Genomic DNA, 102,373 nt, shown 5'->3' with positions numbered 1-102,373 from the left:
AACAGTACCCCCCCCCCCATCCTTCTCCGCTATCGTTTACTAATCCGCTGTCTTATATTAACCCTACTATATCCTAACCTTTTCTTCCTACGTCTACCTCCTTCTTTTAGAAGTATATATATATATATATATATATAATCAATTACAATTTTATGAAATTGAAATCTGAGACATGAGCGGATACAAGGGGGGGGGGAGGTAGGACCTTCGCATCCCACTGAGATTTTCAGTAAAGCTTCTCAACAGTACTTAAGGGAAAGAAAAACTAGTGCAAAACAGGAAAAATATTTATCTTAATAAATAATATAATGTGTGATAAGTTAAAAACAAAGTTTTTAGTCTTTAGTCATTAATTTTTACTCTTGTGAGTCTTTTCAGTCAAAGCCTTTTTGTTCCATATTCTGGATTTTATGTTCCGAAATAAATCTAGCACCTCCACACGTAAATCCTGTATCCGTCCCTGATCTAAGATCTAACTGAAGGTTGCATTAAATATCATCTTTAAAAACTATAATTGCTAAAAGAATTAACCATGGGTTATCCCGGTGACCGAGCCTTAAAGGGACTTTCGACGTAATTTGACATGTCCTTCCGATTATAGAGTTGCATTATTTACATTAGCTTACACGAAGTACCCTGTAAACCTAGCAGAAGCAAAAATAAAAGATATATATATCCATTCGCATTTATGCAGCAGGGACAGGGTTTCACACTGGAACTCAGCCTGAACTAAGTCTTTGTCACAAATTCTGATTTTCCTATCCCCCTTTTAACCCATTGTCGTAGACCTTAGATATTTCAAACTATGAATTGTGTAATATCAAATAATAGGGTTACACTATAGGTTGAAAGGATACAGGGATTGGAAAACTCAATTCCTTTCTACTATTCAAGGTAGAAAAAACTTTTGATTAGCATATATATAACATTATGCATATACTATGATTTTCTATCAACAGAACGGCACAAAATAGCAAAATCGTGTGTAATTATTATTTATTACGAGTTATTCATTAAGTTTTTGAAACAAAGTCTATTTTAAATGATATTTCTAAAACAACAAAAAAATGTTTGAATAGTTGAAGATGAACTGAGTATGAGAGCAGACAGTGTTCTAATCCATCCAACAGGATCTATTACCTTCCTACAACCATATAATGGATATACAAATTATCCAGGATATACAGGCAAATCTCAAGCAAATGCGTCATATTTAGGCAAATATGAGACTAATGCGTCACATTCGCGTCGACATACGCAGAGTTATGAAAACAAAAAGGAGACTGAGAGACGAGGAGTAGTTTCAATAGGTATACAACAACAGAATATTCATACATTTATTCATTCATTCATCCTTCATTCTCATCCATCCTTCACACTCAAGTTTCACACACATCAATCAATAAACATCTGCCCTTCAACAGTTCTTTTTGTCTTACCGTAATTTTAAGGGTTTATTAAATATTGAATAATTAAACGTATTGTATGCGTCCAAAAAAACTTCTTACAACAAATATTACTAATGCTCATTGCTCAAATTATTCAAGAAAGCTCTAAGATTAAGTTTGACAACGAAAAGAACTAGATAGATGTCTCACGGCCCCCTAATAAACTATTTTTAGTTTTTTGCTGTTTTTAACTGTCTTGGAAATTTCATTTTATCATACCAATGAGATTTTGCACAACAACAGTAAGACCCATAGAACTGTGGAGCAAGAAGACGACAATTAAGTAATTTGTTGTTTTAAGTCAAATATTTTTACCAGTTGCAATCAAATGTCAACTTTTTAAGTGAAATGGTTCTGTTTACATTGCAAATTTGCTCTGTTTTACATTCATCAATCAATGGACTCTTTAAAACCACAACTTAAGTCTAACTGTAATGAATATCGTGTAACCCTATATCTGTAAACCTGAACTACGTTGATACCACCATTTAGCTTGATTATATTTTTAAATAACTAATTAAAACTTGTAGTTAAGTTCATTTGCTTAACCTATATCATAGAATTAAAAACAAACGTTAGTTGGAATAAAACTCTGCTTTGATTACAATGTGAGAGCATAGATAAATAAATAAACATAGATAGCTTATGTACGCAAAATCACCAAGAATTGTACAGTCCGCGAACTCATACTTCTAGGGGTCAAAGTTGTACTTCAATGATAAGCGGGGTGGTTTGGTGTTTTAATGGATTTCATAATAGAGTGTAAAATAACTCCGGGAATGGAACTATTTGAACAACAATATTTCACTCAGCAATATATCATATTGACGAGAACTGAAGAAGGACATGAGAAGGACTGAACTAACTTAAATTTCTCTACAGAACTCATGTTCACCACAAGTACTCGATGACATAAGAACAGCCAATGTTCACAACCGACCTAGTTAATCTTTATAATAGGAATATCTTTAAAACATCTCTGTACATTTATATCTTTCAAGATGAAAAATGTCATCTTATGCGCAATCTATCTTTATCTATGTGTGAGTGTAATTGTTTCTTGGTTAGCGAACAAGAAGCGTCTTGAATCACTTTCTTGAAAGATAGATATAGATTGGGCATTACATTGAGTTGTATCTTATAAGACAGATACCTGAAAATACAGACTGAGTCATATCTGGATTGGTATTGACTATGATATTTGTGATGAACCTTGAGTTCTAGATTGAGTTGTATCTTGTAAGACAGATGCCTGATAATACAGACTGAGTCGTATCCGGATTGATATTGACTATGGTATTGCTAAGTACCTTTGAGTTCTAGATCGAGTTGTATCTTGAAAGACTGATACCTGATAATACAGACTTAGTCGTATGCCGATTGATATTGACTATGGTATTACTGATGAACCTTGAGTTCTAGATCGAGTTGTATCTTGTAGGACAGATACTTAAGAATACAGACTGAGTCGTATCCGGATTGATATTTACTATGGTATTACTGAGGATCCTTGAGCTCTAGATCAAGTTGTATCTTGTAAGACAGATGCGTAAGAATACAGATAGAGTCGTATCCGGATTGATATTGACCAAGGTGTTATAGAAGAACCTGGAGTTCGAGATTGAGTTGTACCTGGAGTGGTATACTGATCAAAAAGTATTTATTGGAGTAGGGAATTTACTACATAACAGTCGTCTTCCTGTTCCATAGATTCATTGGTCTCAATGCACTTTTCTGGAAATTTGAATTAGATTTTATCTTAGTTTTCCTCAAACAATTTGTTTATAATATAACAAATCCGGAACGTGGCCATGTTATTTAATTATTAATCAATTGAGCTAATATATTAAACTATATATATCACTAACAAATACTTGCTTAATTTAGGTGAAACATTGTTACACTGCTGCAGCTTAGATATCTCTACAGAGCTTAGGTAGACAGGTTTTTTTTAAATCTTGTGGACACATTTTTAATTAATTCTTCATTCAAGGAGTAACGATTTACAACTGTACCTCTTCATATATTATTGATCGATCTTTGTTTTTGTATTGTCATCATTTCGATCTGCAGATTTTCCATAGAAAGCTACTCGCAGATTTGTTCTATATACAATCAAGGTGGGAAAATAGCTGAGATGTGATACATGTTAGATATAAAAACGAAGATATCCCCGTTATCCTTAGTCAGAAGAAAATTTGATCAATTTGGTATGCTAGGAGATGTTTATTACACTCTCAAATTGTACACTTTATTAACTCATTTTTATTGTTTTAGAACTGTTCTAAATATGATGTCTGGTGGTACAACAGATCTTATACAAGTTCTTCAAAAAGTTGAGCGCTATTGGAGGTTACATCATTATATGATTAGATTATCATTATTATCATTATTAGATGTACATAAGAAACAGTGGTATATCTGTTTCCCAAGTTGTCTCTAAGATTTACCGAACTACACTTAACACGTTCTGTGTGCCCAGGAAGATATTCTATTCATTTTTTATGAAATTTTTCTTTAAATACATTTTTAAATTACATAATCAAACATATTTTTTGAAGAAAAAAAAATTTGAATAGTTATTCTATTAGGCCATTGCATGATTCCAAACAAAACGGAAATATTTTGCTGGAAATCCGCGAAAACGGTCAAGTACCAACCCGGCCAATACCAACCCGGCCAGTACAGTACCGGCAGTCCACCTGCTCAACTTTTACCAAACCATACCTAGTCAATCAGCCTAGTAAACCAGCCCAGGTTGGTCAACCAGGCAACCACAGGCTGGTCAGTCGAACAGGGGATTCAGAACTGGATACAGTTGCCATGAAGTCATCAACAGTATACAAGGAAAATACAAATATTAACTTAGAACCAATTTTCATATATAAAACTTACTTTTAACGATTTGCATGGACTACGGATGCTTTAATGGTTAGGAAAAACTTTTTATAATGATTTTCACGTTTGTTTTCAATTGAATCTTCTGAATTAAAATACCATATAACTAATTTTGCAAAAGGGAAGATATTCAACAAGTTTTTATATTATTAGCTTAAAAAATTAAGCGTGTATAAAAATAATGTTTTCTAAAATACTGTTCAGTTCATATATATATATTAGTTGCATTCATTTTCAAGTTAATATTTCAATAAATTAGATGGAAGAGTTTGAAACAGATAGACAGAAAAGATACGGTCGTAGATTAGGTAAATAGTCTAAGAAATGGATAATAAAAATGATTAATTTCATGAAATTACTCTTCTAGAATTCCGTCCTCATCCTCAAACTGAGAAACCACGTCGTAAATTTGGAGATCTTGATCCAAACAAGAGCTATTCAACATCCGCCATTGATCAAGAGAATGCAGAGTTTTCTAAACCAATGCTCAAGAACTCAAGAGTTAAGATTGAGCCGGAGTTTGTAACAAAATCGTCGCAGCCAGCGATTGAATCTGTTTTAGGAAAACATGAAACAAACTTGTTAACTGCTCATGTTAAACTTATCACAGGTAGTTTGAAATTTTTCGATAAATTTTATTTTATTCAAAAATTTGCGTCGTTTACTAAAAACAGAAATAACATACTTACACAGACACTTGCAGTAATTGAGGCTTTGGCCATATCTCTTTGCAAGCCAAAGCCGTAGACCTTAGATATTTCAAAGTGTGATTTCTGTTAGATCAAATGATATATAGAAAAGAGTTCATTTGACAAATTTAATATTATAATACATGATTGTTTTACAGGTGCAAAGCTGAAGATTAAAATAGACGAGAATACAAGATGTGAGGAAGTTTTATCTTTGTCTTGTAAAACTCTAGGTAAAATCAAGAAACGTTTTTTTATTCATGTTTATTTAATTTTTCACTGAATATTAATGAATATGTAATATTTTATTTAGGTCTGGCCTCGACCAATGAAAGATTGTTTTGTATTTGTTTCTTGAGAAATAACGAATATTTTTATATTCCTCCGACCACGAAACTAGTTAAAACAGAAGATGAAAATGGAGAAAATGAAAATCCGCGAAAATCAAAAAGTCGACGGCGAAGCAGTTTGGCGGGCAGCTGGCGGGATGGCCGGACTTTTTATCTAAGATTTGTGGAGTTTCCGCACAATTTGGATTTTGTTCCATATTCTATTCGACATATTTTCTATTTGCAGCTTAGAAATGACTTTTTAGCAGGCTTGTACAGGTAAAAATTAATTATATTAAAATTTTTAAAAAAATGCAGATCTATAAAATTTATAATGTAGGATGAGCCTTGATGAATATTTTTCTATTGGAGCCAGTGCTCTGAAAGCAGATCTTAGATTTGCAACAACAGATTCAAGTCTAGGGTTTTGTTCTAAAGGATCTCGAACTAGCGTCGAGAACACCGACAGATTCCTTCTCGTAGATTATCTTCCGGTTCCAGTGATTAAATATACCGGAGAAAAACGCGCAAAAGACAAAATTTTAAAAATGGCGCGAAATACCGATTCCGGTAAAGACGACCTGGCCGTACTTAATAAACTTATTAACGCCCTCAGTAGAGACTGTGGACTTGCGTCTTTCTCGTATCTTGAAGCAAACCAGGAAATTAAACCATTTAGATTATTTTATTAGATATATATTTCATCTAAGTTCGCCCCTGCGTAAATTCCCATGTTAATTTCCCACCATTAAAAGTGACAAATTCCCATACTTTAGTAATTAAACATCATTAATTTAAAAATAAACATATTATCCTGATCAATGTTTGCAACTTAATTGAAAATTCGCAAGTTAAAATTTATTTTAATAATTTTTATTTTTTTTCTGAATTGACATTACTTTACACTAAAGATAACTCCGCTTTTTTTGCTTTGTACGTTAATAAAAGGACGTTCCCTTGGGAACCTTTTTTACAAAATTTCTGAATATGTAAAATAGTTTTACTTTTTAAAAATTAGGACGACATTCAAAGCGAAGATTTCATTCACTTTTACATTAATTCAAATTACATCAACTCATTTTGAATTGATGTACAAAAATATTATTCGTTTTATCTGTATCGAGAAGAGGAAAAAACTTCAAACAAGCCAATTTCTTTTTTTCTGCCCCCCCCCCCCGCCAAAAAAAAATATCTTATGAGGAATATAATAAAGATTTAATCAAGGAATTTAGTTGAGAGGAAAAACATAAACATTAATAATTTAAAATTCAGAGAATCTTAAGTTTTCCTTATAACTTTGATAAATTAATTTACTTCCTAAAACTTAACTTTTAACTTAAACTTGATAAAAGTTATATTTTATGTATTTTTTATGAAGAAGTTCGTCTCCATTTCTTTTCTTTTATTTATCCTGAATGGTTTGGTTTAATTATAGACTATTGAAGCAAGAATAGGGAATGAAGGAATATCACTGATTGAAAAACCTAAGGTTTGTATTAACCCTATTCCTGCTGGGTTGTCAATTTTACCCCCCTCTGTAGTTTTTTTTACATAACTCAAAAGACGGTTTCAGGATTTTATGTAACTGGAGTGGGGGGGGGGGGGGGTTGTAAAAAAAAATTCTTTTTAGTTTTTAGTTTAGTTTTTCTAAATTATTTTAAGTTTTGCAAAAAAATTTGCATATTTGAAATGGCATTGTCAAGGGCTTTTTAAGAATGTATATTAACATTTTTTGGACATTTCTTTTGCAAACATTTTTAATAAATAACTGGATTTTGCAACAAAATTTTTTTTTTTTTTTGGTTGCAAATTTGCAATTTTTTGCAGATTCTAAAAGTAGAGCATAAGAGCTTTCCAATGATGTATCATTTGTCATATTTTGACATCAATCATGGGATTTAGAGGGGGGAGGGGGGGGGGGGGTTACTAACACTTAAAGCAAGAACTGCAAAAAAAAGTTTTTCTTAATCCTCTTGAGTGTTTAATTTTGGTGAATAATTCAAACGTTGCCCCTTTTATAACTTAAAGGGACTGTAAATTTTCCCTCAATATATAGAGTGAAATGTCCGATTAAGAACGGTATCCTTAAAAGTTTTGTCTGTTTAAGATAGAATGAGCTATCCATGTTTCTCTATGCAAAGTGAAGATATCTTTTACATTTTTGATAAAATAAAGTTTTAAGAGTGGTCTCTGTGTATCGGTAAACCCTTCTGTGAATGGAGGTTGACTTGAATTTACAACGACAGTTTCTTCAAGGTTTGTCTGTATCTAGGACTTGTTCTGTGGAAGTCAGCTGCTCAAGCTGGTCAGCTGGGTCCAGCTCCGAGAGGTCAGATGTACAGGAGAAAATATTCAGTTCTACGATGCAGGGTCAGAAACCAAGGTCAAACTAGGGTTTGGATCAAGGTCAAGGTCAATAGCAGGGTTACTAGAAAGATGGAGTAAACTACACTCATTGTCTTCCGATATACCAGGTATACTAATCAATAAACCAGGTTAAGAGCTTTGTTAGTTTGGGTTGTTAATCCCTTTTATCTAATTAAGATATTTTTTGGTTCAAGGGGATAATTTGTTTCTTTCTGAATATTTTAGAAGGTCAATGACGGGATGCAAAATATGAGACTGTTCTTAACGGATCAAGCACTTAATCGCATCAGATTAAAAGTTTCCACTGTGAATATTAAACGAAAGCTTTTTAGATTAGCGCTTTTATAAATAAAAATTTCGACCTTCTAACCAGTTATTTTCACGATGTTAATGCACAGTTTGTCTCTCTCATTTCTCTTTCTTCTAAAATAATTGATAACAATTTTGTAAAATTAAAGTATTGGTCTTTTTTATCAAAAAACAACGAAATTTTTAAATGCATATATTAATTAAAAATCTTTAAATATATATCTTAAAGTTACAATTCAAATTTAGCTGATTTTATAACTAAAACTTATCTATAAATACATCTGATATTTATAAATATATATAGATCGTGGAAGACGATTTAGAGAGTTGTACCAGAAGCTTCGAAACCATGTGGTTGAACCTGCACTCGGTGGAGGAGGACGGGGAGGAGGAGGAGGAGGGAGGGCAAGCTCATCAGATAGGAAAAAAAGACGATCTCTTCCCTCATTTAGTTCAGGCATTAATATTAACTTTAATAAAAAGGGTTTTCACAAAGAAAATTTAAAAGTTTTGAAAAATCAGAAATATTCAGGGAATTTGTCCAATGGAAAACAGATCTATGGGAACCAAATTGATGTTATAACCCAAGCATTTCATAGATTTAAAGATATATTAACAATACTACATTAATTTTGGAAATACTTTTACTTTTATAAAGGATTTGTATCTAATAGAATAAAATATTTATCTATATAATAATTATTTTTAAAAGAATTGAGTTTTTTCCATTGCTCAAACTCGAATTTTCTATTAATATGTTTATGTTTTCAACATGATGATGGTGTAAACCTTTGGTATTTTATACTTTGACTAGTAGACATAGCAGAATTTGCATAAGGTTTACACCCCATGACATAGGTTGCAAAGATATGGGGATTTGAAAATCAGAGTTTGTGGCAAAAACTCAGTTTCTTTGTAATTTCAGTTGGTGAATTAAAACATGGTTATCTGGAAGCAAAAACCAGGTAATTATTAAATATAATTAGTATTCAGTTATTTTAATTAATTTTATATTGTAATGAAACATCTTCTTGTGTATTTCTATTTGTGTACTTCTAGATGTTCCATACGAAGATTAAAACACTATGGATCCATGGCTAACAATTTACTAGTGGGAAACCAGTCTAATTCTAAATTAATCACGGATCCTGGGAATCAGTCTAATGACCTTCTTGGTCACGGAAATCCGTCTAGTGACCTTCTTGGTCTCGGGAATCAGTCTAGTGACCTTCTTGGTCCCGGGAATCAGTCTAGTGACATTCTTGGTCTCGGGAATCATTCTACTGAGAACCTACCAGGCTACAAAACCCAGTCCTCTAGGTCCTCTAATTCTTCCCTTCCGTCCTCGGAGGACGGTGCTGATCAGAAAAAGCTGAAACTTGACGAGGTTAGAATGTGCAATCCCGAAACTAAAAAGCCTGTCGGACATAATGGAAAAGTCCCAGAAAAGGGATACAGGTAAATATTTAGATTTAAAGAATTTCTATTTCTTTTTCAGTTCATAAATATGTTGCAAACTCACAATTTCCTCTCCTTATATCTTTTCAACCTGATGGTTTAAACTTTTTATATTTCACAATTTGACTACTAGATCTAGCAGAATTAATAGTTTGAAATATCGATGGTCCACAACGTTCCGTTGCAAAGTTAGGTTTTGATGTAAGTTTTCATATCTTATCAAGGAGGTATAAATATAAAGATTGGGTTTAATTATTGTAAAAAAAAATTAGTTTATAGAACAACAATCTTGTCTTGTTTACAATCTTGGTGTTTTTATAAATATTTCTTGAGCTGTATACACACCTAGCCCTATCTTCATAGTTTTAATCTTTATTGTATTCACAAACAAATTTGTGTTTAGGTATAGAGTATACCTGGAGAATGATGATTATGAGGATAATGACTCTAGTATGGAGAACTCCAGGGTTCTCAAGAACTCAAGCCTGGAGCACTCCAAAGTGCTCAAGAACTCAAGCCTGGAGAACTCCACCGTTCTCAAGAATTTAACCTTGGAGAACTCGAGACTCTTCCACCTTGACGAACCTGAACTGGGACAAGGACAACCTGGCAAACCTCTACCTGTATCTCGGAAAGGATCTATTACGTTTGGCAATACAAAGTTAAACTCTGAAAATCCTTTTCCAAAAAACGGAGTAAAACAAAACCTGAAACAAAAATCTGAAGACCAGATTAAACCCAAGGAAATTGCTTTATTCAGAAATAGAATTGATTTAAAGATAAAGTTTTGACTTTAACTAAAACTTTTGAGACAGTTTTTAAAGCTTTCTAAAGTAAGTTTGGAAGTGATCCTCATTGATGAAATTGATGAAGATTTTTGAAAATTCGATTTTTTCTAAATAAAGTAAATTCAGGAGAGAAAACGATCCCACACTGTTAGAATGGGAACCAGAGCTTTGAAAGGTAAAAAAGAGTTTATAAGTTTTTTTTTATGAATTTTCATTTTTCTATAGTGTATGATGTGGAAATAATTTTTTATAAATACAGATGTTTTGTGATTTAAAATAAAAGATATGATAAAACCATTTCTAATTCAACCAACAAATTGGTAAACTAAATTTGTAAAACGGCAAAAAGAAGTAAATTTGGCAAAAATTAGTTATAGTTTTAAAAAAAGTAAATAGTTGCCTATATATAAACTTTTTTTTTAAAATTTTATGACTTGATTATTTGACGTTTGATATTCTGGTATTTATGTATTGTTTAGGATCTAGTATGGAGAACCTTCTACGCCAAGGATCTGAGAGAATAGAGAAAACTAAATCTAGTTTCATCCAGTTTAATCCATTCTCATCCAAACTATTCCATTCATGCGAGAACATTACGGAATCCTTCATCCATGATCTTAAACCCTTTCCGGGCACTAAACTTATAACCAGGAGGTCAGCTTCCGGTCTTGCGAAGGAGACTTCCGGTCTCGTGAAAGGAGCTTCCGGTTCGTTGTTGGATACAAAATCAGCCTCGAAGACGGTTTCAGAACACTCTCTCAGTAATATACAAATACTAGGTAAAATCGTAAAGGCAGCTAAAAGCGGGATAAAGCTCCTTACCTATGAAAGAGAGGGGGTTAGAAAATAGAGGGGTTCCTCCTCACCTTGAAAAAAAGAAGCGGTGGGAAGTTTTTGTTTGTTTTGAGCTTGAAATTATTATTAGAAATCCTACTTCAATTTCCGTTTTATACAAGATAGAACAAATATTTCCGATGACTTCCTTTATAAACTGTTCACTCAGGAATTAATAACTTCAAGTTTACCCGTTTAGCATTTAATTATTTTATATTTTCTTTTAGGAGAAACTCTGGATTCAAGTCTTTCAGTCTCATTGTTAGGTAATTATCTTATTCTTATACAAACTATACTTTTAAAGGCCGGAATACATACAGTGAGAACCAGGAAACTGTTTAATAGGAAGACGACATTCCAGCAAAAATAAAGTGCATTTCATGGTGTTACAATGCAAAAAGTTTGGCCAGTAACTTATCTAATCACTTAAGTCATAGCTTCAGATTTAAGTCGTCTTCCTATTCCAGACTTTTATGGTTATCACTGTATAACTTGTCTCGAATATGAAAAAAGTTCTAATTTCATTAAAAATAATTTTTTATTAATATATTAATTATCATTATTATTATTTATTATAAAACCTTGTCATAAAAATTGTAAATAAGTCTTTTATTTAAAAATTTAAAATTAAATTGTATATAGAGAGGTTTGAGAATATGGATACTGCAGAATGGGAACCGACAAGAACACTGACAAGACTTGTTCTCAGGTATTTCTAATTTGTGTCATTTTTTATATTTTTGATGCTTTTTTTGTAAATAACTTTAATTCAATATTCAATTAAGAAGAGTATTTCAATATGGGTAAAATAATTCAAGGGTTTTAGGACAAAAAAAAGCAATTTTACTTGGTTTTAAATCGCAATATTCCTTCGCTGTGCAAAACTACCAGGAATTATTTAGATTCTTGAAAATGTAATAATGCAAAGTTTATTTAGTTTAAAAATTTCACAACTTATAATTTATAGCGTATAAAGGTCGTCATTGTCTGTGATTATTGATGAAAATCGACCAAACTGAAATAATTCTTTTAATTATTTTACTTTAGGAGGAATAAGATGACAGGAAGGTTAGGAGTTCGAATCACGCAGACTCCGGGCGGTATATATGTCGAGAGTATAGAACCAGGACAGATGACAGTGGTAGAGGTTAGAGAGCAGTCAGACACTGATAGCGGCGTATCTTCAATCCCCCAGGGACAACTCAAGCCAGGAGATAAGATTCTAGAAGTTGATGGAACAGGGATAGAAGGATTAGGATACAAGGAGGTTCTAGATTGTATCCAGAGGTCAGGGGATACTGTGCAGTTCCTTGTATCCCAGCTAGTGTAGCAGTATCCTGACTAGCATATTTGTATCCCAGCTAGTGTAGCAGTATCCTAAACCAGCATATTTTTATCCCAGCTAGTGTAGCAGTATCCTGACTAGCATATTTGTATCCTAGCTAGTGTAGCAACATCCTAAACCAGCATATTTGTATCCCAGCTACTGTAGCAGTATCCTGACTAGCATATTTGTATCCTAGCTAGTATAGAAGTTTCCTAAACCAGCATATTTGTATCCCAGCTAGTGTGGAAGTATCCTGACTAGCATATTTGATCCCAGCTAGTGTAGAAGTATCCCGACTAGCATATTTGTATCCCAGCTAGTGTAGAAGTATCCTGACTAGGATATTTGTATCCCAGCTAGTGTAGAAGTTTCCTAAACCATTATATTTGTATCCCAGCTAGTGTAGCAGTATCCTGACTAGCATATTTGTACCCTAGCTAGTGTAGAAGTATCCTGACTAGCATATTTGTACCCTAGCTAGTATAGAAGTATCCTGACTAGCATATTTGTACCCTAGCTAGTGTAGAAGTATCCTGACTAGCATATTTGTACCCTAGCTAGTATAGAAGTATCCTGACTAGCATATTTGTACCCTAGCTAGTATAGAAGTTTCCTAAACTAGCATATTTGTATCCCAGCTAGTGTAGAAGTTTCCTAAACCAGCATATTTGTACCCCAGCTAGTGTAGCAGTATCCTGACTAGCATATTTGTACCCTAGCTAGTGTAGAAGTTTCCTAAACCAGCATATTTGTATCCCAGCTAGCCAAAGCTAACCAAGTTTATCCATTAGTCAAAGTTGCATCCCAGCTAGAAAAGTTAAATCTGTATATCAACCCAGGCCAAAGCTATAATTCTGCAAGTATAAGCGTCCAAAAAAGTTATTTTCGTGTAATCAACAAAAAGGTTCCCTATTTAATCATCCTATATAAAAACGAAGCTATGCATCTCCCAACCAAGGCCTGGTAGAAATCCTAATGTTAAATTTTCTTTCTATAAATGGCTGTGCGTTACTTACTAAACTAAATTGTAAATAGATTCAACATTTGTATATAATACCTACACTCTACAGTATGTTAATTATTTAGTTATGAAATAATAAATATTAAAAAATATTAAATTGTATTTTTATTTTGTATTTTGTATTTTGTCTTAACAACTTATCTAAACAGTGTAAGAGAGGAATTGATCACCGAAAAGAACACATAATGATTTATTATGATAAACGGAAAACCCATTTTCTCTTCTCCATTTGGCGAAAAAAATAGTCGCAATTGTTTTCTCAATCGGCATTTAACGATGAATATCAAAAAAAATTCAGCATCAATTCCGATTTAGCCATAGGTCTCTGTCAAAATTATACATTTTAATAAGTGTATAAATAATAAAGGATAAGTTTGATTTGACGGGTTCATTTTGAAAATATCAAGAGCGCGACACTTAATACTTACAGTGTTTTAACAGATACGAAATTAATTAAAACAACAATTAATTTTTATTGAAAGATATTTAAAAGCATGTATAATAATGAATTGTAATATTTGTAATAATGAGATGAATGTTTATCTATGAAAAGATGATTATCACAATTTAAGTTTCTAAGTGTTAACAATGAAATATATAATTAAAACAAAACAAACGGTAAAAATATTTAACTGTTAGCTAGTATAAAGGTTCTGAATAAACATGAACATTCAGAGGAAGATGAAATTCAATTTTTCATCTTTTTCACCCCCTGAAATCTCGTTGAGATAGATTCAGTGTCTCTGTTGTAATAAAACTATTCTATTTGTCTGCGTAAATACCCCCTGCGGAAGAGGAAAAGGCTTCAACTGAAAAATGTTTGATGAAAAATTATAGATTGAATAAAAAAAATAAGAAAGAAATTGACTCTTTGCCACAAATTAAAATTTTCTAATCTACTTATCTAGGCAACTTAAAGGCGTAAACCTTTTATATTTCAAACAAGGATTATTTGATCTAACATAATTCAGAGAGAAATATCTAAGGTCTCCGACATTGGGTTGCAAGGATATTGGTATTCGAAAATCAGAGTTTGTAACAAAGACTCAATTCCTTTGATGAAAAATTAACCTTGAATTTTGGCGGATCATGCTGAGTTTTGATTCTGGTCTTGGACAATCTCTTTCTATCTTATATCGGGGGTGATAGCAATGTGACAACTGTGTGATAGCAAGACAACTTTTGGACTCAAGTTATGATGTGAAATTGTCCAAACAATTGTGCAGTGTACACAGATCCATTTCACTTAACAAGTTTATTTTCAAACTATACTGAAAATACTATTTTCTTTTAAACATCATGAAAGTCACATACAACTTTTTACTGTCGTCTTTTAATTCCACAGTTTAATGGGTACCATTGCATGTTTCAGGTATTTTAAGCTAAAAAAAGGAGGTATGGTTAGATTAGAATTGAATTTTATATCGAGCGGTTTAAACTAAATTGCATCTATTGTTTCTGCAATGAATAAGGTTTTCTTTGAAACAAAAGTACAGTATGTCGTCTGCTTTATTTCAAATCCGCTATTTGTAAGAAAAAATGAGTTCTCAAGATTGTTGTCAGATTGTTGGCATTTCTGGCACTTAAAGTTGAGAGTTTTTTGGCTTTTAGTTTAGCTAAAAATGGCCTCCCACTATGGCTCAAAGTGTAAAAAAACGGAAAAAATAAACTGCTGCATAAATGCTTCCAAAATTAATACCAGAAGTAACCCGTATGGTATTAAAAAAACTGAGTAAAGTACTAATCAGCATACATACTCTATTCATTAAATACAATTTTTAGTTTAATATCTTTAAACAATTCGCTGAGTAAGATAGATAAATAAACTTAAGGACGAAAAAAGAAATAAAAAGATTTTAGAAGAGACTAGCCTGACTGTTTCTAAAAGTATCTTCAAGTTGAACATCTGGTTGCGCAACCTCATCTGAATGCACATAATATATTATTATTATTTGAACAGTAGAGACAAAATTACATTAATTACGTGAAATTAGGATCCAATTAGTTTAAAAGACAGATGGTCCATAATTTGAAATATTTGTTATTCTAAAAACCTACGCAGTATAAATATTTAATGAACAGTATATTGAAATCATGAAATAGTGAAAACAACATGTTTTTGTAGAAACAGTAGACGTATATTTTGGCAGGTGTGTGAAGGGTTTTGAATTATAAAATTTAGATTTTGATAAATTTGATCATAATTGATCATAATTCTAAACTGAAATAAGGAACAAGGAAACAAGAAACAAATATTTATTGACAATTTAAATATTTTTGTATTGAAACGTCTTTCTTTGTCAAAAAGAATTTTATTCATCAATTTTTAAGTAAGTTAAGTCTATCTACCTATCTTTATATCTAATTTGTTATCTCTCTAGTTATCTTTTTGTCTATCTGTCTATCTACCTGTTTTTAGTCTAACTGTCCATCTGTCTATATGTCTGTTTATCTGTCTGTTTATCTGTCTATCTATCTATATGTCGATCTATCTTTCTTTCTATCTATTTTTTCATCTGTTTTCCTATCAGTCTGACTGTCTTTCTATTTGTCTGTTATCAGTCTATTTATCTGTTTAACAATCTATCTATCTTTCTATTTTTCTATCTATCTATATGTCGATCTATTTGTTTATCTTTCTGGCTATCTTTCATCTGTCTATTTGACTGTATTTTATTTGTACAGCTCGATATATTTTATCCGTCTATCTGTCTAACTATCGATCTATCTATCCGTCTATATATCTGTCTATCTACTTGTTTCTCTATCTGTTTATCTGACTGTATATATATGTGTCTATCTGTCTGACTGTCTATATATTTGTTTCTCTATCTTGTGACCAGGACCTTGATAACATTTATAAAATAATAAATACAATGACCAATCTAGTTTTCTGACAGAACTCAGTTGGAGTTTAATCTACTAATTTATCAGAATTAATCATTCGTGTCATATGCTGAACCGTCAAATCATCGCACACTGTCCTATAGAGGTCAATGATAGCTTTATTTTTATTTTGCTGCTATTGTACTTTAGAAGTCATTGATAGCTTTAAATGGCGTTTTAACATTTCCTTTAGAGGTCAATGATAGCTTATAACATTGATGACATTGTTTTTTAGTCTGCTCTTTTTCTAATATTTAAATTCACCCTACATGTTTTAAAACGTTTAAAACTAAACAAAGAAACTAATTGCTTGCTCTGAACTCTAACTTTTTTATCCCTAATCTTGCAAACCAGATGATGCAAAACTTTGATAGTTCACACTAAGACTATGAGATCTCATAGCTTGAAAGGTCTATGAAACCAGATTTCAAAGATATAGAAGTTTCTGTACCCGTTTATGTAGTTAATTGTCCTTTTCCTTTGTGTTTATAAACCTACAGGGTGTCCCACTCCGTATTAGATAGTCAATGGGTCTAAATTACAATTTCTGGGACTAATTAGAAAATTTAAGAAAAATAAATATTTTCAAAAATTGAATTAGGCTTATATAAGAATTTTCTTGGAGGAAATGCTATGTTTTTCGAATATTATATGTTTATTTTGTCAAAACTTTTGTGTGAGATAACGATAGTCAACAATGCTTGCTATCCACTGTGCCAATTTGAATTTGAGGTATAATTGCTTGAACTTAGTTATCGTTGCTGGTTTCCGACCATAGAGGATATAAAAGTGGAATTGTAAGTTTCCAAAACGTTTTAATTATTTTTTTGACTTAAAGTACGGAATATCATGGTTCCATTAAAATATATAATTCTTTCTTGAAAATCAAATGAAAATAGAGGTATTATGAAGGACCGTAGATTGTCGTCTTCTGTTTCCGGTGCAAAAGCCAAACCAAATATATATTTTGTCATTCACTTTTACCAAATTACCATGTTGTATTTTAGAAATAAATTTATCTTTAGTACGTTTTGTTCTCGTCATTTTGTGTCGCTACATTTTGGTGACCCCGACGTGATTACTTTTTCTCTAAAAAAGTTTTCTTTTTCTCTCGCTGACGTGCCTGGAAATGGTTTCAACCGGGTCCTTGTGTTTTCCACGCCCAACGCCATAGTAGGGTTTCCGGTGATTTCAAGAATTTTTCTTTTTTCAGCGTTGGAAGCGATCAACGAGATGTCAACTGATCAACTGATGAAGTTTCGGCCCTTTAACAACAGTGTCAATGAAACTTCCAATATTCTGGACCTGGACCGATTCTCCTTCAGTTTGGTTCTTACAATCTGAGGCTCAGTTCGAGGACAAAAAAATCACCTTTTCCAGGACAAATATTACAAACTGTATTGCCGCTCTACCTGGTTCGAACCCCCCCCCCCTGGTGGACCTTACAAAGCTTTGAGGAGGCGTCTCATCCAGATGTATTGAATAAGGATTTTCAACGTCACCACCAAGCCCTTCATAGTTTACCCCTGTTGTCCTCGGAGTTAATGGACATAATGCTAATTGTTCTTCCTGAGGATGGACAACCAGGTTTTTCTTCAGAGTATTGTTCATAGACAATTTTGAATATTAATCGTTTTGGATGATTTTATAAATAAGCCTATACTCAAATTGTAAATTTTTCAATGAATATAAAAATGAAACAAAAAATTATCAATATTTAAATTTCATTTTAAAGATTATCGTGGTAATATTAAATATTTTTAGAAGACCATTCTCAAGATAAACAGGCACTTAAAAACAGATCAATTATATTGTGCATGAAAGGACTTGCATCCAACCATCTGGTAAACTAGACAATAATCTGATCTCAACTTATGGTTTACTTTTACTCTTTATCATAATATCTCACTTAATAAACGGTTTAATAAAGTTAGAATATGGACCAAAAAATTATAAAAAAAATTATAAAAAATTATAAAAAAATTATAAAAACAGATGGTCCATAATTTGAAATATTGGTTATCCTAAAAACCTACGCAGTATTAATATTTCATGAACAGTAGAGACAAAATTACATTATTATTATTAATATAAAATTTGAAAAGAATGTTTACCATCGTAGTAATAATAATAGTATACTTCTTCCTCTCCCTCATTAGTTGATAGCTCTACAGCTTGTTCATCAAGTTCTTGCGGTAAAATAGGGTCATTTACCGCTTCTAATAGGTTTGGTTTATCTACCGCTTGCGGTAAGAAAAGTTGATTTAATTCCTGTGTGGGATTAGGTTGATTTGTTTCCTGTAAAAGAGATGGTTGATCTGTTTCCTCTAACAAAGGTGGTTGACTTTCAACTTGTTGATTGGTTTCAACTGCAACATCAACCGGTATAAAAACTGGTGGTTGGGCAGGTAGACTTGATTGATTGATGATTGGCTCCAGATCACTTTGAATGATTGATTGATCAACAGTTTCAGGTTCATCTACTTTCTCCGACTCAATTAATGATGCATTGACAGATTCCTCGGGGGTAGGATCATCAAGATCAACTGTTGAAGTTTCTTCTAAAGAGGACGAAGCAGGGATAGAGGCTACAGGGAGAACAGGAACATCAGCCTCTACAAGAGCAGGATTAATCTCCGGGGTCTCCGAAGGAATCCTTGCGTGAGGTCTAATCCTTGAGTTGAATCCTGGTTTCCTGTTGGGTTGGAAACCAGGACGTAGTAAACCTTGTGTTTCCCGAGCTTCATTGTTTCCTGCATCTGCTGAATCCAGGTCTGACTGACCGACTTGATTGCCAGCTGACTCAATGACAGTTTCTCCGGCCAGTCTATCAGCTGTACGTTCTGTTTCCAAATTCTGGGTTAATCTGTGACGTGTTCTAAAATACAATTTAAGAGTTAAGAGAGAAGAAGCTCTGATAAGGTTGATAAATGCAAGAGCTAAATATAAGTTTATAGTTTAAAATGTTGATGTCTAGGGCTAAAAGCCCAGTCTTAAACCTTAGTTTTCCCATATCATCTTGTTATTGTTTGGCTCATTGTTGTATAAATATCTACCTTGAACCCTCTGGTCTCTTGACCCTACTCTAGGTTAGACCCTGAACCTTGATACCTGGATATATCCTCGTTAACATGTTGAACCCTATTCCTGGATACAGCTTCATGCTGGGAACCCTGGATATCCAGAGTTTAAATAATTAATTTTTAAAATCTGCATAGCAAACAATTAATGTAGAGATTTAAAGGATTTACTTAAAATAGATTATTGTAAAAGTCAAATTAATAAAAAAAATGTAAGAATTTTTTTTTTCTCTAAATATCCCTGCGCGGCCCAGGCATCACTGAAATAGATAAAATGTTTGATTACATTTAAAATAAAAAAGAAATTAGTTCAATTTAAAATCTAATTTCACATTTTCCTGATATAATTAAATTTTATCATTTCCCTTGAAGTCTGTGCGTCGTGTGTTTCTGCATCTTCCGAATTATCAAGTTCTGATCCTTCGACCTTAAAAATATTTTGTATTTTTACAGATTTAGATTCTGAGTGAAATAGGATTGTGAGGACTTAATCATTTGAATGTTTTTTTTAGCCAGAAATTTATAAGTTTAGTTTTATTTTTTTTTGTCTACCTTCAGTTGGGCTCTTTTCCTAGCACTGTCAACCATACTCAATTTTATCCTAAAATTAAGTATGCTTAATTTTTTAAAATTCCATTGCTATGTGAATTTACATACATTTGCTTGGTATTCAAAAAACTGTTCAGCATTTTTTGTACCTTTGTCTGTTGATCGGGGCTCTCGCTGGAGGTTTAGTTCCAGCTGTGTTGAACCTATGAACAAACTGAGCACTATCAGGACGCCTGCAATATTTTTATATTTTTAAAACTTGGAAATAATAGATTTCAACTTTATTATATTACTCGTTTTCCCTATAACAAAATTTCTTTATATTATTTCTCCAATAAACGTTTTCAAAATAATTCTCATTATTTTATAAATCCTTCCAATTTCTTAATCTTATTCTTGATCCTGATCCCGATCCTGATCCTGATCCTGATCCTGATCTTGATCCTGATCCTGATCCTGATCCTGATCCTGATCTTAATTCTGATCCTGAACCTGATCCTGATCCTAATCTTGATCGTGACCCTGATCCTGATCCTAATCCTGATCCTGATCCTGATCCTGATCCTGATCCTGATCCTGATCGTGACTCTGATCCTGATCGTGACTCTGATCCTGATCCTGATCCTGAGTCTGATTCTGATTCTGATTCTGATTCTGATCCTGATCCTAATCCTGATTCTGATTCTGATTCTGATCCTGTTCCTGATCCTGGTCCTGATCCTGATCCTGATCCTGATCCTGATCCTGATTCTGATCCTGATCCTGATCCTGATCTTGCTCATGGTCTTGGTCTTGATCCAGATCCTGGTCCTGATCCTGTTTTTGATCCTGATCCTGATCCTAATCTAGCACCTGATCCTGATCCTGATCCTAATCTAGCACCTGATCCTGATCCTGATCTTGATCTTGGTCCATATCCTCACCCCGGTCCTGATCCTGATCCTATCCTGATCCTGATCCTGATGTAGCATCTGATCATGATTCTGATCCTGATTCTGATCCTGATTCTGATCCTGATCCTGTTCCTGATTTAGTACCTGATCCTTTTCCTGATCTAGTACCTGATCCTGTTCCTGTTCCTGATCCTGATCCTGATCCTGATCCTGATCCTGATCCTGATCCTGATTCTGATTCTGATTCTGATTCTGATTCTGAACCTGATCTTGATCCTAATCCTGATCCTTTTCCTGATCTAGTACCTGATCCTGTTCCTCATTTAGTACCTGATTCTGTTCCTGATCTAGTACCTGATTCTGTTCCTGATCTAGTACCTGATTCTGTTCCTGATCTAGTACCTGATTCTGTTCCTTGAATGCTGAGGAGTTTGACCGGCATCTTTAGCTCCAGGAACAGAGGACCGAATCACTTCATTTGTAGGAACACTGAATAAACAATATTTTTAGAGTGGAGAGTGGAGAGTGGAGAGTGGAGAGTGGAGACTGTATCGAAGAGAGTGGAGAGTGGAGAGTGGAGAGTGGAGACTGGAGAGTGGAGACTGGAGAGTGGAGAGTGGAGAGTGGAGACTGGAGAGTGGAGAGTGGAGACTGGAGACTGGAGAGTGGAGACTGGAGACTGGAGACTGGAGAGTGGAGAGTGGAGACACTATTTTAAGTTACTAATAAGTTAAAAATTTTCATGTATGATCCATACAACAGTACAACGGTACAACGGTACAACGGTACCCTTGATCTTTGTGGGATGAATGTCATCTTTTTATTCTTTTAGCTGTCACTTCATGAAACGTATCCATGGATTATTGTAATTTGCAAATGTTGCAAATGAAAATGTACAGCGCACTATGAATTGATATAAAACCAATCCATTAGAATATGCCTTACCTTGTTCTTATTCTTGTTCTTAATCTTTTATCCTCCAGGGTCACTCCAAACTTTGTATCCGCTTTAGATCTCTGCAGAATATATGAAAAGGATTATACTAATTTGGAAAAGATCCCCCCCCCCTCAAATATCCGTAAAAAGATTAAATTTTAAATCAACTTCCAAAATTCTAATTTAACTACTTGAAACATTTAGATTTTTTCAAAGTGTCCACATTGAATATCGAGATCAAACGCTTAAGATTAACAATATCCACACAAAAGTTCCAATCTCTCTGGGCATATTTTCAGATTATTAACACTTGTATATTTTACAATTAATTTTGACGTTTACACGAGAACAATTCTGCATGTTCCTTGTTGATCTGTAGTTTAACGAAATTTAAGATAAAGTTCAATAAAACTCTGAATAATTTATTTATATAACTTCAATAAGACCTACCGTTGCTTCCTGCTCAGTAAAGTCTACTTCTGCCTCCGCAACGTTAGATATTTCAGAATCTGTACTTTGTGTACTTTGTGACCCTTCTCTAACTCTGATACTGGTTCTGCGGGGCACAAATGGTTTCTAAAAAAATAAAAATAGATAATTATCATCTCGTTATAAAATGTGCAATTGACATATATTCAGTACGATGTGTAGGTCGGATTTAATGAATAGTCAGAAACAGTTGATCTACGTATAGTCATAGATAGTATTTTTCTGGTATACTTTCAGTCGCACTAGAGCAGTATCTATCCGTACCTAGTACAACCACTTTCTATCCCTTGATTCAGATCGCAGGAAACCTTTTCAGTGGTTACACAATAAACAACAGAGTCTGTACGGATTGTACACCTAATTTTAAGTGAACTCCAATTAAAGCATGACATGCCCAATGCTCACGGTATGCCTAGCCATCTGTTGGATTCGATTGAAATTGATAAGTTTTCAAATATTAAAAGAAGAATTACTAAGTTTTGCTATAGCAAAGGTTTAAATGGTCTTGTTGGGAATCAAATATTTCACTTTAAAAATGAAGGGTAACTTGAAATTACGTCTGCAGTCCGTTCAGGATTAATGTATAACTGGTTTAAATTTTTTAAAACTAAAATCTACCTTGACTACTTCAGGTTCAGATTGGAGTAATAAATCAGCTCCAGTTGACAAATTGTCTGCTTCTGAAGGTTCGTCAGTCAGCTGGGACTCATCCTCGACCTCAGACCCAAGTCGTCCTAGTCGTCGTCGGAATTGCGATCGTGATCTAAATAGAAGTCGAATGTGATCTCAATGTTCAAACGTATCTTAAACTTTTGGAATACAGGATCAAAATGGGAAAATCAGGAAACAGGCTTAATAAATAGAAGTTAAGTAGTTGAACCATGCGTAGAATTGAAACTCTTCTCTTTAGCTTGGCCCGGCACAACAACTGGTTCAACCGGCGGGACGTGGTTCAACTACCTCTTACTTTTCATTGAATCTATTTCTAGATAATGGATTGGAAAATGCAGATTAAAATTAATTCTCTTCTTGAGGATCTAGAGTTGGGTTAATCTAGTCGCGGTTTAATGGCTGTACGGAAAATGAATTAGAGTTTAAAAATACAAGAGGTGGGATAGAAAAAAGAGTTTAATTCAAATCTAAAGAGTAAGAGTGCTGATACCTGAAGGAAGAGGAATCATTTTCTGCCTCTAAAGCTATTTCAACAATTTTGAGGTTTTAATAGTTTTGTAAATATATGTTCATAAAAAATATAGTAGTTTTAAATGTTTTTTTTATTGATTTAAAATTGTAAATTTTTCCCTGAAGCTCCGAGGAATACAGTTACACTGCAAAGGATCAGAACCTGAACACAAAAAACTTTAATAATTTTATTTCCAATGGATGCTTCCTTTCGCAATTTTCTATGATTAGAAGAGTAATTATGCCTAGAATTCCACTCATGAAAATTTTCAAATAAGAAGTCATATAGATATAACCTAGGAAAACCGGAAAACATGTCGACTAAACATGTCGACTAAACATGTCGACTAAAACTACTGAAAATGTCTAGAAATTTTAAATTCTTTAGATCATCTTTACAACCTGATGTTGACGACCTTTGATTTATAAAATTATGAATATCCCTTGATTAGATATAGTCAAAGCTTGAAACATTAAACGTGTCTCACCATTTAGGTTTTCAGATATAAGGATTAGAAAATCATAGTTTGAGTTTAAGTGGATTTTTTTAAATAGTATCTCAATATATGTATTTATGTTCTTTCTCCCATTCGTTTTGGAAAGTTTGCAAGAAAACCAAGACTTTCATTAATTACATGAAATTACATTAATTACGTGAAATTACATTGATTACGTGAAATTACATTAATTACGTGAAATTACGATCCAATCCGCTTCAGAGACAGCTGGCCCATAATTTGAAATATTGGTTATTCTATATAAATAAAGTAGATCATTCATTAGAGAGGAGGGATTGATATGGAGATTTTTATATTTAATTCAAAACCCAGTTTTTTGCACACAATTTGTTATATCTTTAAGGGAACTTTTGTTAAGTTCAACGCTTTAAATTCAGACTTTTATTCCAGACGGATATTGTTATACTTATGTTAATTTATTTTTACGATTTTTTAGCTTACACCTAGTGCATTGCTCAACAAAAATAAACAACATCGGAATAAGTTCGAAAATTATGAAAAAAACTCAATTAAAAAAGTTCTATTAAAGAAAACTTTGGAACGCGGTGCAAGATGGTTTTGCGCATTTTTATCAAAAAAAGGGATCATTTGTTTGCCCCTTAGTGAAAGCTGAATTGACATTTGAGTTTGTATTTTCATGTTTATATTGACTCACTGTATTAATGGGTTGGCTGAGCCTAGTATAAAGTCTCACCTTGCTCCAACGCATGGCGACGCAGACTGATTCAATGCCGGCGTACAGCTCTATCATCTTTCTACCTAGCTACATACATATATTGGTCTTTCTCAATATATATCCATCTATCTATCTACCTAGCTACATTCATATATTGGTCTTTCTCAATATCTATTCATCTATCTATCTACCTAGCTACATTCATATGTTGGTCTTTCTCAATATCTATTCATCTATCTATCTACCTTGCTACATTCATATATTGGTCTTTCTCAATATATATATATCCATCTATCTATCTACATAGCTACATACATACATATATTTGTCTTTCTCAATATCTATCCATCTATCTATCTACCTCGCTACATTCACATATTGATCTTTCTCAATATCTACCCATCTATCTATCTACCTATCTATATATATGTTGGTCTTTCTCAATATCTATCAATCTATCTATCTACCTAGCAACATACACATTTGATCTTTCTCAATATCTATCCATCTATTTATCTACCTAGCTACATACATACATGTATTGGTCTATCTCAATATCTATCCATCTATCCATCTATTTATCTATCTGTCTGTCTATCTAGCTATCTATTAATCTATATCTATATATCTACATGTCTATACAAATACAATCTATGTATGTATGAATGAAGAATTTACCAACAACTTTTGAGCAATTTGTTGTATTTTATTTACACCTTGCTGCATGCTTTATCACTCTTCAGGATCTATGTATCTCTATGTATCTCTATGTATCTCTTTGTATCTATGTATTTATGCATCTATGTATTTATGTATCTATGTATCTATGTATCTATTTATCTATATATCTATGTATAAATATGCATTTATGTATCTAACTAATAAAGCAATAATCAGAACAGCTTCTCAGTTTTCATATTTATTAATACAAATTGTTTCAGATCTCTCGATCCTCATCAGTCAATAAACATGGGTTAACTGATGTTTTACGACAAATATTCATTTATGTATCTATGTATCTATGTATTTTTGAATCTATGTATCTATGTATCTATTTAGTTGTTTAAAGAATTTTGACTACTGAGGATCGTCATGAGACGAGAGACATTACTTATGTTTAGTATAATTCTTTTGGAATAAAATGTGAAGTTTAAAAACGGGAATATCTGTGTATCTATGAATCTATGTATCTTTCTATCTATTTATGAATATAGATCTTAATTTTCTTACTCTATTTCTTTGTCTATTTGAATTGTGAAATTCACATTTCCTCTGCATATTTAGATTGTTAAATTCTCTTTCGGTATCAGAGGATGATAAGATACTCTACAAATACATTTTTTGTATTGGTAATCTACACCCGTCCATTGTATCCTAGGCCTTCAAAGTGTTTTTCTCCAACACTAGAAACACCTGCAGTATATCTTACGGCTCAAACATGTTCTTGAGGTCTATAAAACTATAGACGGATCTAAATTCTTTAGGGAACATTCCGAAGAGTATTCAGGCTTTCAGGAATATCATTGAGCAGCAATATAGAATTAAATGGAATTTTTAATTTAAAAATAGTACACTGTTTGTAAGAAAATCATAACTGAAAGGTAATGAGTTCTCGCCACAAACTCAAATGTTCTAATCCCTGTATCTTTGCAACCTGATATTGTAAACCTTTGTTTTTTTAAAATAGAATATTTGATCTAATAGAGATCATATTTATAAATATCAAAGGTTGCAATTGCAAAGAGATACGAATAGCTGAGTTCATTTACACTGCATGTAGTTGGATTTAACTTGGTAAAGTATCTAATATCCTAATAATTAATTAAACTAAGCATTTTTTATTAAAAATATTTCAAAAAGAATGTCTTCGAATAAGAACCAGGCTCATTAATATCCTGAAGTTTTATGTAAACCCAAAGATTGTATTTTAGTCGATTTTTCCTTTTTTACTAGGCATCAGTTTAAGATTTAAGTTTCAGTTTGAACTGTAGTTCAAGGTTCTCCCTAGAGCTACAATAGGACGGATAGTATAAATAAATTGATAAAATGCACCAGGGGGGTCCAATTCGGAGAAAAATTAAAAGATGATTAATATTAGGACCGAGGGTACAGGTTCAGTAGGACTAATATCAAATTTAGTCTGTTTTTCAATTTCAGCTTTTTTATTAGTTTCTCCGTGGGTTTCTGAACCTGAACCTGAACCTAATCCTGATCCTGGTATGCTCTAACCTTGACATTCAACCAACTCAAACAGTGAGAGTTATATGAATCTGAGGATGGTTGAGGGGGGGGGGGACTGAAGAAAATATGTTTTGCGTTAGAATTCATAACAGTGAAGAATTTTGACATTTTTTGGTGGACATTTAAAATATAGCAAAATTTAAAAATTTAAAGATTTCATAGAGAGAACATTTCATCGACAGGACATTTCAGTGAAAGTAAATTTTATAGATAGAACATGAAATATATAGGACATGAAATGGATAGGATATGAAATGGATAGGACATGAAATGGATAGGGCATGAAATGTGTAGGACATGAAATGGATTGGACATGAAATGTATAGGACATGAAATGGATAGGACATGAAAAAGATAGGACATGAAATGGATAGGACATGAAATGGATAGGACATGAAATGGAAAGGACATGAAATGGATAGAACATGAAATGGATAGGACATGAAATGTATAGGACATTAAATGGATACGATAGAAATGGATAGGACATTGCAAAGATATCTTATCATATCTTATCTAAAACATATGACTTATAACTTAGGAAATATCTTCTTTGACCTTAAAATATCTTTTAAAGAAATGTCTTCTTTGAATTGTCCTATCTATATGAAATGTCCTATCTATACGAAATGTCCTATCTATGAAATGTCCTATCTATATGAATTGTCCTATCTATGTGAAATGCCCTATCTTTTAAGTATTTTGTTTGCACGTAAGAACATGAAGGTGGTAGACAATAGTTCCTAGCTCAGAGCTCTTCAAAAAATTAATGCCCCCCCCCACCTTCAGCAGTCCCCCTCCAATTACTTCTAAAGCCAGTAAAATGCTTCAAAGCTAAATATTTATTATCTTGAATTCTATTATTATGTTGCCAAACACAGACTTTGCGCACCTTTAATTACATCCTTATTTGATTCTGTTATTGTGCAATCCAAATTTATTCACAACAAAATATTGCACTTGTTACATTGTACTGGTATATTTATATATTAATGATTTGCATCAGCACATTGCATGGATGTAAATATATAGAGATTAGAACATCAGAGTTTAAGTCATCATTATTCAGTTTCTTTTTTTGGGGAAAAATATTTATATCTTTCTTGAGTATTTTAAAGCCGAAAAGACCATTATGCAACATAAGGATGTTATACAACGTCATCATAGAGCTACATTTTATCCTATTTGAAGAGAATAATAATGTGTAAAAAATACTAAATGAATTGTGCATCTTTAATTCCAATCCTTTTAGAATTTAAATATATGGCACGCATTTCTAAAAATTAGTTTTAGAATAATAAAAAGATTTAAGAATCCCAGATTTTTAAGTTTTCACTCTGTTCTAATTCCTTTTATCTTTGCAACCAACTGGGATATTTCAAACTTTGAGTATTTTTAAAAACATTTTTTTTATGTTTTTAACTTTGCATATTCAATTGTTCTTTAGAATAATAAAGGTCGGCGAAACCAAGTTGCAAAATTATGAGGATTGGAAAATTAGTCTATAAGGCGCCCCGCAGATTTAACCGTTCAATCTTTATCCCAGCATGATCATAATTTAACCAACTAAACAAATCGCCTTTTCTTTTTTTAACTTTTTTTCTTTTACGAAGCGTATAAAAACAATGTGAAAAAACAACTATCTAAATTTCAAGATGGTTAAATTAAAAACCAAAACGCGATTGAAATAAAGGAATAGAGTTTTTGCCAAAAATCCCAATTTTATAACACCTAAATCTCAACAACCAGATGATGCATACCTTTAATATTTCAAACTTACATTGTTTAATCCACCAGAATATATTCATAGTTTGAAATATCTACGGTCTACGACATTTGGTTTTAAAGAAATTGGGATTTAAAAATCCGAGTTTGTGGCAAAGACTCAATTGTTTTGAAAAAAACTAACGCAAATAGTCCTGGTTAGTTATCCGATCCTTACTGAATCCGCTTCGATCTAGCTAACTTGTGTATTTGTGGATATATAATAGAGAACAAGAAACAATACATTAAAGAAATAATAAGGAAGAAAAAATTATTTTAAAACAATGACGCCGAAAACATAAAGGATAAAAGACTCACAGAGTTTGCCGGGGAGATTAGTAATTATTTATTTATTTGACGAGGTCACAAAATTATTATGTTTGATCTGGCAGTGCGTAGGTCAAACTTCAAACTGTGATATGATTGCATTTTAATAGTTATGCTTAATTCACAACATAAGATGGTTATTGCAATTGTACTGTAAAAATATATTTAAGATAATGCTGGAATCATTTAGGAAGTTTTTCATCCTCTCTGACAATTACATATTTAACACTTTAAAAACAAAAATATTTACAATGCCTTAAGCATTTTACAATTTACAAACTGGTATTTTAGACTTGAATACAGTATAAATTTTAACGATGGGAAAGTTTAGGATAGAGATTTGTAATGGAAGAAAATAAAATAGAATTTGATAATAGGAAGATTTAGAATAGAGTTTTGAATTGGGAAGGTTTAAAATAGAGTTCAATGATAGGAAGGTTCAGAATATGAGTTCCAATGATAGGAAGGTTCAGAATATGAGTTCCAATGATAGAAAGGTTCAGAATAGAGTTCAATGATGGGAAGGTTCAGAATAGAATTCAATGATGGGAAGGTTCAGAATAGAATTCAATGATAGGAAGATTTAGAAAGGAGTTTAATGATGGGATGGTTTAGAATAGAGTTCAATGATAGAAATGATCAGAATAGAGTTCAATGATAAGAAGATTTAGAATAGAGTTCAATGATATGAAGGTTCAGAATAAAGTTCAATGATAGGAAAGTTTAGCATATAGTCCAATGATAGGAATGTTAAGAATAGAGTTCAATGATATGAAGGTTTAGAATAAAGTTCAATGATTGGAAGGTGTAGAATAAAGCTAAAGGATAGGAAAGTTTAGAATAGAGTTCAATGATGTTAAGGTTTAGAATAGAGTTCAATGATATGAATGTTTAGAATAGAGTTCAATGATGTCAAGGTTTAGAATAAAGTTCAAGGATAGGATGTTTTAGATAGAGTTCAATGATATGAAAGTTTAGAATAGAGTTCATGGATGTGAAGGTTTAAAATAAAGTTTAAGGATAGGAATGTTTAGAATAGAGTTCAATGATTTGAATGTTTAGAATAAAGTTCAAGGATATTAAGATTTAGAATAGAGTTCAAGGATGTGAAGGTTTATTAAGTTCAAGGATATAAAGGTTTTAGAATAAAGTTCAATGATATGAATGTTTAGAATAGAGTTCAAGGATATGAATGTTTAGAATAAAGTTCAAGCATAGGAAGGTTTAGAATAGAGTTGAATGGTATGCATGTTTTGAATAGAGTTCAATGATATGAAGGTTTAGAATAAAGTTTAAGGATAGGAAGGCTTAGATAGAGTTCAATGACATGAATGTTTAGAATAGAGTTCAAGGATATGAATGTTTAGAATAAAGTTCAAGTATAGGAAGGTTTAGAATAGAGTTGAATGGTATGAATGTTTTGAATAGAGTTCAATGATATTAAGGTTTAGAATAAAGTTCAAGGATAGGATGTTTTAGAATAGAGTTCAATGATATGAATGTTTAGAATAAAGTTCAAGGATATTAAGGTTTAGAATAGAGTTCAAGGATATGAATGTTTAGAATAAAGTTCAAGTATAGGAAGGTTTAGAATAGAGTTAAATGGTATGAATGTTTTGAATAAAGTTCAATGATATGAAGGTTTAGAATAAAGTTCAAGGATATTAAGGTTTAGAATAGAGTTCAAGGATGTGAAGGTTTATTAAGTTCAAGGATATAAAGGTTTAGAATAAAGTTCAAGGATGATAGGGAATATATTCTAAATATGGGATATGATAATATTAAGTTCAATAATGGGAAGGGAATGAAGTCTAAATATGGGATATGATAATATGAAGTTCAATAATGGGAAGGGAATGAAGTCTAGATATGGGATATGATAATATGAAGTTCAATAATGGGAAGGGAATGAAGTCTAGATATGGGATATGATAATATGAAGTTCAATAATGGGAAGGGAATGAAGTCTAGATATGGGATATGACAATATGAAGTTCAATAATGGGAAGGGAATGAAGTCTAGATATGGGATATAAAAGTATGGAGTTCAAGTTCTTGTTTCAAGGGCCGAGGTGAAGCATGAAGCATTACATCTCAAAATGTTGCAATCATAACAATTCATTCTGTGTTCAGCCAATTATTATAATTTTTAATTGACCCGTAAAAAGGTTTGAACCAGTTAACCGGGTTTAATGCTAAAAATATTAGAATTAGACGTCTAATAATTTTTAAAATAAATTGTTCTTGAAAACTTAATACCATATACATATATTGCATCGCCATACCTGTACGCTAATACCCTTTCCTAGTCCTCTCATTTTAAAAAAAAAACCTGAGATATTATAAATTTCATTCAGATTCCATTTTATTAAAGACAAATATATCTAAACGAAATTCTTCATGTCTCTGGTAATACAAGCACAAAAAAGGGCTGACCACATTTTGTAACTGCCAAGACAGGCGTTTTTTGTGATTATAAACTCTAGCATTTTACTTCTAATATTAGGTTTACGAAATAATTTCGCAAATTATTTTAAAGATCGAAGACGACCTTCAAGCTGTATTTCTACACTCATGATTCGTGGGACACCCTGGAGATTCTACCCCGCAGCCTTTTATTGCGGTAATGCTACAAGGATTATGTATACTTTATTTGATAAATACAGCAACATTTTCAATGATTTATGAAAAATTCATGTACAAAAAAATACAGTTCAATTGCTTGCGATAAAACTTTGTACATTTATTCATATCTGTACTAAATATATCATCATTTATTTGAATTATTTTTAAATATTTATTTTCATTTTCTTTGAAAAATTACTTTTTCATCACTGTCATAGGAAAGAATCCTCCTAGTGTAGAACTCGTCTAATCGATCCTGTGGTACGCTTAATGTATTTTTTTTTACTTATTTTAAAGATTCATTGTATTCATTTAGACATATTTTTACTTTCAGTTTTAGTAAATTTTAAATTTTCTATTAATTTAAAAAATGTTTGATAATGATGACCAAAAATCAACCTACACAAATGTTGTTTACAATTAATGTAAAAGGAATACGTTAAGGAACCCTCCTTTTCATTTTTTGTGATGAAGAGTGAGACTGCATCTTGCCCAACATACACCTAAATTACAGAGTTTGTGAAAAGTGGATTGATATATATTTGTAAATTAGTATTTAACATTGATATTTTAAGAAACATTTTATAAATTTCTTGAAGTGAGTTTGCACTGTAGGTAAAGTTTATAAAAAAGTGTCAATATCTGTACTAACACCGGCTGTAAATTGTCAATTTAAAGTTAAAAAACGACAATATCTTTACCAGCGCTTATAAATATCCCCCCCTAAAATTTAATTGAGATTGATTTTTACATTTCATTCTGCTTACAACAAAGTATAAGAATGATGACGGGGATGTAATTTAAGAGTTTGCGCAATTATAATAGTTTCTACAACTACCATCTAAAAAGCTACCTCTCTATAAAGCTGCTCGTGCCAGGTTTCTAAAAAGTGTTGAAGCATCTTTACTTGACCTGGAAATTTTTTTTTTTAAATATTTTTTTTTTGTGCGACTGCCCCCTTCTGTTTCTTAAATGGAGTAGGTATACAAATAAAGGTACTGTAATGTAAACGGTAAAATCTCAGACCTTTAATTAATATAATTGCTGGAAATAAGATTCCTAGATATTTAACTATTAGACACATGAGATGAAACGGAGTGACCGGCAATGTATGGTAGTTGAACTGAGAATGTGGTATTGTGGAGAAATGTTTTAGGATTCATTTGAGACATATAAAACGTTTTAATGATTATGATTTAAATTATTAAATGATAACGACGAAAAATGTAAAAAAAATCTTTAGTATACTAATTAGATGTTTAGGTAAATATTTTTCGATAGTTTGTCAATAAATCAATGTTAGAATCAGTTATTTCTTTTTCATCATTATTTTGAATTTGTTATTCTTTACGAATTTGCGCTCAAACTCAGTAATTATACATCATTAAAACGTGTTATATGTCTCAAATGAATCCTAAATCATTTCTCCAAAAAACTACATTCTCAGTTCAACTACCATACATTGCCGGTACGTCTGTATATCGTGTATATCGATAAACAATGAAATACATGAAACTTATGTTGAGTTTGAAAATGCGTTTATTGGATGTCAGTAAAAATTTGTATAGCAATCATATTTCTAGCAATCATATTTCTAGCAATCATATTTCATAGCAATCACATTTCTGCAATCATATTTCTAGCAATCATATTTCATGGCAATCACATTTCTGCAATCATATCTGCACTAATTCCATGTTGTCCTACCTGCCCTTGACGCGTCCATCTGGTTCTCTGGTTCTTGAACTAAGGTAGATCTAAACCATTCTTCATTCTCATGCTTAATAATATTTTAAAGTTAGTTTTTATAAACAATTTCTCATTTTCATGCTTAAAAATATTTTAATAATTAGTTTTATTTTTTTTAAACCATTCCTCATTCTCATGCGTATTAATATTTAAAAAGTGTTAGTTTTTAATTTTATAAACCATGAGAATGAGTCTCATGCTTAATAATATTTAAATAGTTATTTTTATTTTTCATAAACCATTCCTCAATATCATGCTTAATAATATTTAAATAGTTAGTTTTATTTTTTATAAACCATTCATCATTCTCATGCTTAAAGACATTTAAATAATTAGTTTTATTTTTCATAAACCATTTATAATTATCATGCTTAGTAATAAATAAATAATTAGTTTTTTTTTCATAAGACATTCGTCAAATATTAATTTCCATATAAATAATTAGTTTTTTTTAAAGACATTCCTCAAATAGAATTTTCGTATTAGTTTTACTTATTTTTAACTGTCACAAACTACGTTTGAAAAAATCTAAAATATGTGATTTAATTACATTGATAGTGAATAGATTATTTAAAATGTTACACTGATATCTAAAATGTTACCCAGGTATTTAAAGTGTTACCCTGATATTTAAAATGTTAACCTGGTTATTAAAATGTTACCCTGATATTTAAAATGTTACCCTGATATTAAAAATATTACCCTGATATTGAAAATGTTACCCTGATATTGAAAATGTTACCTTGATAATTAAAATGTTACCCTGATAATTAAAATGTTACCTTGATAATTAAAATGTTACGCTGATATTTAAAATGTTACTTAGATATTTAAAATGTTACCCTGGTATTTAAAATGTTACCCTGATATTTAAAATGTTACCCCATAATATCTAAAATGTTACCCCGATAGTTAAAATGTTACCCTGATAATTAAAATGCTACCCTGATATTTAACATGTTATCCTGATATTTAAAATGTTACTCTGATATTTAAAATGTTACCCTGATATTTAAAATGTTACCCTAATAGTTAAAATGTTACCCTGATATTTAAAATGTTACCCCATAATATCTAAAATGTTACCCCGATATTTAAAATGTTACCCTGATATTTAAAATGTTACCCCATAATATCTAAAATGTTACCCCGATATTTAAAATGTTACCCTGTTATTTAAAATGTTACCCAGATATTGAAAATGTTACCCTGATATTGAAAATGTTACCCTGTTATTGAAAATGTTACCTTGATGATTAAAATGTTACGCTGGTATTTAAAATGTTACCCTGATATTTAAAATGTTACCCTGATATTTAAAATGTTACCCTGATATTGAAAATGTTACCCTGATATTGAAAATGTTACCCTGTTATTGAAAATGTTACCTTGATAATTAAAATGTTACGCTGATATTTAAAATGTTACCCTGATATTTAAAATGTTACCCTGATATTTGAAATGTGACCCTGATATTTGAAATGTTACCCTGATATTAAAAATGTTACCCAGATATTAAAAATGTAACCCTGATAATTAAAATGTTACCCTGATAATTAAAATGTTACCCTTATATTTAAAATGTTACCCTCATATTCAAGTGTTACCCTGATATTTAAAATGTTACCCTGATAATTAAAATGTTACTCTGATATTTAAAATGTTACCCTGATATTTAAAATGTTACCCTGATATTCAAAATGTTACCCTGATATTTAAAATATTACCCTGATATTTAAAATGTTACCCTGATATTTAAAATGTTACTCTCATATTTAAAATTTTACCCTGATATTTAAAATGTTACCCTGATATTTAAAATGTTACTCTCATACTGCTTTCTCAATTCAAGGCTTACACACAATTTTAAAGTACATTCATAGAAATCTGGAAGATTCTAGATATAATCTGGCTTTCGCCAATCTTGTGGCGAAAATGGGGCCAAAACCCAAAAAATCCTTGGATAATTCTTTAAATACTTCCCTGGAGGAAATGGATAGTGAGACCACTGTAAAGGAACAAGTCAGTCATCAAGGCTTTCTTTATAAAGATTTTTGCATATTTTTTCTCTTTTCTTTTGGAAACCTGTATTTTCAAAAAAAAATTTATTTAAACAAATTTAAACTACACCATTTATATATGTATTTATATCTTTGTGTGTGAATAAATCTTTATAATATAATAATATTTAAAATGTTACCCCGATATTTAGAATGTTACCCTTATATTCAAGTGTTACCCTGGTATTTAAAATGTTACCCTGATATTTAGAATGTTACTCTTATATTCAAGTGTTACCCTGATATTTAGAATGTTACCCCTTACATTCAAGTGTTACCCTGATATTTTGAAAAATACCTTGTTTGGAGAAGTGAAACTTTCTTTTACAAGGCTTTCCAATGTCTAAATATAAGAACTATTGATGAATTATAATTATGTTTATTACATATTGATGAAGAGTTATTTGGTTTTGCCGTTTTCAACACAAGTAATATTGTTATTATATAGTTTCATTTTTTAGAGATAGAAATATTTTGTTCAGAATTTAACCTGTGTATAAACATCTGTATGAATGAACCATCTTGTAATTGATATTCCAAAGCAACAAAACCCTGATGAAGTTTATTTTAGTGCTTTCAACCAAAAAAAATAACAAAATAAGCATTTAAAGCAGTTTTAATGTAATAGTAATTTAAGCGTTATTTATTTATTTTGGAAAAATCTTTGAGCTTGAAGTCAGACCATTTTTTCATATTTTCCTTATATTCAATGATACTAAAGGGGTCCAAGGAATTTATAAAAATTGTCAAAACCTAGTTTAAAACAATTGTATCTATCTTAAGTTCCTAAATCTGAATGTTTTGAGTTTATGTACCTGTATCCGTTGTAAGTGCATATGTACATAGAGTAAGTAGAAGCTGCTGTACAGAATTAAGAACTGATATTACTGTTGTAGCTGTATAGAAATTATCTATATCTAAAATCAGCATTTAATTGAATCATTTGTTGAGGTTTGTAAGACTAGTTTCATAAATAAGACTGTGAACATCATAAATATGCTGAAAAGAACTTGCTTTCTGCTAAAGTATATATATATTAAAATATATAAAGTTGTTCAAAGAATTTTAACTACTGAGGATCGTCAAGATAGACGTGACGTGAAACATTATGTTTAGTATAATTCTTTTTTAATAAAAAATGTGAAGTTAAAAACTGGAATACTAAAATATATATATACTTTAGCAGGAATATACAGGGTGTCTCCAAATAATAATAATAAGGGTCTCGTTCGTAATCGGATTTTCAAGATTTAGACCATTTTGTTAATCTAAGTACAATGTCCGGAGCCAAATTTTAGACTTTTAAATCTAAAAATGACAATTTTAAAGGCTCCTAAAGTTTCCAAGTGGAGTAAGTAAATTGGGTAAAAATAAAGATAAGTTTGCACATAAGGGTCTATGCAGATTTGTTATAATTGGATTTTCATTGAAACCATTTATGATATTGATTGAAACCATCTATGTACAATTTCAGGAGCACTATTTTTGGCTTGAAGATCTAAAAATAACAATTGAACTGTATAACAAACTGCTAACATTGAATATAAAATTGTGCAAATGGAGATTATCTTTTACTTTTTACTTCGCTCCAGTTGGAAACTTTAGGAGCCTGTAAAATTGTTATTTTTAGATCTACATGCATAAAATTGGACTCATTGAATCAGAAATTGTATGTAAATTTAAAGAATGGTCTCAATCTTGAAAGTCCGATTAAAAACAAGTCTGTAGACATATATATATATATATTTACATATATTTATGTTTTTATAATATATTTATATATATAAATAAATACTATTAGGTCTTTATGGCGCATCGCGAACTTTTTTCTAATAATAACACAGAATCTTAAATATTGATTTCCGGAGTTTTTTCTTCATTCATAATAAAAACAAAGAAAACATAGTAATTGAGTTTTTGCCACAAACTCTGATTTATTAATTCCTATATCTTTACAGCCCAATGTCGGTGATCTTTGATATTATAAACTATAAATTCTGTTAGATCAAATAATCTAAGTTTAAAATATTAATGGTTTACACCATCAGATTGGAAAAAATATAGAGATAAGAAAAATTGAGTTTGTGGCAAAGACTCAATTCCTTTATGCCCCGGTTCAACCATTTTAACGTTTATTAAATTAGATACACACAAACACATCCAACAAACAAAGACGGTGGAGTGTAACTATCATAATACTTCATTTCTTCTTATTTATTTACTCATTGCTTTTTAAGAAGATGTAGATACAATTGAAAGAATTTATCTGATTATTAATCTCTTACCTAGGAGTGCACTCTCCAGACAAACTAGTAGAAGAGACAGGAGTAAACAAAAAACCTAGAATTTAAAAAATCCTTGAATTTTAAACTTATTTTTTTTTTAATAAGGATAGAATGTAGTCTCTATACTTGTATATAACAATATTTTAATAATTGAGTATGAAATTACAAGTAAAGCATATAAAACCATAGTTTAAAGATGTACGAGAAGATTTTTAGTTTTTCTTTATATTTGAAATAAACATAAATCTCTTTCAGCGTACTCCATACTTAAAAAGAGTTTACTCGAAAAAAAAAAATTTAACCTTCTTCAAATACTTTATCGGAAAATACGCATTTTACATCTTTCGCCTTTTTTACCTAAAGCTATAAAATGTAAGCAGGGTAAAAAAAGATAAAACTAAGAGCCTGGCAACACTTCAAAGTTGATGAACTGCTGAACTTGCTGATTCTCACAAATGTTTTAATTTACACACCAGAGATGCACGAGAATATTAACAATGTTTTATGTTTTGTAAAATCGCGAAAACTCCCTTTAAATGTATATTGTGTAACCTGAATAGGAAGATGAAGGCCTGGCAAAGGAAGGGAAAGAGGTTCACAAAAAGAATGGCAATTTCCACCTTTTTATAAAGCTACAATTGCTTTAAATAGTTATAATCATAAAAAACTGGAATCGAAAGGTTTGAACTTTTACTTTCATTTTCAAAAGTTATTGACGTTCTGTCCTTAGGATTTGAGTAATTGCAACAAATTTTGATTTTATTATTCATAATCTTTTCAACCCAATGTCGTAAACCTGAAATATTTCAACTATGAACTGTTTTAGATAAACAATATCTAAAGTTTACACCATCAGGTTTCAATAAGGATTAGAAAGTCAAGAGTTTGTGACAAAGACTCAACTCTTTGACCATTCTGATTACTCGCCACAAACTCCAACTTTTGTTTATCTGTTCAACCTAATGGTGTAAACCGTTGATATTTTACACTTTGTCTATTTTAGTTAGTTGCATACATAGTTTGTAATATCAATACAATATCAGGTTTCAAAGATAAGACAATTAGATTTTGTAGTAAGTAATCAATTCTTTCTTTTTTTTAAATAGACAATCCTCTCTTAAAATTGAATTTACAATTGTATTTCCTGTAACCCTGTGATAGAAGATACAGATATCCTGACAGCTAATGTTTTCATCTGTCGCAGCTGTCGAACCATACATTGTTACCAGCCGACCTAGTCGGCAATACACATTTTTAAATAATATTTTCAAAAGCATCCTTTCTAAACAAAACTTTACAAAAATTCTAGTCGTTTTTTTGAGCTGGAGGGAGCAGATTTTAATCACGGTGAATGCTTGAATAAAAACAGTGTTTGGTCCGTTATTCAAACATTCAATTTATATGTTTTATAAGCAACACAAACATCTGCCAGGCCAGCATATTGTGTCTCTGTTTTCCAGAACAAACCCAAATCAATCACTTGTTTACTAGGGAGCTAAAAAAATGTTCTGGCTTGTCTCTTCTGCCCGAGGTAAAAGTTTGAAAAATCAAACGTTTAGATAATACAAATTTGCGATATTTTACACTTCTGAAAAATTCCATAAAGTTTTTAAAAAAGAACCAAAAAATGTGCCCGACAAACACCTTGAAACCCCTATATAGGGTTATGCTTTACTAAGGATAAGTTGAAGTTGAAGCGACTGTATTGTAAATAAAAGTAACCCTCAAGGCAAAGATGAAAATGCTCGATTCACAACAATACCCTTCAAAGCTTTGTTTGAACAAGTTTGTAACTATGTTTATAATTTTGAATTCTGATTATCTTCAACTGTGGTTTCTCTACAAAATTTTACTTGCGTATTTCTACGGCAGGAAAACATATAACGACTTTTCAGAATTATTCACTTTTAAACCTAAAAACGACAATATCCTCCACATTGTATATCGGGTCACTCTAAATTACGAATACAGTCCCTTAAAAAAAGTATTAAACCTGCCTTCTGTCTCGAGCACAGCGAGTGTAAGAACGTATGTATTGTTTCTAGATATAGAAGGGAAGGAGATATACAGGATACGGAGGAATAGAGATAATACCTGATAATAATAATAATAATAGTAAAAATAGCAACAACAATAAAACAATACTATTACAATGGTTGTGGTAAAACAGTTTACATCTAAGTGAAAGGATATACAAAATGATAAGAAGAATAATAAAATAAAAACCTTTTTTTAAATATTTGTAGAAAATTTGTTTTGAAATATTTATTGTAAGTATATACACTATACCTGTGCAATGATATATATAATAGTAATAGCTTTGATTGTTTTCACTAAATAGAACTCAATATCTTCCTCCTCCCTTTTCTTTTCCGTCTCCTCCCCCTTTCCCCCCTTCTCCCCCGCCTTCCCTTCCATGATGCTGTAGCTGGCTATTGGGATTGATAATCCTGATTTAACTTTATCTATTTATCTAATCATATATTTTCAAATTCGATCTATCCAAGAAGGCGAATAAATCAGACTTTATGGACGACCCTAAACATTTTGAATATGACAATCTGAAGGTTGAATTTGTGTCTTTTGGCAAAGACATACATAAGACGTTATAAGTTTTATTTCTATTAATTTTTTAATTTAAAGGGAGTGTTCGCAAAAAATGAAAGGGGGTATAGGCTTAATGCGATAAAAAAGCGCTTTTGATCGCTACTAATCTTACTTCTATCTGTTGCGTCTGTAAGGAAAAAATTGTTAAAAACGACTAATACCGAAGCACGCAGCGTCCATACAAATTCGGAAAGATGCTACATTCAACTCTGATCGTAAAAAAATCAATTTAATTCCAAACAAATCATTCAGATATTACAAGCAGTAGATGTAGATGGTTGATATTTCATAATATTTTTTGATTTTGTTTTTTAAAAATAATTTTCGCTAGCGCTGTATTTTCGAACATTCCTGGAAAATATGAAAATGTCGTCTTCATTATAAAAAATCCTCGAAACATGAATAAATGTTTTCAAAAAATACAAAATATTATGAAATATCAACTATTTACGAATGTGTCGAAAAATAATCAACGACTATTGTTTGTAATATCTGAATGATTTGTTTGGAATTGAATTGATTTTTTTACGATCCGAGTTGAATGTTGCATCTTTCTGAATTTGTATGGACACTACGTTTTTTGGTATTAGTCGTTTTTAACAATTTTCTCCTTATAGACGCAACAGATAGAAGTAAGATTAGTAGCGATCAAAAGCGCTTTTTTATCGCATTAACCCTATACCCCATTTCATTTTTCGCGAACACTCCCTTTAATGTAAGAACTTTGAATATCTTAAACAATTTTGAAGGCACAACAATCAACAGTCAATGATCATATTTAGAAATTCTTGAGTTGTTCCAAGACATATATACATCTGAACCTTTCTAAGCTGCAATTGGTTAGACTAAGCTGTTTTAATCAATGCAATGAAAATGACTGTTTCAGTTAAGGAAGACGACTTTTAGAAAAGTTTTCCTAAATCTACTCCAGTAATGACTAAAATCAGAAGGATGGAAAGGGAAAACAGAATACAGAACAACGTCAAAACCTGAAGTTTTTATATTTTTATAATATATGTTTTTTATTAAATATTCCTAACTTCAGTGGGACTTTAGTAAGCGATTCACAACCGTACCCTAGATACTTTTATCTGTTCAACAACTTAAAAGATATTTTCGTTTTTCTAGGTTTAAATGTTTTTTTTTCTAATAACCTTATACGTTTGCAGAAAAAACCACATTTGAAAAAGTTTTAAACATTTATACATTAAATAATACATAATTAAGGGTAGCGTTGTGAATTAGACATTTTCATCTATACATGTAAGGTACGCTTACAGTCCTTTCTTTCTGTATAGCATGCAATATTTGTCATTTTTTTAAAAAACACACAGATGTGCTTAATTGTAACAAATATTTTACAAATATTATGTTCAATAATCATAATTCTTAATTTAAAAACACACAGATATGCTTAATTGTAACAAATATTTTACAAATATTATGTTCAATAATCATAATTCTTAATTTAAAAAGTTCTCAGTCCTCGTAACCTGTTCATAGTTTCTGCGTATTTTCGGGAACAGTCCCTCAGATAAATATCTTCTTCTAAAAAAAGGTTGTCTTCAATTATTCAAGCTAGTGACCCTTCATTTTTACGCTATAAGAAACGTCAAATTCACAACAGTACCATATGAACCCCTTATCTAATCCAGGATTATCTAAAAGGTGACTCATGCGCATATGAGACAAAAAAGGAAATTATTAGAATCCAGCCCTTTTTACGATAGAAAAACGACAATTTCATCCTTATCTTTACTTGAATAAGGTTTAAAGGGTACTATTGTAAATCGGACATGAAACTTTAAATGGTTTGTTCATTTTGAATTATGTCAACATTCCCTTTACATTTATAAGGGTCACGTTTGAAGTCTTCAGTAGAAATAATTCAAAACGATTTATTTTTATTTCTCAGGTTTGCTTACTTGTATCCAAAGGATGGCATGATAAAACCAATTCACGAAACTCTTCAGTTTTAAAATCACTGGAAATAGTAGATGTTACATCTCTAGACGTCAATGTAATGTCTACTACAGGAGTTCATAACTTCTAAATTAATAAAGTCAAAACTTCTAAAAATTGTGAATCGATATTTTGTTTGTTTTCTGTAAAGAACTTGAGAGCTGGCTGTATTGTAAATTAAAGACATGAAAGCTCTAACACCTGTTATATCTGAGGGGTCAATATAATCTGTAATTTTTCCACATAACGTCACCACACCTTTTATCCAACATTTCGGGGTTTTCTGGAAATTTGTTGATAAATTTATTTTGAAGAAAAATATTGCCCCTGAACATTCTTTTCAGTTTATGAAATTCTAAAACATAATCATCCTTTAGTACGTTAAATATTTTAACATATGTTTTGCTGCACAGGAAATTGATTTAATATTACTTATTTGATTCCGGTTATGTAACCAATTTAAATACATTTAGTACAAAGTTATCAACGAATATCAAAGACGACATTCAAGTCGTCTTTCAACAGTTGTGTTTCGTGGACACCTTATATCATTAAGTATACACGCATTTGAAAAATAATTTCAATCTTCTATTCGTTATATTATTGAATTAAATGATGTAATTTTTCATTTTTAGGTAACTTTATGCCCGTTTAGGTTCAGTATGTAGAGTGTAAGACTTGTTTCTAAAACTATTCCATTTTTGGTACATGAAAAAATAGACCTTAAAAAGTTTCAAACCTATTAATTCATAAATTAATGCATCAAGTTTTAGAACTACAAGGCCAGAGATTAATAGATTAACATTAAAATGTCGTCATTGTCTCGTGCAACTGCAAAGTAAAGTCAATTTAGAATCTAAGGATGGCTTTAAAATGTCAATTTTGTTAGAAAAAAGTTTTAAAAAATAAAACTTTGATTGGATTTTTACAGGTCAAGTCTTTTCAATTTTGTTGGTGACTTATTTATTTATATGTCTAGTGATAATAGTATTAATTATCATTATTTAATTATTCAAAAATCATATTTTATTCTTGAGATTCAACAATAATACATATTTTTAACTTTAACAGTTTTATAATTACACAAGGAGAGGATAAAAATAAACAGTTACCAGACTTTTCTAACTTATAGCAGCGCATACTTTGCTTGTCTGGGTGTCTGTCTTTTTGTTTGTATCCAATACACGTCAAAACGGCTGAACAGATCCGGCCCAAATTTTTTGGTGGGACCTCACGTGGCCCCAGAGAAGGTTTATAAATGATCAAAATCTCAAAAAATTTGCCTCCTACAAAATTAGATTTTCATTAAATTTTTGCAAATCCGCGAACTTTTTTTTTCAATTGTACTCAAAGATAACATGTTCCTAATTGAAATAGAATATGTGCGCGAAGCGCCCTAAAAGCCTAGCTTTATAAACTCAGCAACAGATTAGGAAAATGGTGAGCTCTACAGCAAACTGTTTTCTCTGTGGTGTATAAAGAAACGGTATAATGACAAAATGGCAGTCAAGTTTAAAAAGTTTAAGTTTAGATGCATTTTCTTTAAAAGTTTGGCACAAGATGCATTGTATAATTCATATTTAGATTGGTTGAGTACATGTAGCTGTACTCTCAAGGTAATGTACTAAGGTACGTGAGTAAAGATATGTTGTACTAATTACAATGGTTTAAGTACAAAAGGCAGAAATGCTTAAATATATTCTTCTTCTTCTTCTCCTTCTAGTTGTGCGTCACCAAGAGGGCTGGGCCTAAAAAAGACAAATAAATAAATTGTTTAAGCATAACTTTTTCTTACAGTAATAACTAGACAACAATGGAATAGGAAGACGACCAAATAATAAACCTTTAGTGTATTTGATGTTGTTACAAAGCAAATAATCTTATTAGACACTTTTTAAACACACTAATTTAATTAAATTAGTGTGTTTACACTGCACAATTACTGAGTCTCATGCTCATTGGACTTTTAAAGTTATAACATTTCAAATTTTTCTGTTTATCACTATTCACTGTAGATTGAACATTTAGTTTTCGTATATTCACAAGATTCATTTTTATAAAATTACAAATTCATCTATGAAAATAAACTATACATGCATCATGCATCATGTTTAAAGAAACTATACATGCATCATGCATCATGTTTAAAGAAACTATACATGCATCATGCATCATGTTTAAAGATAATCTGGGATTTATTACAATTTCAGCAAAGGTTAGAAAAATTCTGGAAAATCAAGGAAATAGCTTTTTAGATTTTCTAAAATTATGAACTAATACCTAATATCACAGTCAGTATCTGGTAGTTCAGCAATATCCTTGAATACTCCGCTAAACGTAGAGAAGGTTGGATTCCAGTTCAATAATGCCTCCCAGCTTGTTGGTCCTAAAATAAGCATAAAGTAAATTTTTGTTGCAAATTTTGTAGAATTTAACTCTGTTTAGATTAGATGATTTAGCTGAACAAATGTTGTTTAAAGGAACTTTAAGGAATTTTAGTGAGCCTCCATTTATAGAGTGGCATGTTCGATTCACAACCTTTGTCTGATCAAGAATGAATGAAATATCTTAATTATTCTGACTAAAAATTGATTATTTTCACTGAAAAGTAACTTATACCTGCATTCCTGCATTTATGCTTCATATAAAACAGAATTCAGCACTGCTCATATGTTACTCGGATAGATGTATAAACGGTACCTTGTGAATCGGACATGTAAATTTTAAAATCGAGGTTGAAAATACATCAATAGTAAATATTTACCTGATGGCGAGGTGAGTCCTGAGAGGTCGTCATCACTCACATTTAATGTGGAAAGGGAACCTCGACCCTCTAGTATATCTTTCTTCTCTGTATCACTAGGATTCAGGTTCCGGAAAACCATTCCACCAGGGTTAATGCTTCCGGAAACTGGTTCCAGATTTTTACCATTGTACGGAGCATCATACTCGTATTCGGAACATGTAAAGGAATCATTCTCACTGGGACTATCACTGGAGTCTCCGTCATGAAGAACATCAGTGTTAGTGTCCAGCAGATCGTTAAACTTCTTCTTTTTACTGTCCACACTCATTCCGTCCATAACACTAGAGTTTCGACCGGACTGAATATTCCGATCCTCGCCGCGCTTTTTCCGACGACGTCGCGCGCGTGACGAGCTATTGAGATCACTGCCTGAGCTATCACTAATATTTCTGATTGGTTCCCTGATACTCCTCTGACTGTGCCTACTGTGCTGTGTCTGGAGTAGGGCAGACTGTAAGGGTTTTCCACTGATATCCTGGAGGGTGAGAATACGAGGAGTTTGATGAGAGAGTTCACTACTAGGACTTAATCTTGCCAGGGGGGTACTCTGCAGTTTATTATTACTAAGTGAGGTGAGACGGATAGGACTACTGTTATTCTTATGGTTAAGTTTGCCCCATCGATCCATATTAAGATCTCGTCCATGCCGGCCCCCATCCCTATAATCCTTGTAATGGTATATAATATCTATATCCGAGGGTGCTATAGAGCTTGCGTTCTCTAGATCATAGTGTTCAGGTTGATCAGGTTCCTGCATTACCATACTAGCAGAGTAGTCTGGTAGATCATCTCTAGTAGAGTATCCTAAAGGACTCTCGTTAACAACATCACGTTCTATAACATCAGGTTTCTGGGAGGAGGGCATCTTCTTCGGACGGTTAAACGTTTCCTAAACAATTCATCCTTTAACATTGTAGTTTATTATAGTCCTAAATTGTAAATACAATGAATAAAAATAACTTTTGTTTAAAACAGTTCTCATTACGGTAATTTTAGTTGGTATCACATATTTAATCAATTTAGTCATTATCCTCATAATTACCACAGAATAATAGATCTAAGGATAAATTGGGTTGTTTACATTTTACATTGGGTTTTTAGAAGAACTAAGGAATTTTTAAATTAGAAAACAAAATTGTAAACAAGGCTGGGGAAATTAGTAATCAGTATTTACTTAATGTTATTTTTTATATAAAAATAATTCTAGTGCTATCAAAGGAGTACCGATCAAATGAAAACAACCCTAATCTCCCTCTCTTTTGTTCTATACACCTCCTTACTATTCATAAAAACACTTTCATGAAAAAAATATCATTACCAAGGATATATTTCTGAAATATGTACAGTGATAACCAGAACACTTTGGAATTTGAAGTTGACTTTTAAACTCAAGTTAGGACAATGAGAATGGAACACAGCAATCGTGCAGAGCAAACAGACCTATTTTACTTATTAAGTGACTTAATAACTTATCAGTAGCTTATTTGCTTTGTAACAACATCAAATGCACTTCAGTATTGCTTTAATGTCGTCTTCCTATTCTACAGTTTTCTGGTTATCACTGTATATCAACTATACATTACTTTGCTTTGTGAATAGTTGGTTTTATCATGAACCTGCCACAGATACGTTTTTAGATTAGCGGTATTCATAAAAATTGTTGCCTACCTAAAAAAGCTCTGAAAAAAGAAATGTGTAAATTTTCACCTTATTGTTTAGAATCTGATTGAGTGAAGAATCTGTTGCACTTCTATTCTGCATTTTCTGATAATTCTTCTTCTTGATCTTAAACGCGAAGAACGACCCAAGGATGGCAAAGATAAGAATAATGAAGAAGACAATGACGATGATAACCCCGACATTGACCGGGTTGCTGCCCGCGGTCACGCTGAGGAACCCGGGCAAGCAATCGTGGTTTACTCCTCCTCTCTGGGTAGTGTTGGAAAAGAGAGGATTAGTTCCGTGATAGGACTGAACTACTCCGTTTATAGTGAAGTTTACAAGGCAGCCTCGGAATCCTTAAAAATTAATTTTTTGAAAAAACCGATTCACAATTTTAAGCATTACGGTAAAAGATAACCTTTAATGTAAAAAGTTCCAAATTCACGGTTTCCTTTAAACCTAACAAACAATGAAAATATCTTCACTTCTCTGTGTAAAAAATGACAATGTACAGTGAGACCCATAAAACTGTGGAATATGAAGACGATTGTTCTACTCAAGTTATGATTTTTAACAGTTCAATGAACATGAAATTTAAAACCAACTTGTTGAGTGAAATGGGTCTGTTTACAGTTTACACTGCACAATTTCTTTATTTCAGTGTAAACTGTAAACAGACCCATTTCACTTAACAAGTTGGTTTTAAGCTTCTGTTAAAACTATTTGCTGTAACACGTTAGCAAATAAAAATTGCTAAAATGTTGTTTTTATTTCCCACTGTTTTATGAGTCTCACTGTAAAATGTATAAAAATAGATTAATTAGAAATCATTTATGGATTTCTACAGCAACACCGCAGAAGAACATCGATCACAAAATGGTCTAAATTTGATAATTACAAATAGAAAAGTAAGCGCAGACAAAGATAACTAAGAAAATATATGAAGCGGTATTGCTAATCTGTTTATTATTGTTCAAATTCAGTTTTGAGAAAGACTCCACTCATTATACCTTTGTCTTCGAAATCTCTCTTTCCCCCGAAGGTTATTTTTGCAAGGTATGGATCTAGAAAATCATGCGTTGACTCTTGCTCCAGATCATATCCAACCCGCTCTTCATCCAGGTATACCTGGACTACACCAGCTTCTTTGGAAATCCTAGAAAAAAACTTTAAAATGTAAAAAATGGTCAAAGAACGGTTTGGATCAAATAAAGTAAAAATGAAAAACAATATTACCTAACTAAATGCCAGGCTCCGTCAATAACATCATTTGTGGAACTAACATTGATCAGAGGAAACGAGTTCTTCTTAGTTTCATAAACAAGCTTTCCTTCCTTTATAAATACGCTAGTATACTCACTGCTTCTCACAGTCTCAGCTGAGAAAACCAGTCCAACCGGAGTTTCTGTTCGGAAACTGAACCCGATTTCTTGTTTCTCCGTCCTGTTGGATTCTTTCAGATGATTTTTTGTCTGAAACAGTTGGGTTCTCCGATGGTATTCTGAAACCTTAAAAGACATGGTTCCGTTGGCCTCAAGAGAAATAGGATCCAATGACTTCTCACAGTCCTGAGACAGAACTCCGCCAGAGCATTGACAAACTGGTTTCCAATTGATTTCAGTACAAGTCCCAGGGGAACAGTTGTGATTACGGCAAATACTTCCAGGTATAGGACATGACGCTAGAATCTCATGGCTTTCAATAAAAGAAGTCTTTAAGTTCATTTGCTGGCCGTTAATAGTGAGACTCTTGACACATCCAATAAAATCATCTGAACTAACTTGACCGGCTCTGGAGACAATGGGTTGAACTTCATCAATACCTCCGAAGTAAAGAAGGTTTCCGTTGAAGTTTAAAGTTCCACTTTCTCCAATATCTTTAGCAAAACATTTCTCGTCTCCAGCCTGACAAAGTTTACAAAATTCCCCGGATTCTGTGCAATCTTCAATACTTAGTGAAGCAACCCGATTATTTCTAGTAGCTGTTACTTTGTACCAACGACCATTGCTGAGATACTTGTTGACTGAAATTTTAGTGATAGCTGTCCTTGCTCCACCATAAGAAAATACTGCTTTACCATCAATAAGCTCAATTGCTAAGAAGTCCGACCTGCCCCCGCTCTGTCGACCAAAGTTGTAGATAAGTAAACTGTTTGGTTTTAGGGTAGAGAACGTTATAGAGATATCATTAGTGTTCGGATCTAAGGAGGAGAACTTCATGTAGGACAGTTCTCCAAACCCAAAGGTTGAAAGCTCACAATTGGCTCCATAGAAGTTATCCAAACATTTGCATTGATAATTTGGTTTCTTAGAGATACATTCTCCTCCGTTCTGACAGGGGTTGGGTTGACATGGATCAAGAGAGTTTTCACAAACATTTCCTTGGTATCCCGGACGACACAAACAGAAGAATGTTCCCAAATTAGATTCCCGACATGTTCCGCCATTTTCACATGGATTCTGGTCACATGAGTTGGTTTTCTCCAGCTCGCATTGTTTTCCTGTTCTGAAGGAAGGACATAAACAGCTGAATTCATATCCAACCTGGACACACTGTGCTCCAGTCTCACAAGGGTTGGGATCACAAGGATTGGATTTGAGTTGACAGCTTTCACCTTCAAAATTCTGCGGACAGTCACATTTTACTCTCTGCACAAACTTGGGAGAGTTTAGAATAATATCTTCAGCTTCAACTATAACTGTTTCTGATTCCACGAGTGTATTTGATGAGCAGAATCCACTGTTTTGACAAGGGTTAGATTGACAAGGATTGTATCCCACTGAGACTTCTACTCCTGGCAAAACATTATCGAAAGAAAGTTCTGTTTGAAGCACGGACTCAACTTTTTGCTTCTGAATGTACTGGTTGTCAGCTCGCATGAGCACAAAGAAATCTGTCACATTCTCCTCCTTAACAATACTCAGAACCTGGACAGATCCTGTCGCGGAACGATGGAAATTTATCAACTTGAACACACGAGCCAGCTTGGAATGGTCTAAGTTTTCAAATATTCTAATAACAAGAGACGTGTCTTGTGCAACTGCATCAAACTTGTCAAAAGTGAGGAAAATTTGGCTGGTTACGCTGTCATGCAGCCCGTCATTGCCAATTATTGTCAAATTGTAGTTATTCACATTCATGAGGCGGCCAGTATGCAGGAAACAATCCTTCTTCATTTGAAACAGTTTGGTCGCACCATCTTTAATCTTGCAATCATAGTTCCCTGTTGTATCAGGATCTTTGGGCCTTACTGGAGCAACCACCCCTCCAGCAAAATCTCCATTCAGAGTTTGCACAATGACGGTGAGAAGTCTGGGCTCTGAAGGATTATCATTTTCATCAAGGACATCAATAGTGATGGTGTATTTTGAGGATAATGCCGGTGTGCCAGAATCTGAGATTTCAATCTCAATCTCAAGTTCAGGAGTCAGCTCTCTGTCAACACTCACAAGAGATCTTATATCTCCAGACAATTCATCGATCTCAAAGAAATTTTGGTGTTTTCCTCCCACTAGGTGGAAATGGAAAGGACCAGCATTGGGAGCCAAATCTTCATCAATTGGTTGAAGTTTGGCAACTAAAGTTTTCTCTGGACTATTTTCCTTGAGTGTTCCTCTTCTATTGAATATATCTAGGGAGGGAGGATTATCGTTTATATCGATTAGTTTTATGAAAACCTGGGTGGTTCCTGTCTGGGGAGGAGATCCGTTATCAATGGCACCAATAATAAGTTTATGCTGATCAGCCTTTTCTCTGTCCAGATGTTTGATAGTCTGGATGGATCCAAGGTTAGGATCGATCTCAAAAGATTCACTCTCATTTCCATCAATAATAGTGTAACTAAACTGACTGTTTCTGGGCCTGACATCTCTATCCACTGCTGAGACAGAAGTAACAACAGATCCCAGCTTGATATCCTCTTTAACCTCAACTTCATAGATATCCTTCCTAAAGACAGGAGGATCATTACCGTCCTGTACCTGGATAATAACCTGAGCTTCGTCTGTGTCATTACCCTGTATACTGCCTTCATTCTTGGCAAGGATTGTGAGAACAAATCTATTCTGGAACTCTCGATCCAGAATCTTCTTGACATAAATAATTCCAGACTTCTTCTCAATGTAGAACCCAAGATCATTGCTTTGTCCGACAAGGAAATAGTAGATATCCCCCTCAGGACCTGAATCCTGGTCCAGGGCAACCACCTGGCCCACTGCAGTATCCGGTACAGCAGATTCAGATACAGAAAACTGGAAGACCGGTTGCTGGAACTTTGGATAAAACTCATTAGAGCCCGTAATATGAATCACAAGAAGGGTTGTATTCGACTCTTCAGAATCAGGGTTCTTGGCAGACACATGCATCATGTATTCAGACAGTTTCTCAAAATCAAAGGACTGTTTGGATCTGATGAGCCCGGTTTCCGTATCAATCTCAAAATATTGAGACATGTCGGGTTCAACAATTGAATAAATGACTGCAGCGTACCGGGGTGAATCTAGGTCTACAGCTTCCATCCTAATTATATCTGTCCCAGCAGGTTGATTTTCTTCTAGATATGCATCATACTCTGATTGCTGGAAGAAAGGCACATTATCATTAACATCTGTCAGGTTTATATTTAGAGTAGCATTTGAGGCCTTTGGAGCCGATCCAAGATCCCGAGCAACCACTTCCAGTATATATCCATTCTCGACATCAAAATCCAGGGGTTTCTTGATTAAAATCTTTCCAGAGATCTCATCAACATCAAACATATCATTCTCATTCCCACCAATAATTCCATAACGAACTATCCCGTCAATCCCTTCATCTTTATCAGAAGCTTTGAGTTGAATGATAGAGGTTCCAATTGGTTCATTCTCCGGTATAATGATCTGCGTACTAGTCACAGAGAAAACTGGAGCATGACGGTTCTCTCCGCTTGGCATAATCTTGACAACCATCTCTGCACTGAGCTGAGGTACACCTTGATCCTGTGCTATAACTTTTAAATTGTAAACCTTGGGTTCAATATCCTTCTTGAGATTAATCCATCCATTCACAGAGTTAATCTCAAAGTGCTCGGCATCTAAACTTTCGTCCAAGATATATTCAATTTCAGCGTTGAGCCCTGTATCGAAATCATCCACTGCTTTTACTTGTACAACTTTAGCTCCAGGTTGAGCAGAGCTGGAGATAGCAGTTGTATAATCTTTCTTCACAAACACAGGTTTATTCAGATTTTCATCCATAAGGAGAACTTTAACATGGCACACAGAGCTTAGGGGTGGTTGTCCGTTATCCATAGCAATAACCTGGAGAAGGTATTCATTCTCAACAGTTCGAGTTCGGGTTGTATTGTAGTTTTCAAGCTTTCTCCGTGTTAAGATTTCTCCAGATGTAGAATCAATGCTAAAGAACTCAGAAGATTCCCTAAATGAATAGATAATTTGGGAGTTTGGTCCGATATCATCAGAATCTTCTGCGATAACTCTGCCAATAACTACAAAATTTTGTGTTGTTGTCGGAATCATGAATAGATAGTTTGTCTGTTCAAAGCTTGGTATATTATCATTTATATCCTGCACTGTGATCCCAACTGTAGTTTCAGCTCTCCAGGCTCCATCAGTAGCAACAACTTTCAGAAGATATTCATCCTTTGTCTCTCTATCCAACCCTTCAACAAGGATAAGATCACCAGTCTCAGGATTGATTTCAAACTTACCATCTGCATTCTCACTAAACTCATATCTTACTTTGGCATTCTCACCGATATCTTTGTCAACAGTTTGAACAGTGGCCAGGACGGATCCAACAGGAGAATCCTCAGTAATATTGATAGAGAGAATCCTAGTAAATCTGGGAGGATTGTCATTAATATCCTGAACCAAGACCCGGATAAGAGTTGAACCACTCAGAAATTTACTTCCATCATCTGTGGCTTCAACAGTAAACTCAAACATCTCCTGGTTCTCCCTGTCAAGCTTGGCAATGGTGGTTATCTCCCCGGTTGAAGGGTTGATCTCGAAGAACTCCTTATACTTCTCGTCCTTGATGGAGTACTTGAGTTTGCTGCTCACGTCCAGATCGATGGCGAGCACCTTGGTGACTGTAACCGGAGGGAAGGTTTCCTCAAGAACCTCTCCTAGGTAGAGACCTTCAGTAAAGACAGGAGCATTATCGTTTTCATCTTCAACTTGAACATGGAGCTTATGATAGGTTTGGTAATCGGCTCGTCCACTGTCAAATGCTGATATATACAGATCAAACTCAGCTCCCTGAAAATTAAAGATAATTGTGAAAATTTTGATTATAATTAATAAAAATAATTATAAATGATAATGATCAAAATAATAATTATAGTAAAGGATTCTGAGATGTATTAAAAAATGTAATAACCTGCTCATAGTCGAGTGGTTTCTTGATTCTAAGTTTTCCAAGTGTTGAATCTATGCTGAAACTATTGTAACGGTCTCCAGCTGAGATGGAGTAACTTAAATCCTATTCAACCAACAAGGGTCAATTATAATATTCAATCCTAATCCCTTTTTCAAATATTTTATCCTCTCAAACCAACAATCTTTGCTCACACTTCTAAGATAAGCATCATAGCACTGTAGAAGTAACTTCAAGGACCTTTCATCTATTGAGGGGCATGTACGATTTACAATGGTACAATTTTAAGTTGACCCAGCATGTTTTATGCAAAAAATGTAGCATGGTAAGATCTGCAGTGTTAATAGTACCGTTGTGAATCAGGCATACATCTCTTTGATTGTTAGCATCCTTGGGGTCATGTCACCTGAATTTACGTACAAAGTGTCTTTAAGCAAAATGGATTAAAGCACATAATATAAAAGAGAAAGGAAAAATATGAAAGAAAAAAACCAGAGTTTAATATGCTGGAGATAATCTAGAAAAAAATCAGAGTGTAATATGCTGGAGATAATCAAGAAAAAAATCAGAGTGTAATATGCTGGAGATAATCTAGAAAAAAATCAGAGTATAATATGCTGGAGATAATCTAGAAAAAAATCAGAGTGTAATATGCTGGAGATAATCTAGAAAAAAATCAGAGTTTAATATGCTGGAGATAATCAAGAAAAAAATCAGAGTATAATATGCTGGAGATAATCTAGAAAAAAACCAGAGTGTAATATGCTGGAGATAATCTAGAAAAAAATCTGAGTGTAATATGCTGTAGATAATCTAGAAAAAAGGATTAGATGATTAAAATCAAATATGCGGGGGCTTGCAAACAACTTCGAAAATTCAGAAAGGAGGCTTAAGGAATCCTATGAAGTCAATCAAAGATGAAAGAAGACAGGCTTAAAATGTATTTTAAAGGACACAAACAAGCTCATTATATTTCAGGACACAAAAAGACAAGGACAAGAAAATAGAAGTTAAGGTATTAAAACCCGCATAAATGAAGGAGAGATAGAATACTTGAATATCTATATTGAACCATCCCTGTGAGCTGAGTGAGTTAGCTTCTACTTGAGGTAGTTCCACCTCCTCCTGGTTCTCTGGTATCCTAATCTCGGATACAGGACTAGAGAACACAGGGAACAGGCTTCTCTCAGCAGTCTGGAGTTTCAGGACGGATTTAGCAGAGAGCTGTGGGGAACCTTTATCCCTTATCTCCAGGTCTAATGTGTAGGTTTGCTCCAAGTCTAGAGGGTTTAAAGCAGTGATGAGACCAGTATCTGGATCTAGGAGGAACTTGGAAGAATCTGGACCTGTTATCTGGTAGGTGAGCTGACCATTTACTCCTTCGTCAGGGTCAAATCCGTCCAATTTATAAACCATATCTCCTGAAAATATTAATATAATTAGTATTGGAAATAGTTAAAAAAGAATTTAAAATATGAAATCTTGTTTATATTGATTATTGTAGGCATTTGTCTTTAAAAAGAACACCATATTCTAGGTCCTAAAAGGACTGTTTTTTACTTGCAAACGAGTTTTACGAGTGGCATGCCCTATTCACAGCAGTACAACAGCAGAAGAAATACGCAAGTCACTTAAATAGAGAAACCACAAATAAAAATAACCATTTGTAAGAGAGAAAAGCATCTGTTTCTCATTCATTTTTGGTCAAACAAATATTTTATGACTACCGTTGTGAATCAGACATGTCACTCTAAGAATTGAAGTTTTAAAACTCGATATTCAGCTTAACAAAATATTATGAAAATGAAATGATTAAGAATTAATCCAACCTCGTTGAAGATCTGCAGGAATTAAAACAGTTCCTCCGTTCCGTAGTTCCGGAGGATTATCATTGAGATCGAGAATACGGATACTTAGCTCAGCACTAGAGGACAACCTCACGTCCTCACCTAAACAGAGAGGTCAAATTTATGCAACATAACTGGTACAACTTTTTGACCTCGTAGCTTCTAGTTTTTTATTTTACGCACAAATAGAAAAATCCGATTACAATTTTCATTGTTTTCAATTGTAAGTTATAATCAGTATATTTTTCCTAAACACAAATAAGAATCACAATACACATTTTTATTGCAATGCATATTTGTATCAATATGTTTTATATGTGTTGTGTGTGTGTATACTTAAAGTACCCTAAAGATTGAAAAATATGCCACATACATCACATATTTAGTTTAATACTATGCATAAAAACATTACAAACATAACTAGAACTTGTTCAGCTGTTTGTTTGTTTGTTTATCTGGTGAACCCATTATCTAAACTTTTAAAGAAGAACTCGGTAAACCTAATATACTGAATGTTCTCAGATTTGTTAAAAAGTTTTATTTACAGTGGGTTGATTTTTACAGGGTAAACCTAGTTTCCAGAAGCCGGGTTTCCAGGCTACATAATATTCTTGTAGTATGGATGAAAAATAATTTAGTTCCAACCTGAGTCTTCAGCCACCACCACCAGCTCGTAGAGATCTCTGAGCTCGCGATCAAATCTCCAGTTCGGATATAGGTTACCGGATTCATCTACTCGGAACGAACTAGCATCCTCTCCCTCAAGTCTATACCTGGAAATATTTATCAATTTATCTATTTATCTGTTTATCTATTTATCTATTTATCTATTTATCTATTTACATATTTATCTATTTATCTATTTACATATTTATCTATTTATCTATTTATCTATTTATCTATTTATCTATTTATCTATTTATCTATTTATCTATTTATCTTTTTAACTATTTATCTATTTATCTATTTATCTATTGATCTATTGATCTATTTATCTATTGATCTATTTATCTATTTATCTATTTATCTATTTATTTCTTTATCGTTATATCTGTCTATCTGTCTACCTGATGAGACTATTTGTCCCTAAGTCCCTGTCTACCGCCCCAAGGTGTAGTATGGGGGCTATGTTATCCTCCCTGTTCTCCTCGACCTCCAAGGAGTATCTACTCTGAGGGAAGGATGGAGCATTATCGTTTACATCCTCCACAAGGACGCTTAGAGTTCCTGTACTAGACAATCGGGGATATCCTGCAGAATAATAATATTAAAGGAATTGTTCCTGTACTAGACAATCAGGGATATCCTGCAGAATAATAATATTATAGGAACTGTTCCTGTACTAGACAATCGGGGATATCCTGCAGAATAATATTAAAGGAACTATTCCTGTACTGGACAATCGGGGATATCCTGCAGAATAATAATATTATAGGAACTGTTCCTGTACTAGACAATCGGAGATATCCTGCAGAATAATAATATTAAAGGAACTGTTCCTGTACTGGACAGTCGGGGATATACTGCAGAATAATAATATTAAAGGAACTGTTCCTGTACTGGACAATCGGGGATATACTGCAGAATAATAGTATTAAAGGAAATGTTTACTAGATAGTTGTGGATATCCTGCAGAATAATAATATTATAGGAAATGTTTACTAGATAGTTGTGGATATCCTGCAAAATAATAATATTAAAGGAAATGTGTACTAGATAGTTGTGGATATCCTGCAGAATAATAATATTAAAGGATCTGTTCCTGTACTAGACAGTCGGGGATATCCTGCAGAATAATATTAAAGGAACTGTTCCTGTACTGGACAGTCGGTGATATCCTGCAGAATAGTACTATTAAAGGAATTGTTCCTGTACTAGACAATCGGGGATATCCTGCAGAATAATAATATTAAAGGAACTGTTCCTGTACTAGATAGTCGTGGATATCCTGCAGAATAATAATATTAAAAGAACTGTTTCTGTACTAGACAATCGGGGATATACTGCAGAATAATAATATTAAATGGGGGGTATAGAGTAAATAAGGAGGAAGAGGGTTGACAAATATTGCATTTATGCAAAACTTGTATAGGACTTACAGGGTCTAAATACGAGAGTGAACTATAGAAAATGGAAAGGGGGGATTCAGGGGCAAAAATAAATACTATTTTGATAAAAAAAATCTATAAATATATTTTTTACACAATAAAACAAATTAAGACGAAGTCATAACAAGAAAACTATTTAAAAAATTTAAACAAAAAATATAGAAATTATTTATTTGGAGAAACATTTCTGTGAATAAATATGATAAATGAATTTTATGGATCCATTTCCCAAATTAATAAAGAAGTTGTATAATAAAAGATAGAACGAAGAAATGCAGAAAACCCTGATAGCTATTTCAAAAAATTCTATCCCTCCATCTATACATTAGGTTTGACAATACATATCATCAGTTCTGAAAATTTCGCAATTTTTTGACATTTTGTCAGCTGTCTCCTTGTAAATGTCCCAGGTGTCCTGTTCCACANTCATGCATATATCCAGGACCCCCCCCTTCATCTGTTACATGCACCAAAATATGCAAACAAATCTTACAGTAATTTCACCAAATTTAAAGTCACAAATTGCAATATGATTTTTTGCAAAATTATAGATTGCATACATTCTAAATTGGAGGAAAATAGATTAAATTTGACTTGTTAAAGGGACAAGGAGAAGGAATTTCAAATGACCCATTATTTAAAGGGCATTAACGGTTCAAAATGGTGTTAAACCTTTTTGGAGAAAATATAATTGACAATTATCAATTTTCAGATAGAAAAGCAAGAATATCTTTAGCATTTTTACACAGTCGGAGGTTTAAGAAGTTTCGTTTTCACTTATTGAATTGAGCAAACTTTTCATTGATCTGAGGTTACTTAACAGTTAAAATTACGTATAAGGGAAGTATATAAGTTATCAAATGTTGTTCTTTGATTTTGATGCATCTGACCAAGCAGAACTATAAGAAGAGTCATGAATAGATACAATTTAGGGTTGTATTTGTAGACAAATAGAATTAAGAATTTTTGAAAAATATCTTCGAAGATTTTTAGTTTCAGGGTTTAAACTGTAGAATGGTCTATTACCTGTGTCAACAGCGACAACTTGTAAAGTATACACAGGATCCAGCTCACGGTCTAGTACAGAGTGCAGGAATATATCTCCTGTACTGCTGTTGATTGAAAACCGGTTTTCATATGTTTCCTAAAATTGAATAGTTGTTTGATGATTACTTTTCACTTGACCAGATTATGATAAATATTATCAAGATTACCTTTAATGAATACTAGACCAGATTATGATGAATATTATCAAGATTATCTTTAATGAATACTTGGCTTGNACAGACAAGACAGACAAGACAGACAAGACAGACAAGACAGACAAGACAGACAAGACAGACAAGACAGACAAGACAGACAAGACAGACAAGACAGACAAGACAGACAAGACAGACAAGACAGACAAGACAGACAAGACAGACAAGACAGACAAGACAGACAAGACAGACAAGACAGACAAGACAGACAAGACAGACAAGACAGACAAGACAGACAAGACAGACAAGACAGACAAGACAGACAAGACAGACAAGACAGACAAGACAGACAAGACAGACAAGACAGACAAGACAGACAAGACAGACAAGACAGACAAGACAGACAAGACAGACAAGACAGACAAGACAGACAAGACAGACAAGACAGACAAGACAGACAAGACAGACAAGGCAGACAAGACAGACAATACAGACAAGACAGATAGAATGGTTACCTGGGTAGGTCAGCTTGGTTCTCGATGACCTTGGCTAAGTAAGGTGAATGCCTGAAGGTTGGAGGACTATCATTAACATCCTCAATGTAGATACTAAATATTAAATCGATTAAAATCAATTAGTTCAGAATAAATCAAAATCAAATCAAATCTCAGATATCAATGAAGATCAAGCAATAAAACTTAGGTGACTTTTAAGAATACAAAGGCACCTTTCTCAAAAAAAAACATTTTATTTATTGAACATATAAAATAAGAACTGATCAATGTATAAACCTCATAGAATAGATGCACTAAGATGAAACCTCAGAATTCAGACTCTGTTTAAAATATCCAATGCATTGTTTAATGGCGTGATTTTGTAAAGTTAAAATAAAGATTAAACAATGAAATTAACAAGATAATTAAACATTTGAGAACTGTAATTAAGATAAAAGATAACGATTACGAATTCATCAATTAAACGAAAGACTAAACATTTAATTATCACACCACATTTATGTATCTACTTTCTTAAACCTATAAAGGCTGGGGGGTCTGAATCTATGTTTAGCCTGGGGGGGGGGGGCAGTTTGGCGCCCCCCTTAGAAAAATGCCTTATGAATAGGTATAGGGTTGAAATGCATGTTCATAGCCCAATTTTTCAGGCGAGCTCAAAGAAAATAATTAGACCGATAAATTTAATAATTTGGGTGCTAGGGAGGGTTGAAAAAAATGCTTAAAATGGGTCAAAAAAATGAAAATAATATTTTTTTGTTTTAAACAAATATCAAAATGTGACACATGTTTCTGCATACATTTTTCAAGGGCTTTTCTAAACTATAGTTTTTAGATCTGTAGTTTTAGTCACAAAAAAGTTATAGGCTATTTTAGATTTTTTTTCACAGACCAGACTTTTCTCCACCCTGTACTCTACCCTATAAATCAAAAAAAATATTTTTTTAACAAAAAATCCTTTAAAATACTATTCATTAAAAGTCACAAAATTTCATGGTGATAGTGACAAAAATAAGAGGGCTAGGACAAACAACTACGGGGGGGGGCACCAAACGCCCCCCCCCCAACCTGTCTAGGGTTAAAAGATGTTTCAACAGATTGTTTTAAATATCAAGTACGCAAAAATATAGACAATTGAGTGCATCAAACTATTGAAATAAAAGACGACTTTTACATTTAAATTATGAGTTTAAATCGTTCAATGATCATCCAACACAATTATTATTTACCCATTTCACTTTATAAATTGGGTTGAAACTGTTGAAACTTTATACATTGGGTTGAAACTGTGTGCATAAATGGGTTGAAACTGTTGAAACTGTTGAAACTGTGTGCATTATGTAGAATATCAATCAGGAATATAACGAAGAGTAAAAAAATATTTGAATTTTCATTTTGATCTATTCCGATCTAAGGATGTTAACACTTAACACTTATTGTTGCATGATTATATATTTCCATTATACGGTAAACACTAAATCCGAATCAGATAATCTGAACCTGGAATTATATTGGCCATGAATGCCAACTCTAGAAATTCAGGGGAAACGGACCGTACAATTAAACTGTACTGTAGAAATTCAGGGGAAACGGACCGAACAATTAAACTGTACTGTAGAAATTCAGGGGAAACGGACCGAACAACTAAACTGTACTGTAGAAATTCAGGGAAAACGGACCGAACAACTAAACTGTACTGTAGAAATTTTAAGTAATTGTTTTTGATCTTTTCCCTAAAAATGTCTTCGTATGGCAATAGGCATATCGAGTATAAAAGATTAAATAGAGATGCAGATTAAAACTTTTAAGAACAAATAATGCCACAAAATATTCTCTCTTGAGAACATCCTAAATTATGAAAACCAAAAAATTAAAATAAAAAACTGTAGGTTTTTTTGCATGGTAAATAAGTATGAGTTTTGACAGTTAAATAATTAAGATTTTAGGCCCATTATTCTTTACCAAACCCAACGAATTCTTTATAAATAGAAGATGTTAAAGTTTTCTAGCTTTAGATCTCTGTGCTCACCTGACAGACGCAGTATCATATTTGACCGGGTTTCCAGCATCCTCCGCCTGTATTGTCAGCTGATATGCATTCTTCCGCTCAAAATCCAACTTCCGGTTCACGCGCAGGACTCCTGAGTGTTCTCCGATCGCGAAATCTCGACTCTTATCCCCTGAGACGATTGTGTATCGTATTGCACCATTGAGTGCTTCATCATCATCGAATGCAGTGGTTTGGAGAATATTTTGTCCTATAGTTGCATTTTCTAGTACAGTTGTACTGTACAGCTTTGGGTTAAACATTGGCGTATTGTCGTTGGTATCAACAACATGGATCTTAACCTCCATACTTGTAGAGAGGCGTGGCTTACCCATATCCATAGCGGTGATAGTCACGTAGAACAACTCCTTCTTCTCCCTATCCAACACAGCCTTGGTTCTCAGTATTCCGTCCAGCCGACCGATATCGAAATTATCGGAATCCGAACTCGTTACAAAGTATTCTATGTCTGCGTTCGGTCCTGAATCTCTGTCTATAGTTGTAACGGACATAACGATAGTGTTCGGCGGTTGGTTCTCTGTAACAAAACCGTCCGGCGGTGAGGTGAACATCGGGACGGAATCGTTAATGTCCTCAAGATCAAGCTTGACCGTAGCTGTGGCAGAGTTGCGACCTATGCCCGCCTTACCACCATCCACCGCCTTCACGATAAAGGAAAAGGAGGATTTTTCTTCTCTGTCGAGGGCTCGTTTAGTAACAAGGGTTCCGTTGTCAAGCATTGAAAAGTATTCCTCCGATTCACCTAAAATATAGTATTTATGCCTTGAAAATTTGAAAACAAAATGAAAAAAAAGAATATTGATGTTAAAGGGACTGTACACACTTTTCAGCCACAAGGATATCTCCGTCATCCGTTAACAGACAAAGGTGTTAAGGGTAACGTTGTAAACCCGACACTCAACTATACAAATTAAAAGGATCCCTGGAAATTGCGTCTCAGTCCCTTTTGTACTGCTATCAATATGATAATATTGATTTTTATAATACTATGGTAATTTGTCCCCTACCTATAATTGTGTACTGTATCCTCCCGTTATCTCCACTATCAGCATCAGTAGCCAGTACATCGAGTACACTCCCACCAATAGGTACATTCTCATCAACTGTACAAAGAGTTTATAGTTGTACATTGTTCAGTTTAGTTTATTTTTTAGTTTAGTTTAGTTTAGTTTAGTTCAGTTTATTTTAGTTTAGTTTAGTTTAGTTTAGTTTAGTTTAGTTTATTTTAGTTTAGTTTAGTTTAGTTTAGTTTAGTTTAGTTTAGTTTAGTTTAGTTTAGTTTAGTTTAGTTTAATTTAGTCTAGTTTTGTCTTCTTTAAACTGACCTGTAGCAGAATAGCTTGGACTAGAGAACTCTGGACTGTTGTCGTTTATATCTTTCACATTTATGTAGACCGTCACAGTAGAACTATACAAACATACATTCAAGCACATTTATGTAAATAGTCACAGTAGAACTAGACAAACATACATTCAAACAACATTTATGTAGACAGACATAGTAGAACTAGACAAACATACATTCAAACAACATTTACATAGACAGACACAGTAGAGCTAGACAAACATACATCAAAACAACATTTATCTAGACAGACACAATAGAACTAGACAAACATACACCAAAAAAACATTTATGTAGACAGACACAATAGAACTAGACCAACATACATTCAAACAACATTTATGTAGACAGTCACAGTAGAACTAGACAAACATACATTCAAACAACATTTATGTAGACAGTCACAGTAGAACTAGACAAACATACATTCAAACAACATTTATGTAGACAGACACAGTAGAACTAGACAAACATACGTTCAAACAACATTTATGTAGACAGACCCATTAGAACTAGACAAACATACATTCAAACAACATTTATGTAGATAGACACAGTAGAACTAGACAAACATACATTCAAACAACATTTTCATTAAATGCAAATGGCAAAAAGGACAAAAAGTAGAATGAATGAACTTATGAATTGAGAAGGAGAAAGGGTGCTTTAACGGATTAAAGGGTTAATGAATGATGAAGAATAAATAAAGAATGAAGAATAAGGAAGGATGAATGAATGTAGGATGAATGATGAAGGATGAATAAAGGATGAAAGATAAATGAATGAAGAATAAAGGAAGGATGAATGAAGGAAGGATGAATGATGAAGGATGAATAAAGGATGAAAGATAAATGAATGAAGAATAAAGGAAAGTAAAGGATGAAAGATAAATGAATGAAGAATAAAGGAAAGATGAATGATGAAGAATGAATAAAGAATGAAAGATAAATGAATGAAGAATAAAGGATGAATGCATGAATATATGTTCCTAAGTTGTGGTGTTCCATTATCAGCTCCAGATACAACAAATATATATTGCTCGTTCCTCTCATAATCCAGTTCAGAGGTTAGTGTAAATATTCCTAAACAAAATAAAAACTTTTTAATGTTTTACAATAAAGTGTATTTTTTTTAAAAGTTTTGTTAAGTTTCAAAAAGTATTTTTTATATAAAATTGAACAATGAAACTGAGTTTTTGCCTCAAAATCTAAGTTTCTAACCTCTAAATCTTTGCAAACTGAGGGTGTAAATCCTCTAAACTTAAAATTTATGATAGAACATAATTCAAAGGTCTAGGACATTGGGTTGCAAAGATATTGGGATTAGAAAATTTGAGTTTCTGGCAAAAACTCAGTTCTTTTCAGCCATATTCTTGCCTTGCTCTGCTGAGCCTTGCCACGATCTTAATCTTTGTTTTTAATAAAACTAGTTTTCGAGCTGTCCTAATACGTCAAAACTCACAGAAATATAGATTCAAACCCTACATATCGCCATCAAACAATTCTTGAATTACAAACTTATGAAACGTTTCGTGAATAAGATCATTCCAGGGTTTGTCACTTTACAGATTATCTTTTCCGCAGTTTGAATTTCAGGAGTGTGTATTTCAGGAGTGTGTGTTTCAGGAGTGTGTATTTCAGGAGTGTGTATTTCAGGAGTGTGTATTTCAGGAGTGTGTATTTCAGGAGTGTGTATTTCAGGAGCTGGTATCTCAGGAGTTTGTGTTTTAGGAGTTTAGTATTAGGCTTACTCCTCTACTCCTTGGCTTAACCTATATATTGGAAAAAACCAACGTTTTATTAAGTCCATTTATTTTAAAGTTTCTAGCTGAGCTCTGGTCTGAAAATGTGTGTTCTGAGATGGAATTTAAAGAATTTGAGCCGCGGTTTTAATCCGCCAAAAACCCGGTTTAAATTAAGCGCCGGCTTAAATCTTGAAACATTTGATACAATTTTAAGTGGAACCATCCATATTTAAACCGCGACTTAAATTTAAACCGCCGCTCAAATTCTTTAAATTCGGCCACTGGGTTCATTTATAAGTTTGTCTCAGCTTTATCGAATTCAAGAGCTTTAATTGAAACTCTGATCCTTATCTCAGCATTTAGTTGCACCATGCATGCGATGATACTTATTTTTAGTTAAAATATTTCCAACCACAATGTTAGGGAAAATCTGTAAAATCAGATTAAATGCCAAGTGTATTGTAATCGCCTTGCAATGGGTTAATCAAGAGAAATTCCAATTTAAATTAAAGAGATGTAGTAAAAGGTTAGAGGGCTTATAACACCTTGCTAAATTGAATANCTGAAGCAGGATCTAGTGTAAACTCACTAATAAGTTACTAACCTGAAGCAGGATCTAGTGTAAACTCACTAATAAGTTACTAACCTGAAGCAGGATCTAGTGTAAACTCACTAATAAGTTACTAACCTGAAGCAGGATCTAGTGTAAACTCACTAATAAGTTACTAACCTGAAGCAGGATCTAGTGTAAACTCACTAATAAGTTACTAACCTGAAGCAGGATCTAGTGTAAACTCACTAATAAGTTACTAACCTGAAGCAGGATCTAGGGAGAAAACTTCGTTCCCCCATTCAGTGATGATTGCGTAGTTGATTAACGAGTTTTGATCTAAATCTGGGTCTTTAGCGGCGACTTTTCCAACCAGTGTTCCCTGTACAGTGTTCAATTATATTATTGGATAATTGAAATAATAATGACAACAGAGACGATCATTAAAGTATTGATTATTGAAAACTAGAGATCGAAATCAAACTGATTATATAAAAGAATGCAGATCAAAGTTCATGGACCCCCCCCCCTCACTTCATCATTTTCACTCAACCTTTCAGATTAAAGCCAATTTATTTTCAATAAATAAGAATTGAGATAAATCTCAAAATATAAAACGTTAAAAAATGTAACACGTGTTCTGTGTTTTACAGAAAGACAAACCAAAAGTAGAGTAAAGCAACAGAGTCCGAAATTAAAGAATTTGACCCGCGGCTTAAGTTTAAGACGCGGCTCAAATATAGTTGGTCCACTTAAAATTGTTAAATGTTTTGAGATTTAAGCCGGCGCTGAATTGAAACCGGTTTTTGGTGGATTTGAGACGCGCCTCAAATTTATTAAATTCGGGCTCAAAATAAAAAAATTATTAACCTCAAACCTAAATTGACCAACCAGAAGAATTGAGAATTTGTAACTAGAACCAAAGGTTAAAGAATTATCTAAGTTGAAAAGTAAAATTAAAATCATTGAAAGGGTTGCTCCTCTAAGGTCAAGGAAGTTCTGCACTTTGGAATTTTTATCTTTAGTTTTTAAACTTAAAGAAGGTTAAACAAACGTTTAAGAAGAGATGCAGTCATGCAAAATTTGTTTCAATGTGTGCAACAATTTAAACTTGTAATCTATATATAAATTTGGCTTGTCTGTTTGGGCGTCTGTTTGTTTGTATCCAATAAACGTCAAAACGGCTGAACCGATCGGGCCCAATTTTTTGTGGGACATCTAGGGACCCCAGGGAAGGTTTATGAATGATCAAAATTTCAAATATTTGTCTCCATCAAAATTCGATCTCCATCAAATTTTTTAAAATTTTGAAAATCCACGAAATTTTTTGTGAAAATCCGCGAATTATTTTTGTTTTGTTTTACGATGTATACAAAGAGAACATGTTCACAATTAATTTAGAAGATGGGCGCGAAGCGCCCTCTAAGGCTAGAAAGAAGGGCGCGAAGCGCCTTGAATTTCTAGTAAATATTAAATAAACTAGCTTGGGAACCCAGCTTTGCCTGTAGATCTGTAAAATTAATAAAACACAGCTAAGAACATCTCCGGTTTCATGATCAAAATATTATGCGAATCGGACATACAAACAAACAGACACCCAAAACATAGATTACAACTTTAAAGGGAGTGTTCGCGAAAAATGAAAGGGGGTGTAGGCTTAATGCGATAAAAAAGCGCTTTTGATCGCTACTAATCTTACTTCTATCTGTTGCGTCTATAAGGAGAAAATTGTTAAAGACGTCTCATACCGAATAACTTAGCGGCTATACAAATAGAGAAAATTGCAACATACTACTTTGACCGAAAAAAAATCAAATTAATTTCAAACAAATCATTTAGATATTACAACCTATAGTCATCGATTATCTTTCGCCACATTTGTATATAGTTAATATATTATAATATTTTATTTTTTTTATAAAACGTTTTCAACGGATTTCCAAAATTGTGAGTGTTGTGCGGCATTCTTAGATAGTTGCGCAAGCGACAAGAGAAATAAACAAATTAATTGAAAAATATTATAAAATATAAACTATATACAAATGTGGCGAAAGATAATCGATTACTATAGGTTGTAATATCTGAATGATTTGTTAGAAATTAAATTGATTTTTTACGGTCTAAGTCGCAGTTGCAATTTTCTGAATTTGTATGGCCGCTAAGCTATTCGGTATGAGACGTCTTTAACAATTCTCTCCTTACAGGCGCAACAGATAGAAATAATATTAGTAGCGATCAAAACCACTTTTTTATCGCACTAAGCCTATACCCCCTTTCATTTTTCGCGAACACTCCCTTTAAATGTATACAGATAATATATTTAATATGTTAATTTTTATAGTTTCTTTTAATACGATCCCCCCTTAACCGTTTCATATGATATTATTTATAGTTAGATGCATATAATTATACTTCAATCTTTTAAATACGTAGATATGAGAAATTATATTTTTCATGATTTTCTAATTTTTTACCTCTAAATAACATAAAATTATCAACGAATAGTTATTATATAAATTCAGGAAATTAAACTTTTATTTTTTCCAAAATCACAACAACAGAGGCGATAGAAGCAAGACAAAGGAATACATGGATTTACCTTTGGTGAAGTTTCATATAATTCGAATGAGAAAATGTTGCTGGTAAACTCCGGTATATTATCATTCTCATCCTCAACCTGATAAACAATATATCTATATTATCATTCTCATCCTCAACCTGATAAACAATATATCTATATTATCATTCTCATCCTCAACCAGATAAAAAATATATCTATATTATCATGCTCATCCTCAACCTGATAAACAATAAATCTATATTATTATTCTCATCCTCAACCTGATAAAAAATATATCTATAGTATCATTCTCATCCTCAACCTGATAAACAATATATCTATATTATATAAAAAATATATCTATATTATCATGCTCATCCTCAACCTGATAAACAATAAATCTATATTATTATTCTCATCCTCAACCTGATAAAAAATATATTTATATTATCATTCTCATCCTCAACGTGATAAACAATATATCTATATTATCATTCTCATCCTCAACCTGATAAACAATATATCTATAATAAAACTAGTTTCGTAACTCAGCTTTGCCTGGAGTTTTCTTTATAAGAGTAACCCCTGTCAATTTTAAATTTTTAAATTAAGCTTCTGTTCAAATCTTGTTTTACATAAAATCATAACTTAATTCAATAAAAAAAAATGTTAAAAAGAAACAAAACTTATTTTATTCATTCATTTTAAGAATGTAAGACACAGACAGTGAGAATTAGCAAAGAGACGAATTTTTTAAAATGACGACATTTTGATTTTCTAGTTCAATATTTAATGGTTCAACCTAGGTGATATATACTCGTAATTATGCAAAAAACAGTGAAGTAAACGAATGCAGAAGTTACTTTGATGAAGTTGAGCCAGCCCTATGGATCCTCAGATTATATGCAGGATGAGACTTCAGAGACGACTGTACAGAATTTATTAACTTATTTTTATATTAGCTAACTTATAACATTAAAACAAGCTCAACCTTTAACTTGATACATTTATATGCTGTACTGTGCACATTTATATGCTGTACTGTGCACATTTATATGCTGTACTGTGCACATTTAAGGTCGCCCCTAAAGTCTTATCATTTACTAGTAAAGAACTGTGTTTATAATAAAAACAAGGCATAGCCCTTATTCGCTGCTCTTATAACCTGTTGTGTTCCCTTACCTATAATACCTTTGTTTTAATGTTTAACGTTTATAAAGTTTACCGTGAGTAGTAGATTAATATCTGAATACTGAATACCATCTGTAGCCCGTACACCTAACCGGTATATACTTCGCTTCTCCCTATCCACACCAGAACCCAGGCTTAGAACTCCTAAACAACAACTTTATTAAAGGAACACTCTCATAAACTCGATATTTTTGCAACCTGTCAATGCAAAAATATCGAGTTTATGATATTTTTGCAATGTCATAGACCCTGTATAGTTCTGCTAAAGAAATAAAGTCTTTAGCACAAATAAAATTTTTCAATTCCCCATATCTTTGTAAACTGATTGTTTAAACCGTTGATATTTCAAAATTAGATTATTTCATCTGACATATTTCATAATTTTAAATATCCAAGGTCTACGACATTTGGAAATTCGAAGTTTACTACAAAGACCCAATTCCTATAATAGGGTAATACCATCAGGTTCCGGAGATAAGGGATTATAGAATTAAAGTTTGAGGTGAGTAATCAGTTTCTTTATTTTACTAGATATGTCCAGGATCTTTTAATAAACATGATCTTACAACTTTATACTTAAAATAAACGTATACAATCTGAATGATAAAGTTGGGAGATTTTTTGTGAACCTTCCAAAGATTCTGCAAGCTTGAATATTCAAAATTATTTCCTAAATCATCTGCATTGGTTCACAATTTATACAATTTCATACCTGAGTTCTCGTCTAGATTGAATATCTCTGTATCCCCTGATATCAGAGAGAACTTGATAGTTCCATCCTTGTCTGCATCAACAACCGTGATTGTGGTCACCAACTCCCCGGGCAAGGTGTTCTCAGAGAACAGGATGGAAGGGGACATCTCATACCGAGGTGGCGTGTCATTAATGTCCTCTATGTACACAATAACCTTAAAAACAAACATTTTAATATTATGAAGGACGAAAATGAATATTAAATGAATTTTAACCTTGCAGGCTGAGTTTCCTCCATCTTGAATAGCCATGAGTTGAAGAATAAATTTGACCCCATGCTTCTCACGGTCTATGTTTCCACTTGTGAATATTTCTCCAGTAGAATCATCAATCCTGAAAAAGTTTTTTTTTACACCAGCACAGATAATTTCAAAATTTTAAATCTATTCGCTAAAAAAATAGGTTGTTCATACCTAAACAGGTTTTTGTTGTTTCCTCCTTCAGATTCTGTTTTGATTATGTAAAACTTAGCAGTTGATTCATCCCTGAGAGAAACCTTGATCAGAGAAACCCCTTCTCCGCTCTCCTCTTGCAGGTTTACTGAGTACTCCTTCTCCACAAACCCTGCTCCCTCTTCATCCTTCTCCAGTCCCAGGATAATAATGGTAGCAGTTGAGGATCTGCGTTCACTCTGCACAGCTTCGTCTGATGCAACCACAACTAGTTTATATTCAGGATCCAGAGTCTCAGGACGGTTCTGCAGACTTATTTCTCCACTATAGTGATCTATGCTGAATAGGAATGATTCCTCCTGGAGTCTGTAGGTGACCAGACCATTAGAGTTTGTATCTTGATCGGATGCACGAACCGTCACGATCTTATCTCCAATTTGGGTTCCAAGGTGTAGGATACCAACAGGAACAGACTCAAACTCTGGAGTATTATCGTTGATATCCTCAATGATAATAGTAATGATTTTCTCAGATGACAATCTGGCAGAAGCTGGAACCGCCATATCTGTAGCTACTACAGTAAACCTGTATGTATCTATCTCTTCTCGATCAATGTTTCCAACTGTTTTAATCACTCCGGATAGTCGGTCTATCACAAATTTTTCAGCAGAACCTGCTTCATACCCTGCCAGGGAGTATTCAATCTTTCCATTCTTCCCGCTATCCTCATCTTCTGCTTCAATAGTTAGTATTGGAGTATCAAGACCAATCCCTTCAGGGATTTGACGAACTATTGCAGTGTTTGGGAACTTTGGGGCATTGTCATTCACATCTTTAACTTTTATTTGCAGAGTCACTGTGTCACTTAGTTGGGGCAGGCCTTGGTCGGTTGCCCGCACTTTTAGAACAAGAGTGCTATCTTTCTCAAAATCCAGAGGTTTCTGTAGATAGAGAATACCGGAGAACGGATCCAGCCGGAAAGATCTCTGATAACTTCCATCCGAGAGATAAAACCTGATTTCTGCATTCTCTCCTAGATCTTCATCTTCAGCGTAGAATCTGAAGACCTGTTGTCCCACATTTGTATCTTCCGGTAGGGTGAGCACCAGATCAGTGTTAGTAATCCGGGGCTTGTTATCATTCTCATCTAGAACATACACGGTTAGGGTCGATATACTTGATTTCATCGGCTGTCCACCGTCTTGAGCAAGTACAGAGAGAACATAGGTTGATTTATCCTCACGGTCTAACTTGTTTACAAGGTTAATTATCCCATTTGTTGAGTTAATCTTGAAACGATGTGTCTTGTCTCCCCCTGTGATTGAATAGCTCACTTTCCCGTTCTCTCCGAGATCGGAATCTGCTGCAAACACAGCCTTTAATTCACTTCCAACCTCCGCAGTCTCAGATATACGTGCAACATAGTTGTCACTGGCAAAGGTTGGAACATTGTCGTTCTCATCAAAGACTTGAACTGTTACTGATGCGCTGTCAACGTTCCTGGGTAACCCGTTGTCTCTGACTAGGACTTCAAATGAAACTGTGTCTGTGCCAAGTTCTGTTATTAACTTCTCCCGGTCCAATGATGTTTTTGTGAGAATAAACCCAGTTTTAGATTCAACCTGGAAATATTTCTGATTTTCTTCCAGACTATAGGACAGTTCAGCATTCCGACCTATATCCTTATCCTCAGCATGGATTTTACCAATATATGTATTCTCCCCCTCGTTCTCCCGTACGCTGAATTCATATCTTGGATTCACAAACTTTGGGGAGTTATCATTAATATCAGAGACGTGAATTGTCAAGGTTAACGTTGATGATCGAGCAGGAGACCCATTATCATTAGCACCCACTGTTAGAGAATAATAATCGTTCTTTTCTCTATCCAACTCCATCTTTAGGTAAATATTTCCATCTGGAAAAATCCCAAATGTATTGTTATCCCCTGCCATGATTTTGTAATCAATTCGGCCATTTGCACCAACATCATCATCAGTAGCCTTCAGATGATAGAGTTTAGAGTTGACAAGAATATCTTCAGGAACAGATAGTTCGAAGCTCTCCTGATCAAAATATGGAGTGTGGTCGTTGACATCAACTATGTCGATCAGAAGTTTAAAATCAGATTTAAGCTGAGGTTTCCCAAGATCATTAACTTCAATCTCCAATGTTATTTGTTTCTCCTGGCTTTCCTTCAGAGGTCTAGAAACCTTGATGGCTCCTGTTACTGGACTTATTTCGAAGAACTCATTTCTTGAAGTTAATCTAAACTCATGAACTGCATTCTGCCCCTGGTCCGGATCCTTGACCGAGATTGTGCTCATGATTTCATGAACTGGTGCATCCTCAAATATCTGAATCCTATTAGGATTAAGTATAATTGGTTCGTTATCATTCACATCAAGGATATAAATCTCAGCAATACAGACAGAACTAATAGTTCTAGATAATGATTTAATATTGATCTTTAGTATATATTTATCCTTTAGCTCTCGGTCTAAAGGTTTTCCAGTTATAATTACTCCAGCTTGTTTGCTGATGGAAAACACTCCATCTTGATCCCCGTCTGAGATGATATATTCAAGATCAGATAGGGTTGAAGTACCCAGAGTAATTGATCCAACCTGTCTTCCAAGCTGGGGATCAACTAGGCTAGAATCCTCTTTTATCTCAAACCTGTAAAGGTCTTCAGTACAGCTGAGATATTCTAGATTATCTTTGTCAATGTGGATTTCTACTTGAGCAGATTCAACAGATTTCCGTCCTTTCCCGTCCTTTCCAGATATTGAGAGTACATACATACTTTCCTTCAATTCTTTCAGAGGTTTATTAATAAAGAGTTTTCCAGTATTGCTCTCAAGCTTAAACAATGTAGAGCTTCCTTCTTCAATTTCATAACTTATTTCAGCATTGACTCCTACATCACTATCCGTTGCAATCAGTTGCACAATCACCTCCTCTTCAGAGAAATCAGATTGGAGAACAACAAAATATCGTTGTGGGTAGAATTTTGGAGAATTGTCATTGATATCCTCGACCTTGACCTTCACTACAGCAGTAGAGGTCAGAGGAGGTCGACCTAGATCTGCAGCGGTCACTTGGAGATCATATTCTCCGATCCTTTCACGATCAATGTCAGAGTTAACTGTTAGATCTCCAGTTTTTTGATCAATTTGAAAATCACTGGAATGCTCACTGTTCACAATTGAGTATCTGATGGTACCATTTTCACCCTTATCCTTGTCTACTGCTGCTAGTGTGGCAATTTTAGTTCCGATCTTAGAATGTTCCGTCAGAGAGACCTCAATGGACTCCGATGGAAAGACTGGTGAAATGTCATTGACATCAAGGATGTTAATTTCAACGGTTGCATTGGCATATTTAGGACTAGTTCCTCCATCTCGAGCTGATACGCTTAGAACTACGCTTTCACGTCTTTCACGATCCAACTGCATTCTACAGAAAATAATATTAATAAGAAAGATAACAATAATAGTAATAATAATAATAATGGTAATAATAATAATAGTAATAATAATAATAATAATAATAATATTAATAACAATAATATTACATAATAATAATAACAAACCTGGTGGTGATGAGCCCTGAACTATGCTGAATATCGAACCACTGGAAATCATTACCGCTAATAATACTGTAATAAATATTACTATTAACTCCACTATCCTCATCAACTGCCAGGGGGGCGGACACAAAGCTACCGATGGGGGCAGACTCGGGTAGAACGGCGGTGTACACAGATTCGGTAAACACGGGGGAATGGTCGTTGATGTCGTTGACGTATATGATCAGATGACTAGTAGAAGTCCTAAAAACAAACATTTTTCCAAATGATCTTATTGTTGAAATTAACTAAATAAATTGGCAATAATAATTGAAACTTAAATTGGCTAATTCACAACAGCGTCCTTTAAACATATTCTGATAAGGTATTTTTAATATATTCGCCATCATGACTTGAATGCTTTAACTTCTCGACTAATAAGTTAGTTATCCCATAAAGTACTCAGTAAATTAATTTTAATATCGAAAGAAAAAAGTAAGATAAAAGTAAGTTGACTTATTTTTTCCTCAGAATGGTTCTTAGCTAATTATATATTAATCGAAATATTGAAAAAAATAAAATGAAAGAAAGCCTTTACTTATTTTTTCCTAAGATAGTTACTTATCCAATGAAAATAAGATAAAGTAGGATGAAAGTAACATGAAAATAGATGAAAGTAAGATGGTTAGGCGAAAGTACGATAAAAATAAAATGAAAGTAAGATGAAAGTAGGATGAAAGTAGGATGAAAGTAGGATGAAAATAAGATGAAAGTAAGATGATAATAAGATGAAAACAGATGAAAGTAAGATGGTTAGGCGAAAGTACGATAAAAGTAAAATGAAAGAAAGATGAAAGTAGGATGAAAATAAGATGAAAGTAAGATGAAGGTAAGATGAAAATAAGACGAAAATAAGATGAAAGTAAGATGAAAGTAAGATGAAAGTAAGATAAAAGTAAGATGAAAGTAAGATTAAAGTAAGATGAAAGTGAGATGAAAGTAAGATGAAAGTGAGATCAATGAGTAAAAATAACAAATTTATCTTTGTTTCTCTCTCTTAAAATTGATGATTTACTATAACGGAGTTTCCCTTGTGGATTTGTGCGGCAGAAAGGAATGCAATCAACCATGTCAATTGTAAATAGATTTTAAGATAGAAAAATGACGATATCTTCCTTCTTTTTTCTAAAATAAAAGTGTAAAGTATATCGCTGAAAATCAGACATGCCACTCCGTAATTGGAATTTTTAGAGAAAAGTGTAAAGATGATAATTTCCTTGTTGTTTCTCTATCAAGCTCCGTCTGAACCCGAACAATGTGAATATCTCCTCGGGAATCAAGACGAAAATGTCCGAACTCATTTCCGCTCGTAATCCGCAATTCTGTCTTCCCGTTCCCGCCTTTATCCTGATCAGTAACGGTGATGGCTGCCACGAGAGAACCGGCTTTTGCATTCTCCTCGACGGTTGCAAATTTTGCGGTTTGGTCCGGGAAATATCGGAAAGTTATCTGATAATCCAGAAATAAAATAATATTCTAATTATGCATACTCTGCACAGTATACCCTTCATCCTCCATTTCTCCTCGACAATAGAATTGATTTTGGTTTAATCTAGAACAATCTACATTCTTTACAGTTTTTATCTCTTCATCCTACTTAATGCTTCGAATATCATTTATAGTAAAAATATGTCTTCTTAACGAAGACATTCTTTAACAAAGTCATTTTAAGCCATTATATTTAATGTTTTCAATCTTAAACCAATCTTTTGATCTTATGATATATCAACCCCCCCCCCTCTCCTCATTCCTCTTTTATAAAAAGGTCTCTTCGACAACCCCATTACCCCTCCTCATTCCTTCTCTCCTCCTCCCCTTCCCTTAATGCCGAACTATTTTAAACTATTGATTTGAATTTATTTTCATGTCTGTATTCCTGGGGTGAATGGTCGTTAGCGTCGAGCAGTTGGACAATCACCGTACATTGGGAGTCCTAGACATAGACACTTATATAATAGACATTAGACATAGACACTTTTATACTATAGACAGAAGATATATACACTTACATAGCCAAAGACAATGATATACTAGACATAGAAACTTATAAACTAGACATAGACACTCATATACTAGACATAGAAACTTACAAACTAGACATAGACACTCATATACTAGACATAGAAACTTACAAACTAGACATAGAAACTCATATACTAGACATAGAAACTTGCAAACTAGACATAGAAACTCATAAACTAGACATAGAAACTTACAAACGAGACATAGAAACTCATATACTAGACATAGAAACTTACAAACTAGACATAGAAACTCATATACTAGACATAGAAACTTGCAAACTAGACATAGAAACTCATATACTAGACATAGAAACTTACAAACTAGACATAGAAACTCATATACTAGACATAGAAACTTACAAACTAGACATAGAAACTCATATACTAGACAGAATACAGTTATAAACTAAACATAGACACTTATAAACAAGATATGACACTTATACCATACTTATGCAAATGCAATTAAGAAAAAATTGAAATGATTAATCAAATAATTAAATCTCATTTAGTTGTTGTGTTTACCTGGTTCGGAGCCCCGTGATCTCTAGCAACAACTATAATCTGACAGGTTCCATCGGAGCAGGACGGAGGTTTAGTCAGGGTAATTACTCCGGTATCTCCGTCTATACTAAAGGTATCTGAGTCTAGTAGTCCGGACTGCAGGCTGTAGGTTATCCTGGCATTCTCCCCGGAATCCTGGTCAACAGCGTTCACCTGAAGAACATCAGAATAGTTCATGTTAAAGATGACACAGTCAGTCTCTACCTCGTTATATTCTAATACAGTGATACAGAGGCGTAAACAAGGGGGGGGGGGTTGTGGTCCAGCAACACCCCCTTCTAAAATCAGTAAAATCTATGGTTTCCGGGGACAAGCCCCTGAAAATGTAAGCCCCAACCCCCCTCCCCTAGGCAGATTCCTGTGTACTCGTGGCGACGCTTCATAAATTTTATTATTTTGTTAATAATTTCCTAACTGTGTAAATTGTTTTTACCTGTATTACAAATGATCCACTCGGTGATGTTTCATTAATAGTTGTTTGGTATTCAGGTTTATCAAATACAGGAGCATTGTCGTTGATATCCAGAATAGATATAGATAATACAGTAGATCCTAAACATCAGGATAATATATATTATATAATGCAGTTGATCCTAAACATCAGAATATATATAATACAGTTGATCCTAAACATCAGAATATATATAATACAGTAGATTCTAAACATCAGAATATATATATAGATAATACAGTAGATCCTAAGTAAAAACATCAAAATAGATATAGAAAAAGAACATCAGATCCAATTTATCAATTTCTAATTATGGTTGTATTAATAATAATGATTATAACAAAAAGAAAACAAAGATGATATTAGAAAAAAAGAAATAAACAACCCAAATCAACAGAATTATTAACGAAAATACAAATATACAAGTAACTTCTGCTTCATTTACTTTTATTATTGTATGACTATGGACCAACATGAAAATCAAATTTAAATTGATACTTGTATAATATTATAAGTAGGGAAAATACAAAATTAATCCAAATCTATAAAAAGAGGAAAACTGATGATAAGACGAACCTTGAAGAGATGGGGTTCCACCGTCTACAGCTGTAATATTAAGAATATAATTCTCAGTCTTCTCAGCATCAAGTAGTTCTACAGTCTCCAGGTACAGGTAGTAGCTCTAGATAGATAGAGATAGACAGAAGTTATAACAGCCTTTAAAAGTTTTTTTTTATACCCTTATTCCTTCCGTTATTGTAAGTAAACATATTTGTTTTCGTAAAATCACTTTTTACGTTGTAAAAAAAGACCTTTTTTGGTAAACAGGTTTTTAGAATAAATTTTCATAAAATTTTTCTGTCATGCAACGAACGGCTTAATTTAACCTCATCCAAAATATTGGATTACAATATATTTATTCAGATGCCTTGTTCAGTTGTGTAGAAAAATAAACTAAGTGGTCTAATTCCAAAGAGAATAGAATATATATTAGAGAGTAATTTACTAGAAAAAAGTGTAAAACGGCCATTTTGTTGTACTGTTTCCATACTGCAGGTGTACTTCACATATTTATGCTTTATAACCTTTTGGGCCCTGGAACATCATTTTATAGGAAATCTAAAATTAATATTAAAAGAAAACCAAATTATGAAATAGGCTGGTTTCATAATTGACCAATGATCATTTCACATAGACTCTATGCCTTTAACTTTACAAACGATGATTTTCCGTTATAACTATAAATCAATTGAAGTTTTTTATTCACCTAATTCATTTTATAAAGTTTATTTAACAGCTTTAAAAAATTCTAAATTGAAATGGATAGTCTAGGGAACATAATGTACTCTACTGCAGATAATTTGTGAACTTTTACATGATTTTTACATTTTGTCAGTCCCTTTCAGCCGGAAAGGGACTGACAAAATTCTTACCGAGGGATTGTCTACATTCCCCTCTAATATATATTCTATTCTCGTTGTCTAATTCTATGGTTTGACCAACAATATGAGTTTGCCTGGAATTTTTATCCTTTTTATTTAACTTTTCTGTTCTTGAAAGTAACCTTATTGCTATATTACCTGACTTGTTGGGTTGTCATCACGTTTCAACGCAAACTTTCCATCTTCGTTTCCTGGAATAAGAAAAATATAAAAATGTTCCAGATTAGGGTTAGTTTACATTCAAACCCTCTTGATGGAGGACCTACATCAACCTTATTTTTATCTCCCTGTCCTCTGTGGTCAAACCCCGAAGCAAACCCAGCTGTAACATTCTTTTGATCTTATTAAAACATTCCTTCAAGTTAAACCAGTTTATAGTTGGGTTTATTGATATTTTTATTAGAAAAATTGTTTTAAGGTGACATTTATGCTTAAAAGTTCTAGTCCCTAAGGAGCCATGAAAAAATACCAACGATTCATGTAGTAGACACATGCTATAATACAGGAAGCGTATTCAGTAACTATATAATAACAGGGTGGTATCACACATAATTGGGTTCAAAATTTCCTGTTGAAATATCAGTTTATAAGTTAAAACGATTCTCACTCCATAATATAAACACACTAGGCTTTTAGGGCGCTTTGCGCCCATCTTCTATCTCAACTTTTAATTTTGGCTTTATCTCTGAGCATCTTCTCTTTGTACAGTATAAAACAAAAACAACAAACTTTTAAACACAAATTTTAAAAAAATTGATCATTCATAAACCTTCCCTGGAATCACGTAATGTCCCACACAAAATTTGGGCCTGATCGGTTCAGCCGTTTTGACGTTTATTGGATACAAACAAACAGACAAACAGACAGACAAGCCAAATTTATATAACTAGCCTTAGAGGGCGCTTCGCGCCCATCTTCTAAATTAATTGTGAACATGTTCTCTTTGTGTACATCGTAAAACAAAACAAAAATAATTCGCGGATTTTCACAAAAAATCTCGTGGATTTTCAAAATTTTCAAAAATTTAATGAAGATTGAATTTTGATGGAGACAAATATTTGAAATTTTAATCATTCATAAACCTTCCCTGGGGTCCCTAGATGTCCTACAAAAAATTTGGGCCCGATCGGTTCAGCCGTTTTGACGTTTATTGGATACAAACAAACAGACAGACAAGCCAAATTTATATATAGAAGATGAAAGAAAGTTTCTGCTGTTCATTGATAGAACAATGATAAACTTATTAATGTTAGAAAACAAAGATAGAACTGGCCCTGGGTGAACGTGTTGTAATCCGACAGCATTCAAATTTCAACGAAAACCATTTCGGACCAAAAACGCACACAATACTCAAAGTGTAAAATTATTGGATCAGCGTGGAAACTTTTCAAAAAGATCCAATTATTATAAATGATCTGTTCGACTCTCTAGTTAATACAATGCTTGATTCTATATGAGGTGGGATTATTGTAAATGGGGACACACCAGGACATTTTTAAATAACTTTTACTTTATTTTTAAGATATACAATATATTGATCGTAGTAAGTGCATAATATATTTATAACGTATTGTGAGTACGGAATATGGATGATATATTTTATGAATAATTTATATGGAGTATGTGAAATACATTTTCTGGGGTGGGAATAATTAATTTGGAGCAAGGATCATTTATTTTAAGCAGAATATATGCATTATGCAATATATATTTTGAGCAGAATATATGCATTATGCAGCATATATTTTGAGCAGAATATATGCATTATGCAATATATATTTTGAGCAGAATATATGCATTATGCAATATATATTTTGAGTATATACCTGAGGATATAAAATACTCCTTGATTACACTATTTTCTCCTTCATCTTTATCCAAAGCTATATCCAGGATAACTCGAGAACCTGAAATGTAAAAATTTTATTTTATTTTTAAATATTTTGTTTTTGTACTATTTAATAAAAGAACCTTAGTTTAAAACCGGAAATTGATGAATTTTTATTTTTTCAACATAGAAAAATCGACACTATCTTCCACATTGTTAGTCAACTTTCATTGATACTGTTGAGAATCGAACATGAGACTCTTTAAACCCAGGCAAGAACAGTGTACCAAGTTTGCATTCAACCTTCTCATATAAAATGTCTTTATTTATGTTATTGAACAGGTACAAATTATAAACAAACCTAAAGAAAACAAGTACTACCCGGTTCTATTAATCATTGTAGAAAATCGAAACAAATATCACGAATTTAAAAAAAAAGAACGAAAAAATCCCTGAAATTACATAAATTCAGCCTGATTATAAAAAGTCTCATCGATTTTTAAGACAAGGTCGACTTTTAAGTGTAACAACACCATGGGCTTTGATTTTACTGCTCTAACTTACTTATTCTTTTCTATAGCCCTTTAAATATAGCCCTGATAGCCCTGTCAAATCTTGGTTTGACTTATTTATCTGCATTCTATCTTTTTTCAACTAACTTTCCATTTCATTTCCTCTTTCGTTCCCTTGTATAAACAGGTCCCCGGGCTTAGTGCATAGAATGTCTCTAAACCATGTTTACCATTGATCTTCTTAAAAATATTGACATGAAAAATATATTCTCTTCATGATCCTACGCATGCCTGGTTCAACCAGAAAACTGTTGAATCATCTTTGACCTTTGATTTCTCTCCCTTTACGTTAGTATTGGGTAAGTTAGGTATTTAACATATCTGTATTGGGTAGGTTAGGTATTTAACATATCTGTATTGGGTAGGTTAGGTATTTAACATATCTGTATTGGGTAGGCTAGGTATTTAACATATCTGTATTGGGTAGGTTAGGTATTTAACATATCTGTATTGGGTAGGTTAGGTATTTATCATATCTGTATTGGGTAGGCTAGGTATTTAACATATCTGCATTTGGTAGGTTAGGTATTTAACATATCTTCACGTTAGTATTGGGTAGGTTAGGTATTTAACATATCTGTATTGGATAGGTTAGGTATTTAACATATCTGTATTGGGTAGGTTAGGTATTTAACATATCTGTATTGGGTAGGTTAGGTATTTAACATATCTGTTTTGGGTAGGTTAGGTATTTAACATATCTGTATTGGGTAGGTTAGGTATTTAACATATCTGTATTGGGTAGGTTAGGTATTTAACATATCTGTATTGGGTAGGTTAGGTATTTAACATATCTCCCTTCACGTTAGTATTGGGTAGGTTAGGTATTTAACATATCTCATCAATAGGAAAATGGCGTAAGAGGATGAAAAACACATTAATTCATAAAACAACTGAAAATTCCATTTCTGCCCAAAAATCCCAAGAGTTTTTCACCGTCATGATTCATATAAACCTGATAATCTCATAAACTTCTTATATCTCATATAATAAAATTTCTTAAACCTGATAATATCTTCAACTTCCTAAATCTCCTTAAATCATATTTCCTATACCTGATAATCTCGTAAACTTCCTGAATCTCCGTAAATCATATTTCTTATACCTGATAATCTCTTCAACTTCCTAAATCTCCTAAAATCATATCTCTTATACCTGATAATCTCGTAAACTTCCTAAATCTCCTGAAATCATCTATCTTGCACCAGATAATCTCATAAACTTCCTAAATCTCCTGAAATCATCTATCTTGCACCAGATAATCTCATAAACTTCCTAAATCTCCTCATTTCATCCATCTTAAACCTGATAATCTCGTAAACTTCCTAAATCTCCGTAAATCATATTTCTTATACCTGATAATCTCTTAAACTTCCTAAATCTCCGTAAATCATATTTCTTATACCTGATAATATCTTCAACTTCCTAAAACTCCTTAAATCATATTTCTTATACCTGATAATCTCTTAAACTCAGTAAATCATATTTCTTATACCTGATAATCTCGTAAACTTTTTAAATCTCCTAATATCATCCATCTTAAACCTGATAATCTCGTAAACTTTTTAAATCTCCTAAAATTATCTCTCTTAAACCTGAAAATCTCATAAACTTCCTAAATCATCTTCTTTGAAATATCATTCTTATCTTTTATCCTTCCCACGGTGTTAATTGCAACTCTAAACCTTTATCTCAACTCCTATTTTAACCCAATTATACATCTTAGATATTGTAAAATTTAATCAATTCAAATTTTAATTCATTAAAGTTAACTCATAACTCTTTATTTAATACTTTAAAGGGTCCGTTCAATTATTTGGATAAATTCAAGGGTAAACTAAATAGCCTAATAGTTATTCATTGATATTAGTCTTTCTTAACTGTGTCCGGAGAAAAAGTGGATTTAAAGTGCTGAGTGACGCCAACTATAGCTTATTGTTAAGACCTATTAGATCAGTACTGACCTATTGTAGAGCTCTCTGAGAATGTGAGCTGGGCGTAGTTGGAGGCAAATGTCGGAGGATTGTCATTAATATCCAGTACTTCTATTGTAACCTAGATAAGGTTTGGGTTTTATTCTCATTAATATCCAGTACTTCTATTGTAACCTAGATACAGTTTGGGTTTTATTCTCACTGCCATTTTTCTCTTGTTCTGAATTTACTTCTTCCAAGATTGTCTTTAGGGGAGCAAAGTTAACTTTTATTGTTATTATTATTATTAATATTATTATTATTATTATTATTATTATTATTATTATTTTATTATTATTCTTCTTCTTATTATTATTATTATTATTATAATTATTATTATTATTATCTACCTGTATAGGGTAAGTAGGTGAGCTAGATATTATGATAAGATCAAAAACTCCATCCTTTAAAGATTCCCTATCTATCCTGGATTGGGTTCTGATCTCCCCGGAGTTTGGGTTGACGGAAAACTCCTTTATATCCTAAGATAATAACAACGATAATAATGATACTTAACTGAAAATAAGGTAAAAAAGAATATACGTAAAATAAAATATAATGTAACTAATATGTGATAAAAATATTGTGATTCTCTCAACCTTGTCAGACCATAGATTTTAATTATTATTCTGAAGTCAGAATAAAATGAAGAGATTAAACATTTATTCTCAAGTTTAAAAGTGCTCATATTTGATACCGAAATCAAGCTCTCAAGATTAACAATGCTCTACACAAAAGGATTTGTGGCGTACCTGATTGAAAGTGTAAGTGAAACCGGGTTTTGTTACGATTCTTCCAACTACAGTTCCAACATCAACTTCTTCTAAACAGTAAAAAGCATCGTTAAAAAAATAAATGATAAAGTAGTTCATCTTTGAATATTGATATTTACTTTAAAGAATTGCATGATTAAATAAAAACTGTGTTTCAAAAAATTGTAGGAATAGATAAAAATCTGTTGGTAATAAAAAACAACTAAATAAAAATTAGATGAATTAAAGAATGAATAAAAAAATGAATAAATGAACAAATAACTAAAAAAAAATAAAAATGTTTATATTTACAAAAGGAAAATTATTGATTAATAAATGAACGAATGAATAAAGAACTAAATTTTTAAGTTTTATAAATCCTATACAGGCTCTTAAGCTCTTACCTGTAATTTTAAATTTCGCCTGCTCTATACTCTGAGCATGAACAGAAGGATTAAACAGGAGAAACAGGAGAAGTAGGCGGAGTATAATAATCCCGCCCCTAAAAGAAGTCAAGGGCCCAGGTGGGATGGTAAGACCTCTTTCCCGCCAAGAGGGCGGAGCAGTTTGCCACATTTATCTACCAGCCCGAGCCAGACATTCTGCAAATAAAAAAAATATTTTCAATTCTAGATTCTTCTTTCAAGTATTTTATCAAGAACTGATTCTTTGCCACAAACTTTGATTTTAAAATCCCTATTTCTTTGCAACCTAAGGTCGTAGACCTTAGATATTGCATACAATGAATTCTGTTAGATCTAATAATCTAAATTTGAAATGATAAAGGTTTACACAATTAAGTTGCGAACATATTGGGATTACAAAATTTAAATTTCTTTGTACAAATATGGTTTTGGGATATTTCCTAATAGGACATTTCCTAGATAGGACATTTCCTAGATAGGACATTTCATTGACAAGGCATTTCAAAGATAGGACAACTCATAGAAGAAGAGTTTTTTGAGACTAGATAAATAATTCCTTTTTTTCCATATAACCCTCCTACTGGATGATTGAACTGGTGTATCGACCGGCCCTGTATAGAAATAATGCCAATCACTAAATCCAATAAACAAACATAACCCACCAACCTACTTATAGTACAACAGAGTTTCTACATGGGCTAACATACATTTTAATCTAGTTGTACACGTTTTCTAGAAACATCCATTAAACTGGTTTTCACGAACTGCAAAGATTTTAATCGCCTCAAAAAGAAATACGATCAATCTATTTCAACGACATTAAAACTTTGATATATGTTTAAATTTTATATTTCCAAAATTTTTTAAATCCGAATCGATTTAAATCTTAATATCTCCTTTTATGTTAGATTGAATACACGAATTTGTATCTTTTAATTGATTTAAATGTTAATAGGAATTAAATAATGTTTGAAACACACTAAGTAAAACTGTCTTTGAGTAAAACGGGAATGTAGACAGAAGGAGCTTGAAATATTCAAATTTTTATAAGCAGGGAATAAGAAAGAAACGGGAAAGTGGATGGAAAATCGGGGATTTAAATATACGAAGTAGAGGAAGAGTAAGAGATAAACGGGGGTTTAATTTGAAGAAGAAGAGGATAAGTAAGAGATAAACGTGAGTTTAATTTGAAGAAGAAGAGGATAAGTAAGAGATAAATGGGAGTTAAAATTTGAAGAAGAAGAGGATAAGTAAGAGATAAACGGGAGTTTAATTTGAAGAAGTTAAGGATAAGTAAGAGATAAACGGGAGTTTAAATTGAAGAAGTAGAGGAAGATTGAGAGATAAACGGGAGTTTAATTTGAAGAAGTAAAGGATAAGTAAGAGATAAACGGGAGTTTAATTTGAAGAAGAAGAGAATAAGTAAGAGATAAACGGGAGTTTAAATTTAAGAAGTAGAGGATAAGTAAGAGATAAACGGGAGTTTAAATTGAAGGAGCAGGTACTTTTTGACCTCGTAGCTCATCTAGTTTGATTTTACGCACAAGTACAAGAGAAGCAAATTTATTTGCATACATATATTATGAGGATGGAATGAGGATGGAAGTATCAGTTGTTAAGATGGAATGAAAATGGAAGAAGCAGTTGTGAAGTTGGAATGAGGAAGGAAAAAGCAGTTGTGAGAATGGAAGAAGCAGTTGTTGTTGTGAAGATAGAATGAGGTCGGAAAAAGCATTTGTGAGGATGTAAGAAGCAGTTGTTGTGGTGAGGGTAGAACGAGGATGGAAGAAGCAGTTGTTGTTGTGAGGATAGAATGAGGATGGAAGAAGCAGTTGTGAGAATGGAAAAATTGTTTGGAAGGTTGGATCTAGCGAGAATATGAATGGAGTACAAGACGGATGCAAGAAACTGATTTTAATTAGCATGAAATTTGCTCTCTTCACCTTTTTGCAAAATAATATTTGCACATTGATATTTTGTATCCTGTCAACCGGCGTTTATTCTGCCCATATATTTCACAATTTCCTTGATTAAATAAAATGTGTTCCTCCTCAAACATAATTTTGATTCTATCTAAAAATAAACTTTTTATGTATGAAGTCACAGTTTTATCAGGAATATAAAATCTGCTATTGCAAAAACAAAGGTCATTGAAAACTCTACTCGCAATCTTAAAAGTTTCCAAAATCTGATGTTTTTAATTCTTATTAAAATAAAAGCTAAATTTTTTTTTTTAATCTTTGATTTTTTTTTGTCATTTAATATTTTTTATTTCATTTCGGATGAAAGACTTATTAGTCTGAACGTAACAGAAAAAAAAAAATTTTGTCTTTTTGTATCACTTAATATTTACGTTAAACACTGCCACCTCATTAATCTCCACTATTTTTCATTTTTATTTAAATCCATTTAAGTATTCATCGTTTTCGTTTTGTTGATTACGTCATGTAAAAAAGCAAAGGTAATTTCTAAAATCAAGAAATTTTTATTTTGGTCTTTTTAATATAGGTTCACTTTTTGTTAAATATAATTTTTCCTTACAATATTGAGATGAAACGAATTAATTAATCAATTTTTCTTAACAACTAATATAAAGAAACAAAGGACCAAGAGAAATACTTGCATTAAACTTTAATTATCTTATCCTTATATATTTGCAACCGTATATCTTAGACTTTTTAATTCAATTTAGTTCAATTAATTCTGATAGATCAAATAGTCTCACCTCTTACCATTAGCTCTCAAAGATATTGGGATTAAAGAAATTAGAGTTTTTGGAAAGTAATCAGTTCCTTTACTCGTCAAATTTGTTCATATTTTCATAAAAGGTTAGAACTGAAGAACCCCTTGTAAAAACCTAGTTTTGAGTTAGTATTTGAAACCATGTTTAGTGTTTTCCTAATGCACACCGAGGAATAAAATATTCTGAATTCAATCCTTTCAATCCTGCGGTTGATTAAAACTGAATAAAATAGTAAACTGTAATATTTGAACCTTGTCTAGCTGCTGCTGTCCCCTCGGGCAAACCTGGAGATTTGTTTCATCCAAACATTCCTGTGTACAGCGCTTTTCACAGCTGTAACTACAGATATCTGTTAATGTATCACTAATCTCTTACGATGTTGTTCAATACTCACGTTTAAGTCACTTTTGTTCAGCTACACAGAAAAGTATTGAGTTTGATTTCACTAAGTAACTTCTTGGGTTTCACAGGTTTTTAGTCTTCACACCCTTATACACTCCACCCTATTCTAAATCATTGGAACTACTGAGCTAAACCGGGCACCCATTTTACACTTTAGGGCCCCTGAGTCGGGAAAAAAGAACGAATTTCACCAACTTACTTTTTATATTCTTGTCACACAGACTTTAACGTATTAAAATTCGATCTCAGTAAAAATATAAAATGCTTAGTGATTCATGTAAGAAAGTAGATGCATCGATGGCCCTGGTTTCTACCTGGAATTGAAGCCACCCAATCTATGGTACTCAACTTTATCTATCTATCTATCTGTATATGTAAGTATATATACTATCCCCGTTTACCAACTAACTCTACTACCCACCTGTGAGGACTTAAAAGATATTTTTCACAAAATATTCAATAGTTTTTTAATTAAATTATTCAAAATTTGTAAATAAACGCTAAATTTCTGCGATGTTTTCTAAATAGTATATATCCCGTACATATATTTAATACGATAGCCTGCCTCTTTGAAACAAGTACTTAGAATACATACATTTAAACCAAATTTAAAAATTATATTTAAAAAAACCGGATTCATAACAAATACGCAAGAGCAGAATTTTATTTGCAAAAAATGTGAGATATAAACTTCCCTTTGAATACATTCTTGAGCAGCTTGGCCTGGCTCCACGGGAAAGCACAGGTCACTGGTCGACAGAGGTTTATAGCTGCCTAACTGTCTAGCTATCTGTCTATTTTTGTCCCAATAATTCGTCATATTTTTATTGTATCCCCCCCCCCCCGGACACTCCTTTAAGGATTTTATATTATAGTGGAAGCAAACGACTAGTTAGAGAGATTACCTAAATTACCGTGGACAACTTTTACCATTTTTTAATGGCATGTTTTCAAATAATAAAAAAGACCTACAGAAAAACTAGATATGATTCGCTGCTACTTCATTCTCCGACATTATCGTGAGTTTACAGTTAAGAAGTTATTTAAAATTCTCTGCCAGGCAGAATTTTTAAATAGCTTGATTTAAATTGTTTTAAATCTATTTGAAAGTTAGAATTCGCTGATTTTGGCAGATTTAAGTACTTTTCTTGTGTTCCTAGTCCTGCAACCCCCCTACTTTATCTCCTATCTGCCATTTGATGCATAATTTTAGCCCCCCTATCATTGAAGCCTGCAAACGTTGCATGATGAAAATTTTTATAAAAATTGCAAACATTTTAACCAATTTTAGAAACTTAAAGTAGTGTTATTCTCAAAATACCGAGAGCCTCCTTTACTTATCAAAAGCACTTTGTTGAAATTTAAATCTTGATAGAGGTTTCGTGGTTTTTCTACGGAAATCCAGGCGTAACTGTTTCCTATTTATTTTTTTCTATTGTAGTTGTATATAAAATAAAATAACAGATTTGAGAAGATTTCAGAATAGTTTTTTCCTCTAGTTTTAAAAAAGTAATGATTAACAGCAAGAAATTGTTCCTAAATAATTTTTTAAAAGCAAGATTTTTTTAGGTGATTCTCAACACTTCTTTGCAAATAGAACTTTTATGTAAAATAACTCTCAAACTCCAGAATTATGATTCCTGCACCCTTGTCACATTTTAACAAAAAAAAAATTTCTTTTATGCTGGTTATTATATCGTTAGAACTGACGAGGGTCAACCCAGACCAAAATATATTTTCAATAAATGTGGAACTAACATCTACTTTTTTACTCTACAGAGTTTTGGTCCATCACCATCACCGAATTTAAAATGTAAAATATGCTTTTTGTTGTTGTTAGCAATACACGTTAGTTATGCAGAAGTAGAAAAGTTTATAAGGATGTATGATAAAGGATGTAGAATGATTTGGCTGTGATATTATTGTAAACAATAGTTTTGAATTATTGATTAAAAACATTTATAAATGTCTACACAGCGCTATAGCTGAGTTTTTATTCAAGGTAAACCACACATCCAATTAATCAATCACTATAAAACTTGAGCTTTCACTGCTTATCAATGGTTAATAAAAAAGAAATTGATTTATCCAAACTTTTTGTTTAAAGATTAATTTAACAAGACTGATGTATTGCATTGCAACTTTATTAGCTGATTAGTTCAAACATGATCAGCTAGTAGTGCTGATAAATAATAACTTAATCAGCTAGTACCAATTGTTAAATATAACTTAATCATCTAGTAGCGCTGATTGATTAAAACTTATTTAGTTGGTAAAGCTGATTAGTTCAAACATAATCAGCAAGTAGAGCTGATTAATTGAAACATGTTCAGTATGTAGAGCTGATTAATTCAAACTTGCTCAGCTAGTAGAGCTGATTAATCAAAATTAAATAGTTACTAGAGCTGATTATTTCAAACTTGATCAGCTAGTAGATATGATTAAATAAAAATTGATCAGTTAGTAGAGGGGATTAATTAAAACATGTTCAGCTAGTATAGCTGATTAATCAAAACACGTTCAATTAGTAGAGCTGATTATTTCTAACTTGATCATCTAGTAGAGCTGATTATTCAAACATGTTCAGTTAGTAGAGCTACTTAATTAAAACATGTTAATCCAGTAGAGCTGATTAAATAAAACTTCATCAGCTATTAGAGCTGATTTTATAAAGCGTAATCAGCTAGTATATCTAATTGATTAAAAAATGTTCATTATTTAAACTTGATCAGGTAGTAGATCTGATTATATAAACCTTGATCAGCTAGTAGAGCTGATTAAATAAAACTTAATCATTAAACTTTTGTAACTATTTAATTGTTTTACTTCACATATGCTATTTTAAAAAGGGTCTGAAGGGTGCATTAATAAATTTTACTTTATGTAAAAGGTTGATTAAATACGACTGGCCAGTAGTAAGTTGTAATTAATAAAAACGAACATGGTTTTCCACAGAGCACTATACATACAATGTGTTTTTTGTTCCTTTTTAATAACATTTTTTAGTTTTAAAATGTTTATTGTATCATGTAAAAAATCGATAATTATGTACATATTTATATATATTATTACTAGCTAAATAAGGACAAATTTTATCAGAAAAGATAGTAATTGTTTATGTTTTGGAGGTCAAATAATTTCTTTAACAAGTCAGAAAATACTTAGCAATGAATTTTTAATACGAAAGTAATCCAATTTAACCTTGCTTTATATTTAGCAATGTATCTACATGAAAATGATGTTGATATTAACCATTTATGTAAAATTTAAACACATTTCGTAAAGTTTCTTTAAAAAATGTAGATTTTTTACCATTTTTAAGTTAGTCTAACAAAAATTCTAAAATTTGCAATTTTAAAAAATGTCAAATTTAAAATCTTTAAAAATTAAGCAAAGTCACACTGTAGGGACGGTAATTGGACTATTTATGAGTCCCATCCTGATCAAATACGGAGGAGGAGGGGGGGGGGGGGCATAAGCCTATCCGATGATCCTCTTGAAAAATAAAAACTAATTTGTCAAAAAATATTGTGGGGAAAGTGAGAACTGTAACTGTAAAATAGTCATGATGAACTATAGTGAAATATTTGTGAATATATGTAAGTGTAGAACTAAATGCGTATTTAATGTATGTCAACTAATAAGTCTTAACTTTTAATGTTTTAACATTGCTTTCTATGTCTAATATTGTGTTAAAATTTCCGGTTTACAAAATGGAAACTGGAAATTTTACGGTTTACGTTACGTAAACCGTAAGCATTCCGGTTTCCATTTGATCCGGAAATATCCCGGAATTCCGGTTTACGAAACAAATTTCCGAATCATTCCATTTTCAAAATGGAAATTTTTTTCCCGAAAAATTAAAACCCTATTTATGACAACAATATTGTTTTCTAATAACAAACAAAAATGTTTTTTAAACAAAATAACAAACAAATTAGTTTTTCAAGAATCAAAAATATCTTTTTTCAAGAATCAAAAATAGTTTTTCTCGAGATTCAAAAATAGATTTTTAACACCAATTTAGCCAAGAGAAAATTGTTAAATAAGGAAATGGGTTTCTCTTTTTTCTATAGGAATGTGATTTTACTTTTTTGATTCACAAAATATTTCGAAAATAAGAAATGATTATCCAATTCTTTAAACATTCTCCAGCTATTTTTAGCTGTGATTTCCCAGGCTAGCTAGGCGAGTAGGTCGCAGCTAAATCATAGCTAGAAAATATCCAACTAATCGAAAAGATATCTTTAGAGCTTATCAGAAATTACCAGACAAATAGGAGTCCAGAATATATGTCACCAATTAGTTTTATATTATTCTTGATTTTGTGACACTAAAATCTTCTAAATCAAATCATTCCTGATAGAAATTATTCAACTATTTATCTAATAATTCGCTTCTACTTTTTCTCATCATCCTTTTCATTTTCTTTTTCTTCGGTTCCACATATTCTATACCTGAACATCATTATTTATTATTGTATGTACCTGCACAGCACGTAAATAATAATGCAGCAGAGGAGTAGGAAGGTTAGAAGAGGAATTAGTATTATATTACAATCTAATTATCAATCATTCAATTAATCAATTATTAAATCATTAGAAATTTAATTGCTAAGGGAAAATATTGACTTGATATTTCTAAAAAGAACAAAGAAAGAAAACAATTGTATAACAATTTAAAAAAATGTAAGTTTGAATAATATGATTTATATATTTCCTTTCCAGTCCGGTGCCATCTCAGCTGTTTCATTCTGAACTGACAAGTTTTCTAAAAAAAATCTATTAAAATACAATCTCTAAAATAGAAAAGACCAGTCCATTTTATTTATTCTTATCAAAACTATATCCATTAAAGGAACAATGATAAATTAAAATATGTTTTCAATGATTTCGTATCTTTAGAATCATTTATTAGAAAGACAGTGTTATCTTATTTAATTAAACTAATTATAAAAAAAATATATGTTTTTATGTTTCTTTTATCTTTAATCAAGAAAAGATCAGGGAGATAATTAACCCTATAAACAAGATATAAGATAGATAAAGATAGATTGCGCATAAGACGACATTTTTCATCTTTAAAGATATAATTGTACAGAGATGTTTTAAAGATATTCCTATAATATAGATTAAATAGGTCGGTTGTGAACATTGGCTGTTCTTATGTCATTGAGTACTTGTGGTGTACATGAGTTCTGTAGAGAGAAATTTAAGTTAGTTTAGTCCTTCTCATGTCCTTCTTCAGTTCTCGTCAATATGATATATTGCTCAGTGAAATATTGTTGTTCAAATAGTTCCATTCCCGGAGTTATTTTACACTCTATTATGAAATCCATTAAAACACCAAACCACCCCGCTTATCATTGAAGTACACTTTGACCCCTAGAAGTATGAGTTCACGGACTGTACAATTCTTTGTGATTATGCGTACATAAGCTATCTATGTTTATTTATTTATCTATGGATATAACCCCTTGAAGCTAGTTACCTGCCATGGAAGACTCAATGAGTAAATCTTGTTGTACATCTTGTGTTTGTGTACCGTCAGCTGTACTGTACTGTAGGGAGGTGCTTAAACAAAATATTTTCAGAATACAGGAAACTGATGGTTTAACCATTTATATTTCAAACCTAGATTATTTGATATTACAGAAATCATACTTTAAAATATCTAAGGTTTCCGAAATCGAGTTGCAAAGATATACGGATATGAAAATCAGTGAACTTCTTTACTCATTATACCAACAAATTCTTCTTGTTTCACACAAAAAATAAATTGAGGTAAATTTCTTTTCTTTAATATTTGCTGAAAAAGACAATTCGAATTTTTTATTTTTGAATCGTTTTTACCTTGAATGTTTTTCAGGTTTAGAATACTTTTCGTCTTTCTTCCATTCCCAAAAGCCAGTCCAAGAACCTTTAAAATTATTTATAATTTTACACAATAGTATAATAAATCATCAAAGAATTTGTTCAAAAATCATCTTAATTTTTAAACTTTTGTTAAGTTATGATATAGAATGTAGCCAGGAATATATATTAGAAGGGAATTTACTAGAAAAAAGTGTAAAACGGCCATTTTGTTGTACTGTTTCACAGCAGCAGATTAAAAAGAAAAGTTTTTTTTTGCCTCTTGATTCAAATTCATTTCTTTAAAACATTCATTTAGAATTTAAGCATAGGGATTTCTAAAACCCCTTTTATTTTCCCCAAACGGTTAATTACTGTTAAAATTTGAAAAAAAAGTTTAATTGATAAATTTTCACAACATTACGATGCAGTTTTTTTATGTTCTTTCTGAATAATACTGTGTCAACCACATTCTTGAAGGAATTGTCTACGAAAATGCAAGGGAAGATTCGATTCAAAACAGAATCCTTTATACAGTTTTTCTAAAAACAATTCTGATTAAAGCGCAGATATCTCCACCATTTTCTAACATTATGATTGATGTAGGCATTCTTTACTTCTTTATTCTTTATTATAAACTGAAAAAGAAGATAAAATGATTTCATAAGTTAAAGATAATTCTGACCTAGTCGGTAGAGGATCAGGTTGAATACTCCAGTTGCATACAAACACTGTAGTAGGATATATACTAGATAGCAGGGACCTACTAGTATCAGGGTAGGGAGAACTAAACAATTAAACACAACCTAGATAACACAAAACTGTAGAACATTTTAGCATGGCGATAGCTCAAAAATCTAGTAGGGATGCAGAGGGAGACAGGATGGGAACATGAATAGAACGGGAGAAGGAAAGGATGGGAACAGGAATAGAACGGGAGAAGGACAGGATGGGAACAGGAATAGAACGGGAGAAGGACAGGATAGGAACAGGAATAGAACGGGAGAAGGACAGAATAGGAACAGGAATGAAACGGGAGAATGACAGGATGTGAACAGGAATAGAACGGGAGAAGGACAGGATGGGAACAGGAATAGATCGGGAGAAGGACAGGATGGGAACAGGAATAGAACGGGAGTAGATAGGATGGGAACAGGAATAGAGAGAAGGACAGGATGGAACAGGAATAGAACGGGAAAAGGACAGGATGGGAACAAGAATAGAACGGGAGAAGGACATGATGGGAACAGGAATAGAACGGGAGAAGGACAGGATGGGATCAGGAATAGAACAGGAGAAGGACAGGATGGGAAAAAGAATAGAACAGGAGAAGAACAGGATGGGATCAAGAATAAAACGGGAGAAGAACAGGATAGGAACAGGAATAGAACGGGAGAAGGACAGGATGGGAACAGGAATAGAACGGGAGAAGGACAGGATGGGAACAGGAATAGAACGAGAGAAGAACAGGATGGGAACAGGAATAGAACGGGAAAAGGACAGGATGGGAACAAGAATAGAACGGGAGAAGGACATGATGGGAACAGGAATAGAACGGGAGTAGATAGGATGGGAACAGGAATAGAACGGGAGAAGGACAGGAGGGGAACAAGAATAGAACGGGAGAAGGACAGGATGGGAACAAGAATAGAACGGGAGAAGAACTGGATGGGATCAGGAATAAAACGGGAGAAGGACAGGATGGGAACAGGAATAGAACGGGAGAAGGGCAGGATAGGAACAGAAATAGAACGGGAGAAGGAAAGGATAGGAACAGATATAGAAAGGGAGGAGGACAGGATAGGAACAGGAATAAAACTGGAGAAGGACAGGATGGGAACAGAAAAAGAACGGGAGAAGGACAGGATGGGAACAAGAATAAAACTGGAGAAGGACAGGATGGGATAAAGGATAGGAACAGAAACAGAAAGGGAGAAGGACAGGATAAGAACAGAAATAGAAAAGAAATAGAACGGGAGAAGGAAAGGATAGGAACAGAAATAGAACGGGAGACGGAAAGGATAGGAACAGAAATAGAAAGGGAGAAGGACAGGATAGGAACAGGAATAGAACGGGAGAAGGACAGGATAGGAACAGGATTAGAACGGGAGAAGGACAGAATAGGAACAGGAATAAAACTGGAGAAGGACAGGATGGGAACAGGAATAAAACTGGAGAAGGACAGGATGGGAACAGAAAAAGAACGAGAGAAGGACAGGATAGGAACAGGAATAGAACGGGAGAAGGACAGGATGGGAACAGAAATAGAACAGGAGAAGGGTATGATTGAAACAGGAAAAGAACGGGAGAAGGACAGGATGGGAACAGGAATAGAACGGGAGAAAGACAGGATTGAAACATGAATAGAAAGGGAGAAGGACAGGATTGAAACAGGAGTAGAACGGGGGAAGGACAGGATTGGGACAAGATTAGGAGAGGAAAAGGACAGGATTGAAACAGGAATAGAACCGGAGAAGGACAGAATTGAAACAGGATAAGGACATAAAAATGACCAGCAAGGGGGACAGGATAAGGACAGGAACAGGAAAGAAGAAGTACTAGCACAGAGGAAAGGATTGGGACAGGAATAGGACGGAAGAAAGACTGGTACTTGGGGGCAGGATTGGAACTAGGAACATGTCGAAAACAAGGAAGAACAATAAGAGGGCGTGTTACTTGGACAGGAACGAGACTGAAATAGGGAAAAGGACTGGGATGGGGGATAAAACTGGGATAGGGTACATGAATAGGACAAGGTAAGGACTAGAACAAGTGAGAAAACTGTGACAGGAAGAGGACTATGACAGGAAAAGGACTTTGACAGGAAAAGGACTAGGACAGGAAAAGGACTAGGACAGGAAAAGGACTAGGACAGGAAAAGGACTAGGACAGGAAAAGGACTAGGGCAGGAAAATGACTAGGACAGGAAACGGACTAGGACAGGAAAAGGACTAGGACAGGAAAAGGACTAGGACAGGAAAAGTGCTAGGACGGTGGATAGACTAGAACAGGTAAAAGGATTTGGACAGGGAAACGGACTTGTACAGGGTACAGAACTTTGAAAGAAAACAGAATTGTGACACAGCGACAGGGGATGAGACTTTGACAGGAAACAGAACTGTGAATTGTGACAGGAAAAATGAAGATGACAGGAATAGAACATGGAAATGGGTAAATAACTTGAAAAGTATCAAGAACTTACTAGAATTGATCTCAACAATAGATTTCGATCAAAAATATCACTTTCTTTCTCCCCTTCGTTGACGAACTCCTTTCCATCTTTAGAGTCTGTTTTCTCCTTTCCTCCGTCTCCTTGATTCTTGTAAACATCATCATCAACATCATCAAGACCCTCTGGTTCAACCTAATCAAGGGTAACATCAACATCATCACTAACATCATCAAGACCCTCTGGTTCAACCTAGTCAAGGGTAACATAAACGTCATCACTAACATCATCAAGACCCTCTGGTTCAACCTAATCAAGGGTAACATCAACATCATGACTAACATCATCTAGACCCTCTGGTTCAACCTTATCAAGGGTAACATAAACATCATCATCAAAATCATCAAGACCCTCTGGTTCAACCTAATCAAGGGTAACATAAACATCATCATCAACATCATCAAGACCCTCTGGTTCAACCTTATCAAGGGTAACATGAACATCATCATCAACATCATCTAAACCCTCCGGTTCAACCTAATCAAGGGTAACATAAACATCATCACAAACATCATCAAAACCCTCTGGTTCAACCTAATCAAGGGTAACATAAACATCATCAAGACCCTCTGGTTCAACCTAATCAAGGGTAACAAAAAAATCATCATCAACATCATATAGACCCACTGGTTCAACCTTATCAAGGGTAACATAAACGTCATCATCAACATCATCAAGACCCTCTGGTTCAACCTAATTAAGGGTAACATCAACATCATCACTAACATCATCAAGACCCTCTGGTTCAACCTAATCAAGGGTAACATAAACATCATCAATAACATCATCAAGACCCTCTGGTTCAACCTATTCAAGGGTAACATCAACATCATCACTAACATCATCAAGACCCTCTGGTTCAACCTAATCAAGGGTAACATAAACATCATCTAGACTCTCCGGTTCAACCTAATCAAGGGTAACATCAACATCATCATCATCATCTAGACTCTCTGGTTCAACCTAATCAAGGGTAACATAAACATCATCACAAACATCATCAAAACCCTCTGGTTCAACCTAATCAAGGGTAACATCAACATCATCAAGACCCTCTGGTTCAACCTATTCAAGGGTAACATCAACATCATCACTAACATCATCAAGACCCTCTGGTTCAACCTAATCAAGGGTAACATAAACATCATCTAGACTCTCCGGTTCAACCTAATCAAGGGTAACATCAACATCATCATCATCATCTAGACTCTCTGGTTCAACCTAATCAAGGGTAACATAAACGTCATCATCATCATCTAGACCCTCCGGTTCAACCTAATCAAGGATAACAAAAAAATCATCATCAACATCATCTAGACCCTGTGGTTCAACCTTATCAAGGGTAACATAAACGTCATCATCAACATCATCTAGACCCTCTGGTTAAATAAAGATAGCTGTGTAAACGGAAGACGACATTTAAGAAATCTTATGTGAATTTTATGTTGCCCAAAAGAGAATAGTTTTACCCGTAGCTTGAAAATAAAATATTGAACTTATTTAACCTAGTCGTCTTCCTATTCCACAGTTTTATTGGTCTCACTGTATATTAAAGGCATACCTTGCAGGTGTTGGACTTAGATGATTTATTGATAATATAGATTACTGGAGTTGTGGATCTAAATAATAAGAATAAAAAATATAACGAGTTTACGCAGGTATGAGAAGATACGTGTTCGAGAATTTAAAAGAAAGGTAGTTTATATGTGTATAGTTTATATGTGTATAGTTTATATGTGTATAGTTTATATGTGTATAGTTTATATGTGTATAGTTTATATGTGTATAGTTTGTTGTGAAATATATTTACTTTTTCCAAATGTATATTTACCTCGTGGATCCACCACTGTACATAATTTTCTTTTATTCTCTCATTTTCATCTTTATAGAATAGTTTTATTGATCAAATTGTTTTCAATTGAAAGGGACAGTACACTAATTGCACAATAAAAATCTTTCAGAGTGAATCATCACTATGTATAAGTTGATATGTTCTTAAAGTATCATAATTTTATAAAAAGTTTGATCATAAGAAGTGCAGTGTTTTATTCAAATATAAAACAGAATTTATACCTGATTGGGTAATCAGGTTATTACGTTATAGTGGAGGGACTGTTATTAGCGTAATATCAAGTGACCCTTCATGCAAAATGGATAGTTTAACAATGCGGAAACCCACTTAGCCGAGGTGCTCATCGACCTCTCCATGGGTAAGCTCATGATGTTTAGAAACCCAAAAAGGTTTTGGAGGTTCTAGATTAAATGGGTCTCCAAGACCCTCAATTTTGTTTTCCTCAAAAGCACTCCCTGTTCACAGTGGACTATGGTCAATTTGAATTCGAACCAGCCCAACCCCTTGTACGAGCGGCATGTACTGACACCACCCTATCCTATGTCGGCCGGTTTTAAATTTGATGGCGCGGCCAGACTTTTTACAGTACCCGGCCTATCATAGGAATATTTGACCCACACCACCAGCTTAGTTTAGTGGGCGGGAGATTAAATAACAAACCCTTGATAACAGGGCAAATAATAACTCATCTATGTTAGGAAAATTAAGGTCAGTTAATTCATTGAACAAAAGATTAATTATCAATTTATGAATGTGTGTATGTAATAAATATCGGGTAACAAGATATTCTGTAAATTTGCAGTACGTTGTACATTATTAATTATCTATCTATATATACATTTGGCTTGTCTGTCTGTTTGTCTGTTTTGGTGTCTGTCTGTTTGTTTGTTTGTATCCAATAAACATGAAAACGGCTAAACCGATCAGGCCCTAATTTTTTGAGGAACATCATGTGACCACAGGGAAGGTTTTTAAATGATAAAAATTTAAAAAATGTGTTTTAAAGGTTTTTAATTTTGTAAAAAAATTAAATTGTTGAAAATCCGGGTTTTTTTTAAAAATCCGCAAAAAATTTTTCTTCTTTGTTTTAGAATGTGAACAAAAAGAACATGTTCACAATTTAAATAGAAGATGGGCGCGAAGCGTCCTAAAAGCCTAGTGTTTTTAAACTTCTACATAAAAAACATTATTCATTTAATCTGTGTTTCAAATGAATACATAGCATGGTTAGCTTTATCATGTGATATATAATGACTCATATCTTAAATTTCTAACTGTGCTGTAAAACGTAACATGATTGCCTTAATCATGTGATATAGATAACGTCGTATGAATTGTAATTACGCCTATTAACTTTAGCTTGTAAGATACCAACCTCAAATACATTAGTTAATACAGAAACTCCGCTTTGATTACAGTGTAGAGTAATTTGGTTTTCGTTGAAACATATGAGTTGAGATCGTGTCCTGTTTGAGACATTGATCAATAGATCGCTATTGTCCGGTTGACACAGCAAACGAGATAGCGCCCACTGGTAGTGACGTTGAAAGTTCACGGGATTGTAGAAGAGTGGATCGTATCCTGTTGGAGACATTGATCAATAGATCGCTATTGTCCGGTTGACACCGCAAACGAGATAGCGCCCAGTGGTAGTTATGTTGAAAGTTCACGGGATTGTAGAAGAGTGGATCGTATCCTGTTTGAGACATTGATCAATAGATCGCTATTGTCAGGTTGACATAGCAAACGAGATAGCGCCCAGTCCCAGTGGTAGTGGCGTTGAAAGTTCACGGGATTGTAGCTGTGTGGTATTGTCCTGTTTGAAACATTGATCAATAGATCGCTATTGTCCGGTTGACATAGTAAACGAGATCGCGCCCAGTGGTAGTGGCATTAATAGTTCAGGGGATTGTAACCATGTGGATCATATCGCATTTGTCCAGTTGACATATGCAAACGAGATATCGCTATTGTCCAGTTGACATAGCAAACGAGATATCGCTATTGTCCAGTTGACATAGCAAACGAGATATCGCTATTGTCCAGTTGACATAGCAAACGAGATATTGCTATTGTCCAGTTGACATAGCAAACGAGATATCGCTATTGTCCAGTTGACATAGTAAACGAGATAGCGCCCAGTGGTAGTGACAAACTTTTAAGAGTACGGCAATTACTACATGTATTGGTAAAAATTAGGTCAATAAGATAATATCAAAGATTGACTTAGTTTTACAAGTCTCCTTTTGAAAATTGTGACTCCCCTCTTTAAAAGAAAACGTTTGATAAATCTAAAAATGTGTGTTGATATGGACCAAACCTTTTTTTAGAGTTATTGAATTATGTTCCACATTTTATTGGAAATATATTTTGGTCTAAGTTGACTCTCTTCAGCTGACCAGATTGTTCCGTCACTAAGATTTAAAACAATAAAAATTTGAAATTTTCACCAAAAAGTTGTTTGTCATATATTTTTTTTTTTTTTTCATCAGCTATCTAGAAGTTAAGTTTGAAAACCTATTTCCGATTTTTTCGTTTTAATTTAAGAAATTTAAACAAAAATCTGATATGTTTGTTTCCATGCATATCGTATTAATTTTAAAAGACTAAATCCTTTATCCACCCATGGTAACCTGTGTTAAGATTAAGAAACAAATAATAGCAGTTCGATTTGTTCGAATATAATAGGAGAAAATTGTTTTACATTTAGTAATGGTTAATATTTAGTTAGAATTGATACATTAACCGTCACTCTTAGGAATATAAACACTGTTAAAAATTGTAAAGACGGAATTGATGCAGTGAAGTTTTCTCATCAAATCTTAAAAATGTGAATAAACGTATATTTTGTTCAGCTATGATTTTAAGTTTCTACGATTTAAGAATTATAAATGATTTTCATGTTTATAAAGGATATGAAACGTATAGAAAGCTGGACTCGAACTAAAATACCTTGAATGGGTAATAATGCCTGGGCCTCCGTAGTTAAGCGATGTAAAATATATAAACTATGTCAAACCATTATCAAATATATTTTAACATTTTAACATAAACAATACACGCAGCTTTCCAAAATTCTCTCTTCACCCTTTTCTCTGAATGTTCAATATTCCTTCTGTTATGCCGTATATTTCAAAATGTAAATTTCTATTTTGTAAATTAATTTTAAATACTTTATATATTAATGTAATCCATAACTTCCCAATCGTCTTCCTTCGCTTCATTGTTATCCTAAATAAACGTAGAAAAAATAGATAAAGTGTCACTAGAAATGCGCCAGTAAATTTTTGATAACACATTCATGAATAGAGAGAAAAAAGTTTAGGTTAGTACTAGTATAAGTAAGGGAGTCCAAATGTACAGGAAAATCTTTAGTTTAATAATTAAAATAAAATCAGAAATTAGAAAATTGGGCGTAAATTACTCAGATACAGTCGTCGTCAAAAATATCAATATAATTAAGACGACTTTCGATTTCAATTTTGATTTCTACCATGCTAATTCAAACAGTTATGTTAGACATAAACATGGAAACAAAGAGAAGCTTTTAATCAATAGCTTCTCTTTATTTACATGTAAACTTGTAATTTGAAAAATCACAACTTAAAGAGAAACATCGTCTTCATTGTATTGATATAAACGCCGACCGTTCTAGGACAAAATATGTCATTAAGGTGTAGTTTCTGAATCAAGATTAACAAGTTAGGAAATAAGTTTTTATGTTTATAAAACTGTGGTTTATCAATAACAATGGCATAATTTATAAATGAAATGTACTTTAGATGGAAAACTTTTCCTCATTTTTTAATTCTAAATAAGCATATCTACCTGAGGGCGGGGGTTGTTGCTAAGGGCCACCTTGTCCTCGTTCAGGGTGAAATAGTTCATCACCTCCTATAACAATAATATCAATAATACTAATTTTTTGTAAATATTAAATGATAAAAATGTATCTTGATGAGTAGTCATAATGGCGTAACTGGGGGGAGAGATATCAATTCAATGACCTATAATGTTAAACCTTTTTGTGACAATATCACCATTTGCCCCTGTTTTATACATGAAAATTTCCAAATCGCATAGTTCTAATTTTCTTTAATTTGATAAATTCCAAAGAATTCAACAAACTTGGTCTACAAGCTGTAGGGAATTGTATGTTTTTCTAATGAACTAAGTTGTGGCAAGTGCCAAGCTGTTACAGGGTAACCCACAAAGGATGAGACTGCAAAGACGACTTGAAACTATTCAAATATGACAATACGAAATTTAGATTAAGTCTTCTGCAGCATTGAATTTGAACGTGGTCTTTAAAGGTCTAATATATTGTTTTATCAAAGAAATACAGAAGTTTATAGTTGCAGAGAATCATATAGATAAGCATAAATTCCGTACAGTCGTCTCTGAAGTCTCATCCTTTGTGGGTAACCCTGTATGGTAAACACGGATTTAAGGAGTTCATTTTGCTTTACCTTAGGAATACTGTACTGTCCACCAGGGAGCGCGTTACTAGAAACTCCTAGATCAGGAACTCGGTCTGTGCGCGCGCCACGGGAACTAGAGACGCACTGATGGTTCCTGAAAAATAGCTAATTTATGGATTAAATTTCTTTTTTAAGTCCTCAACAGAAAGTGTGTAAAGAATAAAGCTCTTTGGAACTACTTGTGTACAATTTTTTCAACAATTCGATCAATTGGGACTTGTAAAACTGTGAAATAGCAAGGCCACTTATTGACTTAACTTATGATATTAAATGGTCCAATGAACATACAGTGAAATCCTTAATAACGAATACATCGAAAGAATTCATCAAATGTCGTATTCTTCCCTTTCTGATAATGGAATGTTGCAGATATTTAGTTTTTGAATTAAATGATTATATGGAACTTTTTAAAACTGTTCCAGCATATTCATGGATATTTATTTATTTTCGCAAATACTGAAATTTACGTAATAAAGTATAAAAATCATTGAAAAATTGTCAAGACGACATTTAATAAATTCTTCAGATATATTCGTTACTAAGGGTTTCACTGTACATGAAACACAAAAAAATGATTAGTGTTATTCAGGCACATTTCACTGAATAAGTCGACTTATAAAGCTTCTGGTAAAACTAATGCTTATAATAATATCATAAAAACACATACAATTTCTTAAATGTCATTTTCTCATTCCATATTTATATGAGTCCCAAACTGTAAGTGTCCAATAAAAAGAAAA

General features: G+C 32.9%; 5 protein-coding genes and 1 long non-coding RNA gene across 8 annotated transcripts in view; 1 reads left to right on the top strand and 5 right to left on the bottom strand.

The window, feature by feature from the left end:
• Window positions 1–13,560, top strand: part of LOC111711576 (uncharacterized) — a 15,989-nt gene extending 2,429 nt beyond the window's left edge. Inside the window, exons 3-23 of the mRNA XM_023485963.1 lie at window positions 1,080–1,310; window positions 3,336–3,384; window positions 3,726–3,800; window positions 3,853–3,930; window positions 4,040–4,295; window positions 4,606–4,654; window positions 4,714–4,956; window positions 5,194–5,268; window positions 5,349–5,643; window positions 5,705–6,026; window positions 6,800–6,853; window positions 7,637–7,838; window positions 8,345–8,497; window positions 8,966–9,005; window positions 9,100–9,498; window positions 9,902–10,241; window positions 10,413–10,461; window positions 10,766–11,065; window positions 11,348–11,386; window positions 11,763–11,829; window positions 12,168–13,560. Coding sequence (XP_023341731.1) covers window positions 1,080–1,310; window positions 3,336–3,384; window positions 3,726–3,800; window positions 3,853–3,930; window positions 4,040–4,295; window positions 4,606–4,654; window positions 4,714–4,956; window positions 5,194–5,268; window positions 5,349–5,643; window positions 5,705–6,026; window positions 6,800–6,853; window positions 7,637–7,838; window positions 8,345–8,497; window positions 8,966–9,005; window positions 9,100–9,498; window positions 9,902–10,241; window positions 10,413–10,461; window positions 10,766–11,065; window positions 11,348–11,386; window positions 11,763–11,829; window positions 12,168–12,450 — 3,599 coding nt within the window. The 3' untranslated portion in view covers window positions 12,451–13,560. The remainder of the gene's footprint in view (window positions 1–1,079; window positions 1,311–3,335; window positions 3,385–3,725; window positions 3,801–3,852; window positions 3,931–4,039; window positions 4,296–4,605; window positions 4,655–4,713; window positions 4,957–5,193; window positions 5,269–5,348; window positions 5,644–5,704; window positions 6,027–6,799; window positions 6,854–7,636; window positions 7,839–8,344; window positions 8,498–8,965; window positions 9,006–9,099; window positions 9,499–9,901; window positions 10,242–10,412; window positions 10,462–10,765; window positions 11,066–11,347; window positions 11,387–11,762; window positions 11,830–12,167) is intronic.
• Window positions 13,561–13,920: 360 nt separating this feature from the next.
• Window positions 13,921–24,745, bottom strand: LOC111711575 (RNA polymerase II degradation factor 1). 3 transcript variants are annotated; one of them, XM_023485960.1, is made up of 16 exons: window positions 24,696–24,745; window positions 23,604–23,646; window positions 23,464–23,497; window positions 22,920–23,064; window positions 22,263–22,388; window positions 21,822–21,892; window positions 21,279–21,365; window positions 20,133–20,216; window positions 19,987–20,035; window positions 19,800–19,861; window positions 19,676–19,694; window positions 19,466–19,527; window positions 18,469–19,232; window positions 15,340–15,392; window positions 14,540–14,578; window positions 13,921–14,277 (listed from the first exon to the last, which is right to left on the bottom strand). In XM_023485960.1, the coding sequence occupies exons 1-16, from the start codon at window positions 24,708–24,710 to the stop codon at window positions 14,203–14,205; spliced, it is 1,728 nt and encodes a 575-aa protein (XP_023341728.1). In that variant the 5' UTR covers window positions 24,711–24,745; the 3' UTR covers window positions 13,921–14,202. The 3 variants fall into 3 exon arrangements, with proteins under 3 accessions (XP_023341728.1, XP_023341729.1, XP_023341730.1); XM_023485961.1 differs by having other exon boundaries at window positions 14,186–14,277; window positions 14,540–14,594; XM_023485962.1 differs by having other exon boundaries at window positions 14,186–14,277; window positions 14,540–14,573.
• Window positions 24,746–31,676: 6,931 nt separating this feature from the next.
• Window positions 31,677–42,457, bottom strand: LOC111711578 (uncharacterized). Its single transcript, XM_023485965.1, has 15 exons — window positions 42,261–42,457; window positions 41,829–41,883; window positions 41,252–41,324; window positions 40,018–40,178; window positions 39,726–39,822; window positions 38,873–38,962; window positions 38,281–38,348; window positions 37,729–37,783; window positions 36,259–36,360; window positions 35,934–35,995; window positions 35,742–35,786; window positions 33,342–33,414; window positions 32,488–32,546; window positions 32,087–32,137; window positions 31,677–31,890 (listed from the first exon to the last, which is right to left on the bottom strand). Exons 1-15 carry the CDS (start codon window positions 42,278–42,280, stop codon window positions 31,813–31,815), a joined length of 1,089 nt encoding a protein of 362 aa, XP_023341733.1. The 5' UTR covers window positions 42,281–42,457; the 3' UTR covers window positions 31,677–31,812.
• Window positions 42,458–43,808: 1,351 nt separating this feature from the next.
• Window positions 43,809–86,328, bottom strand: LOC111711574 (cadherin-related tumor suppressor). The gene is made up of 37 exons (XM_023485959.1): window positions 86,069–86,328; window positions 83,054–83,251; window positions 82,650–82,720; window positions 82,248–82,379; window positions 81,889–81,979; window positions 79,351–79,431; window positions 77,663–77,715; window positions 76,659–76,764; window positions 76,065–76,183; window positions 75,593–75,784; window positions 74,920–74,976; window positions 74,212–74,492; window positions 73,008–73,247; window positions 69,434–72,871; window positions 69,236–69,353; window positions 68,980–69,175; window positions 68,302–68,411; window positions 67,116–67,193; window positions 64,781–64,898; window positions 63,211–63,304; window positions 62,203–62,285; window positions 61,885–61,980; window positions 60,839–61,619; window positions 58,813–58,905; window positions 58,373–58,376; window positions 58,125–58,242; window positions 56,058–56,241; window positions 55,636–55,763; window positions 54,973–55,092; window positions 54,221–54,564; window positions 53,147–53,248; window positions 48,002–53,025; window positions 47,776–47,921; window positions 46,811–47,121; window positions 45,062–45,992; window positions 44,578–44,683; window positions 43,809–44,045 (listed from the first exon to the last, which is right to left on the bottom strand). The coding sequence occupies exons 2-37, from the start codon at window positions 83,223–83,225 to the stop codon at window positions 43,988–43,990; spliced, it is 14,376 nt and encodes a 4,791-aa protein (XP_023341727.1). The 5' UTR covers window positions 83,226–83,251; window positions 86,069–86,328; the 3' UTR covers window positions 43,809–43,987.
• A 3,887-nt stretch (window positions 86,329–90,215) lies between these two features.
• On the bottom strand, window positions 90,216–97,224 carry LOC111711573 (uncharacterized). The gene is made up of 9 exons (XM_023485958.1): window positions 97,132–97,224; window positions 96,862–96,919; window positions 95,274–95,435; window positions 92,757–92,877; window positions 92,072–92,138; window positions 91,710–91,792; window positions 90,939–90,989; window positions 90,707–90,779; window positions 90,216–90,676 (listed from the first exon to the last, which is right to left on the bottom strand). The coding sequence occupies exons 1-9, from the start codon at window positions 97,152–97,154 to the stop codon at window positions 90,619–90,621; spliced, it is 696 nt and encodes a 231-aa protein (XP_023341726.1). The 5' UTR covers window positions 97,155–97,224; the 3' UTR covers window positions 90,216–90,618.
• Window positions 97,225–100,265: 3,041 nt separating this feature from the next.
• Window positions 100,266–101,724, bottom strand: LOC111711577 (uncharacterized). The gene is made up of 3 exons (XR_002767285.1): window positions 101,622–101,724; window positions 100,981–101,046; window positions 100,266–100,383 (listed from the first exon to the last, which is right to left on the bottom strand). It is a non-coding gene; the product is annotated as an uncharacterized LOC111711577 (long non-coding RNA).
• Between the last annotated feature and the right edge of the window lie 649 nt (window positions 101,725–102,373).

Source organism: Eurytemora carolleeae, unplaced genomic scaffold (genome assembly GCF_000591075.1).
Source record: "Eurytemora carolleeae unplaced genomic scaffold, Eaff_2.0 scaffold1144, whole genome shotgun sequence".
NCBI lineage: Eukaryota > Metazoa > Arthropoda > Copepoda > Calanoida > Temoridae > Eurytemora > Eurytemora carolleeae.
Note: the sequence above shows the minus strand (reverse complement) of the source record. Positions and strands in the feature narration are given on the sequence as shown.

What these genes read in the sequence shown, in the direction of transcription:
- LOC111711575 (XM_023485960.1), bottom strand. An exon ending in CTATTATTATTACTACGATG is followed by an intron (nt 15,393 to 18,468) that starts GTAAACATTCTT and finishes ATGTGCATTCAG; the next exon opens with ATGAGGTTGCGCAACCAGAT. An exon ending in ATGATCCGCCAAAATTCAAG is followed by an intron (nt 14,278 to 14,539) that starts GTTAATTTTTCA and finishes AACATTTTTCAG; the next exon opens with TTGAAGCCTTTTCCTCTTCC.
- LOC111711578 (XM_023485965.1), bottom strand. Translation starts at nt 42,280, where the DNA reads ATGCCATCCTTTGGATACAA. An exon ending in TTATATATATCATTGCACAG is followed by an intron (nt 39,823 to 40,017) that starts GTATAGTGTATA and finishes TATTATTATCAG; the next exon opens with GTATTATCTCTATTCCTCCG. An exon ending in GCCTTCATCTTCCTATTCAG is followed by an intron (nt 37,784 to 38,280) that starts GTTACACAATAT and finishes TTTAAATTCTAG; the next exon opens with GTTTTTTGTTTACTCCTGTC.
- LOC111711574 (XM_023485959.1), bottom strand. Translation starts at nt 83,225, where the DNA reads ATGTGGCAAACTGCTCCGCCCTCTTGGCGGGAAAGAGGTCTTACCATC. An exon ending in TATGATACTGCGTCTGTCAG is followed by an intron (nt 58,906 to 60,838) that starts GTGAGCACAGAG and finishes TTTAATATTTAG; the next exon opens with TATCTACATTGAGGATGTTA. An exon ending in AGTTGTCGCTGTTGACACAG is followed by an intron (nt 56,242 to 58,124) that starts GTAATAGACCAT and finishes ATTATTCTGCAG; the next exon opens with GATATCCCCGATTGTCTAGT.
- LOC111711573 (XM_023485958.1), bottom strand. Translation starts at nt 97,154, where the DNA reads ATGTACAGTGGTGGATCCACGAG. An exon ending in TACAGTGGTGGATCCACGAG is followed by an intron (nt 96,920 to 97,131) that starts GTAAATATACAT and finishes CTTATTATTTAG; the next exon opens with ATCCACAACTCCAGTAATCT. An exon ending in ATTATTTACGTGCTGTGCAG is followed by an intron (nt 90,677 to 90,706) that starts GTACATACAATA and finishes AATGATGTTCAG; the next exon opens with GTATAGAATATGTGGAACCG.